Source organism: Phodopus roborovskii, unplaced genomic scaffold (assembly GCF_943737965.1).
Source record: "Phodopus roborovskii unplaced genomic scaffold, PHOROB, whole genome shotgun sequence".
In the NCBI taxonomy this organism is placed as follows: domain Eukaryota; kingdom Metazoa; phylum Chordata; class Mammalia; order Rodentia; family Cricetidae; genus Phodopus; species Phodopus roborovskii.
Window position 1 is genome coordinate 2,818,726 of NW_026126433.1, and position 144,179 is coordinate 2,962,904.

At 37.8% G+C, this 144,179-nt stretch overlaps 2 protein-coding genes and 1 non-coding gene across 8 annotated transcripts; 1 reads left to right on the plus strand and 2 right to left on the minus strand.

Moving 5' to 3' along the window:
* Positions 1–5,970: 5,970 nt before the first annotated feature.
* Positions 5,971–97,700, minus strand: Atp11b (ATPase phospholipid transporting 11B (putative)). Of its 6 annotated transcripts, none has more exons than XM_051185814.1 (31): positions 97,391–97,699; positions 86,462–86,578; positions 81,840–81,929; positions 79,356–79,436; positions 76,267–76,374; positions 75,850–75,978; positions 75,658–75,761; positions 71,924–71,971; positions 69,498–69,562; positions 67,699–67,780; positions 59,612–59,762; positions 58,463–58,660; positions 54,398–54,640; positions 53,718–53,893; positions 53,346–53,414; positions 51,811–51,884; positions 51,632–51,735; positions 49,732–49,913; positions 48,258–48,461; positions 39,552–39,705; positions 37,986–38,088; positions 29,528–29,673; positions 28,104–28,163; positions 26,119–26,246; positions 25,117–25,255; positions 23,453–23,518; positions 22,883–22,986; positions 21,343–21,508; positions 19,655–19,740; positions 10,814–10,944; positions 5,971–7,020 (listed from the first exon to the last, which is right to left on the minus strand). In XM_051185814.1, exons 1-30 carry the CDS (start codon positions 97,415–97,417, stop codon positions 10,842–10,844), a joined length of 3,507 nt encoding a protein of 1,168 aa, XP_051041771.1. In that variant the 5' UTR covers positions 97,418–97,699; the 3' UTR covers positions 5,971–7,020; positions 10,814–10,841. The 6 variants fall into 6 exon arrangements, 4 of the variants coding, with proteins under 4 accessions (XP_051041771.1, XP_051041770.1, XP_051041772.1 ...); XR_007834621.1 differs by lacking the exon at positions 5,971–7,020 and adding an exon at positions 16,992–17,172 and having other exon boundaries at positions 97,391–97,700; XM_051185815.1 differs by lacking the exon at positions 5,971–7,020 and adding an exon at positions 17,047–17,172 and having other exon boundaries at positions 97,391–97,700.
* On the plus strand, positions 97,416–97,952 carry LOC127223184 (basic proline-rich protein-like). The gene has a single exon (XM_051185699.1). It carries the CDS (start codon positions 97,416–97,418, stop codon positions 97,950–97,952), a length of 537 nt encoding a protein of 178 aa, XP_051041656.1.
* Positions 97,953–114,047: 16,095 nt separating this feature from the next.
* Positions 114,048–114,150, minus strand: LOC127223767 (U6 spliceosomal RNA). The gene has a single exon (XR_007834650.1). It is a non-coding gene; the product is annotated as a U6 spliceosomal RNA (small nuclear RNA).
* Between the last annotated feature and the right edge of the window lie 30,029 nt (positions 114,151–144,179).

The window sequence follows — 144,179 nt, forward strand, 5'->3', positions numbered from 1 at the left end:
TTGGAGTTGAGTTTTGTGGAGGTTGGTAAGGATGAATCTATATGGAGTTCTCTACATGCAGCTGTTTGTTGAAGATGCTGTTGTTTGTTTGTTTTTTTTCTTCCCAGTGTGTATTTCTGGCTTATCAAAAAATCAGGTGTCCATAGGGATTTATGTTTGGGTATTAAATTTGATTGATATGCCTATTTTTGTGTCAATACCATGCTGTTTTTATTACTATAGCTTCATAGAGTAACTTGCATAAGGGGTGGTTCAAGTTCCTCCAGCAGTTCTTTTATTATTCATAATTTCCCTCTCTCCCCCAGAACCACTCCTCCTCCATTTCCCTTCTGATAAGAGTAGGCTCCCCAAGGATATCAACTAAACACAGCATAACAGGTTACAATAAAACTAGGCACAAACTCTCACATCAGGGCCGGGTGAGACAATCCAGTAGGAGGAAAACAATCCCAAGAACAAGCAAAAGAGTTAGAGATACTTCCAATGTTAGGAATCCCACAAAACACGAAGCTAACAACTGTATTTGCAGAGGAGGTAGTGCAGAACCATGCAAGCTGTGATTACTGCTTCAGTCTCTGTGAGCCCTGCTCTGTTGATTCTATATGCTATTTTCCCCTTTTGTTCTCAACCTGTGTGGCTCCTAATCTATTTATCTTTGTCCTCTGGTTGGGGTGGGAGGGGGTATGACTGTGGTTCCCAAGCTTCTTTATCAAAAACCAGGTGTTCATAGGTTGTGTATTTACACAACCTATGATTCAATTTCATTGACTAAACAGGCTGGTCTTATGCCAATATCACAGTGTTTTTAAAAACATACTATATAGGTCTGTAGCACAGCTTAAAATCAGGATGGTGATACCTTCCAGTGTTTTTTATTGTATAGGATTCTTAACTATCCTGCTTTTTGTTTCCTTTTTTCCCCTATGTAAATTAGCATGTTTTTTCAAGGAAATTTTCAAGGAATTTTGATTGTATTGATTCTAGATTGCTTTTGGTAAGATGGCCATGTTTTACTATGTTAATCCTACTGATCTATAAGCATGGGGAAATCTTTCTGTCTTCTGATATCTTCAGTTTCCTTCTTCAAAGATTTAAATTTTTTCATACTGGTTCTATACTTGCTTGGTTAGAGTTACTCCAAGACATTTTATATTAGTTGTGGATATTGTGAAGGGTGTTGTTTCTTAGCCCATTTTTCATTTGTATATAAGAGGGCTACTGTTTTTTGTTGTTGCTATCTTATATCCAGCAACTTCAATGAAAGTGTTTTCCCTGGTAGAATTTTTTGGTCTACTTATTTTTACTATCATCTGCAAATAGTGATACTTTGACTTCTTCTGTCCAAATTTTGCATCACTTGATCTCCTTTAGCTGTTTTACTGCTTTAGTTAGTGTAAGGATGGAAAAATTTAGCCTAATTTTCCCTAGACTCTGCCCCCTAGCAGTGAGTAGGCAGGAGGTCATTCTTGACTGTTTATGACAGGGTGGGTTTACCGACAGCACCTGTGAGTGAATGAGAACAGGAAATGAGCCGTGACACACTACCCAGGAGCCCTATCGAAAGCAGACTTCCTGGGCAAAGTGCGGGCTTGGATAGTTCAAATTGATTGGTCCACACTGGATGGATTGGTTTATGATGCGCGGGCTTTGTTGTAACCTTATGGAAACTGGTCTGCAAATCTCTTCGCTGAATCTGTGTGTGGTTTGGGTGTCAGGATGACTGTGGTCTCTTAAATGATTTTGGCACTGTTCCTTCCATTTTCATTTTGTGAAACAATTTGAGTATTAGCATTAACTTTTTTGAAAATCTGGTAGAATTAAGTGCTAAAAACTTATTGCCTTTTTTTTAATTGGGAGACTTTTAATGGTTGCTTCTATTTCTTTAGTGGTTATCAGTCTAAGTTGTTTATCTGATCTTGATTTAACTTTGCTAAGTGGTGTGTATTGAGAAAATTATATTTGTGTGTGTGTTCCCATATGAAGGTGATAATTATCCTTTCAAGATCTATGAAGAATTGTATTGGAATTTTGATGGGGGTTGCACTGAATTGCTTTTGATACAGGGGCCATTTTTTACTATGTTAATCCTATTGAGCATGGGAGAGCTTTCCATCTTCTAATATCTTCAATTTCTTTCTTCAAAATCTTTAAGTATTTATCTTCACTTACTTTATTGGTTAGTCCAAGGTATTTTATATTACTTGACGCTATTGTGAAAGGTGTTGTTTCCTGGATTTCTTCCCTCAACCCATTTGTCACCTGTGGCATTTGCCATATATGGCTAACTTTGGTGAGTTAATTTTGTATCCAGCTACTTTGCTGAAAGTGTTTTATGGGTTGTTGTAGTTTCCTAGTGGAATTTTTAGGGTCACTTATGTATACTGTTATATCATCTGCAAATAAAGATACTTTGACTTCTTCCCTTCCCCTTTGTATCCTTTCATCTTTTGGAATTGTTTTATTGCTCTAGTTATGACTTTAGGTACCATATTCAATACATATATAGTGGGCAACCTTATCTTGTTCTTGATTTTTGTGGAATTCCTTTGCATTTCTATTTAAATTGATGCTGGTTATGTGTTTTTTTGTAAACCACCTTGCTTTCTATTTTGCTTAAGACAGGGATTCTGATATTTGCACTCACATATATGAAGCTGCCTGGCCTTCAAGCTTTTAGGGACTCTGCTGTCTTTGTCTCCCATCTCATCAACAGGAATACTTGGATTACAGTCACCAGGCCTGGCTTGAATGCAGATTCTGGTGATCTCACTGCAGATACTCAACTCACACTTGACAGTAAGTGCTTTTCTCAAAGAGCCATGTCCCCATCCCGTAGTTACTCTTTTTAAAAGCATTATTTTATGCCAGGCATTTTGATTCACATCCTTAGTCACGAGGCAGAAGCAGATGAGTTCCAGACTAGCCAGGGATACAGAGTAAGACCCTATGCAAAAAAGCTAGCTTCTGCCCCAAGCAGCGAAAGCCTTGATATTCCTATATGATGATGGAGAATTAACTTGGGAAACTCACCTGAAGCAAGCCTGACACTGCTGGCTGTGATGAGAAGACAAAGGATGAAACCAAATAATAGAGAAGCATTCAAACTTAGGGAAATTTTTATTTGATTTCAATTTCAGAAACTTTAAAAAAACTAGAGCTGTACAGTCAGTACAGTATGGTTACTGATAATGCAGAGAACTGACTGGATGACACTAGACAGGCACAGTGCCTGAGGCCAACACTAAACATTGCTGCGGCGTCTCTAGCTATTCACTTCACGTAAGAATCTAGCAGTCACCACCGCAAATATATCATCAGTGATGGTTTATTTTTGTAGAATATCATCCAAGTTATTTTGCATCAAGCAGCAGTTTAATAATGCATTAGTTTTATGAAAATAATTCACTTTAAGATAGAAATAAAAATGTCTATAAAGGGAAGTCAAAATTAATACAACATGTATCTCTTTGGTTGGTTAATTTATACCTGCTTATGTTAGATTCCAAACTTTTCTATAGGGTAAACATAAACACAGAAGGCTCCTTTTCCCTCAGGCCTCCAAACTTATTTTGAAGACTCTCTGATTTTAGTTGTAAAGTTTGTAGTAGCTTTAACAGATGTCCAACAAGAGTCTCAAGTAATAGCAGAAAAGGTCAGTTCCTGAATATTCTGTAATAGAAAAAAAACCTCAGTCCTAATACTAACAACAGGGCTAACCACAGCTTTTCAATAGGCTGATTTATCTGTTACATATCTCAGGAGATTGATGGGGTTTGGGTCAACCCTGGGAGCTTTCCCGTATTCTAGCGCTTCAGACCAAAAGAAAATGTAGAGGTCACAAAACCATAAATTCTGCACTTTTCTTCACCTCACAGCTAACACTGAAAGTAGCAGTTTTCATTGGCTAACAGTTGACTCTGTCTTGAGTGAGCCTGTACGGTTAAAGTTGAGTGGGTACTGATTCACAACTGTGCCAACTAACTTGGTGCTTGTCATTATCTTCAGGTCTACAGCCTTGAGATGAGGCAAACAGATTTGAGACACTGCCAAATTAACAGTAACAATTGGCATTGTACTCTCTTTTGACTGATTAAAGAAGTTGGTTATTAGTGTTGAACTGTCCAAGGTATTGGACAGAAATATGCAAGGGGGACCTCTTCTGGCTTATTGTAGTAAAAGTCTTATATGTATATTAGCACCAGAATACTACAAAAACAAAAGCAAAACACCTGCACTGCATGATTATTCTTACATAAATGCAAGAAAACCATGTTCTTCAAAGTAAAAAATACTTTAGTCTCTTAAAAAGTTGTTCTGAGCTACTTACTAAGGCAGAATGAGTTTATCAGTGGATATCTTACTCGTTTACTATGCTGCTGGGGATGGAATCCAGGGCTTTGAACATGTGAGGCAAACATTCTACACTGAGCCATGCCCCAGTCCTATTCATTGTTATGTGGAATATAAGGTAGAGATGTGGTGGGTTTATGAAAGATGCCTCAGTGGTTAAGAGTACTGATTTCTCCCCAGGTTCAAGTACCAGCACCCACATGGTAGCCCACAACTGTCTATAACTTCAGTTCCAGAAACTCCAATGCCCTCACAGACATACATGAGCAAAACACAGTGCACATAAAATTAAAAAAAAAAAATCGTTAAAAAAATAATACAAGAAGGGCCAGAGATAGCTTGGTGGTTAAGAACACTTGCCTAAGTTCAATTCCCAGCAATCGACATGGTGGCTCACAACCATCTGTAATGGGATCAGATTCCTTCTTCTGGTTTGCATGAAGCCCTCATATAAATAAATATTAAAAAAAATAACACAAGGAAGTCTTCTTAACAATAAAAATAGTGAATTGTCAAAATTACTACTGATCAATGCTAGGCCACGTGTAGGCCAACTGAACTCTGGTCCTCTCTTGGTGACTTTGTAGTCTTTTATCAATAATCAACACCATAAAACAGCTAAGTCATGCCTATTCAATGTTACTTTGTTGCATGGGTACTATCTAAGACATTCTAAGGGATAAAGCATTTATTATTTTTCTATCAACTATTCTACTGAATGTGTATGTATATAATATATCATTTCTAGGATATGAATAAGAGTACTATCCCTTTAAGGTATTTCTAGAATAATAGGTCATCCTAAATATAATTCTGTAATGTCTAAGTTAAAGATGGGCTTTTATAAAAACTGAATATTCATATAACATGAGTAATATCCCTGCACTAGTGAAACAGATACGCAGACAGTTAGTCTGCAAAGACACAGTCTTCATCTTTACTCTGTGATTCTTGCCTTACCAGCACAGGCCAGAAGTCTCACTCACATGAGGAGGAACAAGTGGAGAGTTGTAGTACAAATTTTCAAGCAATTGCAGTCTTCTCAAGAGAAACTGACCAAGTCTCACTGCACTGTTTTTATGACCTTACATGTGTACAGACTCACATGATTAATCTGGGTGAAAGTTCTCTCATCATTATTCACAAATCTTATACTTATGGTTGTGAGCCTGGCCTTTAAATGACTGAGCTAACCCTCCAAGCCCATCATTCACAAGTCTTAAGACACCACTTCTACATGAAACAACAGTCTCAGTGACAGATCATCTGCAAACTAAAATTTGAAATTCAAAGAATTAGAATAAATGTATCTGACTAATCACTCATAGCATATTAACTTATTGCTGACAAAAAATTAGCATTTTTGACTTTGTTTCATTTCATTCAACAACCATACCTGACAATATACCTTACAATGAAACTGTAATCATAATTCACTTTATTGGGGCAGTCTGCTTTAAATTAGGTAACATATAATAACCTAAAAATAACAAGATTCTTAAAAATCCTTTATTTTAAAGGCTGGTTTACAGAAAGTCAAGAGAAATCCTAATGGGCCATAGAAAGATTTTATGGCTTATATTTTAATTTATATAATTAAATATATTTGCAATATTTAAATACTGTTCAAACTTGTTTTTTTATTGATACAATTGAACTTTACAATATTGTCATAAAATTATGAACAGAGTCTTTGTCATAAAATTATGAACAGAGTCTTTGGAGAGGATGTGGGTAACAAGGGGGGAGGATGGTTTAAATATATTAGCCAAGTTGAGGCATGCAAAAGATAAGACAGGTTCAGTAAATTAATGTGATAATGATATCTAATTTATGCACTACAGATTTTACATACTTGGCCACAAAAATGTTAGCAAACACCAATTTGAAGTCTAGTGAATGGTCCTAACTCTGACTTGGACATGAGATGTAAAACTCTCTTTGAACTTGAAGAAATTAGCTTCAGTATCATTAAAGAACTCTGGTGTTGTACAAGCTTACTACCCACATTGAAGAAGAAAATGGTTAGAAGCGTGCTCTCCTAGTTTCCTGTTATTTAAAAAGCACTAATGAATTAACAACACAGGTCACTGAAGGACCAAAATTCTTTAATATTCACATTAACTTTCCCCACGAAAAGCTTCAAATATAATCTAATAAAAAAAATAGAGTTCTCAAGGCAAATATTAGCATAATTTACAGAAGCATATTTAAATAGAAGAGTCCCGAACCACATTAATCCTAAAAATACACATACCCAGAAATTACCCCTTTCTTCTACCTTATATTAAAGTACAGTGGCCCCAGCAAAGGCTGCACGATGCCACCAGGAGTCCCATGAGCAGAAGGGACAAACCAGACAAAGAGATTGGAAGTATCTCTTTATTCTGAAATTTTAGTATGCTCACATTCAAATTAAAAGAGAATGGAGAGGGTCCATGTCACTGCCTGTTTCCTGTAGAACTCCAAGACGGTCTTCAGCTTCTCCAGATTTCAGACAGCAACTTCAGAGCCAGTGTGGCCTTTTATAGGATGATGACCCCAAATCAGAGGATAGGTGAACTTGTCCCCAGAGTCCTATTGTTCCTTTAACAAGTAGATGAGTCCATTGGGGAGAGAGTCAAGATGCTCCTGTCATTGGTATAGAAAGGATCTGATGCACTCCACAACCTTAAAGTAACAATAAGAGAAAAGTTTGGCTCACCATAATCCATGGTTAGTTGAAAACCAACCAACCAACCAACCAACCAACCAACCAACCAACCAACCAACCAACCAACCAACCAAAAACCATAAACCAGAACCTAAAATGTACAACCAAAATACAATTTAAATTTTAAAACAAAAACTGATTAATTTCTAAATGCTAAAGACTTCTTCGAATTAGCACTGAACCCTACTCTAGATAATACAAACACTTGAGAAAAATTATGCTATGTAGTTAGATATCATACAGAAATTAGTTCAAATCTACACTCTCCTTTTCAGTATCAGTTTGTACAGGTAGTTACCACACTCAAGCACTGAGAACTCAATCTGGCAGGTATTAGGCAGCCAACAATTATAAAGTAAATGAATAAAAGTGACAATATTTCTTGCTGAGTATAAGGGAAACAGTATTCATTGTAACTACACACATTCCAATGGTCCAATTTTAATCTGCAAGAATCTCACATTAGTTTTTCCTCTTTCCAAATACTGCTTAAAGAGAAAAAAAAATTATCCAGGAATTTATCTTTTGTTTTTCATCTTTTCAAAGTACATGTGCATTCACTTTGACAGAAAATTAAACACCTGAAACACCTATGAACTAATAATTTCTTCTTTTCCCTCACTCGTCTTTCTTAGGCAAGTGTTTTGAAATTAATTATACCCCTATCCCTTTATTACTTTTGAATTTTGAGACAAGGTCTGTGTAAGTTATCTAGGCAGGCCTTGAATTTGCAATCCTTCTGTTCCAGCCTCCCAAGTGCTGAGATTACCAGTGTATACTATATACTACCATGATGATTAGTATTAACTGTCAACTTGATGATCTAGAATCATCAAGGAGTTGGCCTGTGGGCATGTCTGTAGGATTATCCTGATTACATTCATTGATGTAAGACCCAAATTATGTGTGGAAGCATAGCTTTCAACAGGGGATCCTGGATTGTATAAAATAGAAAACAAGCAAATGAGCTAAGCACTAGCATGCATTCCTCTCTCTGTCCAGACTAGGGATGCAGTGTGACTGGCTGCTTTAAGCTGTTTTTTCCTTGATGTCCCTGCCATGGCATGATGGACTACACCCTGAATGAGGCAGAATAAGCACTTTCTTCCTAAAGTTGCTTTTGTCACAGTCTATCACATCAATAAGACATGAAACCAAGACAGTCACAATGCTAGTCTTCTACCCCCTTCGTGTGTGTGTGTGTGTGTGTGTGTGTGTGTGAGAGAGAGAGAGAGAGAGCAAAGACAGAGAGAGTGAAGAGAGAGAGAGAGTGAAGAGAGAGAGGGAAGGAGAGGGAGAGAGAGCGCCTCATAAAGTGACTTAGGCCTCAAAATGAGATCCTTCTGTCTCAAACTTTCAAGTACCTGGGATGACAAGTACGTAAGTCATTTATACCTGCAAGTGAAGTACACAAGGAACGGCAGTCACTGCTGAAGTATAGCTCTTGGTATAGAACACAGCATGTCCTATACAGCACCATGATGCTCCCTTGGAAACTGAGCTCACCATAGGATATGCTTCCTTAACAATATCAGTTTAAAAAAGTACACAGTTTTTGTGTCTGGATATTCAAACTCAGCAGGCACACCCATGGGCCATATGGAAGTTGTTTTATCTCTAGAGATGTTCAATATTGTTAATTGTCAAACAGCCCTGAGCTGCCTCATCTTACAATGGAGGGTTCTTACATTGAAGCTTTGCTTCAAAACTGAACATGAAACACAAATAAAGAATGGAGGCTGTTCCATATATAAACAGAAATGCTGAAACTATTTCATACAAATATGCAGAAACTATGACTGTTAGGAATTTGACACAATGCTGATAGGCTACATCAACTGTCATACAGCCCTTTGAAAAACACCAACCAACTCTGTACTGTAAGACTATCTGCATAAACTTTTTGGATTGCTTAGTTACAAAGAGAAAATGACAACAGTAGCCAATGGTATAACCCAAGATGCTGATAGCACTGTTCCTGCCAAACAAAGAATTAAGTAATAAAGTGAGCATTTTATTAGAAAAAAAAAACAACTTAGAAAAAGAATGTGGTATAAACAGAATTACTCCACCTTAAAGGAGACATACTGAAATAAATCCAGTAACTCCCAGGCAGACAGATTTCCAGTGAGGACGGTTAGAAAAATAGTGGTACAAAGAATAGGGATATAGGATGTATACAGCTGAGAGTAAGAAAGCAAGACTATACAGATAATAGAGGGAAAGGCTCATTTAAAATTAATTCTAGGCTTTTTAATCACTAACAAAAATATGTATCATCATTAAAGACATTTTTTTATTAAAGTAAAAACTACATAGAAGTTCTATTATACTATTTTAATCTAAACCCCATTTGATTCCAAGCAAGAAAGAATGTCAACAGATAAAACAGCAGTATAAGTAAGACACTTCCGAAATATCTTTTGGTAAAACTATTACCTAGGACTATAAAACTACCAATATTCTGATATATTTACCTGCTCATAGCAGTCCATTTACATAGGATGAAATCACTACTACATTACAGAAAGATTTTGGATCCTATGTTCTAGTCAAGTCAAGTGAGGGAGAATCCATAGGCAGTGCATCACAGTCACAGCAAAGGCAAAGGTGAAGTGAGTTGAGAAGATGTTCACATGAGACTGTACTTCATGTTATAGGAATAATATCATCCCTGCTAGTTTTCAAAATATAAACCTAGTCAATTACTAAAAGTGATTTTACTAAAAGGCAAGAACAATGCTTCCTCAAACACTTCATTTATCCCTTAGGGTATGCCCAGGCTCTCCTAGGCCATTGATTTATGATTCCAACAACACACTAGGGAGAATGGGAATTAGCATCTGCCTGTGTCAATCACACCTTTACCAATACCCAGTGTGTTGCTACTTTGACTTGGGGAAGCAGTGTGAGACCAAGCACAGAGCAGATTCCACTCTCTAGTACCTAATGATCATCTCCATCTTGGATAAAGACACAAAGAAGCAAAGAAGAATTTAAAATGTCATTTATCTCAAAATAAAAATTTGGGCTATGATCCATTAAAAAAAAAAAAGAAAGAGAGAAAGAAAAAGAAAAAGCTGTGATAAATCTAATTAAGAAATAGACTTGAGAATAGACCAAACAAACAAACAAACAAAACCAAACCCCTCCAGATTCTTCTGATCCATAATTTATCAAAGATAATATTAGAAGCATTGTTAAAACATGTTCTAACACAAACTTAATTGGACAATAAATGACAAATAAAAGAAACTTTCAAATCCAAACTCATTTTAAAACTTCACTAGGAAGGAACATGGAACAGAACAGCCTTTCCTGGGTAGCCATGAGAACAAAGGTGAATAAGGAAAGCATGAAGTTTGACACTGAGTGTGGAAGTTTTTTGTAATGACAAAAAAGCAGTAGGAAAAACAACAAAAAATGAACATGCAGCAGAGAATAAAACAGGAACATCCATAAAATAACAGTGAATAAAGTAGAACACCAGGGGAAAGTATCACACACACACACTCCTATTCACTGCATCTTAGAAAGACTAAAACCAGCATTTTGTTCACTGGATGAAAAGTCTCAAAGATGCCGTCTCATCTTTTGAGTCAAAGGACCATACCACAAAGCTACAAAGAGCAAGCTCCCTACTTCACTGAGTAAAACCAGTGGACTCATTGGTATATGCAGTACAGGTTCTTTCTGTCCCTTTACAGGACACTCAACTGTAGCAAAGGCTACAATAGTGAAATGTCACACCTGCTGATATGGTTGGGACTACACCTTCCTATGACTCGCTCCAGCATTCTTCCAACAGATGTGCATGGGGTCTCTCCTGGGAAACAGCACATGGAGTCCAAGCACTTGACACTTGAATGTGCTTCAGCAAGCTGCAGAAGAATGGAAGTTAGTTACTCATAGATTTGGACTGCACAAAACCATTAAGAAATCAAAACAAGCATTTGATACAAACATATGTTTCACTACAATATGGAATGTACAGGGCTCTTTTGAATTCTATCATATATTTAAACATTTAAAGCCTTGTGTTCTAATTAGAAACTTAGATAAATAATGGTATAAAGATGAGTAGATAGGTATTTAAGTCTGCAAATGTTTATCATTTTGTCACTTAATAATTTGCTATGATAAGAGTTGGCTCAAGTCAACTACAACTCTAATTGATCTTGGAGTTTTGCTTAGGTGAAACATTCCTGCAATTATGATTAAAGAACAAATGTCCGGCAACTGAGAACAGTGGAGCATAAACTATCATGCAGACTGGGAAATAACAATCTGGCAGGATGTACATTGTCTGGTAAGAATAAGATCAACAACATAGTAAGAACTTTAGTAGTGCTTCTTACGTTCTGGGAACAAATACCCAACACACAGTTACTTTATACTCATTTACCTTTTAAGGGTTTAAGTTGTTTTGAACAACTCAAAGCTGCCACCTATGCCCATTACCAAGTTATTTTTTTAACAGTGAGCAGGTGGAACATGGATTTAAATTTGTCAAGTGAGTTAGTAGTACCATTAAGATTTAAAGTTGACTTTATCAAATTTCTAAGATTTATACTGATTCAGGAATAAATAGGTTCAGCAAGATAATTCAATCCCATACTACTAACAACTTTATTAAAATGAAGGTAAATGGTCTGACCATATGGCTGAATGAATTCCAACCCTGGTTGTGCTAGTCATGAGTATTCTTGTTTTTTTTCTTTTGGCTTTTTTTGAGACAGGCTCTTGTTAGGTAGTCCTGGTTGGTTTGGAATTCAGTGAGTAGACCAGGCTAGTTTTGAAATCACAAAATCCATCTATCTCTACTAGTTATAAGAAAAAAAAACTTGGTTGAATTTATTTTCCTTTATGTATATATTTCCTGTATGAGGAAGAATGAAATAAATTTGGTAAAGTTCACATCTACAAAGTTGGGAATCACCATGTGCCAGATGAGGCATGGTAACAGAAGACACAGTGGAAATTCACAATGGACAGAGACACACATGTGGAATGTAAATAACCTGATATTCTGAAAGCATACAATATCCATGTATGGAGCCCCTGATCATTCCAAGTGGTGGGCATAGAACAGGGTTTCTTGTTTGGCAAGTGTCTGGTCACACCCAGCCCTGGGCTCTGCTAAGCACTGAGAAAGCAAACCTCACATATTCTTTAATTAACACATTGTGGGTTAGGACTTAGTTCAGTGCACCATTGCTTAGTGATCTGTGAGATGTTTACATAAACATTCATTTTAAAAAGGAGAGGGGTTTCTATGGCCAAATAGGTAGCTTGGGGAATGCTAAGCCAACAAAACTTCAAACTGACTTTAGAGTATTAGGAATGTGCTTAAGCCTCAACTGGTGCAGCCTGAGCCCACCATTCTACAATCTACTTAATGTTTTTATACAATTTATTTTGATCATGTTCTTTCTCCTCCACCAACCCCTCATAGATCTTCCCCACCTCCCTACTCACCCAACTTCATGTTCTCTCTCATTCCCTCCCCCCTTCTCTCTTTCTCTGTCTCTCTCAAAAAACAAAGCAAAATAAAACAAATCCCACAAACAAAAATCCAGCAGGAGAAAAAAAATACCAAAAACAACACAAAAAATGTTCACACGCACACGCGCGCGCGCTCGCACACACACACACACACACACCCACCCACCCACCCACCATGGAATCCGTTTTGTGTTGGTCAACTCCTTAAGAAACTGCTCCCTTACCCCACCTTATATTCTAAGAACTAGGAACCATTTACTGCTACAGAAGTAATATAACTGTTCAACGAAATAATGCTGGCTTAGGCAACAGGTTCTCATCAGTTTCCAGTTTAGACTCTGCTGACTCCTGTGTTCTCACATGCTCAAGCTGCTTTCCTGATGGGAGGATGCTCCCTTATCTGATCTACACCAGCCAATGATGGGGTGTTGTTCACACATATGGGCCTGAGTAAATGCTACTATCTCAGTCCAGCTGGAAGGGATCTCTTTGGAGTCTGTCTATTGCTTTGGAGCATCCCTCCAATGGTAGAAGCCCAAAAGGTCATCTAAGAAGGCCGTTCTCAGATGAAAGAACCCTGGATTCACCTAGTGAGGTGAGGATAAGGAAAAGGTGAAAGGTCAGAGCAGCAGTGTGGGTCACAGGAGATTGGTGGCTCAATGATAACCTTCAAAAGACTGTCACTGGGCATGGAGAAAGTGTTTCTGGTCTGGTAGAGACAGAGTCAGAAAAATTTTGGTGTAATTTGATAAACTAACCCTATAACTGTTAATTCTAACAACTCTTTTAAGAATCAGGGACTATTTTCCATATATAGTTATATATTATACTTTTAATAATTCAATTTTGTCACAAACATAACAGTATTGGTACTTGAAGGACAGGATATTAAAAAAAGAATATAAAACCCAATTTTTTACATTTTTATTTAGGAATTACTAAGCCATTTCAAGAACTAGATAGAAGAAGGGTCTTGTTTGGAACTTCAAATTTAATGTTCTATATTTTGCTCGTAGCTGCTACTAAGCCAACTGACAAAGATTCCCAGAAAGTCACACCCACAGGTGTTAGTGTCCATCTACATGCAGAATAATGTTTGAGTTTATATCTGGTTTCAGGTAGCTGTCTTATATCACATAAACCTATGTCCAAATGTTAAATCCTAGACATACAAGAGAGCAAGCATGTCAAATATTACCTATAATGCCTTCTTTCAGATCATCTAATCAATGAAATAAAAGTACCTCCCCCAAGAAACAAAACAAATAGTAACAAGGAAAATTCAGGTGCACTTTAGTAAATAAATGCTAAATACTGCACAGCTATCTACAGAAACCCTTCTCCTGACTGCCAGCAAACCACCATGCACTACCACTTTCCTACAGAGACATTGCCTATACTAATATTCAGAAGTAAGAGCTTAGGCAGAGGACCTAAAGGCACAGCAGCCAGTGTAATGGGGGTAGGAATGCAGTTTCAGCACAGTATTAAGGGGGAGCTTATAATTTTTAGGATTTATGAAACTACAAAAATTAGTGGTGTGAGATCTCACCTGGTTCTACCAAAAATTAGATTTGAATATAGCAGACATTTTGATAATTAATTACTCTTAATGATCACTATTGCACCTGATCAAAGGTTCCTAGAAAACATCCCTTGAACTCCACCATGGATACACCATGGCTATGGCTGGTTAGTAAAAAATTATCCATTTTTACAGATTTTGACTTCTGATATAAATTCTGACTTACTGTGCTTGTTTCCACATCAATGGATGAATGCTGAATTGTTAGTTACCAAATAGCATCCTTAAATCTTATGTTAGAAAATTGTTTCTTAACAATTTAAATGTTTTCAATACAATGCTAGAGAATTGTCAAATTCTTAAGTATTAGGGCTCTTGCCCATAAATTGTCTGTCTAATCTATCTATCTATCTATCTATCTATCTATCTATCTATCTATCTATCTATCTATATCTCAAAGTGAGTACCTTGTCTATACCTAAGGTTTACTTTTAGAGAAATGTTTTCTTTTTGATGTGAAATCAAAGATCACAAATTATTGCTGAATTTCAAATTTTGTTAAGAATTACAAATTCTGTAGAACAAGCAAGAACTGTATCTCCTCATACAGCAGTTAGGGATGGTTCAGGATGGGCAGCCATCTTATTCCAAAACTCCTGTTTCTAGCTAACAGCTTTATCAATCACTCTTCTGTTCTTCCCTCTAAGTGAAACAATCAACTCCAAAATGTTAAAGTGAAATACATTTACAAACATAAATGAAATGTTGGTTTAGAGGCTTTCTAGAGAGGTACTTCTATATATGTTGCCTCATTTAAACACACAAATAAGCATACAATTAAAAACTATATTGACTGGGAGCTGGGGAGAGAGCACGGCAGGCAAAGAACTTGCTGTGTAGGCATGAAAACGGCACCGGAGTCCCGGAACCCATAGAAAAGCCCTGGGCGCTGCAGCCTATCTGTAACTCCAGCAGTGGGAAAGTGCAGAAGGACTCCTTTTCCTAGAGTAATGTATCTGGCTAAACCAGTTGGAACAGGGAGTGCCAGATTAAACTGAGAGAGAGAGAGAGAGAGAGAGAGAGAGAGAGAGGGGGGGGGGGGGGGGGAAGAGAGAAAGGGGGGAAGGAGGGAGGATGAGAGGGATGGAGGGAGAGAAGGAGGGAGGGGGAGAGACAGAGATACACAGAAAGAAAGAGAGAGAGACTGAGACCCCGTAGGATAAAGTGGAGACAGACTGAGGATGACCCCAGGATTGGCCTGGGGCCTCCACACACAAACATACCTAACCACTCCATACCCGTGTACACATACTCCACATATGTACACATATTCCACATATAAAAAAATAAAAAAAAAACAAAAGTTGTATTATATAAACATTTTAATAATGGACTTATTCCTAGTTTCAAAGGAGACTAGAGAGCCCTTTTATAGAAAAGATAAATTTATTCAACTGGTTTTTTTAACAATATATGCTGGGACTTTATAGTTTGGGTAAGGGCATCAGTATTTGTTGAACATTAAAATCCTCAATATAATGAAAGGGTGAGTTAACATTCTAGGTGAGGAGAAGGCACTTATAAATTCCAGGGTCTCATGAATCCCAGGCTAACCTTGAACTTGCAATGTAGCCAAGAATGACTTTGAAGTCATTCCTGATCCTTCTGACTTCATATCCTGAGTATTAAGATTGAAGATGCATGCCATGATGCCCAGTTTATGCAGTGGTGGGACTGAACTCAAGGCTTAGTGCAGGTTAGACAAGCACTCTACCAAACAGCTACATCTCCAGCCACCTAACTACAATCTTTTGAAACATATCAAATCAAAATGAAAATTCAGAATTTATTTAAATTTTTTTCTGAACTACTGCTGCAGCTACTGCTGCTGCTGCTGCTGCTGCTGCTACTAGAGAATCAATTAACTGCCCTTGTTGAGGGCAATCCACTAAAGGAATCTAACATATGTCTCACAGAATAATTCAGTTTTCAAATTATTGTAAATGTTTCATGAGCTAATTTATGGTAAAACTCAAAGAATTATACTCTAAGTGGCTTTGTCTTCAAGTTTCTTTATTTGCTTATTCTCTATTTTCTTAAACAGAAATCACAATAAAATGACAAGGAAAATTGAAGTACTGTTGGTAGAATTTATAATTCCTACAAACCAAAACGTTGTTCACATCTCAATTATATCTAGAAGTACCCTGGACTTATTCTTCTAAAGAGGAGTAAATTATTTCCTAACAATTAATATTTTTTAGAATTACTTATTTCATGTGAGTGTTTTGCCTGCATCTATGTATGTGTACCATGAACACATCTGAGGATGGATGTGGGCCACCAAACCCAGGTCTTCTGCAACAACAGCAAGTGTTCTTAACCACTGAGCCATTTGCAGCCCCAACAATTAATATTTATATAGAGACACAACTAGGAATATATATGAAAAGGACAAGTTTGCTAAATGCCAGTTAATGTAAAACTAGTCACTCAGTCTAAACATACTTGCTCATTTGAGTATTCAACTCCAAAGAAAGGAAAACTTTAGTAATTTAGTGTCTAAATTAAGATGTATAAAAATATTCACAATTACAACTTCAAAGGGGATAATGATTTCAAAATGGTAAGGCATGACATACTCTCAAAAGAAGTGGAAAGGGATAATTTCTTGAATGTAAGAAAACAGGCTGTGAAAACACCTTACTATGATAGCATCTGAAGTGAAGTGTGATTTACCACTGTCAGTCCAAAGAAATATGAAAAAGAAATTCAGGGATAAACATAAAAAAATTAAGGGACACAAACAAGGAAAGAACTAAGCCAAACAACATATGAGGAACAGTGAAGAATCAGTACAGTGAAATGGAAACATGAGGCTGATTCTCCATGGCATACCCCAGGCATGAGAATGCAGTGTAGGAGTCCCCAAGAAGGCCCAGCAAAGTACTACCTAGTGCACGCAACAACTGTCCTGCTGGCTGCAAGCCTCAGCTAGCAGGTGCCTACTGTCCTCCCCTCTGTGCTGGCTTTCAGCAAATTCATATGCTGAGCTGACTGAACCCTTATCTTCTTCCATCTAGAAGGACAGAAAAGCAGTAAGTCTTATATTCAGAACAATACTCTCACAGTACATAGTTTAAAATCAAAGCAGTAAGATGGGTTTACAATCTGTGAGGCACAGACCAAAATTCACATAACAGCACAGTTACTGTCACGGGACAGAAAGAGCCAAGGAGCTTCTTGAAGAATACAGCAAAGCATATCATATGAAGCCATGAGTGCAAAGCTTGGAAGCACACAGCCTAGTAAAACCAGGTTTCCTTTAGCAAACGCTACTTCTTCTGTAAGATTCAGTGCCACCAAGACCTGGCATTTGTCTTCTCACCACTCTCTCACCTCAGGACACTGTTTACTTGTCACTGGACTGGAGAGCAGAAGGGTCACATGGCCCATAAACAGAAGATGTGGAAAGAGGCATGATTTACTTGTTAATAAAATTAAGTTGAAATATTTCTTTAAGGAATGTCAACTTGATTTTTTTTTTAATGTGTGGGAGTGTTTTGTCTCCATGTATGATGAGCCTGATATCTGTGGAGGTCAGAAGAGGATGCTGGATCCCCTGGAACTGGAGTTATAAACAGTTGTGAGACACCATGTGGGTGCTGCGAACTGAAGCAAAGTCCTCTGCTCTTAACCACTGAGCCATTTCTACAGCCCAGGGAAGGTCAACTTATTTCTGTCTGGTTTTGGCTGAGAATACTATCTTTTTGTTTTTCTTTGTGGAAGTTAAGAGTGTAAAAAGAATCCATGTGCTATGTAACAAACTCAAGACTCCTAGGATGGTAAACATGTTGGGTTGTGTACGGTGCAACACACTTGAAGGAGCAACATGTGGTACCAGCACTCAGGCCAACAGTAAGGAGAACAGTGGTCCTTCCTCTATGACAATTAACCCAAAGATTCTGTTTTATGGTAATCTTTCAGAAGACTGTTAATGTTACTAACTTAATACACTATTCTAATACCTGGGATCTCTTTATAACTTTCTTTACTCATTCCTTTATGTCTAGTATTGCTTTTTAATTTACTTATTTATTTTATATAACCAAGTCCATTTAACTGAAAACAAACATTTATAGACAATATTTGGCTAATATTGCTTTTTATAAAAGGGTTTGTTTTAAGCCAAAATATATAAAACTATAAATTCATAACAGTATGATTAATCATAATGCGTTATCTCCCCTTAATAAGAGCTGTCAACTATTATTTTATATAATAAATTCTCCTATTGGCAGATCCTCAAACAGAAAATAGGTAGCCACTGATTACAGAAAAACAGCTACTGATAAAGTGGGATATACATATTTGCCTCAATCAAAAGTAAAAATTGGACCTTCACATTTTAGATCTTGTAAATATAAAAAATGGTTTACCAACTTATTTGTTATACATAATTATTGTAGCTATCATTCAAAGTAAAACATCTGAAAAAATTAAAGCCAATAATAAAAACACAAAAGGTTAGCAAAACTTTAAAACACCTTTTAAATTATAAACTCAGATTATATCACCTGAAGGTTAAATGGTGTTATGTGAAAGCTACTCATTTGATCAAGTGAATAAACACGAATTAGAAATTTTGAGACTAAAAACAATTTAAAATATACATAATTGCCAGGCTGGTGGCATATGCCTTTAATCCAGCACTCACAAAGCAGACACAGGTAGATCTCAGTGAGTTTGAGGCCAGCCTGGTCTACATAATGAGTTTCAGTGCAGCCAGAGACCCTTTTTAAAAACAAATAAAAAGCCCAAACAAACAAATATATATATATGTGTGTGTGTATATATGTATATACATATATATACACACACACACACACACACACACATATATATATATATATATATATATATATATATATTCAAAAGTTCTAAGATTTCAGCTTTCATTTCTTTCTATCAAAGATATCTTGAGACTAGTGGTTAGTTTTTGTAAACTCCCAAACTTGCATGGCTATGAAGATAAGAGTTAAATATAAGATAAATAAAATATATATTTCAATTTACAGATACACTAAAAAATAGCAAAACTATGGGATACTTGTGCAGCCACTACAGTATACAAAGACACACAGGCACATATATTTATATCACAGATTAAGGCAAGACAAAAAAAAAAAAAAATGGGCAACTCTCACTTCCAAGTAACTTAAGTTTAAGCTTTGTGATAACTTTTTAATACTCAACATGCAGGAGCATTCTTACATATAACTATGACAAGCAGAAGCATTAGAATTATGCTAGAAAAGATAGGTGTAAAGATATGTAACCAGGTACAGTTCTCTGTCCTCATATTCAATTTCCATCTGAATTTTCTTTTCAAAGAAGAATGGATATCATTTTTAAATTTTAATACATGTATTAAGGTCAAATTAGAGACAGAGCTGTGATAATAAAAATTCTCAACTCTTTATTGATGCATCTGCCCATCTTTTGAATATTAATTGACCTTTGGCATGCATAAGGGTTACAAGGTTCTACTCCTACTCTACCTAAGTTTGCTCAGCTGACTCCTTGCCCTCGACAAAGGCTGCAGTGCGATGAATTCGTCACTTAAAGCAACTGTGTTGGAGTACATCTATAAGTGGACAGAAAAGGGATGGGACACACACAAGTCAGTGAGCTGTATTCATCATCTGGGAGACAGACACAAGACAAGCTTTGTAAATACCAAACACCTGTTCCCACAAGAGCAGGAAATATGCATGGTACACACACAACTGGTAATTGTAGGATGCAGACTTTAAAAACCAATTTTATTCTGAAGAGAAACACTTAGAGTGAATGCTGAAAGCCCTCCCTTTGATGTGACTTTCCTTGTCATCTTTGATAAACAATGACATATCTGACAACTTAGTAGCCATTTCTTCATCATTTGAAACCAGAAGTGACAGCAGAAGCTGAAATGATTACTGTTTACAGCAAAGGAATAATATCACATGTGTGATATAAATGACACATACTATCTTAGTATAAAAAGAAAGGGAAGGAAAAACACAAAATGACAGCAACAGGCTACAAGACCCATGAATGGACGTAAAACTTTCCTTTTCCCAAATGAGAAGAGCTAGAATATCTCATTAATTACTGGATACTAATTTACATAGGAAAAAGGGTAAATAATAAAATGTAAACTCCCTTTTTAATAAATATGAACTTAATAAAGTAACATCATACCTTTTAGATCAATAAGCAATCCCTATGAAAAGACACTGGAAGCTTTAAAATCACAGAACAATTGGGGACACATGCAAATAAAGGTTAGTATGTTGTTACTTTTGGGGGGAATATAATATAGACCACAGGGTGAGACAAACTATCCTCCACAAAGTCTAGAAAAGTGGAGCTGGAGCCATAGTTAAGCATACATACTTGTGCCGAGAAGCGAGTTCAGTTCCCAGCACCTGTCACTCCATCGCCAGGAGATCCAATGCCCTCTTCTGGCCTCCCAACACACCTGAACTCAGGTGCAATACCCTACTCCCCCAGACATATACATAAAACTGAAAATTAAAAACAGATTTTTTTTGTTTGAAAAGCTTAAACAAAAATAATAAACATTTAAAAAGTAATACTTTGACTATATTTACATCTGAAGACTAAAAATAAGATAACGCTGTCCCTAGATTTATTGCCAAACTAAGTAGATGATAAATAAATGCTGATGTGACCAATGGAACCATTTCTTTAGCATCCATTATGCTTAAACATTCTTTCATTTAATCCTCACTGCAAAGGGAATGAAAGATATTTCTATCATAACTTCACCAATAAGGAAATCAAGGCTTGAAGCCTTAGTGCTACCATATGGCATGGCTGGTAGCTAAAATGGAATCAGTTCCCAAAAGTCATATCTCTAAGCATTAGCATACTGTTAATGTCTACTGTAGTTTAACAACATTGCTAGCTGATGCAATACTGTGTCATTTGAAGCAGATTTAGTATTATCATCTGAACATAACTTGATAGTTTGATATTTACATTTTAAATTATAATGACTAGTAGCCATAAAAGACTTAATAGAAAAAGGATGAAAAAAAATTAAAAGTACCACACTTAAAAATACTGGAAGATTATTTGATATAGGAATTGGTATTTTCCAACAAAAGAAATTTGTAATTGTAGTTACTCATCACTAACAGTTCTAACTAAAGAGTTACAAAGTATGAATAGTGCCTACCTGTGCCTTTTCTGTACTTGTTGGATAAAGCTGTCGATCAAACACTTTCTTCACAACATCAAAAAATAGACAAGTAACAACCATGAGGAATATGGCAAACCACACCGGCCCACTTGACAGGAGCTGAATAAATACAAAGTACATATTCTGGGAGCCCAAAAATGGCCTGCAAAGAAAGACAGTAGACTCATTAAAGTGAACACTGGCTGTGCTTATCACATGCAGTAGGCCTACACAGGGAGATGTTGCTTTAGAAAAAAACAAGTGAAATAAAAATTTAAAGAGTTAAATCAAGACATCACCAAAAGTCAAATAACCGAAAATAACAATTTTAAGAATGCCCAGAAAATTTTCTAAATTGAAACTGGAAGAACTTAAATAAACTCATCAAATAGACTGTGTTAAAATGTAATATCCAGTTTAATTATCTTTAACAATCACATCTTTCTACTAATAGGGGAATGGTAAGATATTAATTAGTTAACTGTAGTTTCCTAGCAAGTTATAAAAAGAATAATGAAGAATAGACTAATGTAGGTTACAAAAATAAGAGACCAAGAAAGTAAGAAAATACTTTCTATTGATTACAAAACAAAACAAAACAAAACAAACCTGTGCTGATGAGATGGCTTAGCCAGGTAAAGCAATTGCTGCCTAAGCTTGACAATTTGAGATCTCTCCCTGGGACCCAGTAAAGGTAATATGGGACAACTGGTGTTACAAAGTTGTCCTCTGACATCCACATAGGTGTCACAACAACAATGGCAACTACAACACCCACTTCTTGTTATCCAAATCTCAGACTGAAAGCTAGGTTTTTCTTTATAAACACACTCAGAGATGCTATGTCATGGTATTAAGAAGGTATTCTTTTTGGGTTTTTGTATAGATCAATTATCAAGAGACTATAGGGGAATATAGAAACAAATAGGGAAAGGGTCACAGACAAACATAAGTGTGTTCTTTTGTGATTCTTTTATGTAAGGTAATTATCAGTCAATTCAAGCTCTCTGTGCTTACCTTTACAAAGTTTTGCCTGGTAAGTGGACCTAAGGTACAATAGACACATGTAATATATATGCTTTCTAAAAGAATGGTATCAGTCAACCACTTAACAAAAAAATCGTAGGAAAGCATAATTATTGATCTTTCAAAAAGCCTACTAGTGATTTCCATTTAATGAAGATGAAGCATACTATTAACCTTTGAGAGAGATGTTGCCAATAAAAAGCTAATGTACTTCTATGACTTGTTACATACATGAGAAAATAATTTAACATAATACAGTTAGTGTAAGAACACATCTATAAAGTCAGAGAAATAGTTTACGGCCTAGTTTTCATCTCTGGAACCAAGGGGCTTAATTTTCATGTAGAAAAATGAGGACAGTAGGATTATTTTGAAGATCAATTCAGAGGAATGAACTTACCAGCACAGTGTCTAAACACTATTAGGATCAGAATTTGGTCATCAAGGAACCCATCACAATAAATGTTCACTATAGTTCAATCAACATAATTAAGATGATGCAATTACTCACCAGAGAATCCCACCATAAAACAAAGAAAATATAAAATAAAATATAATAGATCCCCAGGTAACAAGATGATTGATCCAAGTCCAGAAATGAGTTTCCAAAGCCATCTAAAAGAAAAAGAAAAATGAGTCTTAGCACTATAAAATAATTTACTTTAACTTCTGGATAAAACTTAAGAATTACACATATCAATCATAGATGTCTAGAAGTTCCTGTCCCCATGGCATTGTTCCTTAGAAGATACATTATTATTAAAATTCTTCATAGGAAATCGTACAATATTTTTCTTTTGCAGAAAAGCAGTATTCAAGTATCATGTGATGACATTACCTCAACTCGAAGGCACAAAATAAACTGTGCTAGTTTAGATGATATACAGTGAAGCAAAATTTGAGTGATTTGCAACCAAAACCATTTGAAGCTTTAGAATAGGAAGTAGAATTTATAGCGAAATTTAAATTAAAATTTAGTGAAATAATAAACTGTACTATTGAAAACAAAAAAGAAAACTATATATGCATAGCTAAAAGGTAAAGTAAATGAGATATACAAAGTGTGTATATGGCAGCATACCTTCACCGTGACTGTAATAACCATGACTGTGAAGACCAAAGTACCAAATGTCCAGTTTCCAAACATCTAAACACAAGGAACAGACTTAGGTGTAATATATATATATATATATATATATATATATATATATATATATATATGTAATATATGTTACATTAATTACACTGTAAGGTAAAAGTAATTTTACTCTTTACAAAAATCATCTGAATTATTTAAGTCAGATATACACATGAACATTGACAATATTAATAAAGTTACAAGTATGAGGACAAAAGTAATAAAGCCTTATTATGGTAACTATTCTAAATAATGAGCCTTTGAAAAACATCAAAAGTCCAAAGATGGTTCAGAATTCAGAACTGTGTATCACACAATGTTTTTAATAAGGGTGATACAGTTGTGATTGCTTTATTCCTGTCCCCCTGCAAAAATGATAATAAAACCTTGCTTGACCACAGTTATTTTCTGAAACATTTCCAACCAGAAGTTATAGTAGAACATTTGCTACCATGTATCTGGATAGGAAAATCTTAGTTAGCAAAAAGAAAGGGGGAAAAAAAAAAAAAAGGAAATTTAAAACCAGTACCTAAGAGGTGGTAGGGGGAAGTGACTAATGAACAATTCTTCCAATGATTCCACATAAAAAACATGGAATGTGACTGCAAGTAATGTCAGTCGGAATTATTTTTTGGCCTTTATAGTTCAAACTTATGAAGTCCATCCCCAAAGAATATCATCATCTTATTTCTGTATTCAGACCATAAGTATGCAGCTTATATGAATTTAGTTGTTAGTTTACAAGGCAGTCATGATCTTGACACTCATTTAGACTTATGTAAAAGGCTGATTTGTTTTCTAATGTACACATTTCTAGCAGTGATTACCTGACAAATTATTTAAGCTCCTTGACTTTCACAACATTTTTAAAACGAGGGAACATTTCACAGATGTTAGTAAAAGTAAAGTATGCAGAAAAGGTAATTGTTTAGTATATAAAAAGTGAATGTTAGCCAGGCTATGGTGGTGCACACCTTTAATCCAAGCACTTGGGAGGCAGAGGCAGGTGAATCTCTGTGAGTTCGAGGCCAGCATGGTCTACAGAATGAGTTCCAGGATGGCGCCAAAGCTACACAAGGAAACCTTGTCTCAAAAAATAAAAAATAAAAACAAACAAACAAAAAAGTGAATGGTAAATGTACCTTGTAGTCTACCAAGAAGATACAAACATAGAAATCATATTGAGTCAATGCTTATTTCTCAATCCTTTAAATATGCAGACTCAGAAATTCTAAGTCAGTGGGTATCAACTGAAATCCTGGAATGCCAGTCTCTTCAGTGATGTGGTGGCAAGTACTCTATATGGCAACTTCGACCTCTAGTAAAACTATATGCCCTAATCCTAAGGATCTGGTTTTACTTAAGATATGCTAAGTTATATTTCCATAGAAAGAAGGGAGGCAGCATTTTGCTTGTCTAAGTCAGATTTGGTGACTTCTTTTTGAGGGTGAGCAGTAAGTTCTTAAACCAGCTCTCTCCACGCTGACATCATCAGCTACAGGTGAGACAGAGGGCACTTTGGGAATTAGGCTAAGGAGAAATCATTTAAACTTATATTTTTTCAACATTGTAAACATTTTAGAAGCACTCTTCATTTATTTTTTTACCTGGCCATTTCCAAGCAGAGATGTATCATTCCCCAAAAGAAAATAGGATCCAAAAAAGAAAATGAAGGCGTGGCTGAATCCCAGGGTGGTCCAGTACAGAAATGCTTTAATGCTCAAGAGACGGTTTTTACTAATGTCCCTACAACCATGTTTATAAAGAAAAAGAAATAGATTAGGTTCATTTTTTTTAATCTTCTAGGCAATGCATTTAAACTGATACAATTTTATGATGGCTAAAAACATCAGCAGAAAGAATAAACCTAAATGTGAAAACAACTATTTCTAATAATGGCATGTATCTTTATAATAGCTCAGAGTTCATTTAATAGATCCCAACATCTTATCATTTGATAATAAAACACAATACAGGCATAGTATTTCAGTGTAATTGTGAAAATACTGATTATCTGAATTATATCACGTTCTTATTCGGTCACTCTGCTATGATGATCTCTTTAGTGAGTTCATAAGCTGGAGTCAGCACCAAGGCTCCTTATCATCTTCATTTTAGAAAGTAACCATCAATGAGAACAACAGTCTGTCCTAAGTATCCTACTAAACTAGAGCAAGCTACTCCACACCATAAATGGCTATATCCATAATTGGCACCTTGACAGCCTCTCCAACAATTTATGAAGATCACCAGCTGGGCCTGACAGGCTCAACATCCCTAGGTCTACTTGGATTTGGGGGAGTCCTGGGAAAAGCAGGAACTATTCTCCTTCCTAACTTTGATTAACACTAACAAAGTACCTAATAGTAGAACATAAACAATTTTTAGGAACTCTAGATACTATTAACAAGTAAGTAACTTCTCTTGCGTACATGAAATAGAATACTGTGTAAAGAGTAAAAGGATGAAAATGTTTACTCCTAAAAACACTAGAAATTTATGGAAAAATTTCTCTTTAATACTGAAAAACTTTAAGCCATACAACAATCATGCTTTAATATTTATACCAAGACACTACCTATATACATCCAATACTGGAAAATACATACCGATAGAGGGTAGGCTTGCTCTGTAATACATGAGGGTCTATATGTTGTTCCAAAAGACTATATATGAGGACAGGCAGAGAAGTAAAACAGATATTGTATAAAGTCAGGTACACGCTGTCATACAGTGTCTAAAAAGAGAAATAAAGTGGAGGAATTTTGAGATTCTAAAGTAAATATTTTTACTGCACATATAATGGAAAAATATTAAAAATAAGTACCTTAATTTTTTGATTTATACTAAAATCCATTTTAAAGTGTGTTTTAATTAATAAATATGATTTGTTTTTAGTATAGAACTTATATTGTTTCTAGATCTATATTGTCTGTGGGACTAAAATACTTTTCTGTTAGGTTTTTTTTTTTGTTTTCTCATCATGTAGTAAACTGGTCCTCCATGTCATGACTCTCCAGTTTGGTCAGTGTGATACAGTTTTACAGTCCTCCTATATACATTCTAGGATCCTGATGAGCTATACATCATTTTCTTGTCCTTTCACTTTTCCACCTATCTTCATCTGTACTGCCGGTGATACTGAAACCTCTTTTTAATCCGATAACGCGGTTAAATAAGGATCAGGATAAACAAATAGGCAGAATAGATGTTTATTCAGGGAGAAATAACTTACAACCTAGACAGATGAACACCAGGAAATTCAATGGAAGCTATTTTTTTTTTTTTTTTTAAAGTGGATTAAATCCTTGATCATCTTCCTTTCAAATGTTCTAGTTGCTACTGTTGGCACCAATGCTTTAGCTCTTTGCCTGTTCTATTGTCATTGTGCTGACTGGTTTTGTCAACCTTATACAAACCAGACATCTGGGAAAAGAGAATCTTAATTGAAAAATTGCCTCTATAATATTGACCTGCAGGCAGTACTGCCTTGGTTAAAGATTGATGTGGGAGGGTTCAGGCTATTGTGGGCAGGGCCCTCCCTCGGCAGGTGGTCCTGGGTTGTATAAGACAGCAGGCTGAGCAAGCATGAGTCAACAAGTCAGTAAGCAGCACTCCTCCATGGCCCCTGCTTCACTTCCTGCCATGACTTGCCTCACTGATGGAGTGTGGTTTGTGAGCTATAAAATGAAATAAGCACTTTCCTTCCCAAGTTGCTTTTGGTTATGATGTTTTATCACAGTAATGTACACCTTAATGAAGACACTTATTAAATACTATGTCTTCGAAAACCAAGTCAACATATATCAGTTTCCTATTGTCATATGATCTTAACATATTTAATTCAGGTCTATGAAATCTATGAAGCCATTTAAAAGTTAAATACCTGTATTGTAAATAGGGGAAGAAAATAATTCTGAAAAGGAATTTACAAAATTCCTTTTGTAGCAATCATGTGAAAGGATAATTATGTAAAGCCAGTTTTTGAGGTGAGATTAATTAGTCCCTGAACCAAATCATTAAGGCTCTCATCAAGTTTTTAAATCTTCAGGAGCAGGAATAAAAATAGCAAGGTGATCCTTTATTAATTACTTGGTCTGAGTTGCTGTTGATTCTACAGAAATGCCACAAAAAGGTAAAAGTAGTTATCAAGGTCGGGAAGCCTCGATGGAGGCTAGCACTTAGCAACATATAAACTAGATGCAGTGGTGGGTGGTGGTGATAACTGTCACCTGTAATCCTACCATTTGGGAAGTAGAAGCAAGAGAACCACCAGCTCAAAATCATCCTTGACTACATAGTAAGAAGCCAGCTGAAGTTATATAAAACCTTGCATAAATAAACAAATACACAAATAAATGAGGAGAGTTAATGTCAGTTTGAAAAATAAGAGTTCACAATTGATAGACATTTTGGTAGTTAACAATAATCTCAAATTAAAATCTAGAATGAATATTAAGAATGTTAGGTGGATTAAATAAATATACTTAGTTACTTACACAACAACAACAAAATGAAATCTGTTTAAATGCTTGTCAAGATTTGAACACATTACTTTTCTAAAAGGACAAACACAAACTTCTATTTTACTTACTTGTTGAGAAAACAAACAGTAGAACTGATATAAAAACTGGGGTGTGATAAAGCACACATTCTGAAAAACAAGACAAAATGGGAAGTCATTCAGATATTTACAACTAAAGCGAAAGAAGTCTTAAAATGGTTACTAAAGTATCTAGAAATAGAACCTCAGTTGATAATGTAAGATGCATTTTCTCTAAAGACACACTCATGGAAAATGAGAACATACAACTCTCATTTTACTAAATCATATCTTGAAGCTGCTTAAGGAGTTATATGGATATTATAATGAATATTCTTAGTTTCCATCAGTTCCACGTTATATTTTTAACTCTTAATTCATATCATAGGTATATAATATGTAATAGTTGCTTATATTTCAGGGCTATAAACATTTGATATTGCCAAAATGTTTATAGCACGTAAGTGGAACTATCATAACATCTTTCTATCTCAATATTTTTCATATAACAAGGGAAGATAGAACAAGGAAGAATAGCTCTACCTCCAATCACTCATAAGTGAAAGTTAGAACAGTAGGCTAGAAGAAACTGTCACATCATCTCATGGTAATACACCTATTGTGTTCTATCACTTGCAACTATTAACTACAGAATACAACATAAGATATGCTGGTGTGGTAAATGTTTATTAGCAAGGACTCAACATGGCTTCCACCAAGTCTCACCTTCCTTGAAAGGGTCCAATCAGACACATTATTTCAACATTATAATCTGTTCTATTATACAAACAAACCCTTTGTAACTGACAGGCTTATGCATTTACTAGTTTACCACATGCCTACCCTTGAAATTAAAAAAGATCAAGAAATTCATGAAATTAGAGGTTCAATGAAATTTATTAGGCCAACATAAAATAGCTTTAAGCAAATTACATTTTTGTAGCTGAATTTGCATAGAATAATACACTTAAGTGTAAATTTTGATGTTTGAGAAATCTACATACCATAAGATTAGAGAACTTTCTCAAAAACTGTGCTTGTGTGCTCTCTCATTTTTGGTATTTATTGTGTTGTGAGAGAGAGATAGAGATGGGGGGGGGGGAAGATGGGGACACAGAAAGAAAGAGCAAGTCCACACCATGGCACATAGGTGAAAGTCAGAGGACAAGTTACAGGAGTTCTCTCCTGGGTTTGAACTCAGGATGTCAGGCTTTCTCACAAGTACCTTCACCTCCTGAGCCCTCTCACTGGCCTCAAAATGCTTCAGTAGCCTTTCAAGCAATCTTACCCATGTCCTAGTGGCACAGACAACCACTGATCTGCAGTTGGCAAGCAAGTAATTTATTACAAAATAGTTATTTTTGCTTAAAGAAACTATTTTAAGAATAATTTGAATGCCTGTAACACTCTTAAGTTGGAATTTCAAGTTAAAATATCTCAATAATAACTGATTCTTATAATCCAATAAAACTCACCTTATAAAAAAAATACTGTACAAGGGTAGCTATTCTAATGTAATAAAAATGACCATGAACAAAAAGTAATTTGGAGAGGAATTTAAATCTAGCTACTGCATAGTCACTGTTTCTTGCAGCTTGTCTTCCTTCTTTACCCATGATTCCTGCAATAAAGGAGACAAAAAGGTATGCTCACTGATAATCAATATGTAATTTTCACAATATATATCACTCTGAACTACTAATAGTTGCTGTAACACTAAATCCTAATATACAGTGGCTAGTAACTATCCAAAAGGCTGTTCTACTTAAATATACTTACATTAAGCTACATATATAAAAGCTATCTATATGCCAGACATGTAACACCAATTTTCAAAGTATCAGAAGGAAATAAATATGAAAATAATATTGAGCTGGACAGTGGTGACGCATGCCTTTAATCCCAGCACCTGAGAGGCAGAGGCAGTTGGAACTCTGTGAGTTCAAGACCAGCCTGGTCTACAAGAGCTAGTCCCAGGACAGCCTCCAAAGCTCAGAGAAACCGTGTCTCAATATATGTTCAGATCTAGTAGGGGCATCAATCACACACTAATGAGCACAAAGTGCTAGACTTCTGATGGACAGGTGCTCTAGGACATCTTTAAATCCACCAGCTCCAAAGATTATAAAACAATTAAGCTTCAGGATCAGGAATTTGAACCCTATAAACAATAAGCCTATTTACATGATTTTTAAGCTGTGGTATATAAGTGAATGTGTTTTACTTAAGTAAAAAGTAGATTTTTTCTAAAACTTTTCAATAAATAAAGTAGGTTAAAAAAAATTTATACCCTGAAAGCAATGCATAATTTTACCTGGAAAATAAAAGTCTTCTTTTAAAAAATATTCAATTTTCACAACATTTTATTTATATATTAAAATAATGAGGGATCAACCATAATAAACATTCAAGTGTGTGTGTGTGTGTGTGTGTGTATGTATGTATGTATGTATGTATGTATGTATGTATGTATGTGTGTGTATGTGTGTGTCATGCACAGTGCTTGGCTTACTTGTTTAAAAAAAAAAATCCCAATAGGTCTTACATACAAAACTATAAAAAAAGATTTTTTTTTTTTTTTTGCTCTCAAGAGTAAAAAATCTTTTTTAAAAATTTACGATGGGGACTGTGGTGGTACACTCTGTAATCCCAACACTCAGGAAGCAGAGGCAAGTTGATCTCTGTGAGTCTGAGGACAGCCTGGTCCACATAGAGAGTTCAAGGTTAGACAGGGCTACATAATGAGATCCCATTTAAAAGAAAAATAAAGTGCAAGCATGAATGATGGAGATGTCTCTTCCAGGAGCACTCAAGTGAATGATCTGCTCAGGACAGTATAGGACCACAGAGGCCAAGAGTCAACACAACAATACCACACACACAGACACTAAGGAAAGTGGGAATTTAAAATCTATATTTATGTTTAGAAGTGAATTGTGATTGAGAGGTACACAAGAAACTCACTTCCATATCAGAACAGCAAAAAAACTTCAGCCACAAAGTAACCTCCATGTCACAGCAACCCAGGACACCCAAGCTGCAGAACTCTGGGGTAACAGGCAAATAATCACAATACAGGTATGACCCTCAGGGCCCACATGGATTCTCATAATAGCCACCAGCACCTTGACTCCAAGGCAGCATCACTTGGCTTAATCCCTAGGATCTGGATCTGCAGGCTATAGTTAGATGTGAGCAGCAGCCAGGTTCTTCCTCATCATGGGGAAAGGCAGGCCCCAGAAAGCCAAGCCATTGGCTGTGTTGCTGTCAGTCACACTAAACTTGGCTCCAGGTTGTTCAGAATAAGTATGGGGCTCACCCCCAGTGTTTCCAGGGCTGGGTTTTGCGGTCATGGGTAGCTAAGTTGACTGTGGATCAAGCTGCCTCATGGTCACAATATTCACTGTACATCAAGAGTAGGACTGATGGCAGTGCTGGAGGTAGGGCCAAGACATGAAAGGTTACTATGAATGAGAAAAGGAGAAAGGGCCTGCAGAGACTTGGTGGTGCAAAATTGAGATTGTTTTTAACTTGGGAGAGATGTGTCACTTTGCTGAGTGTGCAGAGAGCAATGACAGCAAACATTTTTGCATCAAAAGACATTCACATCTGTTGGAAGATGTGTTTTGAGCTTTGTATTTAAAAAAAAAAAACCCTCGTTAGGTGACTGTGTTTAGTAAAATACTTGTACTTCCCTCCCCATGTCACTTGCTGAGAATGTTGGATAGTGTGTGTTTCCTGTTACTCATCTGGAGGTGTGGGAATGAAGGTGACCTGGAGATGAGGGACTGAGAACATGCACTGAGCCTGTGGTGTGCTTTGCAAAAGAACTTGGAGGCAGAGTTCCCCAGGGAGCTCAAGTGTCTCAGAGAAGGTGGAAGCTCTCATGTCTGTTAGCTGCTCCTAAGACACTGTCTTAGGAGGTGCAGGTCTATGTCCTATGCTTGGATGCCTTTTTATAAGAGTTGTCACTGTTGGGAATTCTTAAAACTGATTTAAAAACAATAGGACAGTCAAAACAAACATGTGACATTGCATTTGAGAGCCATCACTAAAAACAAGTTTTTTGTTGTTTGTTTTTGTTTTGTGAAGAGATTTACTTAGATGCGAGAATCCTCCAGCAATTAGACAAGACCCATCTGAGTCACAGAGTCAGAAGCCAGAGTTCCATATCAAATAAGAAAGGCCTTTGGCCGCAGACAGGCTGTGGACAGGTACCAGAGCCTTCCTGAATACCACATCCCAGCAGCACTCACACAGAGTTTAGCCACATCAGTACTTCCAAGGTAGACAGCTGCTGCCATGCCCTGGCCTGAAAGATTAAGGCCAAACAGTGACCACAAGTGCTAACCTCAGTCTCTTGACTTTCAGGAGGAAGCTTAGAGGCTTGCTTTTGCCCATCTACCATCCATGTGCAGACACTTTGCAGTTAGGAACACCCTGCAAAACTGAACATTTTCCAAAATATTTTTATATCACTCCCAATGACTTAAATAAGTTACAAAAACTGTATTTACCAGGACATATCTCCTAAAAACATCATTTGAGGTTGGTGAACATATACGTACAGGGCTATGTGGAAGGGACCTGGTTTTTCTCTTTAACCACCAGGACTCTTCACGCACCACAACAAAAACAAGAAAGATTGTTTGATTTTAAAATTAAAAGTTTAGCTTTTCTACAAGTGTGCTATAGTCATCATAGTCAAATATTTTGCTAAGAAGTATTTCGTTGTGAGAGAATAAAATTTGTATCTTGGAGATAATGGAGGTAAGATTGGTTCAGTTTTCTACTCCATTCTACATCCTACTGAAATCTAACGATTTTCAATATTTCTATGAACTTTGTGGGTATTTGCCTTCTTTGATCACCCTGGCTCTAACTTCTGCCTCTTCTACACGTTTTGTGGTAGTTTCTCGTTGCTGACAAGGCATAAATGAAACTGAGCCCCTTTCCTTGCCATCCAAATCAACTCCCAAGTGTTTGCTGATTTGTTTGGCTTTTTTGTTGTTGCTGTTGTGTTAACTTTATGATAACCCTTTAAGTTGCTAAAGAGGAAAAAAAAAAACTTGCCAAGGCAGGCACATCTCTGTAAATTTAAGGCCAGCCTGATCTACATAGTGAGTTCCAAGCCAGTCAGAATTATTTAGTGAGAACTTGTCTTAAAATGAGTAAATAATAAAAATCCAAATTCTTTTGTGCCTCAAAGAAAGTTTTAAAAATTATTTTTTAAATTAAATTTTTGTTATGAGGTGACAAAAATGTTCTAACTGGGTAGGCAAAGAAAATATTTACAACACCTAGAGAAAAACCAGTTTTTACATCTTTTTTCACTGGAATCCTTTCAGCATGGTATATATTATATTTAACAAATAGAACTAATGTGTAATTATCTACAAATGTGATTATTTACTTTTCAACTTGCATTTATTAATTATGTGTATGTATGCATGTGTATTTATTTATTTTTGAGATGAGCTACTGCTCTGTAGTCAGGCTGGTCTGGGACTGAAGAGCCTGTCTCAGTGCTAAGAGTACGGATGTGAACCACCACACCCTGCTACCTTTACCAATATGTTCAACCATTTTCTTAAACAAAACCTAAAACCAAAAATCCAAAGACATGGAACTTCCTGGGTGATGGTGGGACGAATTCAATGGAAAATGGGACAGAAAGAGGAATGGGAAGTGCGTATGACTGAAGACACATTGTATATGTATATTCACATATATGAAACTGTCAAAGAATACAAATTGATTTTAAATGTTTATTTTCTTGCAATAAAATCCCACATACATAACTGGGAGGTTAATAGGCATACAGTTGAAAGTTCTGGTTTGCACAATTGTGTACCAATTTATATTCTCAAAATGTTGCCAAATTTATCAATTTTTATCATTATTGCAACCAGACTATTCTAATTTAAATTTTGTTTTAATTCCTTAAATTCTTACTCCATCTGGAATTGGTTTTAGTAAAAGTACTAAAAAAGAGATACAACTTCTTTCTTTTTTTGCTAAACAAAGCAACAGCAAATTAACTATTTCCTTCACTATATACTAAGCAATATTTCATTGTATATGTGTGCACATGTATACCTGGGCACACACACCTGCCTATGTACAGCATGTGTATGCCAATAGTGGACAACATGGATACAAAGCACCCTTCTCTAGCATGCTATCATGTGTTTTGGCAAATGGCTCATTGAACCTGGAGCTTGTTATTGCAGTTAAACTAAGCTGTCTAGAAAACCCATCATGTCAGTCTGTGTCTACACAGATATGCCCTATGGCTGGCTTTTACGTGGGTACTAAAGATCTGAACTCAGGGACTGACTGCCTAGGAAGAAGCACATTACCCACTAGGTCATCTCCATAGCTCCTAAATCAGTTTTATATGCTTAATATAGAATATAAAATTAGTTAAAGATTACAGTTGAGAAAAAGTTTAGAAACCACAAAGAAAGTTGAAATTTCAAAATGCATATTTATTATCCCAAACAGGGAGGATTGATTTTAAGACATAAATAAAAATTATCAGTCCTCATCTCTATCCATCACAAATATATCATGAAGACATTTCCTGGACAAGGCTGACTGTCTGTGCTGGGATTTTAAAAGCTCTGGAGCCACACACACACTACTCACACTTCCCTTTCCTGTTCTTCATTTATAAAATAGCACTAACAGATCTTGACAGATCATTCATTGGTGAACCATTGACAATACAAAAATAGTACACTGAATGCAATAAAATGATTCTATAATAAAAATGGGAGCAAGGAAAATAGTTTTGAGGGGTAACTACAGTATGGTCTTAAGAATATAGAAAATGATATACTATTAAAATCAGAAACGAATTAGAATTTTTTGTTTTTAATCAATGTTTGGTATAATTCTTTTCTCTAACCTGTTTTCAACATGTACAGAATAATTTTTAGTTTCACAAATAAAAGTAATAATAATTGTAAAATAAGAATTTAAAACCTTGATAGGAATTATGTAAGTTAGAATTTTAGAGTTTAAAGTGAAAGTTCTTTGTCAGGAACAAAATGAGCTCCCCCTTGTTTAGGTCAGCTGTCTCTGTGGGTTTATGCAGCCTGGTTTGACCCCTCTGCTCATTACTTCTCCCTCTATGCAACTGGATTCCAGCAGTTTGGCTCAGTGTTTGGCTGTGGGTTTCTGCTTCTGTTTCCATCAGCTATTAGATGAAGTCTTGAATGGCATATAAGGTTGTCATCAATCTCATTAACAGGGAAGGGCATTTAAGGTAGCCTCTCCCCTATTGCTTAGATTGTTAGTCGAAGATCTCTACCAGGGAACTCCCACAGCTGATAAACACTTTCAGCGAAGTGGGTATGATACAAGATTAACTAAAAAAAAAAAAAAAAAAAAATCAGTAGCCCTACTATATACAGATGATAAAGGGGCTGAGAAAGAAATCAAAGATGAAAGACCTATATAATAAGAACTTTGAGTCTTTCAAGAAAGAAAGATACCAGAAAATTGAAAGATCTCCCATGGTCTTGGATAGGTAGGATCAACATAGTAAAAATGGCAATCTTGCCAAAAGCAATCTACAGATTCAATGCAATCCCCATCAAAATCTTAGCACAATTCTTCACAGACTTTGAACTCAACTTTATATAGAAAAACAAAAGATTCAGGATAGCCAAAAGAACCCTGTACAATAAAGGGACTTCAGGAGGCATCACCATCCTTGATTTCAAGCTCTATTATAGAGTTATAGTCCTGAAAACAGCTTGGTATTGGCACAAAAATAAACAGGTACACCAATGGAAAATCCTGGTATTAACCCACCTAATTTTTGACAAAACAGCTAAAATTATACAATGGAAAGAGAAAAGTATCTTAGACAAATGGTACTGGCATAACTAGATGCTGGTGTGTAGAGGACTGCAGATACATCCATGTCTATCACCATGCACAAAACTTAAGTCCAAATGGATCAAAGACCTCAACATAAACCCAGCCACACTGAACCTCTTAGAAGAGAGAATGGGAGGTACCCTTGAATGAATTGGTACAGGAGACAGCTTCCTGAATATAATACCAGTCGCACAGACACTGAGATCAACAAAATGGGACCTCCTGAAACTGAGAAGCTTCTATAAGGCAAAGGACACAGTCAACAAGACAAAACAGCAGCCCACAGACTGGGAAAAGATCTTCACTAACCCTACATCTGACAGAGGTCTGATCTCCAAAATATACAAAGACCTCAAGAAGCTAGTCACCAAAACACCAAATAATCCAATTAAAAAGTGGGGTACAGAACCAAAAAGAAAATTCTCAATAGTGGAATCCAAAATGGTTGAAAGATACTTAAGTAGATGTTCAACATCCTTAGACATCAGGGAAATGCAAATCAAGGCAACTCTGAGATACTATCTTACTCCTGTCAGAATGGCTAAAATTGGAAACACCAATGACAGTTTATGCTGGAGAGGATGTGGAGAGAGGAGAACGTTCCTCCACTGCTGGTGGAAGTGCAAACTCATACAATCATTTTGGAAATCAGCATGGCAGTTCCTCAGGAAAATGTAATCAATCTACCACAGGATCCAGCAATTCAACTCTTAGGCATAGTCCCAAAAGATGCACATCCATGCAACAAAGGCATCTGTTCAACTATGTTCATAGCAGTATTATTTATAATAGCTAGAACCTGGAAGCAACCTGGACCCCCCCACCACCACCACTTTCCGAAGAACCAATAAAATGTGGTACATTTACACAATAGAGTACCACTCAGTGGAAAAAAATAATGGAATCTTGAAATTCGTAGGCAATGGAACTAGAAGAAACCATTCTGGGTAAGGTAACCCAGTCACAAAATGGTGAATATAGTATGTACTCACTCATATATGGACTTTAGACATAGAGCAAAGAATCAGCAGCCTACAATTCACACTGCCAAGGAAGCTAAGAAACAGGGAGGACCCTAAGAGAGACATACATGGTCCCCCTCAGAAAGGGAAAGGGACAAGATCTCCTGAGCAAATGGGAACGGGGTGGGGTGGGGCAATGAGTGGAGAGGGAGTTAGTAGAAAGAGAAGGGGAGAAGAGAAGGGGAGAGGAGAAGATAAGAGAGCAGAAAGATTGAGTTGAGGGAGGAATAGAGGAGAGCAAAAAAAAAAAAAAAAAAAAAAAAGATACCATAATTGAGGGAGTCATTATAGGTTTGAAGAGAAAACTGGCACCAGGGAAATGTCCGGAGATCTACAAGGATGAAACCAACTAACAATATGAGCAATAGTGGAGAGGCTACTTCAAATGTCCTTCCCTGTTAATAAGATTGATGACTACCTTATATGTCATTCTAGAGCCTTCATCTAGTAGCTGATGGAAACAGAAGCAGAAACCCATAGCTAAGCACTCAGCTGGACTCCATTTGCATAGAGGGAGAAGTGATGAGCAAAGGGGTCAAGACCAGACTGCAGAATCTGACAGAGACAGTTGACCTGAACTAGGGGGAGCTCATGTACCCCGGACTGATGGCTCAGAGACCAACATAGGGCTGACCCAGAACCCTGAACGTGGGTCTCAGTTGGAAGGCCTGGGCAGTCTAAGGGACCACTGATAGTGGGATCAGGGTGAATCCCTGGTCCATGAAAGGACTTTGGGAGCACATTTCCCATGGAGGGGTACTCCCTTAGCTTAGAGATATGAGGGAGGGCCTAGGCCCTACCCCAAATGACTTGACAGATTTTGTTGATCCCTCCTGGAAGGCCTCACCCTTTCAGTAGAGTGGATGGGGAATGGGATGGGGCATCAGGGGAGGGGACATGGTGAAGGAGAGGGAACTGGGATTGATATGTAAAATAATAAAAATATAGCTTAAAAAAAGCAAAATTCAATACTACCAAGTAATTATACCACTTAAAAATTCAAGGAAAAGTCAATTACCTATGCCAACATGTGCTTCTTGTATCATGCTTACATCATTAGCACCATCACCAACAGCCAACGTTATTGGTTTCTCAGGTGAGATTTTTATCAGTCTTATTACCTAGAAAACATACAATGAGTTCATTCTTTGTGGTCAAGTTTCAAATCTTTTGGATTTGTGTAATTTCTTTCATATGAAGTTTTCTGTAGTAGTATAGTGGTGAAGACAGCATTTGAGTTCACACTGGATAGTAACACAGTAAACTTCACTCTTCTAGGGGTATGGGGACTAAGGTTTTAAAAATGTCTTTCACAAGTGTTGTAACAAAATAGTCAAAATAGTTGGGTTTTCTTTTTTTTTATTTTAGGAATATATTCTAAAATTTTATAAGGCTAATAACTATACTTCATTGAGTTCTCAAAATAAAATTCTCAAGAAACAAAATACTTGATAGAAAGAAAAGGCACGTATTCATTTAGTCTGATTAGCTAAGTCTTAAGATTTAAGAAAATATTATATATTAAGTGAAATTAAAACAGGTTTATCTGGAATTCTGTAAAAGTATTCTTAACCCTGTGTGCATATGTGTGGTGGTCTTGGTACACATGAGATGGCCAGTATTCAGAGGACAGAGAACAACTTTGCAGGGTTGGTTCTCTCCTTATACTTTTATGTGAGTTCCAGGTATTGAATCAAGGCCATTAAACTTACATGACAGTATCTTTACCCTCTGCCCTTGTTCTGAGATTCTTGGATTTTATTACAAAAGCATAAACATGTCTGCTCTAGTTTTAATCTCCACAGACTGTGACACACAAGAACTGTAACAAAATTCCATGGATCTAAATAAACCTGGATGCCTGTGTACAAAACATTCAGTACTTATATTTGTATTGCTAAGTACAGTATAAGATATTCCTTTACAAATTTCATGAGATTATATTTATTTTTGTGTGTATGCACATGTGTCCCCATGTATGGGTGCCCAAACAGAAGCCAAAGGACAACTTGTGGAAGTCTGTTCTTCCCTTCTTCCACGAGGGGCCTGGGGCTGGAACTCAGGCAGTTAAGCTTAGCAGCAGGTGCCCTGACCTGAGGAGTGAGCTATCAGGTAAAATTAAGACCTCAAAATATTCCAAATTATAGATTTATTAAAATTGTTTGAATGGGTTTTCAGTTGAACCCTAGGCACCTGAAATTTAAACATTTCTTGTATACAGCTTTACATATGAGGATGATAAACAGTAGATTAGATTTGAGCTTTCCTAATTTATAACTTGATAGCCACATCCTTCCTTCCTTCCTTCCTTCCTTCCTTCCTTCCTTCCTTCCTTCCTTCCTTCCTCCCTCCCTCCCTCCCTCACTCCCTCCCTCGCGCCTTCCCTCCCTGACACTTGGTTAGTAGAGGCTGGCCTCAAACTTGCAATCCTCTTGCCTCAGACTCTTGGATGCTAGGATATACAGGTGTATGCCACTATGCTAAAGCTGATAACTTTTAACAAAGAATTGTCGTGTTTGTTCTTCCTTCTTTTCTTCCCCCTTCGAAGATTATTTTTACAAAACTTTTTATGACATATACTTACTTTTGCTTTCTGTAAAGGTGCCATACGACAACATAATACAGCTGAACAATTTCTGCAGACTTCCATAAATAGCTTTTCATGCTCCCTGAGTGCAAGAGATAAGCTGGTCCCATCTACTACCAGCCCATGTTGAATCACATGGTCTTCTGTAATTCTGGAAAATAATACAATTATATCCTCTACATCACACTCTGAATCCAGTTCATTTACTTTAATATAATAAGACTCCTATTGAAAGACAGACAGTTCAACCAGATTACTGTTGAATGACTTATGTGTAAGTGAACAAACTCAGTTGTATTACCTAAAGGGTAAGATAAAACATAGCTTTTTGTGCAAATAGAGAAATGAATACTACTAATGGTTAAAATATGCATACCAAAAGAACATACACAGAAGACTTAAAGAAAATATAATAAGCTTTACATACATGTATAGTGTTATCAACACTGTATCTCCTTTACAATTTTTAGTATTTTAGTATTTTAAGTAGTATTTTAATTTTTTGTTTGTTTTTTCATTTTTGAGACAGGTTTTCCTGTATAGCTTTGGAGCCTGTCCTGGAACTCACTCTGTAGACAAGGTGGCCTCAAACTCACAGACATCTATTTGCCTCTGCCTCCCATGTGCAGGGATTAGAGGTATGTACCACCACCGCCTGGCTAGACATTAATTTTTAAAATATTTATTTATTTACTTATTTTACATGTCGATCCCAGTTCCCCCTCCCTCCCTCCCTCTTACCCTCTCTGCCCCCTCTATGTTTTAATTTAGTTATTGTTTATATATTTGTGTATGTACTCGTGCCAAAGTCAGAGGACAATTTGAAAGAGATGGTGCTCTCTTGGAGTTTCAGGGACTGAACTCACATAGTCAGGCATGGTAACAGGCACATTTACCTATTGATCCATCTCACTGGCACAACATAACTTTTAAAAACCAAGAAATAATTTTAGAAGGTATATATAAAGTAAATTATTTTGAGCAGTTAATTTCTCCCTGGTATTATTCTTTTTAACTACTAACTCATCACAATGGTGTTCACATGATCTCAAAATAACACAATATCCAAGATGAAGTACCGTCTATATCCAAGCAAAGACTTGTCTAGAAGTCATACTATCTTTAAGTATCTCTGACTCCCAGTTTCATGGTGGCAGTAAATGTTGTGGGCTCTCAATTTCCTGGTGCCATGCTCTCTTGCAAATATGGACTCTAACCCTTTGGAACCATAAAACTAAATAATGTGGTTCTTCTATAAGGTACCTTGGTCATGGTGTTCCATCACAGCAATAGCAAAGGAATGAATACAAAAGTTGGTACAGGAGTGTGGGCTGTTGCTATGAAGAACATGGCCATGTTTTTTTTTTTTTTTTTTTTTTTTTTTAAGGGATGTGAAAGACTTTGGAACTCTGGAGTAGAAAAGCCGTCAATGCTGTAATCAGAGCTCAGAAGGCCATCTAATCTGAAAGCAAAGCAGACTAGAGGCCTGAATCAAGAGGGTTCAGAGGGAAGCAAGGACTTCAACAGCAACTGGGCTAGAGGATATACCTGTGTTATTTTTGCAAAGAACCTGACTGCCTTCTGTTTGTGTCCTAAGAAATTTTCTGGGGCTAAATTAAAAAGTCACAGACTACTTTCTTTGGTAGGGGAAATGTCAGGACTACATAGCATTGAATATGCAGTATGGTTATTAATAATAATGCACATATAAGTCTACAATGAAAAAGAGCCAAGTAGGACAGAAAGAAATTTTTAAAAATGTAGATTTTGGAGAAAAACACTAGGAAGCTCAATGTTACAGCCAAGGCAGTAGAAGAGAGGCTACAGTTGTTAAGGAGATTAGTGCCATTAAGGAGAGGCCAGCTCTGCACTGAAATAGAGAAGGCTGCCCTCAGGAGGCGGGCAGATAAAGTACCAACCTATAAAAGATAGCCTGGGGTACTTTCTGGTTTCTGACTATGGGACTTGGCAGTATAGTCCATGTAGTACTAGCTTCAGAGGCACAATGCATACAAGCATATTCTTTCTCCATGGTTTCAGAGAGTCCCTAAGGCCAGACAAAATGTGGCCTTACCTGCAAGAAGACCCTGAGAGGGTAAGAGAATATAAGAGGTCACTGCTGTGGAAGTAAAACCAGAGGTTGCATTGGAGACCCCAAGATTTTGGAGGTACCAGGGACATGGGATATCTACAAAGGGGAGCTGTATAAGGGGAGGAAAACCAGTCCCAGAGACAGATTTATGTTGCATGGAGCAAAGCTGGAGGGGTAGAGCCATCCTAAGCCCTTTGACATCAAACAGAACTATAGGATTTGGAATTTGTTCTCCTGGGTTTCAGTCTTGCTTTGATCCAGTTTCTCCTCACTGTGCTCCATTTCTCCCTTTTAGAATAGAAATGTATATTGTGTCACATGTTAGAATATGTAACTTGCTTTTTGATTTTTACAGGGACTTACAATTAAAAGATGTTCCTTGAGTCTCAGGAGAGGGCCAAGACTATAAAAGACTGTAGGTACTTTTGAAGTGGGACTAAATGCATTTTGCATTGTGAATAGGAGGGATAGAGAGTAAAATGTGGTAATTTGAATGAGAAATGTCCTCCATAGAATAGACTTGGGTATTTGTAAACTTTGCCCCCAGATGGTGGCCCTATACAAAGAAAACTTTAAAAACTCAAGAAAGAAGTGAAAGAAGACAGCAAATGATGAACAGACCCCTGTAATATGGGTTGACATGATTAATTCTGTGAAAATGGCAATCCTACTAAAAGCAATCTACAGATTTAATACAATTTCTATAAGTTCAAATGTAATTCTTCACAGAAATTGAACGACAATCTTAAAATTCGTAAGGAAGCATAAAGGACCCCAGACAGAAAAATCCTGCACAATGAAAATATTGCTGCGAGTATCATCATTACTGATTTCAAGTTAAATTACAGAGCCATAGTGGTAACAGCACCATGGCACTGGCACAAAAACACAGTGATCAAAGGAATGGAACTGAGGACCCAAAGTCCATGCATGTATATACACTTTGTTTTTGACAAAGATACCAAAACATACACTGGAAAAAAGACAGCATCTTTAACCAATAGTGTTGGAAAACTGGCTCTCTCTATGTAGGAGAATGAAATGTGATCCTTCTCTTTTACTAAATGGATCAAAGTTCTCATCATCAGACCTGAAACTTCCAGAAGAAAGTGTAGGGAGTACACTTCAGGATATAAGATTTGGTAATGACCATCTGAATGGGATTCTAGCTGTCCAGGAAATAAGATCAACAATCAATTCATGGAATTTCATGAAATGATAAAGCTCTGTATTACAAAGCAAACTGAGGAGGCAGCCTACAGAATGGGAAAAGATCTTTGCTAGCTATAAATCTGATGGATGATTAATATCTATACATTGTAAGAATTCAAGAAACTAAAATATCTTTTCTCAAAAAGACACATAGCTAGGTAATATTTTTGAAGTACTTAGCATAATTAGACATTAGGAAAATATAAATTAAAACAACTCTGACTTCATGTTACCCCAGTCAGAATGACTAAGATTTAAGAATATAAAGACAATAAATACTAGTGAGGATGTAGGAATTGGGGAAGCCTCATGACTGTAAGCAGGATGCAAATGATGCAGTCACTATGGAAATCAGCATGGCTATTCCCCAAACAACTAAAAATATATCTAGCATTTGACCCATCTATACACCACTGCAAAGAGCAAGGCTGATCCAAGGGTCTTTCAGGTCCCTGTTGAAAGGACAAAGGGAACCTAGTTTTATGTCCTTGCTCAGGGGCAAACTTGGCAAGGGCCAGGCTGAGGTCAGGGACTTATATGAGTTAAGGTTTTGTTTCTTGGGAACTTGGCTCCCTCCCTCTAAGCTACAAGAGACTGGAGAGTTACCAATTCCAAGGTCAGTGTATGCTCAATCTGTGAGCACTTGGGAGATTCTGTGATCATCCCATTATATGCAAGTTTTCTGCTGACACTGTCCCAACCCCCTTTTCCTTACCTCCACACTCACAAACTGTACAGATGAAGCTGTACTTCTTACTAAACTTGCTTATTAAGTTCATCAGCTTTCCTGTCTTCTCATTTCCTGTCATCCCATTAGGAACCACAGCTGAAGAACAACTTGCAGGTCCAAGTCATGTGACTCTTACCTTGACAGAGGCCTCTATTTCCCATTCAAGGACACTACATGCTCATTCATGTTCAATACTATTCTAGACACAATAGTTAGGGCATAGAAACAGTTTATATGCCCATCAACTAATGAAAGAATAATGAAAATAAGGTAATGGAATCTTATTCATCTTTAAGAAAAATCAAGTTTTCCTCTATTGAGAATTCTGTTTAGATCTGTACCCCATCTTAAAATTGGAGTATTTGTTTTTTGATATCTAATTTCTTGAGTTATTTATATATTTTGGGTATTAGTTTCTATTGGGTGTGAAGTTAGTAAAACAATCTTTTCTTATTCTATAGGCTGCCACTTTATCCAATTAATGGTGTTCTTTGACTTCAGAAGCTTTTCAGTTTCATGAGGTCCCATTTATTAATTGTTGCTCTTGGTGCCTGTGCTATCATGGTTCTGTTCAGAAAGTTGTCTCTTGTGGCAATGTGCTTGAGACTATTCCCCATTTTCTCTTCTATCAGGTTCAGTATATCTAACTTTTTATGTTAAAGTTTTTGATCTACATGGACTTGAGTTTTATGCTGGGTGATAAATGAGGATCTGTTTGAATTCTTCTACATGTAGATAGCCAGTCTGACTAGCACCATTTATTGAAAAGGCTGTCTTCTCCCCAACCCCCCTTCTTCTTCAGTATGTATTTCTGGCTTCTTTATCAAAAATCAAAAATCAGGTGCCCCAGCCAGGCACTAGTGGAACCTATAATCCCAGCACTTGAGAGGCAGAGGCAGAGGTAGTGGATCTCTGTAAGTTCGAGGCCAACCTGGTATTCAGAGTGAGTTTTAGGACAGCCAGGATCACAAAGTGAAACCCTAACCAAATTATAAAGAATCAGTCATCTATATGTGTTTGGATTATTTATGTCTGGGTTTTCCATTCAATTACATTGATGAACCTGTCTGTTTTTATGCCAAAACCATTTAGTTTTTATTACTATAGCTATATAGTACAACTTGAAACCAGAGATGGTGATACCTCCACAAGTTCTTTTATTGTTCAACATAGTTCTAGCTATCCTGGGTTTTTGTTTTTCCATATGAAGTTGAGAATTGTCCCTTTAAAGTTTGTAAGAATTATGTCAGGATTTTGATGGGAAGTCCACTGAATCTGTGGATTGCTTGGTAGAATGGTCAATTTCACTAAGTTAATCCTATCAATCCATAAGTATGGCAGATCTTTTTATCTTCTGGGAGATTCTTCCATTTCTTTTTTCAAAGACTTGAAGTTTTTATCATACAAGTCTTTCATTTGCTTGATTAGAGCTACCCCAAGATATTTTATAAAAATTTGTGAAAATGCAAAATTGTGAAAGGTGTTGTTTCCCTCACTTCTTTCTCAGTCCATTTGTCTTGTGTATAGGCGAGCTACTAATTTCTGTGAGTTAATTGTGTATCTAGCCACTTAACTGGAAGTGTTTATCAGCTGTAGGAGTTTCCCAGTGGAATTTTTAGGGTCACTTGTGTATACTGTCAGTCATGTCATCTGCATATAAAAATATGTTTATTTCCCCTTCCCAGTTTGTAACCTCATGATCACCTTCAGATGTTTTATTACTTTAGCTAAAACTTCAAGTACTATATTAAGTATGTATGGAGAGAGTAGATAACCTTGTCTTTTTCCTGATTTTAGTGGACCTTCTTTGTGTTTCTCTCCATTTAAGTTAATATTGGCTATAGGCTTGTTATGTTGAGGTATGTCCCTTACATCCATAATCTCTATAGGATTTTTATCATGAAAGGGTGTTGGATTTCGTCAAAGGCCATCTCTACATCTAAGGTGACCAAGAACCAGAGACAAGTCAGCCCAGAAACATACAGAAAAACCAAATATTACCAGTCTAAAGCCAAAACAAAACAAAATAAAATGACTTCTTGTAACATGAAAAATAAAAGACCCAGAGACAGATATTGAGGTTCAAGCTTCAAGCTGAAGGTCAGAGAAACAAAGTGGCCAGGCCAGTAGATCTTAACCTCTACACAGCTGAAATGGCAATCCTGTCTCCACAAATCCTCAGAATCAAAAGTCTCTCAGATCCTGTTTCCTCATTATATTCCTTTCTCTGCCCAGTCATATCCTCCTGTGTCCACCTCCCAATGCTGGGATTAAAGGTGTGTGATCCCACATGCTGATATCACCTTTGTGTAAGCTGTTTCTTTTAAGATTGAATCAATTTCATGTAGTCAGTGTGTACCACCACTGCCTACCTTCTGTAGCTAAGTAGTGTGGCTGCTTTGCTATTTTGATCTCCAGTGGCTTTAATAAATCATAAACAATGTATCACAATTCCTAATGATATTCTGCTACTCTCATAGATCAGAGCCTTATGCAGTCATCATCAGAGATGCTTCCTTCTGCAACAGATGCAGAGACCCACAGCCAGACATTATGTGAAGAGAAAGTGTTTGGAATACATAGCTCTAAATGGGATCTCTCTATCAAATCTTCCTAATTCCTTCATTCATTTATTTATTTTCATTTTTTGAGACAATGTTTCTCTGTGTGTCTTTGGCTGCCCTGGAATTCACTCCGTAGACCAGGCTGGCTTTGAATTCACAGAGATCTGCCTGCCCTGCCTCCCGACAAATCCCTCCTCTCAAAGCTCAAGGAACCTACAGAAGAGGGAACAGAAAAAGTGTAAGAACTAGAGAGGATGGAGGAAACCAGGAGAACAAAGCCCTTTCAATCAAAATAAACACATGGATCATGGATCTTAACATAAAACTTGATACCCTGAATCTCATAAAACAGAACGTAGGGAACAGGCTTGAACTCATTGGCACAGGAAAGGAATTTCTCAACAGGACCTCAATAACACATGCACTAAGATGAACAATTAATAAATGGAACACCATGAAACTGAAATATTTCTGTGCAGCAAAGAACATCACTTGAGTGAAGTAGCATCCTACAGAATAGGAGTTTTTTTTAACTAACTATATATTGGGCAGAGTGTTAGTATCTAGAATATAAAAAGGCTAAAAAATTTAACAGTAAAAAAACCAAAATACCCAATTAAAAAATAAAAAAACAGAGTTCTCAAAAGATGAACTACAAATGGAGGACAAATGTTTAAAACAGTTCAATATCCTAAGTTATTAGGGAAATGCAAATTAAAAGTGCTTTGTACATTTATGCTAATTGCAGTAATATTCACAATAGCCAGGAAATAGAGACAGCCTAGATGTTCATCAACTGATGAATGCATAACGAAAATGGTATATTTATATAATTTCAGCTAATAAGAAAAATGAGATTTACCAGTAAATGGACAAAGCTGGAAACAAATCATCCTGAGTGAGGTAACCCAGGCCCAGAAAGACAATGCTGCTTGTGTTCTTTCAGTGTGGCTGTCAGTTTTGGATCTTTAGGTATATGTGTTTCATTTGGAATACCCAAAGAGGTCAGGAAATTACTAAGGGTCAATGGGGAGAGGCTTTTGTGGGAGGAGAAACAGAATGTACTAGTAAGAAGAATAAAGGGGAAAAACTGGGGTAAGGGAGGGCAGAGTAAAAGAAGGGATAATAACACCAAGGACTTTTCAGGAAAGTACTATAGAAACCTACTACTATAGAAACTTCTTAAGAGAGATCTGTACATGTATGTGTATACATATGGTGTTAACCTTTGACAGGGCAGCAACAGCCCTACTGGACACCAGAGGCTAATAAATAAGTTCAGTCCCAGAAAAGGATTACTTCCTCCGAAGTTGTTGGCCAGTAGGTTCCAGCTTGATTTCTCCATGTATGTATACTCATGTATCTTTAATAATGGAGTCATTGCCTTTCCATCAAGTTCTAGAAGATAACCAAGTGCATTAGCAATAGCTGTATTGGGGGATATTTGTAACCTCACTGTCCAACAATTGCAGAAGTAATCCATTTTCTATTTTGGTCACTGAACTTCAGACCAACAACAGAAAATATTAAATGTCACAGTATGGTGTCATGTGTTGTACTAAAAACCTTTCAAGTTGTAATCATATCACTCTTACAATGTACCAAGCAGCAGTGTAAAGAGATGAGAGAGGGCCTTGTATGGCTCAGTTGCAAATAGCTAACTCAGATCTTACAATGGTAACATATATAGATACCATAGAAAACAAGTGTATAAGGCTATTAAATTCTAAGACACTAAATTCCCAGTTTCAAGTCATTTTTGTAGCATTTAATAAGTCTTTGGGTTGCTCCTCATCTATCAAAAATATTTAAAAAATCATGTATGTAGAGATGGATCAGCTATTAAAAGCACTGGCTGCTCTTCCAGAAGATCTGGGTAAAATTCCCTGCACCCATCTGGCAGCACGCAACTGCCTAGAACTCAAGTCCCATGGGATCCAATGTTCTCGTCTACCCTCAGTGGGTACCAAGTATACAGATGGTAACACACACATACATGCATGCAAAATAGCCATACACACAAAATCAAAATTTAAAAGTGCTTTCAAATTACAAAAAAAAAAAAAAAAAAAAAAAAAAGGCAAGCTGGCCCCCTGCTATCTTACCTCCTAGCAAGTTGCCTCAATTGTTCTGCACATCCACTGTCTGATTTCTGGTTGATAAGTTCCAGGATATTCATAGTTCTATGAAAATGTCCACATGATAAACTCACACTAACAGCTGTTTCATGTTTATCTCCTGTAAGTACCCATACTTTGATACCAGCCATTCTCAATGCTTCAATAGTTTCTCGAACTTTATCTTGTAATCTAAAATTAAAAGAAGAAATTGGTAGAGAAAAATACTCCTATAGTATATGTTAATTATAATATATAAAACATAATCTTTATAGGAATGTTACAGTGTATCAACATAACTGAAATTGTCTTTCATTATGCAGGAAACAAGAATAAACTACTAGAGGCCATCTAGTTCAAAGAAAACTAATGAATACCTTATGTTTTAAGGGTATTATCATAAAAATAGCCTTCATAAACCTATCTTACTGGGAAGTGGTATAGAGGGAAGGGGTGAATTGAGACTTGGTGTGTGGTAGGCAAGAAATGTGCCACTAGCAAGTCTAAAATTTCAAGCAAAGATCTCTCCTCGCCCCGCTCCAATAACAGAAGTAGGTAAAGGGGAGAGAGGTAAGGATGCAGCCCATATAGAAGTCTAGGCATGAAAGATCCTGAATTCAGGTTTTTTGCTTTGGATGAGTCTCCTATAATTTTCCTTTTAAATTAAACATCAGACTGTAGGAAATACAAGTCTACATAAGTTTAAGAAATCAAATGAAAACCCACATTTAAAATATGCATGCCTTTGTAGATCTAGGGAACAGAAGGAAACAACAGGTTTAATTTATGAAAATCAATTTGACTCACAAAATTCAATTTAAAATCCTAAAATTGACATATATGCTGGGTTTAAAAAAGTGAACAAGTTGCAAGGAATTTATATGCTAACAGAGGAGAAATATCTTTAATCAAATAACTTCATATAGCATAAAAACAGCAATAAACAGAATGTTCATAAAGAAGGACATTTTCAATTATGTTAGTTGTCAGAAAAGGATGAGGGTTAGTTATGAGTACATTTTATTCACAAATACCCTAATAGGGAAGAGAAGAATCATCCATGCAGAAGGTAAAGCCTTGCCAAGGAACAAAGACTTGAACACAATAATTTCAGCTACTGCCGGTACACAGGAGTACAACAGCCAGTGTGGCATTGTTGAAGCATGAAGCAGATTGGGCAGTAGTAGAAGGTGAGGATGGAAAGATATATGAATGTTTGATGATGGTAAGACAACTGACTAAGGAAAAGCAAAATGGAAGAATAATGCAAGTAAGTATTTCCTTTATCTAACTCAAATATCTAATGCTGGAATAAAACAGCATTATTGAGTAGAAAAATTAAAGCTTTAGTTTTCTATTTTATTACAAAATGTTAATTAACGGTATTTATTTTAGTATATAGAAACTGTTGGCGAAAATGTTCTTTTTTAAAAAAAAGACACTGCCTCCTTCTGATACTTGCCTGTCTTCCACTGCTGTAGCTCCTAGTAATATCAGGTCTTTCTCAATGTACTGGAAGACATCAGCCAATTTCTCTTCCCGTCGCTGCAAGGCAGTCCTGGCCTCAAATAGGCGTCTATCTATATCTTCATATTCTTTAGTTGTAAACTGTCTATAAGCTATACACAGTGTCCGAAGTCCTTTCTAAAAGAAAAAATAAATAAATAAATAAAGATAGGCACATACCTCTAGGAACCACATTCACAACCCAACTTTAAATATTGCCATTTTATCTTCACCTGGGAAACGAAACTACACAAATTTAGGAATCTGTATTTGAATGGGCCTCAAATTTTCTTAATCTGAAAATAAGCATCTGAATCTAAATACTTCTTACTATATATTTTCCTTAGAAAAACCAAAAATAAATGTTCTAGCAATAGAATTTGAAAAGGGCAGATTTTAAAATACCAAATGACCACATTTAGCAAATTTCTAAATAGTGCCATTTCCTGATTTGTAAATAACACCCATAACTAACATTTAAGGCACCATCAGATATTAATATATGTACTAATTAATTCACTCTACACTAACTGTATCTGGATACTGTTTTAGATAATAAAGCTTTGCTTTTAGACATTACAGGAGGTAGATTATAAGCAACCAAAAACCAGTAACAGAAGTAGGTAAGGAGAAGTTAAGAATGCAGCACACATAAAAGTCTAGGCATTAAACATCCAGAATTCAAGTTCTCTGCTTTTGGATGAGTATCCTATAGCTTTCTTCTTAAATTAGAGTCACATTACATAAAATTAACTCTCTTAAAAAGTGCTATGCAATGTTTTTTAGTATACTCACAAAATTGATCACCACTACTACCAGAGTATTTCACACACACACCCCCACTCAGAGATTTCCTATCCATTAGTATAACCTCCCTTCTCTTCCCTTTGTCCAGTAGACTACTTCACCTGTTTTCTAGGAATCTACCTATCCATGACATCTTATATAAATATAATGTGTAGTCTCTCGTAGCTAGCTTCTTTTAGCAATCTTTTCCATGTTTATCCATGTTGTAGCATACTTCATTTCTCTTATGATACAAGGCTGTATCATATTTTATCCACTCATCAGTTGGGCATGTAGGCTTATTAGATTCATTTATTAGATATCTTTTCCTTTCTCTTTGGTGTACACCCAGGTATATAGCTAGGTCATATTAACTTAATTTTTACCTTCTGAAAAATTTCTACACTATTCAAAGGTTACATGATTTATACAATGTATAAAGTCTCTTTTTCTCCACATCCCTGGCATAACTCCATTTTCTTTTTCTAAGCCCCTTTCTATCATGCTAGTTAGTATGGCCTCACCACTGAGCCACACCCTCACTATTTTTTTTTTTTTTTTTTTTTTTTTTCCTTTAACAGTCAGGGTCCAATGAAGTTGTCCCAGTTTCTCTTGAATTTCTGGGCTCAAGCTTTTGTCTGGTTCTACCTTCACATCACTGGCCCAGGATAAACTGATGACAAGGGGGAAAGACAGAAGAGGGAAGGCAGGGTGGGGAGATGAAAAGAAAAAGAATAGAGACAAAGCCATTCAGAGATAAAACCCAAGGATTTGTGCCACACTCTAAGCCCCCAAATACTTATGTTCATTGAGGCCACAGTTTGTGTGGTACACATAACCAGAAGTTCCTATTACAACAGGTTAGAAGAATTACATGTTACCAGAATAAAAATCAGCTTTTACAACAAGAATAAAGAGCCAACATTTAATGCAAAAGAAGTAAGAATTACACAATTCCAAAAACTTGGATAATCTATTAAAAGACAGAACCTCAACTATTTCACAAATATATTTTGAAAGTTTGTTTTTATTCTTTTTTTTTTTTTTAAACAATAGCTATTTATACTTACCAAAGCAAATTCATCTACATGAATTCTTGTTTTTGCTATTTCTCCACCTATACATTTAGGAAGAATTGAAGATTCTGCTCCTTTAGCAAATAAAAGCTTCTCACCTAAAAGGAAAAAATAACTAGTTATCAAGCTCAATATTATATAAATAAATATTCATAAAAGCTTAGATTGGTTACCTGAAGGTGCCTGAACAATTACACTCATCCTCCTACGATCTGAATCAAATTCCAGAATATGAAGCAATTTGTACCTAAAAATTAAGAAAGATAATCCTTAATTTTTAGAATAATAATGTGAGTATCTGGAAAGAATAAAAGATAAAACACAAGTATATAGAAACTAGAACTGCATTAACATGAGTATAGGCTCTAAATTATCAGTAACAGTACTAGACACAAGGGAGATGGCATTAAGTCCTCAACAACTAACATATACTTTACAGACCTTGGGTCTGTAATTTCCACAGACACTGAGATAAAAACTACTAGAGAGATTAATATTCAACGAGGTGTGCAGTAGAGAAGGACCAGAGTCCAGCATTGCCCAGTTGGCCGATTCACTATCATTTCCTGTCCTAGCACATCTTACCAATTCAACCTTTATGCAGTCTTAGAGGTTTGGCAGCAATGATTCTGAACCTGGGGCAGGTATATGGGTGGAGGAATAGGGAGTAAATGCCTCTTTAGAGACATGAGAGAAAACTTATGAGGATAACTGATGAGGGACTTGAAAAAATTTCAGGAGAGAATGCTATGAGGATATGTAAGTAATGAATGTTCTAAGTTGACACCAGGTTCCCTCATGAAAGTATCTTCAAACTGAGTGTTATTTCTTTAGTATGAAAAGACATGGCAAGGATTGATGTACACAAGCAACAGGCATGAACTAACTTAAATTACAGTAGGAAGAGGATGAGTAGACTGGTGTTCCTGAATACTTAAGCATCAATTCATAGACAACACAAGGGAACCTATGCTGAGATACAGCTTTATGGCACAGCATTTGCCTAACTTAACTAAGACACTGATTTTGACTCCCAGTACTACAAAAACAAAAGATTTCAAAAGAGAAGTTTTCTTCATCCAATGGCCTATGGAATCTCAACCCAAGAGTGTTTAATATAAGAGAAGCTTTCTCCATCCAATGACCTATGGAATCTCAACCCAAGAATGTTTAATACAAATATATATGCATATTCAGTAAACAGTACACTAAAATATAGCATACTGTTATAATTATGAGATACAACATAATATTGACATTATTCTAGAGAAGAGATTAGCAAGTGTTTTACATAGAGAATCAGATAGTATTTTAGACATTACAGGCAATACATCTGCTGTATATTAGAACTTATTCTTGCATGTAAAGCAACTGTTTTACTATTAAGTACATCCCCAGTCTTTCTTTTTGTTTTTAATTTTGAGATAGGGTCTTATTAAGTTTCCTAGGCTAGCCTCACTCTAGGGCCTAGGCAGGCCTTTAACTTGTGATAAGGCCGATATTCTACCAGAGCTACTTTAATCTTTCTCTTTCTCTCCCTTACTCTTCTTCTTTCTTAAACAACTAAATGCAATTCGACATAGCTCACAAGCTATATACATACACAGAAACAGACTGGTGGATAGAACTGGACTATATGCCATAATTTGCTGATTTTTATTCTATACTTATACTTAGTATGAACTAAAACATATTTGGAAGAACTTACCTTTCCAGTTTTCCAAGTACTTTAACCTCCATAGTTTCTTCAGAAATACCTACAAATATAATACCAGCTCTAGGAATAAGAGGAACAGAGAATTAATAATATTTGAAGGAAGATATTTCGTATTTCATACTATACCTTTATAAATTGGTTTGAACAAAAGGTACATTAATTGAAAGTTTAAGATGTATTTACTGCCTTTGAATAATATGATACTATTCTTAAGAACTTGACAGTTCAGAATACATCACGAGTTTTATCACACAAAATTCATACTTAAATTTACATTTGAGAACTTTATATGACAGTTCCCTAACATGCTAACATTTATTTTAAGAAGATTCTCCGAGGATCAGAAAAATCAGGCTCAATCACCTTGCTGCAGCTTCCACGAGAGCCTTTTCATCTGGTGAAGATGCATAGTACTCTAGCTGTGCAGGTGCTAGGTTGGACTGCCAGGGACCATCACCGATGCCATCAGTTTGAACATTGCTGATCTGTACAGTATGGCAAAGACTGACTGCTTTAAAGAAGAGGTCATGTTCTTTGATCTGTAGAAACGTAACATTGATCACCAAAACACATTCCCAGCACCATATAGAAACCAGACATAAGACTGAGGGCTAAAACAAGAGTGCTAATATCCTGGAATGCCTGAGTAAGAGCTGTAAATTTTGGATTTCAATTTCATATTATTTTAGGAGCCATTGTTATGTCTGCATCTGTTTAGAAAGTCTAAACAAACCGCAAGCTAGGGAGACTATGTTCTTGCCAAGAAGTAAGGTCTTAGAACAAAATATGTATTTTTTCCTCTTTTCCACTTCAAGGCAGTAACAGCATTTACTAACTAGTGAGCCAAAGCACTTAAGATGCTTAGTAATGATAAGCTAAACTGGGCTGGAACTAGAGTCTCAGAATAGTATTTTGTGATGCTAAATCAAGACATTAATTTCAAGTACGTACTTCTTGCTTCACTGATAGGAATTTCCTGAGTCATCTATTGAAGAGAATTAATTCATAGGAAAGCCATAATTACTAATTTGAAAATTGCTTACTAGTTCAGTTTCACTTTCAGGGCTGGTTCTAAAAGAAGAACTGGCTGTGACATGTGCTGAGTTGTTGAGATGGGATAAACTACCAAGGTAAGGTAAGCTTCCTTCTGTAGAGTCTGGGGTTGGTCCTTCAGGTACAAGTCTACCATTGATTTCTTGGTATTTCATGCCATTAATTGAACATTCTCGAAATTGCATCTCATTTTCTGTCAGTGTTCCAGTTTTATCTGTGAACACATATTCCACCTAGAGAAACAGAAAACAAACAAAAAACCTTTGTGATCATGCATGGTTCAGTGTTTAACAAGAAAAACTTCCTCCAGTTTTCTAAAGTCTAGTCTATTTGCTACACTGCAAGATACCACAGTAATTATGCAGCCATCGCATCATGAGATAACTCAGATAAATTAAGGATTCTTCTGATTGATTAAACAAAGGCTGTTATTTGGTGTTAATAATCTTATGAATGGATTGGCTGTTTCTTCCTGTAGCTTATTCCTTTCTGCAACAAACTTGGGCTTTACTTACCACAGTTTAGCATTATCTAATCATTTACTAGGAACAAATTTCTCCCGTGTATTTGGAGTTTTACTAATTATACTCCCCAGCTATGTGTAAAACCTGTTCTCCATTAGCAGGCCCTAGTTTACTGATTACATTGCTTAGCTATGTAAGACATTCTCAGATATCCAAGGACATACAGGCCCAAAGCTGTTGATTCATAGCTGCTTAAATGAATAGAAAAAAAAAAAAAAAAAAAAAAAAAAAAAAAAAACCAGTGGTTTTATCTCACTGGTAGATAGAGAAGCAAAAACCTAAACTAACCGTGCATTAAAAGATTCTCATATTTCTTGTTGTACTAACTCAAGATTTTAGCTCAGAGATTTACTGTTTTCTCCTGTTTCCCCCAAGAAGATACTTTTTGCTCATCCTCAAGGATGAAAAGTAAACTTTTCTGAAAGCCTGTGCCACCAATGAAGGCCGGAGCACTGGAAGGTGCCAGGGTTTGTTGCTTGTGCAAAATAAACTTAGACCCCCTCTTTGACCTACAGCCTTAAGCAACTGATGCTAAAAGTTTCTCCTAGCAGGTTTAGTTTATGGCTCTATGTGTAAATCTTATCTGCATTGCTGACCCTGAGAAACTCAAGCCTCACATTGTATGGTAAAAAGAATTACTGTTACAAGTGTATATATACCTTTACTCCCAAGAAATTGGGAGAGATAGATAGAAAACAGAAACAGAGAAAGAGAAGAATAATAAGAGACATGGATAGAAAGATTTTAGTTCTTTTGATTACTTGTAGTTCCTTTTTTATCTTTTTGAACCCTGTGAGAAAACTCTAGAAGCTATACTTCTACAGTTTTTTTATATCCATTAACATCAATATAACAAGGCCGTGTCTTATAATCTAGTAAGTTATTACTGATGTAATGAAAACAATAAAAATTTTCAAAATTTGCATACATCTTTTGGTACATGTTGTAGAGGTGACTGGGAACAAGGTAAAAGAACTTCATGTCTACCTCTTGGTCAAACTAGATTTAAAATAGTATGATTTGACACTCATCATTGAAGTAAGGGCAGAAGGGATGCTTACTTACCTAGAAAGTGAATAAGGGCCATGAGAGATGGTATAAAAACAGGGAAAGGAACAAAATAACAACAGCAACAAAAGACGTTAGAGATGAGTAGTGGTCAATAGAGGACAGAGGAAGTTAAAACTGAGGACGGAAAACGAATACAGTGAAAAAGTAAACGTCTTAAATAATATGTTTTAAAAATATGTAAGAAAATTTTTTTCATTACTCTTGGGGACTGATAAAAGAAAATTAACTCTGAAAGAGAAGGATCCAACAGTGAAGTCTGGATAGCAAATGATGGTGAGGATAGGATTACTAATAATGTGAGTGAGAGAAGTCTTTAAAGAGGATGGAGGCAGTGGGGAGGAAAGAAGAGCAACTGCTGCCCCAACAAGAAGTGCAGTGCCCACGCACCACCCACACACTGAGAGAGTCAGGGAAGACCAATGGGGCTTGCTGACTGCCAACCAGCTAAAAGATTCAAGCCCCAGGTTCATGGAAAAGCCTCGCCTCAAAAGCAACAAAGTAGAGATTGACAGGGAAGGCCTCGCCGGCCTCCATACATATGCACACAGAAATGTACTCCCCAACATATCTCTCTCACAGACACATATATACACAATAAATATACACACATACACATGTACACAAAACAAAAATACAACTAAAAATGTAGAAAAGAAGGCAGCCATTACAAGAAAAGTAAAACAAACTACAGACCAGTATTTCTAATAAATATGTATGCACACATATGCAAACTAAGTCCCAAAATATACAAAAAGAATTATTTATCAAAAATGAGATATCTCAGGAATCCAGTCATTAATTTGACGTGTTACCAGATTGGTAACATGTCCTTTAATCTATTAATAAAATCACCATCTCAACAGATACAGAAAAATCACTTGATAAAAATTCAATTATTTTTATGATAAAAACACTTAAAATGCTATGATAAAAGTTTCTTCAAAACTTGGTAATCACACTGAGTGATTTCCTCTGATAAGCAAAGATATAAGACAAGGTTGTCTGCTCTCATATTTCATTCAACATTGTACTGAAATTTCTAGTCAGGAAAAGGAAGCAAGTTACTCTGACTGGGGAAGAAGGGGACAAAGTTATCTCCATTTGCTCATCAAATGACCTTGCATACATTCATCCAAGGGAATTCATTAAAAAAAAATTTATTAGCACTAATAAGTTCAGTGAGATTCCAGAGTAAAGGATCAATGTACAAAGTCAAAGAATTAAAGTGGGAAAATTGTTCTAACCAAGAAATAAAGAGGGATAAGAAATTGTATTTTAAGGTCTATACTCTTGGGGACAATAAAGGTAACTGCAATACTTTAGACATAGAAAGTCTATGTAAAATAATAACTTATTGCACAGGGCCCAATATCAGTCTACTTAGCTATTGGGAAGACTGAGACAGGAAAAAAAATTACTTGAGCTCAGGGGTGTTTTGTTTTGTTTCTTGAGACAGGGTCTCACTATGTAGCTATGGCTGTCCTGGAACTCACTATGGAGAACAGACTAGCCTTGACCTCATAGAGATCCACCTACCTCTGTCTCCCCAGTGCTGGGATTAAAGGTGTGAGCCACTACACCTGCATCGGCTCAGCAGTTTAAGCATAGCTTGGGCAGTAAGAAGTGGGGGCCCACCTCAAAAAGAAATAAAAAAAAGTCCAGCAAATTATACACATGGGGTGAGGTAGGCAGATCCTAGATTAACTGTCATGTTTGAATACACAGAGAGAGGGTGAATATATTGATGAATCCTTGTTTGGGGTATATAAAACTAAGCAAATAACTAAACAGAATTAACCCCAGGGGAAATAAAATGCATAAAGAAAATATAATGATAGCATTATGAAGAACAAATGAGGAAGTAAAAGTTTGGAAACAATATTATGAGTCACTATATAAATATTTATTAGATGTCAAATTGTAACACCACAGAGTAGGCACACTGGGTAAGTTTGGGGGTATGTGCACCAAAATGGCAAAGAAATAGTTGCCCCCCCACTTTTAAGATTTACTGTATTTTTAAAATGATGTGCTTGCCTGCATGTCTCTGTGTAAGTACACATGAGTAAAGGTGCTTGCAGAGGCCAATGGCATTAGATCTCCTGGAGCTGGAGGTATAAGTTGTTTTGAATTTGAACTTACACCCAATGTGAATGCTAGGAACTGAACTAAAGTCCCCTAAAAGAATGTGCTCTTGATCTCTGAGTCATCATCCCTCTAGCCCCAGTTATAGCTTTACATTCCATAACTGATAGTTTAGAAATTTTAAATCATGATAAAATATCATACAGAAATATACTGGTAAATAACAGAAAACAACGTTAAGAAATAACGTGGAAATAAGAATTAGCTAAAAGAAAGTGAAAGGTGTATGGGTATAAGCTTTATAATATATACTATTACATCAGTCTCTTTACATGTAATTCTCTGATAAAAAGAAAATATCAGGGTCATCTTCACCTGTCCAAGCTCTTCATTCAGGTCAGAAGTATTGACTTGAGCTTTCTGATCTGATTCTTCATGATACAGATCAAGATCCCAGCCAATAAAAAACGATCCAAGAAATTTCTGCATTTCAACAGTCACATACAGAGAAATTGGAATGATGAAATTGTAGAGTACCAAAAAAGCAAGGAAATCAGAAATAAATCTCAGAATCTAGAAAAAAGAGAGAGAAATGATTATTTGATGATGAAATACATGAGCATTATCAGAAAGTTTTTGCCTAAACTATCAACTATACTCTCAGGTAAACTAATATCATGAATTGAAATTCCTTGATTAAACTGTTTTAATACTGCATTTTCCCTGTTTACGTAGATTACTGCTTAAGGCAAAGGTTAAATTTTCACAGCTCAATTTGTTACTTTTCGGGAGTTACCTGGCATGATGAAAACACCAAATTATAGCCAGCCTCTGTGCAGTAGCCATCCTACTACTCTTCAAAGGTCATGGGTGATTAAGCATGAGTGCAAGCTGAAAATACTGGAACACAATTTCTAGGGAGAACTGTTCAGAAACAGAAACTGAAGGACATAGGCTACATGGAGAGATTACAGCATCAGCACAGTAGAGCTGCCTTCCAATATGCACTCATACACTCTGTGTAATAAATGATATTGTACCAGGGTCCTACACTGATCTGCTTTGATGTCTCCTGAGATTAAATGTTTTCTACTATGTACATTTTAATTTAAATGGGAATTTAGAGAATGATTATTTACCAAAATTGCAGGTTAAATACATCAAAACTGTTAAGACTTCTTGAATTATTCAGACACAAGAAAAAATACAGGTATTCTTTAATTCATTTATAAGGTACAATAAATTATTTTTAAAGCCCTGAATTTCTAATACTGAAATGGAATGCACATGTACTGACATACAAATTTTTGTGACCTAATTCTTCAAGCCATGCTACCAGGAACACACAAAAATGTTCAGTCCCTAAACTAGAGAAAGTACACCACTGCTAACACATTGATTGCTCTTCTGCAAAGACATCTTGTCACTATCAATGTTGTGATAAGATCACAGTGGTTCTTCTCATCAAATCATCAATTATCTCTAAAGTTACCATAAAGCTGAATTACAAATAACATATAATACCTTACTACTATTTCTTTGATGTTCTGTCTTTTGGTTATACCAAGGTTCATCCCATTTTTCTTCAGCTTGCCAGGTATATTTCAAGATAGTACTGATGATGGCCTCAGAAATAAGGATTATTAGATAAATTATTAAAAATGTGTTCATTGATCTAAAGCAAGAAAAAGGATATAAACATATCAGTATATTCTATGTTCATTTGCTTAGAAAATAATACATATACTAAATATATCAAAATATATAAGATTTTATTATAGCTGTTTTAAAGGACAGTCTTTATTTTTTATTTTTTGTAATGACCATTAAATAAAACATAATTACAACCAGCAACCCAGTTGTAAAACCTATGTATCATACAGACAGCAAGATATATCCCAAAGTACAATGGTGGCACTTTTATCTTGGGGGTTACCAGCAACCATTTAATTGGACTCACAGCGTGCTCAACAGGGGGAATTCCTATCTGGTACTGTAGATATTGCCATCTGTAGTTAATGAGGTCATGAATATTAGAGAAGAACTAACTACTACAATTTTCCTAAACAAGTATAATTTCCAATTTCATTCTAAATACCTAGCCTTATATGCACAGGTAAGTATAGCTCTCGCCTCTCATCAGAGAAGCTTCTTTTGCAGCAGAGAGAGTAACAGAAATCCACAACTGGTCAAAATGCAAGACCAACTGACCATGAGATGGCCAGCTCCAACTGGTACATCTACAACGTAAGTCCTATGTCTAAAGTTCAGTGAAACAGTGCAGAAGGTGGAAGAAAATATAAGAGCCAGAGGACCAGGACATCTGCTTGAAGTAAGTTTACTTCAAGACTGAGGCATTCCAAATGGCAAGGAAGTTCCTTAAGCAGAAAAAGTAAACAACTTAAGACATAGCATGTCTTTGATTTCATCTTCACGAGACATTCTCCTTCTTGAATACATTATATCATATTCAATGATTCATCAATACTACTACTACTACTACTACTACTACTACTACTACTACTACTACTGTGCAAATATGGTGTGTCTGAAATCAAAACAAGACACAGCACTTTCTAGGTGAGCGCTCCAACACTGAACTAAATTCCCAACCCTTTGTCTATTTTCAAATGTTTAATTGAAAAGCCTCTCCTTCTTGTCTTAATTGACTTACTTTATATTCAACATTTTTAGTTAGATTTGAAATTAGTATCACAGTCCCCACTACCAGCAGTGAGACAACAACTGCAAATTGTCACCCTTAACATTCTGAGGAGTTTCCTCTATCTTTTAGGGACATTAACTAAGGCCATCTGGGATTTTTGGCTTTAACACTAAAAATAATTCAAGACTAGCCAATATAAAAGAAAATCTGGAGATTTTATTAGATATTTATTAAAGACGTTCTAAAGACAGACTTTAAACACAAACGTGAAAACAAGAGTGTGCAGAAAGAAATTCTTAATATTATCGAATTTTTCACTATTGAACTGTAAAGTCTAAAGGGGGAAGCATCATGTCTCAGAAAACCTAACATAACAGATAAACAGTACATATTTATAGGCTGAGTTTTCTCAAGCAGAAATCAGTTAATAGTTTAAAAATGTCTTACAGTTCATGAGTAAGAGCTATAGTAATGAAAACTGCTTGATACTGGCACAAAAACAGACATGTAGACCAATGGAATTAAATTGAAAACCTGATATTAAAAAGCTAAACTTACACAATGGAAAATGGTGCTGGCATAACTGGATGCTGGCATGTAGAAGACTGCAGATAGATCCTTACCAATTGCTATGCACAAAGCTTGAGTCCAAAGACCTTAACAAAAATCCAGCCACACGGGCTAGAAGGATGGCTCAGTGGTTAAAAGACTGCCTGGTCTTCCAAAGACCTATGTTTAATTCCCAGCACCCTCATGGCAGCTCACGACTGTCTGTAACTCCAGTTCCAAGGGATTTGATGTCCTCATACAGACATACACACAGGCAAAATAAATATTAAAAACCAAAATCCAGCCACACTTAACCTCCTAGAAGAGAAAGTGGGAGGTAGCCTTGAATGAATTGGTACAGGAGACCACTTTCTGAACATAACACCAGTAGCACAGACATGAGATTGACAATTAATAAATGGGACCTCCTCAAACCGAGAAACTTCTGTAAAGCAAAGGGCACAGTCAACAAGACAAAATGGCAGCCCACAGAGTGGGAAAAGATCTTCACCGACCCCACATCTGACAAAGGGGCTGATTTCCAGAATATATACAAAGAACTCAAGAAGCTTGTCACTGAAACACCAAATAATCCAATTAAAAAGTGGGGTACAGAACTAAATAGAGAATTCTCAATAGAGGAATCTAAAATGTCTGAAAGACACTTAAGAAAGTGCACAATATCCTTGGCCACCAGGGAAATGTAAATCAAAGAAGTCTGATGCAAGAAGGTATGATCTTACACCCATCAAAATAGCTAAAATTAAAAACACCAATGGCAGTTTATGCTGGAGAGAATGTGGAGAAAGGGCAGCCTTCCTCCATTACTGGTGGGAGTGCAAACTCATACAGCCACTTTAAAAATTAGTATGGTGGTTCCTCAGGGAAATGGGAATCAGTCTACCACAAGATCCAGCAATTTCACTTTTAGGCATATACCCAAAGGATACACATTCATACAACAAGGACATCTGTTCAGCTATGTTCATAGCAGCATTATTTGTAATAGCAAGAACCTGGTAGCAACCTACATGCCCCTCAACTGAAGAATGGATAGAGAAAATGTATTTTTACACAATGGACTATTACTCAGTAGAAAAAAAGAGTGGAATCTTGAAATTTGCAGGCAAATGGATGGAGCTAGAAGAAACCATCCTGAGTGATGTAACCCAGTCACAAAAAGACAAACACGGTATGTACTCCCTCATATATGGATTTTAGGCATAGAGCAAAGGATTACCAGTGATGGGAGATGTCATTCTATAAATATGTTTTTCTTATTGGTTAATGAATAAAGCACTGTTGCCCAATTGGAAAGCAAGATAGGCAAGACTAGGAGACAAGGAGGAAAGAGGAAGTAGGAGGGAGGAGATCCAACATGGAGAGATTGGAGAGAGCAGAACGCCGGCCCTCTCTCTGGTAAGATGAGACCACGTGGAAATACTTAGATTATTAGAAACGGGTTAATATTTAAGACAGAGCTAGCCAATAAGAAACTAGTAACTGGCCAACAGAATTATATCTAATACAGGGTTTCTGTGTGTTATTTGGGGCTGTCATGGCGGTGGGACCTAAACGGCAAGGAAAAACCTATTCGTAACATACCAGTCTACAGTTCACACCTCCAGAAAAGCTAGGAAATGAGGACCCTAAGACAGACATACATGGTCCCCTGGAGAAAGGGAAAGGATCTTCAAAAATATTGGGAGTGGGGAGGGGGGTAGTGATTTGAGAGAGAGTTAGGAGAAAGTGAAGGGGAGAAGTGGAGGGGAGAGGAGAACATGAGGGAGCGGGAAGACTGAGTTGGAGGAGGAATAGAGGAAAGCAAGAAAAGGGATACCATTATAGAGAGAGCCATTATGCCATTACAGGTTTAAAGAGAAATCTGCCACTAGGGAAATTCCAGAGATAATGCAAGGAGGACCCCAACTAAGAATCTAAGCAATAGTGGAGAGGCTACCTTAAATGATCTTTCCCTATAATGAGATTGAAGACTACCATAAATGCCATTCTAGAGCCTTCTGTAGCTGATGTAAGCAGAAGCAGACACCCACAGCTAATCACTGAGCTGAACTCCTGGATTCCAGTTGTAGAGAGGGAGAAGGGATGAGCAAAGGGGTAAAGACCAGGCTTGAGAAACCCAAAGAAATAGCTGACCTGAGCAACTGAGAGCACATGGACCCCACTCATAAAGCTGGGGAACTAGCACTGGACCAAACCAAGCCTTCTGAATGTGGTGCCAGTTAAGAGGCCAGGGCAGTCTATGGGACCTCTGATATTGGAACCAGTATTTATCCCTAGTGCACAAATGGACATTGGGAGCCCACTCCACATAGAAGGATATCTCCTAGCCTAGATACATGGAGGAAGGTCTAGGACCTCACCTAAATGATGTGACAAACTTTGATGATTCCCCAAGGAAGGCCTCACCCTCCCTGGGGAGTGGATGGGGCATGGGATGGGGGGGGGGGTTGGTGGGGAGCATGGGAAGATGGGAGAGGGAACTGGGACTGGTATGTAAAATAAGATTATTTCTAAATTAAATTTAAAAAAGGCTTTATAATAATATCCTGGTGAACTTTTATAAATAGTAATACCCTGGTAAATTCTGATTATAATGGTATTAACTCACAGATACTCCGTCCTCCATGTCTATTATTATAACAGCTTTCTATTTCATGTTTCATATGTCAAAAGTGGGGACTCCTTCAGGTTATGGTGCTAGTCTCCCCTGTGTACCACTACAAGGCTGAATAGGTACTAAAGCAAACAGATTCAACTTTAAATTTAAAATCTTGAATTTGGTAACATAAATTTTATATGAAGAAATATTTTATCACCAAAAACTTCAGACTACTATAGAGATTCATAATTATATCAATTGATATATCTTCAAGCTGATCTCTACACATAATGCTCAGGGAACATTGAAGGGGTGTGTGGAAAAGTTTGAAGAACAAGGCACCAGAATGTTTGCTGCTAGATAGTGGCCCCAAGACATGACATAGAAAATGCACCCATGAACTCTCAACAATATGGTTGCCTGAAGAAGACTGCATAATAGCATTAGTTGACATTCAACATGGATGAGGAAAGTTCCACATGGTTCTGCACCTAGGTGAAGAGTTATAGCTGGTCAATGGCTATTGAGATGGAGTATCAGTTTCTTGCAGAGCTAGGAAGTCTCAAATGGTCATCCCTGAACACATGTACATACAGGCAACACTTAATGGATTCAATAGGTAAATACATATATGTATAATGAAAAAAGAGGCATTCTCAATAAACAAACTTCAAACATGTACTACAGTGAACACAATAATGAATCTTCATGTGCACTACATAGCTTCACCAACTGTCAACAGGTTACCATTCTTATTCTACTCATACTCTCTTCCACTCCAATTACCCATTTAATTTTTTCTGTGGTTCTTTTATCTTGCCATTTTATGAATAGCTTTTTAAAGAACTTCTTGACTTGTAATATTTTAAATTGCAGACTCACAGAAAGCTGTAAAATCAGTTCAAAGAGTTCCATAAACTCTTAGTCAAGATTTTCCCCTCCCCTCCTTTTCATAGAGCAATGACAGGGATTGCTCCCAGAGGCTTCTGCTATGCTGTGTACTCTACCACTGGACTATATCCTCTATTCAATGGTGGCATCTTATGCAGCTGTGGCACAGTATAAGAACCAGAAAAATAACACTGGGATGTTCTAAGTAAGATTAAAATTTACAAAACCTCATATTACTGGTATGAAATAATTCTACATACAGATTAATTGCCATTATAAAGAACTGTCCCATCATCACTTTTAATAATGTATTTATCTAAGGACCAGCATGAAAACACATGCCTTTAACCCCAGCACTTGGAAGGCAGAGGTATAGATTTCTGAGAGTTCAAGGTCAGCCTGGTCTGCACAGTGAGTTCCAGGTTATCCAAGGTTACATAGACTCTGCCTCAAAAAACAAACAAACAAACCAAAAACAAAAAACAAACCAAAAACAATAACAACAACAATAACAAAAAAGACCCAAACTTTTATGTGTACATATTTTATGTATGTATACCACATGTGTGCCTGATGTCTGTGGAGGTCAGAAGATCCCCTAGAACTAGAATAACAGATGGTTGGGAGCCACCATGTGGGTGCCAGGAACCAACCCCAAGTCCTCTGCAATATCAACAAGTATCCTTAACTACTGAGCAACTCTCTAGCTCCTATCACTCTTCATATTTTCACTCACCCCACACTGAATCTGTTCCCTGGCAGCAATAATCAATCCCCAACCTATACAGTTTCACAATTTTGAAAATGTTCTACAACTGGAAATATACAGTTACATAATCTTTGAACTTGGCTTTTCCACCAAGTAAAACAATTTTGTAGCTTGTTCTGGATGATGCATGTATTATAACTCCTTTTTCTTGCTGAAAATGAGCTATGTCATAGCTGTACCAGATTTTCTTTTCAACTATTACCCATGTATGGACATGGGCTATTTTCCAGACTTTAGCTATAATAAATAAGGCTGCTATGGAAAGAAACTGCCAAATTACCTTCCAAATGGGAACATCATCATTTGACATTCTTACCAATAATGTATGGGGTCTAGTTCCTCCATCTCCTCCTAGTAATTATTTCTACTCTTTTAGTCTTGTTCCTTAAATGGTGAGTTAACCTCACTGTGGTTGTGATGATATTCTCTAACAGACAATGATGTTGACTGAACATCTCTATCTGCTCACCTGACACCTATAGCTCCTTTGATGAAATGTGATTCATGTTTTTGGTCAATCTAACTGAATGTTTGTGTTAATGTTTGGTTTAAGTTTGTGGTTTACAAACATTTTTCCCCAGTCTCCATACTTTCAAGAGTGTTTGAGAACATTTTTAATTTAGATGAAGTTTAATGTATTTATTTCTTTGTTCAGGAGTTATGCTTTTTGTCTAACAATTATTTGCTTAAGTCCAGATCCTAGAGATTTCTATGACTAAAGTCTTTACAATTCTGTTTCATATTTAATTCAATCATCATTTTTGGATGCTGGAGACTGAGCCTATAGCTTGGTGCAGGTCCTCTTATTAGCAAAATCTCTCTGCTCCCTCACCTTTATTCAAAAGCCCCCCCCCCCCCCGGGTATTATAAATAGTGGGTTTCAGTGTCCTTAGCTTTCCACGTTCCTCCGAAGAGTGTTAAGTTTTGCTTTAGCAGGCAGTTAACTTTAAGTATCTAATGTCACTGCAATTGGTCAAAGTAAAATTCCATTTCCAGAATTCTCTGAATTTTATTGTTTGTTTCTTATCAACTTAAACCTACAGTTTTATCAGTCATACAAGAAAATTTGGGTAGCTTTTATGTACACATTTTCAAGGCAAGTCAATTATTTCCTATGGTGTCTTACACATTTTTTCCCCCTAACTTTCTAGTTTCTAGGTTCTCTTCTAGCTTCAAACCTTGTCCTCTGACATTTCAACAATGACAAAAGAAAATATTTCCCCATCTTATTTCTTCTATCCCCTCCATTTGTCTTCAGGATTGGTCTCATTGCCAGGTTTGACCCGCTTTTGGTCACTTTCTATTAGCAGTGGCCCAGGGTAGCCTCAAACTCATGATTTTCCTGTCTTTGCCTGTCCAAGTATTAGGATTACTGGGGTGACCTCACCATGCATGGTCCAACGTTACTTGTGTGCATGGGTGAGTATACCTGTATGTGGGTTTGCATGCCTACTTAAACAGATATGTATTATATAGAAGTTTAAGGTTGGTATGTTCCTCTCTTGATCTGTACCTTATATTTTGAGACATGGTTTCACACTAAACCCAGAGTTCACTATTTCTGCTAGAGTGGCTGACTGGGATCTCCCGGTCTCTACCCAGCAGGTTACAGGTCCACGCTACCACAACCAGCTTTCTAAGAGGGTGTTAAGGATTGGAACTTGTATAGCAAGTATTTTATTCAGGGCTACTTACTGCCTCATACCCTACACTATTTTTAGTTGTATTTTAGCACTTACTAATAGCCAATGCTAAGTATATACAAAACATAAACATACTATCCTTATCCAATAAGAATATTATTTTGTGTATGTAATATGAAATACCTTTTAAAAGAATCCGTTTATTTTTAATTTTAATTTTATGTATATGAGTGTTTTACCTGCATATGTGTGTACGTAATACTCATGTAGATCCCTTGAAACTGGAGTTACAGATGGTTGTGAGCCACCATGTGGGTGCTGGGAACCAAACCTGGGTCCTTTGGAAGAGCAACTTTGGAAATGCTCTTAACCACTGAGTCATCTCTCTAGCTCCTGACATATTTATTTTTATAGGTATCACACATATATGAGTAAGACACACATATAATTATGTGAAAAGAGTTTTCTTACTTTTCTACTGCAGATCGTTTCTGTGACTTGCTCTTGTAATTTAATGCCATTTTAGTTTCCATTCCAGTATATACAGCCACACCTAGAAAATAAAACTGCGATTTTAAATGCACACACTAGCACTGTCTTAGTTTATATAATTTGGCTTTTTCTTGAGTCTTTTCACAGCTTTTACAGACCTGATAAGCCTAAAATTTTGGTTATCTAGGCATTCAACCTGCATCGATCTTATTTCTCAGTTACAACAAATATTTGGGTGAAAGATAGTAAGAGCTGATACTAATGAATAAAGGGGTAGGAATAATAGGTGACCACTGCATATGGTGCTAATGGTGTTAATAACAGTAAAAACAGTTGGGTTAAACTGGAAACTGTGGATCAGGCTACAGACCCAGAATGCCAGAATCTGGAGTCTACATGTCATTCCTTAGGAACTGAAGAACAACATAAATATCAATGCCATTCAGAGTAAACGAAGTAAGCACAAGAAACAAAGTGTTTCTTCTAATTTCTAAATAATAACAATAAAGAAATAATAGGACCAACCACCTGTGCCTTTTTAGTAAGCATTTGACCTGGAATTTTTAAAATAAAAATTAGTCTTTAAATTCAGGGGGTCATAATTAAAATAAAAAATGGCACTAAAAACCATGCTATTGAAAAAAAAAAAAAAACAAAATCACTCAGAATGAAACCTCAGAGAAGAGGGTGGTAATGCAAACAGTAGACATGGCTAAAAGTATTCAAAGACACAATTGCTTCTAAAACTGCATAACTTGGACCCCTACTTTAAAGTAACAAGAACAAAAAGCATGTTCATGCAAAGTCATATAAGAGTAAGAGTCAGTGTCCCATGAGGAAATTTAAAAACCATGGAGGTTTGCTCTGGTTCCTGACATCAGAACATTGTTATAATTTTTTAAAAAATGGTGGCAAAATACATGTAACATACAATTTACCACCTAACCATTTAACATGTATAGTTCAGTGGTGATAACACATTCACGATTTTGTGAAGTCATCTCTTCTATCTAATGAGAGAATATTTTATTCACTTTTTTGAAAAATGCTGGGTCCATTAAATATTCTGCTCTCTTTCTATTCTCTAACCCATGAAAGTCACTTGGTGCATTGCCACTATGGATATACCCATGCGAGGCATTTCAAATGAAAGGAAAAATATAATCTGTGGTCCTTTCTGTCTGGTTTCTACAAGGCAAGGATACTATTAGAGCTCTTCCATAAAATATATGTCCTCAATAGTACCGGTTCCACATTCAGAGCTCGGTAAGAATTTGTTGGAACATAAATGTGTGAATGAATGAGTCTGTAGTTATTAATTCAATTGAAGAATAACTGTAACAGAATTGAAGAAGTGTGGACTACCACCATGATACTGAAAAGCACTGACTTGTATCCAAGCTACATGAAGTACACTAGAATCATTTTCTTAGTACTCAGCTTCACAAGTATCCATAAACACAGTAAGGGAGACTTCAGCACTACTCAAAACGAAAGATTAACAACAACAAAAGAATATTAAAACAAACTTTAAAAGAAAACTGTCATATATCACATCAAATAGAGTAATATTATGCAGTCAAACGACCATGAAACACTATGCTTTTGAAGCTGCTTTACAGACGCTGGGGGTGTGTGTTTACTGCTGCACTAAGTGTGTGCCTCCTATGTTACCCTGAATTCAGAACCCGGTACCTCAGAAGTAAGAACAAAGCTTCATATAAACCACCAATACAAACCATACAAACAATTAAAAAAAAACTTAAGTATGTACAAACCAAAAATTTCTTTTGTATTTTTTAATCTGGCTCCACGAAGCAAGAGACTCTCTGGTCCCAGAGGTCTAAAGAAAAAAGAAACCCAAAAGGCACTAAATATATTAATTTTCAATAAAATTAAAAGGCATCTTCAGTCAGAGGTACTTAACCTATATTTACAACAGTTTTCATATAAAATCAAAATCCCAGCTACTATAATATTTCCTGGGCTAATAACGTTAGTTACTATAACAACCAACATTTCAGTCATTTTAAGATTAATGGTGGGGCTAAAGAGATCGCTCAGCAGTTAAGAAAGCTGGCTGTTTTTGCAAAGGACCCCAGTTTAATTCCCAGCACTGACATGGCAGCTCACAACCATCTGTAACTCCAGTTCCAAGGGATCTGACTTCCACTTCCAACCTCCATTGACACTTAAGTGGTGCACAGATATATGCTGCCAAAACAGCCATATACATAAAAGTAAAAGTTTTAAATTAAGGCTTGTGACTTACAAATTATACATTTAAACAAACTCACAAAGCCATCAATGTAAAAAATTTAAACACAAAATAAAATTAAAAATTAAGCAGTGATTTAAGAAAACTTAGCAGAAGACAAAATTTAAACTTTGTTAGCAAAATTAACCATCAGTGCAAACATAAAATTATCATGAGAGCTGCACAATATAAAGGCATGAGTTCTCCATAATTAAAATTGCATTATATTACAAAATATAATGTACAAAATGTGTTAGTGTTTTATTGGCAAGATCGCAAAACACCAGCTGATTACTTGTACTACACACTTCTTAGGTACAGGCCTTCTTGCTGTTTGAATTTCTCTCCACAGAGGAGATATAAAATGACAAGGAGTAACTACAAAGGAAATTGTATTTTTTTTTTAAATGATAGTAAGATGATTAAGAGTTTGTTATGGATAAGTTAAAAGATCTTTATTTTGCTGAGAGTCCTTAAGCTTTTCTGAAACAAAACCTATTTATTCAATTCAAACAAAACCCAAATCATTTGTAAAAATATATGTGGGGAGAAAAATGCACTGAACCAGGAAGGCCAGGCATTTGGGACATGTTTCCCAGGTACGTTTTACTAAAGAGTCCTGCTTGGGGAATACTCATCTCTGCTATCCCAGAACTATTATGGCAGCTAACTACTCAGAAGCTATAAAATACCTGTCTCACTGAAAATCCTTTCATCATTAAAAGAAACCACATGTCCATTCAACACTCATTCCCCTTTTTCTTCCCAGAATGGTATTGGTTCTAATAATAAAAAGAAACGAATATGAAACTGGGATACCATGACAGCCTCCAAACAAAAGACAACTCAGTAGTTAACTGCAGTTGTTTCAGTAAAGAACTGCAGTTCATTCTTTCAGCCACACAGGGGTGGGTGTTCCATACTGCTATATTCCTCTACCAGACACAATATGTTAGAATACAATTCAAACAATGTAGTCACAAAATTTTCACCATTTCAACATAGAAATAAAAATAAAACTTAATCACAGTTATTCATCAGGGGTCATGTGTGTGTGTGTTATTAAAGTTTATTGAAGGTGTGTCTATGATGTTAAAACATGAGTCATGCTGATACATGACATTTTTTGATGGCATATCTTGAAGATCTAATTTAAAAATGCTTAACTCTTTCTGCTACTGACTTATTTCATGTAGTCAATACACAATGAATGTGTCCCAAGAAAAAAGTTGGCAAAGTCAGATTAAAATAAAAGTTTAACAGCTGATTCTAAGATTAAATTTAAAGTAAGCCTTCAGGTCATAAGTAAAAATGTAATCTCATCTTATTAACAAATCTTTAAACTGACTCAAAGCCTCTTATTTAGATGTCAAATTATATTGGGGAAAACAGACTTAAAAAACCCCAACTAACCAAAAAACCAAACAGAAGAATGAGTATAATAGTTCAGAAGTGGTCACTAAGTACTTTAGCTTGTATTCAGTAACTTTGAAAGAAAGACAACCACAGGACTTATACTCGCTAAACATATGTAAAACATGCATCTTCTTAAAAAAAAAAAAAAAAAAAACAAAACTGTTCTGTAGTAGGAGGACTGAACCCTGGACTTGACACATGGTACACTTGCTGTACCTCAGAACTAAACCCCAACTCACTTGACTTTGAGTGTTACAGCTTAAATATTTAAGCATCTGAATTAAATTACTGAAGTTTCATTTAAAGGTTGCTACCAAGGACTATCAAAAAATGCAAATATAAACCTACATAATTATTATTATGTCATTACAAGGAGTGTTTCATCTTCACTTGTTGCTGCTAAAACCTACTAGCCGGTGGCATGTTTTATGCTGCCCTATGATATGCTGTTTATTTGCCTAATCCTCTGTAACTTTTGGTCTCTCTACCAGTTTCCAATTACAATAATTAGATAATGTGATTTATTCTTACCTTACAATTTCTTCCATTTGTTGAGTTATTATCATCCGACCCATAAATCTGTAAGAGAACATGTCATATCACAAAGACGGTTAACTTATGAAATAAATGGGTAGAATACATTTAGCACTGTTAGCCAAATGAAATAAACTCGCTATGTGTACATGCTAGTGCAGACCTGCGTGCAGGAGTTCAGCAGATGTCTTCTGGCACTCTAGCACTGTCTTACTCCTCTAAGGCAAGGTTCTTCTCCAAACCTGAAGCCTTCAGGTTTTTAAGTAGGCTACCACTAACCTTCTATCCTCCTGTCTCTGTCCCCCATAGTACTGGGGTTACAGCACTAGAGGCTACACCAGGCTTGTTGCTTATTCTAGGACACAAATTGCAGTCCTCATCATTGCAATGCAAGTACCACCAAGCCATTTCTCCAGCCCCTAATCAAACTTTTATGGAAGTTTTTATTGTTGTTGTTATTTTTGCATTGGGAACAAAAGTTAGGTCTTACAGATGCTAGGTAAGCACAAATTAACTGAGCCACAGCTCCAGTACAACTTTATATATACAAATCATCCAGTATTAGTGCTACAAAGTATTCTTTTTCTTTTTCAAAACTTCTTAATTTATTCATTGAGATTCTCATATGTATTTTTTCACATCCACCCCTCACTTCCTACTCTAATTCTTTCCACCATAGTCCATATTCTTCTCCCAACTTCATGTCCTCATAGCACAATTAGTGTTGCTCATACACTCATGGGTGTCACCCACTGGAGCATGGTTGACATGCCAGAAACCGTTCTCCAGAAAACTGACTCTCTCCTCCAGCAGCTTTCAACTAACAATAACTTCTCAGTAGGTGGGGCTTTGTTAGCTTCTCCCCTGACCATACTGCCATGATCTTGTGCAGGTCTTATTCAGGTAACTATAGTTACTGTGAATTCATGAGCCAAGCACCCCGTCATGTCCACAAAACACCACTGAGCATTTCTCCTCAACCTCTGGCTCTCAGTCTTTCTGCTCCCTTTCCTGTATCTTCACTTAGATCTGAGGGGGACAGGGTGTGATAGATTTCTCATTTGTAGCCAAGCATACCACAGCTACTTATGATCTGCACTGCCATAAAGTATTTTTAAAGCTAGATTGCAAATTGAAAAATTGATTTTTATCGTCATCTCTATTCTAGCTATGAAGTAACAAAATCTTTTCTAATTGTCAATGTAAATGTCACATGACAATATTATTAATCTACTTATCATCACTTATAAAATATTACATAAAAATGCATACATGACTTAGGCAACAATGAATGTTTATATATTTCTCTACAGTATAGTAAAGTTTCCTGGGATCTATAGATCCCTGGAACCAGATAAAATATTTATTTCATCCATTCAAAAAACATTCAATGAGGAATTATTACATATTAGATAAGTAGCAGAGGTAACGTAGAAAGTTCAAGCCTGTAGTAAAGTCCTGAGCTGCTTTAGTTTTATAACGTTTTGTGACTAAAAGCTAGGGTGAATGGCTTATTTCCATAACACACTTCCATAGTCTAGCTTTTCAGCTCCAATTTCCACAACTGAAAAGAGCGCAAAGTATACAGTTGGCTCAAGAGCACAACTACTTTACAGCCAAAAGCAAATTCTGGACAAAGCTTCAAATTAATCTTTAGTTAAAGAGATTTCTAAAAAATTTTAATTTATTATTTTTTGTATTGTGTACATAGGTGTTTTGCCTGCACATTTGTCTACATACCACAAGCATGCATGCCTGATACCCAAAGAGTAGATGCATTTTAGCATTCCCTTTCAAATGTTCCCTACTGCCCTTCCCATTCCAGGTCCAAACCTTTTATCTGCTAAAGAATTTGAGTTCATATTTCTTTCTGATTTCACATTTTTTTACTTTCATCAGGTTGTGTTGTTTTTATTCTCCTTGTTCTAGAGAAATTTATGTGTCCTGACTACAGTCTAGACTTTAAACTTAGATCCAATTCAGCTGGTGTTTCCCTAAACACCTTTAAGAAATGATATCTGATACAGTTTTTGTTTGTTTGTATGTATGTATGTTTTTGTTACCAAGCTAAATCCAGAAAGGACTTTGCTTTCTTTTTCCATATGCTGTTAACCTTGGTTCTGGTTTTCAGGTACATGTTCAGGATAGTTATATGTTGTACCACCCTTCTTGCAGTCCCTTATCCTTTTCTTCAAATTCATTTTTTCCAAAGTACAAACAACTGTGTCATTCTTATTTTCTGATCAGAAAAATGAGCTATGCACTGGCACACACATACATATTTTACAAACTGATTCACAAAAGATAAGATGGCAAAAAAGAAATCATGGCTTTGTTGGCTAGGTTTTTATCATACAGACACAAGCTAGAGTCATCTGAGAGGGAAGAAAAGCTCAGCTGAGGAAACACCTTCATCTGACTGGCCTAAGGCAAATCTGTGGGGCCTTTTCTAGATTGTGGACTGATGTGGGAGGGTGCAGGCTACTATGGACAGGTGGTACTTGGCTGTAGAAAAAAGAAAACCAGAAAAGCCATGGGGAGGATTCCAGTAAACACTGTTCCACATGGCCTCTGATCCAATTCCTGCCACCAGGTTCCTGCTCTGACTACCCTTCATGATGGACTGTAAACTGTAAGATGAAGTAAACCCTTTCCTCTCCAAGTTGCTTTTGGTCATGGTGTTTATCAGAGCAACAGAGAAGCAGACCAAGGAAACAACCATTAAGAATCTCACTATTTAACACTGCTAATGTTTGGGAGTATATATGCATTCTAGGCTTCATATATATACGTTTGAGCTCTTAAACCCAAAACAGGGTCATGACATAAGTGTTGCTGGTAACATTTTCCTCTCAACTTAGTATATGCTATCAAAAGTATTTACTGGGCTGAGGAGTTGGTTTAGTAGAGTTTGCTATCAAGCATAAAAATCAACTTCACACTTAGGACATAATAAAAGCTAGGTGCAGCAGTGCATATGTGTAAGCTCAATGCTGAAGAGACAGGACAGGAAGAAGCCTCGAGCTCACTGGCCAGCCAGTCTTGCCCAATCTATGAACACCAGTTTCAGTAACAGATTATGTCTCAAGAAATAATGTGGAAAATGACTGAGAAAGGCATTGCACACTGACCTTTGATCTCTATAGGCATGCATACGGGTACACACACCAACATAAACGCATACATAAGTGCTCGCTCTCTCATGAACACACAATCTAATGTAACATTTTTAATTGGTACCTTTTGCTTAGAATGCTATCAAATTTTGCCTTCTGTTTCTCACTTTTAACTGAAGGACTCACAAATATTATCAAATCAGACAACAGTTTCATTTTAAGGGCCAACAAGATGTCTTATGAGAAAAGGCACTTGCTGCCAAGTTTGATAACTTGAGTTTCTTTACACTCACATGTTAAAAGAAGAAAACAGAGTCCTGAAGGCAGTCCTCTGACCTTCATACACTTGCCCAAACACATATGCACATGCACACAAAATATATAAAAAGTAATAAAATTTTAAAGAATTATTTTTATGTTTATTGGTTACAAAACCAAGGTCTTGTTAATAGAAGCTAGGCTTCTATTAGGATTTTTATATAAAATTAATAAATTTTATAAAGTAATTTTAGAAAAATAAATTTTATTATTACAAATCTAATAAGACTCTATTAGAATTTCACTTCTAATAGAAGCTGTTAAGTGAAGATGAACTCACCAAATAACACTCCGTACCTGTATAAGTCTGCTTCTGGCTGCTGGCATTCTATCACAGCTATGAGACTGTCCAAGTTGGCAACTGTTTGTAATACTGCTGTTTCTGGAACTGACACATGTGTCTGAAAAAAAAAAAAAAAGTGAAAAGGGATTACCATTTTCCTAGATAAGACCTCAAATATCAACTGTTTAAAATATAAATAAACAAACCTTCAGGTTTGTCTCTCCATCCAAACTAGCAGTTGTAACATGACATGAACCATCAAGTCGATCTGAGGACAGAAGCACCAAATCTGCAGGAAAAATTTCATCTTTGGCTATACGAACAATATCACCCACCTTTAAGAAAAAAGGAGAAAAGTGATTATACACACTTTAAAAGACAAGGATTTGTTTTCATCCTATTCTAAATAGGTGGCTTATCACAATATGTTTTACTTTGTATGCTTTTTTTTTTTTTTTTTTTTTGCAATGTAGATGAACTCAGGGGCCTGAGCGTGTGAAACACACACAATACATGACCACACACACAGAGGATTTTATAAAATATATACTAATACATAGAGAAAATCAAGACTAAAACTATTAATCCCCAATACAATTTTATATAAATTTTCATATACATACCCGAATGTTTTTTGATCTAGTCTTTACAAGTCCACCACTTCTAACAACATAAACAGGAGCTCCGTTTACTTCATTATCTGAGTTATGGCGTAGCCAGTCTTCATATCCCTATAAATAAGGAAGAAAAATTATCCTATCAGAATATTTTTAAAGATACTTATCAAATAAGAAAACTAACACACATGCATGTGCGCACGCGCGCGCGCGCGCGCGCGCACACACACACACACACCACACACACACACAATTTCCCTGGAACATTCACCAAAATTCTATTAGGCTACTTAGATGCCTATAAAAATATGACATTTCTGACATTCATTCTTATCAGAAACATTATCTCTGTTTCCACTGCATACATGTCCTGGTGTTCTGAGACCCTGACCTTCCTTGTTTTCATGTGAAGGTTTCTTCTGTCACCTTTTTGAGTCCTTCAACTTTCTGAGTTACTTCACTCTTAGTAGTAAAATTATTCTACTCATTTCTATGTATTCAAATTAACATAAAATATGCTGGTAATTCTAAAATATCTTTTCTCCAACTCTTATCTTTTTTGAATTCCAAAAGGGAATGTTTACTGCACTATCAATATTTCCACATGAAGTCTCATAAATATCTTTTTTGATACTCATACAAATATATGCTTGTGTATACATACACGCATACTTACATACATATAATACAGTTTCCTAGTCATTTTCATCCTCACCCCCAGAAATCTTCCTCTCAACAAGCCCCCTCTTCTTGTGCTATCTTCTGTGTGTGTTACCCACAGAGTTTAATTCTGGTTCCTGGCATGGGCATGAGTGTGTCTTTGTATGTTTGTGTGTGTGTTGGGGGGGGGGTATAAACATTTGTCCTTATATTCACAGATAAATGTCTCCTCAACCCTCTTCAAGGGAACCTCTCTTTACAACAGAGCACTACAGAAAACCAAAACCAATCAAAATGCAGAGTTGTGGAGCCCAGTTCCAATAGAGCTACAGAACAGCCACCTACATAACACCCAGGGAATATTTCAGAAGAGGAAGCAGAGTGAAAAAGCCAGGGGTTCAGGGAATTTGCTTGTCATTATTATATTTTACTTTGCTTTAATAAATATTCAATGGGCTCACTCATTCCTTTATTCAGCACGTGTTTATCAAATCCCCCACACATGAATGGTTTTGGCCTATCACTCACTAAAAACACAAGGCAGTCTCTGCTCTGGTTGTACTACACATTTGAATAAAAGATGATAGGACAAACAAAGCATATTTAAAAGGGAAATGGAAAATGGTAAATAGCTAGGAAAAGCCAAAGCTTAAGTATTTGAAAAAAAAAATCAGGGGATGAGTTATGCAGTACTTGGAAAAACATTTCAAGAAAAGAAGACAGGAAGTCATAAGGTTTTGCAATAGGAACATGCTTACTGAGTTTGATGATGAGGTGAGGTGAGGAATGTGGTCAGAAGATACTAAGAACATGTAAAACATATATGAAGTTGGTTAGGAAGCAGGGCTACACTGGGTATGTCTCCTTAGACAACTAAAGACACTGACATTTGATGAGAATTCCCTGAACAGCTTTAAATAGAAGGTAGCATGTCCAATGTTAGGAGATCAATTCAACAGAGAGGCTAAGAGTAGAAGTAAGGGGCTATCAAGAGAATAAATAACACAATGGTCTAGGCAAGGGATGCCAGCTACTTAAACTAATTAGGTACATCTTAAAGACAGAGATAGAAGCAGTCCAAGAACTACAGGACTATTAATAAGCTGGGGAACAGCAGCAGAGCATGACTTCACAGGGAAAACACTATGAATTTTATGTAAGATTTTTTGTGAGGTATTTAAAGGGAAGGTACAAATGAGTGTGTGCACGTGTTTATATGGAATTTTAGGATGTAAACTTGAGAACACAGAGACTGACCAGAAATCACCTAATGAAAATATAAAAGACAGGCCTAAAGGACAGACATATGTTACTCTGATGACATAAAGACACTTGTAAAACTAAGAAAATATGGAGTGATTAAGATGCTTACTGAATTATACAAACAGATCCTAGTCTCCAACAGAAGAGAGAAGGGAAATTAAATTTGGTGAGAGCTAAGGCTACTATTTTGACACACTAGTTATCTAAGATTAATTGATAATCTATAGACCTTCTCAGCCTTTATTCTTTAACAAAAATAAAGTAGGGTTGGTGGAGTGCCTCAACAGGTAAAGGCACCTGCTAAGCCTGATGACTTAAGTTCAATACCTGGGATCTACACGGTAGAAGGACTTTTACGGGCAAATTATGGTGTGCTATCATGTGCGTAGGCACACGCGCACACACGCGCGCGCGCACACACACACACACACACACACACACACACACACACGGTAAAGAGAAAAGTAAAAGTAATTAAAGTAATACACTTCATCTCAGAACTGCAAATTATTTATTAATTTCATTTCTTCATCAACCAACAAGTCATCCTTAAACATTATAAAGCAGAGGGTTTTAATATTATTTAGGTAAGACAATGCAATGACCTCTCTGTCTAGTAGAAGGAATCATCTCTCTATCACTGAGACCCTGAATAGATGTTTTGAGAAGTGGTAGCTATGTCAATTTGACATTTTAAGAAATTTATTTATTAATTAGCATGCTGATCCAATATTCTATTTTTCTTATACTAAATCTTACTGTCAATTTATAATCTGGCTGAAATTATTTCCATTAGGATACTAGCACACCCACATACACAAAAGAAAAACTGTAAAAACAAATATTTACTCATAAACTTACTTCCTTTGAACTATACTTCTCTTTAAACATCAATAAAACCACAAAAAAATGGTTATACTAATTTAATTTACTTCATAAATTAGCCTATACATATATTTGTTTTTAGGTTGATTCCCATTGAAAACAATCATATATTTTAAATACTGCATTCATTCATGAGTCACAAGGTACCTGAAATACAACTTGCTGTGTACCAAATAAATCTGACACTCTCTTATATAAATTTTTTCACAACAATTTTAATTTGGAGTGGAAATATGAAGATTTCTGAGTGAATTTTAGAAGAACTAAAGCAAGAAGTATTAACATACCTGTTTTATGGCAGTTACTGTTATCACAAAGAATAAAGGAAGTCCACTGGTAATTGGACTGGTAGGTGTATCAATCATAAGCTAAATTTAAAAAAAAGAATGAAGACTATTACATATTTATATTACATATGTTACATTAATGCCTAAAATATTATACTATTGTACAATGTATAGTTTAGTTTACAATTTCACTTTCTTGACTACTTTGAAGGCATGGTAGTCTTTCAATTGTACACTCTCATATACTGCTACACTAACTCAGCTACTCTGTTTTATTGTTGCTTTGTTTCCTGAGACAGGATTTTGCTATATATACCCTGCAAAACTGAACTTTCTTGATCCCCTGTCTTTGCTGGGATTATAAGAATATACCACCATGTGTAGGTGATGGAGGATGTCCTTCTGTATATGTTTCTCTTATTGGTTGGTGAATAAAACACTGTTTGGCCAATGAGGCAGGAAGATAGGTGGGACTAGGAGAAGAGGAGAATTCTGGGAAAGGTAGGCAGAGGAGTCAGTCACTATGTAGATAAACAAAGGAGTGGTCCAGACCCTTCTCTGGTAAGACAAGACCATATGGAGATACACAGATTTATAGAAATGGGTAAATAATTAAGATAGAGCTAGCCAATAAGAAGCCCTAGTCATTGGCCAACAATTTTATAACTGATATAAATCTTTGTGTATTTATTTGGGGCCAAACAGCTGTGGGAACCTGCAGTTACTTGCAGGCACATTGCTTGAGCAGTTCTTAAGTTCTTCAATATTGCCTATGAGTAGAGACACAATGGATCTTATCTCATATCACATTTCTTTGCACATCCTACTATATACTGAAAAGTCTCAATTTTAATCCAGGATTTAGGATAAACTGAACCACAGAGAAAGAGAACTAGGAATGGAACATGGAAAATGATTTTTCCTACAAGTGATTTTGTTATATCCAAAAGAATCAGAGGAAGACAGCTAGGAAAACGGTGCTACAATTATGTTATAAATCATAAAGTTTCTGTAGGTTGCTGAAGAAGAACTTGCAGTAATTACATAGGTTAGTAAGAACACAAATCTTATGATTAATGAATTTTCCTTGACCCTGGATCAGCCAATTAAATTTGCTCTATTCTATATACATGCTGATTTTAGCAATCTGACAACTGCATACATGGCATGTGAATATAATTAGCATAGTTTCATTTTCCAAGAAAACCTCTAGATGTTCTCGTGATATAAAATTAGAAGTTCCTTCTCCATTCATGAAGGAAAGCATTTTAAACTAAATGTTTCCTAAAGCTTTAAAGTCATTACTTGAGTAACTTTAACTTTTCTTTTGAAATCCTAGGTTCTATTGACAGACCAGTTTAGAGTAAAAACAAATTTTTAATACTAAAGAAAATTCTAAGGTTTTATCCCATGTGTTCCTTGCTGCAGCTTCAGGCGATGAAAACACGATCCACCAAACTCAACAAACCCACATGGAGTTTACTGGAAAAGGGAGCCACTGGAGGAGTAGGTGTTAACTGATTGGCAACACAGAAAGAGAAAGAACATGCAGGAGGGAGAAACTAGCTTATAAAGGGAAAGGGAGTGGTTTAGAACGAGGTTCAGCAGTTGGGGACCTTGAAACTAGAGTCATGGAGCTACCCTTGGCCCAGCTCTGCGAAGTCCCAGTTCCACACGGTTTTTGCATGTAGAGTCCTTATGCAGGCACCTAACACATGCACAATGCAGCCATGCTGGTTTCTGCATGCAGAGTCCTTATGCAGTCACCTAACACATGCACAATGCAGCCATGCAACTTTTGACAGCCTTTGAGCTGTCAGTGAGGACAGATCACCTGTCAAAGATAGGTGCTGGGGTAAGGGAAGGAAGCCCTGAGCAATCCCGGTTGGGAACCTAAGGGTTAGAGTTCCCTAAGGAGAAAGCACAGGCCCAGGAGCAGGCTGGCAGGGAGTGAGTGACAGGCGGTGCTAAGGAGAAACCACTGGGGCTGGAGGAGAGGATTTGGGAGCAGGAACAGGACTAGGTTGCCCAGGACCCAGGGAGAGGAAGAAGCCAGGATATCAAAACTAAGGATACCTTTCTATCAGAACTGTAACACACACACACACACACACACACACACACACACACACACACACACCATCTTGTAGGAAGAAGATTCCACAGGCATATCAATAGACAAAACATTTATACTCTGAGGAAGGTATCTGAAGATCATGAGTAATAGTCCTGGCTAAGATTACAGTTATCAGTACTATGGCACACTAGTAAAGAAATAAAATGGAACTGATCTTAAAATTTATAGCCTATGTTTTAGACATCTAGATTTGATTTAGACAATTTATTAATAAACACAATGGGTAAGCTGCAGGAGAAAAAAATACCATTGTCAAACAACTAAGAATACACTGAAATTTTTCCCTATTATAAAATATATGCTTAGGCAGCAAATCTATAAATAATCCATTCAGTAATAAAACTTACCTGAACCAAAAATATAATAAGAAAATAAAAGTTTGCCACTCTTCTGAATTGTTCAAATAAATTTTTGGGGACAAAATTCCACACAGTATACTAGGGAAAAAAGAAAAGAGAAATCAATAAAAGAATATTAAAAAAATATGCTAAATAGATGCAAATATAAGAAAAGTTAAGTTGGATTTACTAATCTTTGTGAAATTAATATAACTTGATGCTACAGAAACACTCTGGTTTTGAGAATTTAAGACTTTTATACTACTTTCTTTTCCCTCTTTTATTTATTAGTAATTTTATTATACTTTTTAAAATGAGACCATCTAGTTGTTATGTTTTAGAAGGTAGAGAAAACATCTAAACACTTAAATAATATATTTTGGATTTGTAACATAAAACAAAAGTAATAAAGAGAAGAAAGCATTAATAGAGTTAATAGAAATGCTGAAAAGATTAAAAACATTTTATTTTATTTAACTCAGTGTCAGAACCAAATGTAATAACCTAGTCAATTATTCTCTTTTCACATGAAATATAGAAAAATGATCTAGAATTAGACAAGCAATCAATGGTAATACCACCAAAACAATTTTTGGAGGATGCAAAATTGCCACAGTGTCCTAAAGGCAAGACAGCTGAGTATAATGGACAAAAGCATATAAGGATGGGAACTAAAATTCTGTGGCTCAAAGCTGTAACATTCATTGAATAACCTTAGACTTAATCTCTGTTCTACAGATCCTCCTGTGTCTGTCTCCCCAGCACTGGGATTACAAGTGCAACTGAGCTCTACTTTATGTGGTTGCTACAGATCCAAACTCAGGGTCCTCATGCTTTTGGTAAGTCCTTTATTGACTGAGCCATCTCCCCAGCCTCGTTTGGTTGACCCTAATGGAGTAAAAGGCAACTGTTCGATGGGGGTCAGGATATCTCCATGGAATTTTTTTGGTCACCTTATTAAATATACAAAACTTTCTGAGAATTAAGTTGGCAATGCCATAGGCTTATAAACATCTATGCAGAGTATGATATCAACAATATTTTTCCTTCTATAATTTTAAAGCAAACAATTAAATAAGTTGGCGGTAAGGTAATGGTTTCAAGATAGTTGTTTTAAAGGGAATGAAAAGATGGTTCCATAGTTAAGATGTGCATACTGCTCTTACAGAGGACTTACTTCTCATCACCTGAGTCAGGTGGCTCACAACTGCCTTAGGTGAGCTAGCTCTAAGAAGATCTGAAGCCTCTGGCCTCCACAAGCACCTTCACACATACGTTTATACTCATACAGACACACACACAAATAATAATAATTAATACTTAAATAAATAAAAATACTTAAAATGCATATATGAGTCTTTTATATATGTGTGGACCACCATATGTGTCTGGTACCTGTAGAGTGCTGAAGGCATGAAATCCCCTAGAACTGGATTATAGACAGTTGTGAGCTGTCATGTGTATGCTGGATACTGAATCCAGGTCCTTTGCAAGAGTAGAAAAGGCTCTTAACCATCTCTCCAGTCCCAGAAAATCAATTTTAAAAGAAAAGATTTCCTTTGGCTAGCTCATAAAAACAAGGGAAAAAATGAGGACAGAATTGTCATATACAAAGCAGGTTACAAAAGACAAAATATTATTCTCATGTTTTCTAAAATACATATTAACAGAATGAATGAATAGAAATTCTGCATTTATCCTACCAGAGAGATGGAAGTGACATACTATTAAATATGAAAATACTTTAAAAATAATTTATTAGACCTTAAAGTTATCTTCATGGTTATGTAATAGTGGTTAAGATCAGAGAATTAATTTCTCTATGGTCATTTATGACTTTATAACTGACCTTTTCCCTCTAAGTTCTCACTAACACTGATAATAAAATTAAATATTTTTCAAGCAAGTTTAAATTTAAGGTATCTACTATGGTCACTGAATTAAGATATATCATTATCTAAGCTTGGCATAGTGGCACATACCTTTAGGCAAGCAGTTTTCAACCTGTGGGTTATGACTTCTTTGGGATTAAATGACACTTTCACAGGGGGTCACATATCCAGGTATCCTTCATATCAGATATTTACATTGATTCATTACAGTAGCAAAATTACAGTTATGAATCAGCAAGAAAATAATTTTATGGTGGGAGGTTTTCACAACATGAGTAACTAGGAAGGCTGAGAACCATGGCTTTAGGCTCAGCACTCAGAGGCAGGAAGGTTTCTGTGAGTTCGAGACCAACTTGATCTACACAGTAAGATACAGGACAGCCAGGGTTACATAGAGACACCCTGTCAAAAAAGAAAAACAAAACAAAACAAAACAAAAAAAAACAACAACAACAAAAATAGAACAAAACTAAAAAAGCAAACAGAGATTTATCATTACACATTTACACATTTCCAACATGTTAGAATGCTTAAAAGTAAAGCAAAGAGATTAAGAGCTAAATATCAACAGTTGTAATCAAAGATGAAATACTTACATGAATACATAAAGCAAAAGAAAAAGCAGCAAAGGTCCTTGTGGTTTTATAAAAAATGTCTCAGAGAACAATACAGGCCTCAAAAAGAGAATACCATCATGCCAACCTCACTGAAGCTGGAGAGAATAGTGTCAGAAAATGTCTATACTCTTAATTGACATGAACTCAACATCTTTAAAGGAGCAAATCTATACCCTCCTCAGATCTTTTTATGTTAAAAGTCATGAGGGAAGCAAGCAATCAGCCAAAGATCCATGGGAAAAGAGTTCACTATGAGCTAGGAGACAGCCAACAATACAGTTATGAGGTTCCGGAAACAATGGAGACACAACCATAGGAAAGCAATATAAGGAAACTTTTATTTACGCTAAAAGGTTTTAAACAGAGTACTTATTTAAACATCTACACTTCTGAAACCGCTGTATAAGAAAACAGCCATAAAAAAGCACTTATTTAATCACAACATATTTTAGGTCTCAGTTTCCAACACCAGCTAAAATGTTTTATGTGAACCTGTGAACCTCAATAGTATGGACGCCTAAACAATATCAGAACAAGGGAAAAAAAAAAAACAAAAAAAACAACAAATATGCTAACACACAAGAAGGAAATCTCAAGGCCTTACACCCAGCAAAGGCAGGTAACTAAGGAAAGCTAAGAGCAGTAGAATTAGTCTTCCCCAAGGGTCAGCCCTGAAGTCATAAATATACAAACAATATTAAATGGATTCAACAGGATGTGCTTATTCATGTAAAAGTAATAAAGAAAAATAGGTTGTAAATGTGAGAGGGAGTGAAGGTTGGGAGTGAAACATGAGTTCAGGAGAGGAATGGTAAGGGGAAAATGACTAAAATTCTACTTTAAACACAAAAATTAAACTTTAAAAGCTATAAAACATCCAAAGTATAAGTGAGAATTGGGGCATTGCATAACTGATCTACTGTGTTAGCATTGTAGATGGAAGTTTCTGCTCCACCTGGTCCCACAGCCACTTAGCCCCAATTAAACACATGGAGACTTATATGAATTAAGACAGGCATTCATAAGTAAGAATAATGTGTGTATTTATTTGGGAGCTGGGTGGTGGACCTCCCAAAGAATAAAGAGTCCAAAGAGTATAAAACAACCAACAACACATTAGCATTCCTGGAAGTCAGGAACATACAAATGTGTTTCTTGTGGAACCCTATGGCAAAAAGCCAGGGTCTAAGTAAGAGCTTTACCTGGTTTCTCTAATTAATATTCTCAATAAGTGCATGGTTTAATAGGGAATCACTAGTCATATATGGTTCTGACATTTCAATTAAAATACATTTTAAATGGCCAAGTCTTCAGTTATACCTGCCCTATTTCCAACCTTCCTATGTGCTATCTTAGTGAACTGCAACACATTTCTATCACAAAAGAAAAATGAATTTGGCAGCAATCCTCTATAATCTTCTGCTTTACCAAGCAAGACCTCTTCAAAGGAAAAACAAGTGAGAATGAAGTATTACCTACATTAAAATATTCATAGTACACACTAAAAAATAAAACTAGGAAGTTTTAAGGTCACATGGAACAATTTGGGGAAAATGATTCAATTCTCAAGCACTGGAACCAAAGACCTGTGATAATATAAATATGGCACTTTGTAAATAAGATTTAATAGTTATTTCACATAGGCTGTTGCAAAGAGTAAATGGCGTAATATGAGGACAAACAGGTTCAGCAGATGGCCATCTAGTACAGTTGCAGCTGAGACAATGGTTAACTGGTACCAACTAGCAGCCTCTTTTCTTTCACACATCATGTTGAGTGAAATAAACCTATCAACCTTCACTTTTCTTGGCTTTTGAGAAGTATAAATGTATACTTGTACACATTCAATAAATCATTTTTAAAATGTTACATATCTACTATTTTGTTTTAGTTATTTGAGACAGAGTATCCCAAGCTGGCTTCAATCTTGCTATGTAGCTAAAGATGACCTTGAATTTAAAAGTGCTGGAATTACAGACATACATCATAATGTTCAGTTTATGTGGTACTGGGGATTGAACTCAGGGCTTTGTACATGACAGGTAAACAGTCTACCAAATGAGCTACAAATATATCCCCCACTCTACATCTACAGTGTAATAATAAAATTGTTTATCCTTACCTTAGATGAAATGATCCGATTATCTATATATTTCTGAGGTGTGTAAAGGCCATTCTGAGGAAATCTGTTGGCTATGTAAATAGTTCTTGTGTCACTTTGATGAGGTGGGTCAAAACCCTAAGACCAAACAACAGAAAAGGAATACTAGTAAACAGTCTAGCTGGTATAATATTTTACCATTGATTTTAAATAACTGACCAGATTATACATATTATTGGCCTTAAAGTGCACATAGACTGAATCCATTTAATCAGTACAGTTAAGCCACCAAAGCTTTTCTTCAGTGGTGAATAGGTATATTACCTTCAGAAATAAATTAAGTCATACTTTCAATAATGAAAAATAGTTCAAACTCTCAAACATGGTAGAAGGAAAAAAAATTGTATGAGAGCTACAGATGTTTCTTTACTGCATTCCTTGTTTTTCATTCCTGTGAATACCTTATTTTCTCCCGTGATAGATTCTTATTGAAAGAAATAGACATATGTCTAACTAATATGTGACTACCATGCTTGATAGAAGCTTTACACTTATTTTTAACCTCTTCTATAGCCAGATCAACTTAGTTTCAAAAAGTTTTACTCTCAAAAGACTAAGATTCATGTAATGGATTTATGCCACCCAATCACTTCTCTGTACTAGTTAATAGGTAAAACTTCCTGAAACATAGATGAAAATATGTTTATAATATTCCTGGAGGGACATATACTGTGCTTCAGAAAACCATCTGTGTTGGTTAGTATTTTGTTGACTTGACACAAGCTAGAGATAACTGGGAGGAGGGAAACTCAACAAAGGAAATGCTTCCTTCATGGGTCATTTTCTTGATAAATGACTGATAAGGTGAGAGAGACATGGAGAGCAAGCCACAGCAAATAAGCCAGTAAGCATTGTTCCTCCATGGCCTCTGACTCAGTTCCTCCAGCTTCCTGCCATGACTTCCCTTCATGAATGATGGACTATACACTGTAAGATGAAATAAACCCTTTCCAAGTTGCTTTTGGCAATGGTGTTTATCACAGCAGTAGATATCAAATGAGGACACCATCTCTCCAGACACAGTAGTAAAAATAATCTTAGTTACTTTTCTATAGTTGTGATAAGACAGTGTGACCAAAGAAGGCAACTTATAAAAGAAAGTATTTAATTTGGAGTTTGCAGGTTTAGAGGGTTAGACCCATGATGATAGAGCAAAAGCATGGTGGCAGGAAAAGCTTGTTCTCTAAATTGGAGGGGGGGGGGGGGCTAGAGAGAGCTAACTGTGAATGAAGTGGGCCTTTTAAACTTCAAAGTTGTGTCCTCATTGACACACATCCTCATCCTAGGCCACATCTCCAACAAACAGTTCCACCAAATGGGGAACAAGACTTTAATTAACACTGGCAAGTAAATAATGCATCAAATCCCTTTAATTCTGCATTAAAGAACTTAAGTTTGGGTGGATAGGGAGGGAAAGCAGTTCTAGAACAGTGGTTTTCAACCTGTGGACCACAACCCCTTTGGGGTTTAACAACCATTTCACAGGAGTCACCTAAGACCATTCACTGGAAAACACTATTCATAACAGTAGCAAAATTACATTTATGAAGTAGCAGTGAAAATAATTCTATGGTTCAAGTCACCACAACATGAGGAACTATACTAAAGGATTGCAGCATTAGGAAGTAGTTCCAGGACATCCAGGGCTACATGGAGAAACCCTGTCTTGAAAACAAACAAACAAGCAAAACAAAAAACAAACAAACAAACAAACAAACAAAACCACAAGCATACTCAAATAACTATAGACATAGATAGAAAAACAAAACCATAAAGTTTATAGCTATACATTTTTAAAAGTTTCTTTAAAATTTATTTTTTTTTTTTTTACTTTGTGTTTTCCCCTGGGGGAGGGTGTCAGCATGCCACAGTATGCACTAGCTCTCACCTTCTACCATGAAGGTTAGATACCAGGGATAAAACTCAGGCTGTCAGGATTGGTGGCAGATGTCTACCTGCTGAGCCATCTTGCAGGCTCAGTTATTAAGTGTTTGAAGGAAAGAATATACGACACTCAGGGCTGGGGAGATAACTTGGTGGGTAAAAGTGCTAACCATCCAAGCCTAACCACTCAAGTTTCATCCTAGGAACCCACACAAAGAAGCCAAATGCTGTGGTGCACACCTTTAAGACTACTTAAAGCTAGTCTGAAGTGCAGCCACAGAAGCAACAAGGTGGGAGGTAAGAACCAACTCCTGAAAACTGCCCTCTTGTCTCTACACAATGTCCTCACACTCACATACAAAACTAAAGTAATAAGAAAATAAAATTTAATGCAAAGTCAATCAAAATTCTTGACCGCCCCCCCAAAAAAATAAAAAGGAAAAAAACTGCTTATATGTCATAAAGGGTCCAATGCAATTCTGAAAAAAAAAAAAAAAAAAAAAAAAAAAGAAATCAAAATGTGTGGAAGGATGATGGATTACTGGTATACCAATAGATGAGTGAAGCAGGAAAAAAAAAAAAAGAACATATAATGCCATTCATAACAAAAAAGGCAAACACATATGTTAGACATCAAAGATAGCTAATCCGATAAACTGAGAGAAAAAAAACAAATAACTTTCCAATGGGAAAGCACAAATTGCCTTATTCTATATACAAAAATCAATCTCAGGTATATTGAATTTGAATATTGAAAAGCTACAGTTTAAGACAACTTGAAGAAAACAATAAACTCTGATTTTAATAGTGGAAAGAAATTGTTAGGTAACAATGTGGAAATCAAATTTTCTACAAAGAAACTTAAAATTTCTATATCAGAAAAACAAACAATAAATAGAGGGCAAAGAATGGAAGATGATATTTACAGTACATATAATAAAGTGGCATCCACTATTCAAAGGGAACAAAAAAAAAAAAAGAGGAAGTACTTACGGTGTTAATGAAAGCTGGAGTTACAAGTGGTTGTGAGCCACCCAATGTGGGTGCTGGTGACCACCATGGTCTTCCACATGATCAGTAAGCTGTTTTAATGGCTATTTCTCTGGGTCCCTGATGTTAACCTTTATTGTCAGTTTGATAGGATTTAGAATTACGATGAAAATAATCTGTGGACATGCCTACAAAGGAGCTTCTAGATTGGGTTAATTGATGTAGACAGCACCCTTAATGTAGACAGCACCATTCCTAGACTGGGGTCCTGGACTGAGTAAAAGGAGAAAGGGAGCAGCCTTCTGTTTCCTAAATGCAGATGGCACCAGCTGCCTCAAACTCCTATCACCATGATTGCGCTGCCATGGCGGGTGCAAAGTACCCTTAAATAGTATGCCAAACAAACCATTCCTTCCCTAAGTTGCTTTGCTCAAGTAGTTTATGACACTAACAAGTAACTAATACACTATTCTGCAGAGAAAAATGGGAAATTTCTCCATATGAAAGAAATAGAGGTATTAACATTGCTCACTAAGAATGAGGAGAATGCAAATGAGTTTTTTTTTTTTCATACTGATCAGTCTGGCAAAGTTCTTTTTTAAACATGGAGTGTGTATGTGCACGTCTTTAATGCCAGTATTTAGGAGGCAGAAGCTGAGGGGGGGGGGGTGAATTTCTGGAATTCCAGGTTAGTTTGGTTTATGTAGCAAGCTCTAGCCAGAACCACCTGTCTATAAGGGGTGGGGGTAAGGGAGAAAGACAGCAAATTGCTAGCAAGGATGTCAGCAAAGTGAAACATTTTTTTTTTTTTTTTTTTTTTTCACTCCTGGTGGGAATTCAAACTGGTACAGCCACTATGGAAATCAGAATGGAAGTTCCTCAAAATGTTGAAAATAGATCAACCATAATATCCAATTACACCATTCTTAGGCTTATACCCAAAAGACTGTATCTTACTACAGAAATATTTGTTTAACCATGGCTGCTCTATTCACAATAGTCAGGAAATGGAAACAGCATAGATGTCCATCAAGTGACAAATGAATAATGAAAATGTGGCATATTTATACAATAGAGCTTATCCATCTGTTAAGACAACAAGACTATGAAAACAGCAGGTAAATGCAGGGGACTGAAAACAAACATCCTGCATGGGGTAACAGAAACTGAGAAATATAAACACTGCATTTTTTTCCTCACATGCTGATGCTAGCTTTTAAGCTTTACATATGTGCATTTCATTTGGAATACCCAGACAGGTTAGGATATGGATATGGAAGAGGAGGGGGACCCTTTCAAGGAAGAAAGAAAGAAAAGAAAAGAAAAAAAACAAAAACAAAAACAAAAAACTAGAATATAATGCTACAAGGGGAGAAGGGAGAAAGGGAACAGGAAAGATGAAATGGTTTGAGGGATGGAAGGACAGGGTGCAAGAGGGGATATGGGGAGATGTAACTGACACTGAAGACCTTTTGAAAAAGTCACATAGAGTCATACTACTGTGGAAGCTTCCAGTTCAAACTGAACTACTCTATAGTGAGAGGACAATATCCCAACCAGACAACATCCATTATTAAATAAAGCTCCCTGTACCAGAAACCTGTTACCTCTTTTTGAGTTGTTTGCCAATAGGGCCACTGACCCCTTCCCACAACTACAGGCTATTGCCAATGCTATCAATTACTCTCAAGAACTGCTGAAAACACCGAACTTGAGTTTTAGGACATACAGACATCAACTGGAAACATACTTCTAACTAGCTGAATGGACAAGCCAATAAACGACTCTTAATGACTTGTTGCTTTATCCATAGATCACTGTCCTCCCCACCCTTCATCAGAGAAGCTTCTTCTTGCAATATACAGCAATTAGCAGAGACCCAAAACTGGTCAACATGTGGAGGTAAAAGACTTCAGAGTGCTCAGTCCTGATTGGATGTCTAACATAAAACCTTTCCCCTCAAGACTCAGGGGTCTAAGTAGAAAAGTTGGACAGATTTTAAGAAGGAGGGGTGGCAGATTACTTCAAATAAACTTTTTCAGACACAAGGTGGATACAAATATAAATCATAGCGGGATTGTGAAAATATATACAAGACCAGCAGGAAATGAAGCTAGAGAAAACACAATCTCAGTATGGAGGAGGCATGAAATCATGCCCTTAGCTAAAGAGCCATCAGCATTTGATTGTTGCCAGGGGAGGGAAAATAGGTTTGCTTCAATGGTGTAACACCTGGTATACTGACCTCACTCTGGGGAAGGCCTTACACCAAGGAATAGTCAGCCAACACAAATTGGCCTCCGAGTGTGTGTGTGTGTGTGTGTGTGTGTGTGTGTGTGTGTGTGTGTGTGTGTGTGTGTTTAAGAGTGAGAAAGAGGAAGGGAAGGAGGAAGGGACAGAGGGCAGGGGGGAAAGAGGGAGAAAAAGAGAGTAGAGAGTAAGAAAGAGAAGGAGAGTAAGAGAAGGGAGAAAACATAATGAATGAATTGAAAGTTGGTGAGTGGAGAATCTGGGAGGAGTTGAGGGAAAGAATTTAAGCAAAATATATGAAATTTTCAAAAGAATTAATAAAAACCATCATTAGAAAAAGAAAGAGAAGATGAGAAGAAAGAAGTGACCTGGAGAACAAGACAGAACAGACCAACAAGACAGCAAGCAGAATGCAGGGACAGGAGGGAAACAAGGCAAACCAGGAAACACTGAAGCAGTTCAGGAAAGAGGCAAGACTGCTTTAGCTAAGGAGGAAGAGGAGGGAGAGCGGGTTTGGGTCATCATTTGGAGCAAGGAAGACAGAAGCAATGATTTGCTCCCTTAAGATTAAAAGTGCATATATTTTTTTCATCTTTCATGTCATAAGCAAATCATTTTATTTAAGTGACAAAAACTACATATATTTAGGATATACAGTATGACATTCTGAAGCAAAATATTCTTAAGATTCATTTGATCTATGATTTTTCTCCTTAGACACTAACACAAGAAAAAGGCAGAATACTTTAAGGAACTGCTTTCTAAAATTTGAGACTAGGAGGAAAGAAAGGAAAATGGAAATACATGGACTATTACAGTAGTCACACTTATATACTTAAAAGGATTTCTTATCTTTGAAGACAGAGACACAATTATGGGAAAAATTATATAATGTCTAAGATTTGCCTTACAATTAGTCAGGAGGTAGAGATACTATGAGAGGGGATCCAGTAACACCGGCTTGAATTAATTACCAACTTGGCTAAAGAATAAATGGGGGCTCATTATATTTCTATACTTTTATTTATGCTTGAAATTTCCCCTAAGATGGAGCATAAGAAACATATCATGAATATTGGCATCATTAACTGCATATGCACTGCATACATATGTATAACATCTGTTTTTGTTCCTAATTTTTGTAAAATATAGAATGACTCAATGGTACTACGTACATTATCCTATGTATTCCTTTCTTGATGATATTCTACTTCTAAATGAAATATGGAAGTATAATAGCCTTAGTGAATTTGGCATGTGATCCTAAAGTTTTCAGGTGTAAAGACAAATCACAGCTTAGAATTTTCTGCAGAGACTTACTGTTAACTCAGACAGAATGTGGTACTATTGTGGTCCATATGTAGTTCAATCAACTGAAAAAGGAAACTGGGCATGGTGATACACGAATGTAATCCCAGGATTTGCGAAGTTGAAGTAGGAAGGTAGTGAGTTTCAGACCAGCCTGGGCAACACAAGCAAGATGCTGCCTCAAAAACAAAAACAAACAAAACCAAAAATACCCACTAAAACAAATAAAAAAAAAAAAAAAAAAAAAAAAAGGGGGGGGGGTGTCTCTGCTGCATACAGTCTCTCGGTTTCCTTTTTATATTTCCAATACAAGGCCTTATTATATAATTCTGGATTTTTTTATATAAGCCTGGAACTCTCACTCCTCCTGCCTCCGTTTCCCAAATTCTGAAATGATAGATGTGCCACACCTACAGCAGACTTTATTCTTGTTGGTGTGTTGTTCCCTAAATAATTCAGTGTAACAACCATTTATACTACATTTGCATAGAAACTATTAAGATGATTTTAAGTGAGCTAGTCAGCATTAAAAACAAAAACCAAACCAAAACAAAAAAAAAAAAAAAAAAAAAAAAAAACAGTATCCTAACTGTCTCTTAAGACAGTTTCCCTCAGCTGTTTCAACTGACAGGAAGCAAAAGAAATTTGTTGCATGACTTATTTATAACACTGGGGAAAGCTTACTTGACCCATTATAACCAAATATATAAAAGAATTAAATGTAGACATGTATTTACAATCCCCCAAAGTAAAGTAAAAATAACTCTTAATATTTCCCATACAGATATAATAAATATGCATTTCTTCTACTGAATTTGATAAAAAAAATTCCAAGAGAAAAAAGCAAAACAAAGAATGTACATGAACTCAAATTTTCAAACTTTAGCATTTTAAAAAATAAGGCATTCCTTTTCATTATAGTTATTTATTGTTGGGGAGTGGGCACATGCCCCCACACAAATGTAAAAGTCAGAGGACAACTTTCTGAAGATAATTCTTCTACCAAGTGGATCCCAGAGATCACACTGAGCTCATCGGGCTTGGTGATAAGTACCCTTTCCTAGTAAGTCATCTTACTATCACAGAAATAGACATAATTGAGATAAGTCACATTTTTTCTTCTGTTTTTAAAATCCATTATGTTTTAGAGTTAAGAAAATTTCAACCTGACCAGCCACATTTCAAGTATATTAGATAGAACTGTTATGCAGGATAAATCCTTTTTAAAATTGTATTCAATTAAGGAACATTTGGCAGTTAGGTACAGTGAAGGAAAAATTAAGATAACAGAGGGAAGCTTAATTGTGTTTACAGACTAAGGGTAAAGAGAAAGGACACATACTCTTATGATAATTGACAGGGAGTATAGAGAATATAACAAAAGAACAGTATCAAAACAACAAGTAAACTAATTAACTTGGAAACTAATTCACTTTCTGTGATAGCAGGCAAAAAAAAAAAAAAGGCAAAAATTAAGCACAGATACAGGCAAGTGTGGAGAAGCATTAGATAATAAAATTGATGGACTTTTGGCTAAGAGCTTGCCAAATTTCTCAGTGAAGCAGAAGACAGTCTCCCTTCCCAATCACCAGCATAAATCTGAAGGGACATTTATGAACAATTTAAGAACTGCATCCTACCTCCAGCTCACAATACTCCTTCCTCCACCTCCCAGAAGCTGGGATTATAGGCCTGTGTCACCTTATTTCCTTATCTATTCATAAAACATAATCAAGGCTAACTCTATGCTTAATGTAGGGTGCTCATCAGTAACAGCCTCATCACTTTCACATGAATCACCAGGATTTAGCATATAGTAAGTTCTATGAAAATATGGTGTTATGTTGTCCTGTAAAGAAATCTTGTACATCACCTAAATATATTTGTTGGCAAGGACTTTTGTTTAAAAGTAGAAACTGGCACTGTACAAATAAATATGGTATTGAAGGGCCAGGCGGAGGTGGTGCATGCCTTTAATCCCAGCACTCCGGAGGCAGAAGCAGGCGTATCTCTGTGAGTTTGAGACCAGCCTAGTCTACAAGAGCTAGTTCCGGGACAGCACCAAAGCCACAGAGAAACCCTGTGTGGAAAAACAAAACAAAACAAAAAACTATACTATTCTCTAAACATGAACTTTTAATGGCTGCATGTGGTGAGCATATACCACTAACATGTGTAAAACTGTGGGTTTGACTGCTAGCACTGGCAAGATAATAATTAATAATAATAATAATGGTGCTATGCTATTATAATTGAAACGCTGTTAAAGATATAAAAACGAGTTCATACAGCATGCTACTGAAAAGGGGTACACTATGAATACAAAGAACACCAGAAGGACATAATAACTTTTAATGTAAAATAATCTGAACATTTTGTGCGAAATAAAAGCATAAAAAAGGATATCCACATATTTTCATTATTTTCATAAAGGGAAAATATCAGCTTTTGTTATGATTTTCCATCATGCTAGACAGCATGACAGCATGCTAGACAGCTAGACAGAGACTTTTCAATTGCAAATAAATAAGTAGAACATAGAACTGTCTCTGTAATAAAAAGACAGTAAGATAAGTCAGATGTCTCAGGAAGCAAATGAGAGTGTCACCAAGCCTGAGGACCTGAGTTGGATTCCTGGGACCCACCGGGCAGGAAAGAAGAAATGACTCCGACAAGTTGTCCTGATTTACTTACTTACACACTTTTACACGCACACACACACACATAAAATAAGCAGGAATAAAATTTTAAAAACAAAAAGTATCTTCTTTGGTGAAAGTATTAGTTGAAAGTCAGGATTCATATAGTGTTCTGAAACTGCAAACCAACCTGTCCTTGTGACTTAGCAATTTACTTAAATTTTTCCATTTATCAGTTTTACAATCAACCCAATGTTTGTGACTCAACCCAGTGAGCATTTATTAGAATAATCTAAACTAGACTTTTTGAACTGAATTATTAGTGTAACAACTAGAATGCCCATTTATTACTGAGTCAGTATAATATACTTTCATTACTCTGCACACACAGTCCTTCATTTGTAATTTAAGTGATTACACAAACTTAGTCATCGATACAAAGTCCTGCTTTGGCACAGGTCTTAAAGACCTGATAATCTTAAAAGTGAAACCAGTGACAGGCAGCTAAATATCAGTGACAGTATTTTTTATGTGAAGCAACTTGTTCAACTTGTTTGGTTAAACAGTCCAGTAAGACAGCTGATTTATAAATGACCACATGGTGTCTGGTTCTTCCTTCAGCTGTGAACATTTAAAGCCATCTTCCCCAACATTACCACATTTCTGTCTGGAAGATGGGATTGTACCTCAGACTGAGACACAATGTCTTAACATACTGGAAAAAGCTTGAAGAGACCCAGTTAACAATGATCTTCCTGCCTCACAAATCATCATCAGATAACAGTGTTAAAACAAGCCTTCTTCACACGAAGTGTGGGAAACCAAAAGCACAACAGATTTGTAATAATTAACTTCCATACTGGGCTGCCGGCTTACAGAAAGCAAGCCAAGGCAGTCTAATAGTGTGGATCAAATGACATCATTAGCTTGGATTCCCAATAAAGCTGGAATACTTCAATTTGCAACAGTTGCTAAAAATAAAGACCCACCATTTGTATGAGGGAGTGGCAGGCAGTTCTAGTTTTATTTATAAGATTGCTTTATTTAAGAATGATGCCTACTGTAAAATAAACAAGAGGCTAACTGAAATACATACTTGTTAGTTTCTACATGAAAAGCTGTTCTACCGCAGGGGAAAAGAAAGAAAAATACTATTTTAGTGTCAAAACAGTAAGTTCTGCTTGGCTAAGATTTAGTACTGCCTTGAAGTCCAGTAAACAAAAATACTGCAATTGATACAGTTTCGAAATTAAAACAGTATACTGGTTAGCGTTCCTCTGAGTGAAGTGATGTCTGTCACTGCTGCCTCTGCGTTGTATTTCCTAGGCTGCAGGTGCCAAAAGGCATGAGAGGCTTTCATCTGTGAATAATTTCTGGGAAAGGTGTGAGCTTTTTAGACACTTAAGTCACCCTGAGGTTTCTCTTTCTTTCTCCAGGTAACCCAGTAATGTTCAAAAGTTAACCACTGTTTCCAAGCCTGTACATTGTAACCGCCTTGAGGAGGGGTGACAGATTCACAGAGAAGTTGCAGGGGTGTGCGGTGAGTACCTTCCGGCACTCCTTCCTCCTAGGCCCAGGCTTCCGCCAGGAGGCCCAGGTGAACCCAGACCTCCTCGGAACCTGCACGAGCCTAGTTCAGAGTCCCGGACAGCCGCCTATCCTGCACCCCGCACCGCTGCCTCAGTTACCCCGGGACCCGCGATCCGTAGCGGCCGCAGGCAGCAGCGCATCCCCGCGCGGTGGGGAGCCCGGGCCCAGGGAGAGCCGCGCTCCCCCGCCGCGGCCTAGCCCGCGCCGCCCAGCCCCAGCCCTCACTTACCAGCTGCTGCCGGACCCAGCGCCACATGCCCCCGCCGTCGCCGACGCCGTCGTGGCCCGCCAGACGCGGGGCCCAGCGGCAGCAGGTGGAGGAGGACCCCGAGTCTGACCGGAGCAGGCGAGCCCCTCTGGCTGAAGTTCCGCTCGCCGCAGTCTCACTACCCGAGTCGGGTCCCCATCCCGCCACCCCGGCCCCGAGGTCCTACAGGCGCGGCCTGGCTGCCAACCGCTCCCGGCGCAGCCGAGCTCCCCGCTGCGCCGCAGCCACCTTCATCTCTGACCGTTGTCACCCGAAGCACCGCCAACCCCACAGCGCCGCCCCGCCCTCGCCGCCATGGCCCCGCCCCGAGCCCCATGTCCCGCCCTCGCCGCCATGGCCCCGCCCCCCGAGCACAGCGCGTTTTCCCCCTCACCTGCTGAGGACCCGCCCCCTACTCTGCCTCTCGGAGGCCGGACTTGCTATTTCCGGAAAGGTTTGTCTTCCCCCTTTTGGGAGCCTGGTATGTGACAAAAGCCTGATTGCGAGCGCAGCCAGACCCGCCCGCGCTGGGGGACTTTTCTGAGTCCTTGTCAGCTGCTGGCAGCCGAGGCTGCAGCAACTCCTCGCCCGCCCAGGAGTTGAGCAGGCAGTCCTCTGGCTCTACCTTGTTGCAGATCTGTGTCCCCCAGCATGCATCCGCAAGATCGTCCCCAGAAGCCATTAAATTGTCAAAGGCTTTCATTTATGGCATAAATACGATCAAAATAAATTGTATAAATTTTCAAAGAGTTGGTGAAAATATTTTTTTGTTAATTTTCAAAGGTTTGTAATTGCTACACACATAACTCAGCGAGTGACCACAGCTGGCTAATGATGGGGACAGGTTGAGATTTCTCTGTGCGAGTTCAGCCTGCACCTCCATTTCTGGGGGTATTGCTGAGATCCTGTCCTGCTGAGCTTAACTGAAAAGGTTAAGAGAGAAGTTTTCTGTAGAAAGCTAATTTCCCCTAAACGTCAAACATGCAATGAAAACTACCTTAGAAGTACCCTGACCTAGCTAACAAGGGTGTGGATAACTGGTAAGAAGGAACATAAAAGCAACTAGAACAAGTTTATACTGTTCAAAAGCAGCTCACGCCTTCTGTCGCTGTGTCTACATGATGTGCTCTATTTTTTTCCTGAATCAAAACACTTCACCATCAGACATTTGTAATTGGAAAAGTAGCATTGAACAAAACCCTTATTTTAAGCTACCATGATTAGATAATTAGTCTTTTCGTTTTAATAGGCATTCATTATATAATCCCACATTGCTACTAGAACCTTTCTTCCTGATCTCTATGGCCTATAAAATCAGCAGTGGAATTTTTACATTATAAATTGTCCAACTTCAGAATATAGATACTTAAAGGGAAAAAGGAACTTGTTCTTATGACTGAATCTTACTTTGTAACAGCAGCATGAAGTTACAGGTGTGCTTATTACAGAGAACAAAGTAATACTTTGTATGCCAGAGCCTACTGCATCAAACTCTACCTGAATACTGATAGATCTACCAATTCTTGAAGTAAGCATTATCACAATTGTGTGGATGGGGAAATGGACCTCAGGTTAAATAATTTGGCAAAAATGTGATTCAGATAATGAATGATCAAGCAATAGAATAAGTGTTCTTAATCTACATCCCCAAAGAAGCTGATTTCCCATATGTCATTTCCAAAAGAACTGGCTACAAATTAGGCCTGGAAATTTTTATTTATATGCTACCAACATTTGTAAAGATAACCTGTGAAACAGAGACCTAGAGGATGCTTTATGTATCATTATTGAACTGAATTGCAGATTTCTAAAGGTGGAAGTGGCCAGGAGGTAGGGAATAAGGAAGGAGTTGATGCTAGGTGTTATGAGGCAGAATGGAGAAAGCAACTCAAGTATGTGAAGGCCATAATGAAAGTTCAAATTGTCAGGAACATAAAACAGCAAGTTGGCAGTGTTTTGTTCTGAACATTTTCTACCAGGACCATAAACTAGGAGACTACTTTTATACTATAGTTCAAATTCTTTAGTGGAGGTAAAAATCCTCCACATATATAATTTGTCAGTGATTTTCTTCATTAAATGTATTTATTAGAGGTAGGAATGTATGCCATGGTGGGTGTGTAGAGGGTAGAGGGAAAGTTTTAGGAATCAGTTCTGTCCTCCCACCACGTGGGGCCCAGGGATTGAGCTCAGGTCTTCAGGTTTGGCTGCAGGTGCCATTACCTGCTAAGCCACCTTGCTAACCCTATGGGTATTTTCATTGTTTGTATTAACAGATTAGAAAACATTAGGATATACTAGACAGTACAAGTGATATCTGCTGTGTGAAATCTTGGTTTCTGTTGTACATGTGTACATATACACATATGCCTTCACACAATGGAAAAAGAATTTCATCCTGTTGCTAGTTATTGGGAAGATCTGGGTGGGGGGTGGGGCACTTGAGTTAAGAACTCAGGCACCAGGTAGAAAAAAGAAAATGTTTGGAGTTAGCAGTGTTCACTTATTCCGTGTCTACTTCTTCAGTGTTTCAACATCAAATTGTTGTGTGAAAGCTGCCTAAAACTATGAAAGGACACAAAGCTTACTTTAGAGTGGCCTCCTCTGCTCTGGGTGCAGTATATAATCTAGTTGGAAAGAGAAGCCACAGAGGAGAGTCGGTCAAGGGATATTTAATCCTTGAAGTATTACACTGATGATAGCCAATAATTTTGGAAAATTGGTGTGAGCAATAGCAATTGGGGAAGGTGTTAGGAGAAACTTACAACAAATCATTTATTTATTTATTTAATCTCTTATTCTAGGCAAACACTTTACCACTGGACCACATCTGAATTTAAAGTTAATTTTAAATAGGGGGATAAAGAAGGGAAGGGATAGACTTTGCAAACACTTGAGTGAAGAAAACTCTGAATGTATAAGACAGTGTAGCTAATTCAGGGTAAAAAGTGGGGCTAAATGAGTAAAGCAAAGCCCAGTATCCAGAGTTTTTGACTAATTACAAATGTTTGTTTGTTTGTTCTTTTACAACAAGGACATCTGTTCAACTATGTTCATAGCAGCATTATTTGTAATAGTCAGAACCTGGAAGCAACCTACATGCCCCTCTGTAAGGAGTAGGTTTTTCTTCCCACCGCCTGTCTTGTCCCGCCGCCACGCCAGCCCCAATTAACACACTGAGACTCTGTATTAGATATAATGCTGTTGACCAGGTACTAGTTTCTTATCGGCTAGCTCTGTCTTAAGTATTAACCCATTTCTGTTAATCTAATATTTCCACATGGTCTCCTTACCAGCATCTCGTCCCCCCAGCCTCTTCATGTTGACTCCTCCCTACTACTTCATCTTTCCTCCTTGTCTCCTAGTCCCTCCTATTTAACTTTCCTATTGGCCAACAGTGCTTTATTCATTAACCAGTATGAGAAACATATATACATAATGGCATCTCCCATCATCTCCTCTTTTCTGTCTAAATAAAAAGAAGGGTTTTAACCTTAACCTACTCCTTACACCCCTCAACTGAAGAATGGATGGAGAAAATGTGGTACATTTACACAATGGAGTTCTACTCAGCAGAAAAACACAATGGAATCATGAAATTCACAGGGAAATGGAAGGAACTAAAAGAAACCATCCTGAGTGAGGTAACCCAGTCTCAAAAAGACAAATACTGTATGTACTCACTAATATATGGATTTTAAACATTGAGCAAAGGATTACCAGCCTACAATACACACCTCCAGAAAAGATAGGAAACAAGGAGGACCCTAAGAGAGGTATACATGGTCCCCTGGAGAAGAGGAAAGAGACAAGATCTCTTAAGCAAATTGGGAGCATGGAGGGAGGGGAGAGGGAGTTAGGGGGAAAAGGAGGGGAGAGGTAGGCATGAGGGAGCAGGAAGATTGAGTCTGGAAAAGAATAGAGGAGATCAAGGAAAGAGATACCATAATAGTGGGAGCCATTATTAATTTAAGGAGAAACCTGGCACTGGGGAAATGCCCAGAGATCTACAAGGATGACCCCAACTAACAATCTAAGCAATAGTGGAGAGACTACCTTAAATGCCCTTCCAGAATAATGAGATTGACGACTACATTATATGCTATCCTGGAGCCTTCATCCAGTAGGTGATGGAAGCAGAAGCAGACACCCACAGTTAAACACTAGCTGAACTCCTGAAATCCAGTTTCAGAGAGGGAGACTTGATGAGCAAACAGATCAAGACCAGGCTGGAGAAACCCACAGAATCAGCTGCCCTGAACAAGGGGGGAGCTCATGCACTCCAGTCTGATAGCTGGGAAACCAGTATAGGACTGACCCAGACCCCCTGAATGTGGGTGTTAGTTAGGAGGACTGGGCAGTAATGGATCATTACTTATCCTTTATCGTGAAAAAATAAGGATCTGGGGGAAACAGGCCAAATAGATGTGTATTTAGGGAGAAATAATTTACAACAGAGACAGATGAATGCAAGCAGGTTCCTGGTCCCAAGGATGCCTCCAGATGCTCTCTGTCTCCATCCAGCAAGCAAGAGAGTGTTCTGGGGTCTCCTACCACAGAGCTAGTTTCCCCAGGTCACATCAGCACCTGTCCCCACCCCCAATGGGTGTGGTCAGTGCAATAGGTATGGACATAGTGAATATCTCACTACAATTTCCTTTTTAGTCTAAAGAAAAGATTTAGACTTGATACAAAACTACAAAAACAGTGAATAACAAGTATGCTCTAAGAAAAGGAAAATCAAAAACTTAAGACCTACATACCTAGTCCTAGGCCGAAGGCATAACAGAGTTTACAATAGAGTTGTCCTAAGCTGGAAAGCTTAAATCTAGTACCTAATATTTCTAACGAGGAAGAGAGAATAATAATTGTGACAGTCTAATCTTTAACCTCATTAAAGACCAGAGAAGGAAGATAACAACACAAGGGTAGGAGGAAGTGCAGATTGGCAGCTTCCAAACGGTGCAGTGAGGACAGAACAGCAGGCTACCTGGACAGTCATCCAAAGTCTCACAGCAATGTTAGTGCAACCAGTTTGGGCTAAGGTCTAGAGTATCTGACAGACCACTACAGAAGCAGGGAGGTAGAAAGGCTGTCTTACCCTGACTTGTCAAGGTTCAGCAATCTTCTATGTTTGTCTCTCACAAGCACAGTAGGACAGCATGTCCAAATCAATGGTTGAGGTGGGGACAATTCTTTACCCAAGAGGCCATTAGCCAAGGCAAGGATTGACTCCAGAAGGAGCAACGACAGTGCCCAACATATTTTTGGGAAATGCATGGTGCTGTCAGGAGCAATAGTGTCTCATGTCAACGGAGTACTATTAAAACATTTAAATGCCATGTTCTGTATGCCTATGAAGTGTTTGAAGATTAAGCATATTGTCTGACTAATCTCATATGTATAAGAAACATGGGTGAAGATAATCTGTAATACTCAGGAACCTAGCTATAAAAATGGTTGAAACTTCTTTGAGTAAAGCAGGGACAGTTACTTTAGCAATACACACACACACACACACACACACACACACACACACACACATATATATATATATATATATATATATATATATATATATGTAAATCTCTAAAACAGAGGTAGAGTAGAAATGTCTTGACCAGGGGTAGAACTGTATAGTGCAGCATAATAAAAATACCCAAAATTGTATCAATAAACAAAATGTCTTGAACATAAGTAAAAGTATACATACATAAAATATGGTAAGGATAATGTACATAAAACATCATAAATGGAAAAATTTTACAAAATATATTATATAAATCATCTGAGAAGGGAATATAAACTTAATTTTACATAGGTTACCACATATAAGAATTTATAACAATGTAAGCTTATATAACTAATAATTACTAAGATAATTTCTCAATACAATCCCTAGTATATGAATGGACTTTGGGAGCCCATCCCACATAGAGGGGTACTTTCTCAGCTTGGACACATGGGGAAGAGCCTAGGCCCTGCCACAAATGATGTGACATACTTTGAAGACTCCTTTTGGAAGGACTCACCCTCCCTGGGTGATGGGCTGGGGTTTGGTGGGGGTGTTAGGGGAAGATGGGAGGGTAAGGGAACTGGGATTGACATGTAAAACAACCTTGTTTCAAATTTAAATTAAAAAAGGAAAAATCAAACAAGTGTTTGTTTCTAAAAAGTGAATGTTGCTAAAATTTCTTCCCAGAAGATGTAAGGAATGTCTAACCTTCTGCTAAGAGACTAGTAACCATGGCATGGCGATAGGGGTTACCCTTCCGTATATGTATATGTGTTTCTCTTATTGGTTGATGAATAAAACACTGATTGACTGATTGGCCAGGCAGGAAGTATAGGCAGGGCTGGGAGAGGAGGAGAATTCTGGGAAAGGTAGGCAGACAGAGTTATCATGTAGAGTCCGGGACGAGAGGATGCATCAGGCATTCTGTAGTAAACCAAGGCCATGTAGAAATACATATATTAATAGAAATGGGTTAATAATTAAGACATGGTTAGCCAATAAGAAGCGCAAGCCACTAGCTAACAGTTTAATAATTAATATAGAGTCTATGTCTTTATTTGGTGCTGAAGTGGTTATGGGACTAGGCTGGTAGGGCAGAAATTTTCATCAACAGCATGTTTACCTCTAAGTTCACTCTAGGGACCAGTGCAATAATTGTGCTTCCTTACAGAGGGCAAATAAGGGATTACTTACAGGAGTGTAGGTACTCCTCCCACAGCAAGACACACCTGAAAAGACTTTCCCTAGTAGGAATAAGAGTTTCCCAGGTAGCCATATCAAGGAAGGCCCCTCTCTAGTCTTCCCTTGTCTCTATATCATCTAGCTATCCCAGAGTTTGTATGTAATTGAGACAGTGTTGTAGACAACAAGAAGGGAGCAACTGGGTGCTCAGGACAAGGTCCTTCAGTACTCTTCAACCCTTCATATGCGGTGGAAACAGTCGACAAACCCAGCTGAGGTGATCTTTTGCAAGTAGCAAAGTTGAGCATCCCAAGATGAGAGTTGCTTGGCTCAGAAAAGAAGTCACTAAGAACATTGAAGAATTTCTGGAGTTTCCTAAATAAGAAAACAGTAGGATTTTTCTCCAGAGTGTTGATCCACAAACATTTTATGTGGTAGGCTGGATGGGGGGAAGGGAGGCCAGACAGGAAAGTACATAGTAGTAAAAGAAAGCACAGAGTAGGTAGTGCTGCATTGGCAAAGGGTCAGAAGTCACAGGCTGCTGTACGGGTGTACTCTGGAAGATTGAAATTTTGAGCCATTCCAATGAGGTGGCAGGCACTCATTTAACAGTTGCTACACTAATGATGAATATGGTTCCTTCATATTTGTGTTAACATAATTATGTGCTAGTTATGCTTGTGTGATGTGTTCATTCTTAGAAAGAAAAAAAAAAGCCATTATCTGTCTCCAAACTTGGTATAACAGGCATTCTCAGGTATAACAGACAAAGGCATTAGTTGAAAGTCACAGCTCCTTTTGGTACTTATGGTGTCTAAAGAGTATTCAGCAATGACTGAGTAGTCGAAAGAAGTATCTAGATTCATAATATCAAAACAATGCAAAGTAAAGTATAGTGAATGACTTAAGTAGATCTCCAGCTATGGGAGACCAATGATCTCCATCCTTTTAGGTTAAGGACAATTTCTATAGTGTGCCTCCCTGACACTTTCAGGGTCAAGTTCCATGAAGGACACTGAGTTTATTTAGTGTGTTGCCTCAATTATTTCAATAGCAACAGACTCTTTAATATGCTAGGAAAATCTTTTTAAATCTTATTTTTGAAAACAGCAACTTACAGTTTTCCTCAAACTCACAAATCCAAGTTTGACAGGATAGTTCTAAGAGTAAAGGTACTCGTGGCCAAACCTGATGATCAGACTTCAATCCTGGGAAAACCCACATAAAAGAAAAGGAGAACTGACTGCTGCAAAGTGTCCTCTGACATCTATATATGCACTGTAGCATGTGTGCTTACACCACACACATGCACACACAAACACACACACACACACACACACACACAAACACACACACACACACACACACACATTAAAGTCTAAATCACAAATAAGACATGACAAAGTAGTCCACTTAGGAAACATTCCTTCTGACTAATTATTATTCCAAGAGTTCTAGACTAGATTTTATACAGAGGAAAAAAAGAAATGTGGCAAGCTGTTCCAGACCTACACAGGATGTGAAGACCTGCTCAGGACAGCTGTGTATAACATAGTTGTATCCTTCCTTGTGTTGTGTATCAATTTCCTCTAAGACTGAAACATTACATTCTGTAAGGAAACTCTAGGACAGAAAGTAAACAACTCAAAATAGTTTCAGGAAGTCCCTGAAACTAACCAGATTCACTAGGCAGATCCCTCGGAAGAATAAGGGAGAAGGATTGCTGAGGTCACTCTCATGTGAGCTGAATGCCAATTCAGACTGAGATTGGAAAAGGTACCTGGAAGAGGAAAGGACATTTTCCAACCTGTTGAGCGCTGCCTGTAGGCTGTGCAGTGTACCCGAGGTTCCTAGCTTTGTGAGCTGTCTCCCATGCTGGGGTGGGCTTTGGTGGGGCAGCTGTCTTTGAGTTAACTTGGCTTCTATAAGTAACCACTCACCTATACTCCTGAAAGTAACCCCAATAAAAGTCATTGATTCACTAGATTGGACTTGTGTAGTACTTTGATCTGTAATGCCCTCCCTATCTTGGGTGAGTAAATGTGTGTGTTGTATCTTCCCAGGAAAAGTCTAGCCATATGATACCCTGAACAGTCCTCAGATAGATATCTGCAGGGAGCTATGCGATACAAACTCAGTTTCAACTTTTTGGTCTATTTGTACGAACACCTAACTGAATTTAAAAGCCACTGAGAGATTTAGAATTCATAAAAATAATCTCTCGAAAGACAGGAAAACAGAAAAACATAAATATATTTGTATCTCATTTCTTCCTGACATTAAGTTGTCCTTTAATAACATGATGCTACTTTTGGACTCTCTGCCCATGGCATTCATGGTTTACTAAAACAAACATAAAACCAAAAACCAAAATGAAGATAGGTATATTTGCTTAGAGAAGGAACTATGATGGATTTCCAGCAACAGTTTCAGTGGTGTTAAATCAAGTTGCAATAATACTGGAATCTGTAAAACTATTATTGTTAAGATTGCCTCCAATACTTACCAACTTCCAGCACTGCACAGTTGAGCCAACCAAACACTCCTCCAAAGATATCACTTTTTGCAACATCTTGTTTTTCAGCTGCTACAAGGCACTTTCCTTGTTTCAACTTACATAGTTTGAGATTTTTAGTTTTTGTGTGTTTTCTTCTGCTAAACATGACTGCATTAGGTAGGAGTTTCCTAGTAATTGCTACATAAATTTTTCTGAGCTAAAATTGTTTTCTAAGGAAAAATATCTTGGATAAGTCCACAAATATTTTCAGTTTTCTTAAATTTTACAAAACATCATTGTATCTGTATTTTGTCTACTGGAGCAAATGAATGTGCTATAAATCAACAGCACAAGTCTGCTTTGCCAAACTTAAAGAGATGTTGATGAGGGATTGCTGAACATGAGCACCCCCCACCCCTTTTAAGGTCTAGGTTTTACCTTTAGGTTTTAGACTCTCTGTTAAAATGCACTCTTTGCTACTCTTGTGGCTTTTCCTGTTATTGCCACAGACCTGCAGTGCAGAGTCACACAAATAGTCTTAAGTACAGGGACTATAAAGAGAAATGGCCTAAGAGTCCCATAACCTTGTGCCCACTGGGGGACTGCTGAAAATACTTTTTCATCAACTGTGTTCTCATACCAGATACCCGAAGAAATTCATTGATGGCACAAATAACTGTACCAGTGTTTAAGCAACTCACTTGTTTTGCAATCCTGTGGGTATTTTGAATTTTGTAAGCCAGTGTGCTTCCTGTCATTGTTGCTTTGGTGGCTTGTCAGATCCTACGGTATACATTTGCAATTTTTTTTTACTCAATTTATTATTTTGTCTGCTCTTGGTTTGACTGATGATTGCCTTTGTTTGTGGTCTGTTGTACTATTCACACTATTCACATTTTACAAGTAACCTTCAATCTTCCTGAATAGAAAGAACAGCATTTATGACTACAGATCATAAAGATTGGTCTTGAGATTAGAGAGAGCCCTGGATCAAGAAGTCTGAAGGTCATATGACTTCATTTACTTCTGTCACAATTACAAGCTTTTCTTTCATCATAGCAATTCTAAATGTTAATTTGTATGAATAATGTTATGAGAAGACAGTTGACCAAAAGAAAACAAAATAGTGAGTTAAAACTGTAGCTAGGCCACCAAATCCCCCAGAGACCAGGGGGCAGCCCCAAACTATCCAGGGCCACATTGCAGCCTGCCCCCACCAGGAGAGGTGAGTGTCTGGCCTTAGCCTGCCTTCTTTCTCCCTGCTGACTGGTTCATACTGAAGACTTATACTTGTCAGTCTCAACAATCACATAAGCCAGCTCCTTATAATAAATTGATTTGGCTAAATGATAAATAGACAGATAGCAGCTGATTGGTAGATATACAGATTGTAGATAATGGTTGATGGACAGATAATAAATGGTAGGTGATAGAGAGATGATAAATGCATTTCATTCATTGTTTTCTGGAGAACCCAAAATAATATGAATTGATTTCAAGATACAGTTTTCAAGTAGAAAGAAGGAGTGTTCAAAATACCACAGAACTTTATAGCACTGACAGACATTTTACACGAATGTGGTCTTTTTTCCCCCATGAATCATGTTCCTAAAATAACATGCTTCTAAAAAGCATGGACAGATGATTCGACCTGCTTTATTTTTGTCTTGAAGAAAAGATCAAAAGAAACAGGTTTTACATTGCCATAACCAACTTCTTTCTGTATGGAAATGTATACTACTCTTGTACTCACTTAAGTGATAAAATGAATTACTTTGTTTATTAAAGCAAATTGGCAGGCCCTATTCTAGACACTGCACCTAGGCCCTGACTGTAAGGAACCAGACAAGTTGAAACCATTGCCTGATGTATTTGAGGTACACCCCATGTTTAAAAGGCATAAAGCATTGATGTCTAGACATACAGAAGAACAAGGAAGAGGAGGATTTCCCCATGAGGCAGGGGTGCATATTGGATCAGCACAAAAGGAATCTATCCTCCTCTTTCTCTCTGCTGCTGCTTCTTCTCTATCTGATTTCAGAATCAATAATGATTTTACCTTAATCCCCACAAGAAACTCATGTGTTCCTAGGCAATTCATGTTTCCCTTCCAGCTTCTTTGCAGGATCCCAGAAGGATTGTCAAGTGACAGCATGAATGGCCCAAATGTAGTTTTACCCTTTGCTCCTAGGGACTCCAGATTACTAATGTTTCTTTAATCCCAGTAGCAAACTTGCAGACGAAGAATAATTTACATCTCCATTGGATTTCCACACTCAATTGTGGAGCATGAAATTGTAGCAAACTCTCCTATTTTCCTCTTCACTGGATTAGTATTTCTTGTGAGACATCCCTGGGAAGCTACATTTAAAACTTGTTCTTCAGTGTGGTCCTGCCCTGGCACTCTGGACCATCCAGAGCCTGCCTTCCCCTCATCCTTGGCCATGCTGGGCCCACTGCTTGTGGTAAGTGTTTGGCCAGAACTTGGGTTCAACACCCCCACCCTCTCCTTGGAACTTCCTGGGTCACTTTTGCGCATACTGGACCCACCCCTTCACAAGGGACAATGAGGAGCCTCCCCTCACCTGACCCTTGGGCTTCTTCCACTGTGTTCTGCATGAGCTGAGTCTGGAACCAGTCCAGGTTGAATCCCCCCACATCCTTTCCTTGGAACTTCCTGGGTCAGCTCTGCATTTTGACCTCCCCCCCCCCTACACCATTGGCCTGAGTGGTCCTGCTCTGGCATGCCTGACCATCCAGGGCCTGCCTTCCCCTCATCTTTGGCCCTGCTGGGCTCACTGCTTGAGGTGAGTGTTGGGTCAGAGCTCTGGTCCAACACACCTACCCTTTCCTTGGAACTTCCTGGGTCTCCTCTGCCCATACTGGACCCGCCCCTCCATGCAGGACCATCTGGAGCCTGCCCTCACCTGACCATGTGGCCCCTTCACCTGCCTTCTGCATGAGACCATCTGGAGCCTGCCTTCCCCACATCCTTGGTCCTGCTGCAGCCTCTCCTTGAGAGACCTCCAAGAGAGCTTGGATTACCCAGAGTTACTGACATTGAAGTCCTGACCCACCTACACCCACCAGGAGAGCAGGAGAGAGAGAGAGAGAGAGAGAGAGAGAGAGAGAGAGAGAGAGAGAGAGAGAGAGAGAGAGAGACTCCACCTGCACCCAGAGAAAGAAGCAATGGGAAGATGGCAGTACAAGAAAACACTCAACAATAGAAAGACCAGTATGACACCACCAGAATCTAGGGACTCTACACCAACTAGACCTGAACACACCAAAGCAGATAGCACAGAAAAGAATGAGCTAAAAAGTAACTTCATGAAAATGATAGAGGCCCTCAAGGATGATTTATGAGAAATTTCCTTAAAGAAATGGAAGAAAAAACAAACAAAACATTGGAAGAAATAGAAGAAAAGACCAAGAAAAAAAATGCAAGATATGAACAAATATCTTAAAGAAACAAGGAAAGCCAAGAAAGAACACTCAAACAGATGAAGGAAAAAATTCAAACAGTTCAAGACCTGAAAACTGAAATATAGAAAACACAAACTAAGGGAATGCTGGAAATAGAAAAACTGGGTAAATGATCAGGAACTGCAGATGCAAACATAATCAACAGAATACAGAGATGGAAGAAAGAACCTCAGGTGCTGGAGATAAACTAGAGGAAATAGACTCATCAACCAAAGAAAATCTCAAATCCAACAAATCCCTAACACAAAACATCCAGGAAATGTGGGACACTGTGAAAAGACCAAACTTAAGAATAATAGGCATAGAAGAAGGAGAAGCCCAGCTCATAGGTGCAGAAAAGATATTCAACAAAATAATTGAAGAAAACTTTCCCAACATAAAGAAGGACATGCCTATGAAAGTACAAGAAGCATACCAAACACCAAATTGACTCAACCAAAAATAAATAAATAAATAAATAAATAAATAAATAAATAAAGGTTCCCTTGCTACATAATAATCAAAACATCTAACATACAGAATAAAGAAAGAATATTAAGAGTAGTGAAGGAAAAGGCCAGGTAACATATAAGGAAGATCTATCAAAATTACACCTGACAACTCTGAAAGCCAGAAGGTCCTGGATAGATGTTCTACAAACATTAAGAGTCCATGGATGCCAGCCTACACTACTATACCCATCAAAACTCTCAATCACTATAGATGGAGAAAACAAGATATTCTATGACAAAGCCAGATTTTCACAATACATATCCACTAATCCAGCCCTACAGAAAGTTCTGGAAGGAAAACTCCAACCTTCAGAAGTTAACTACACTCAAAAAATCATAAGCAATAGATAATCCCACTTAACCAAAACCCAAAAGAAAAAGTGGGGCAAATATACTCACAATACCACAAGGAAGATACCCTTGAAAGAATTGGTACAGGAGCCCACTTCCTGAACATAACACCAGTAGCACAGACACTGAGATTGACAATAAATGGGACCTCCTGAAACTGAAAAGCTTCTGTAAGGCAAAGGACACAGTCAACAAAACCAAATGGCAGCCCACAGAGTGGGAAAAGATCTTTACCACCACCACCCCCATCTGACAGAGGGCTGATTTCCAAAATATACAAAGGACTCAAGAAGCTAGTAAGCAAACACCAAATAATTCAATTAAAAAGTGGGGTACAGAACTCAATAGAGAATTCTCAGTGGAGGAATCTGAAATGGCTGAAAGACACTTAAGAAAGTGCTCAACATCCTTAGCCATCAGGGTAATGCAAATCAAGGCAACTCTGAGATACCAACTTAAACTCCTGTCAGGATGGCTAAATTCAGAAACACCAATGTCAGTTTATGCTGGGGAGGAGAAAGGGGAACACTCCTCCACTGCTAGTGGGAGTGCAAATTTGTACAGCCGTTTTGGAGATCAGTATGGTGGTTCCTCAGGAATTAGTTTACCACAAGACCCGACAATTCCACTCTTAGGCATATACCCAACTGATCCATATTCATGCAACAAAGACATCTGCTCAACTATGTTTATAGTAGCACTTTTGTAATAGTCAGAACCTGGAAACAAACTAGATATCCCACAACTGAGAATGGATAAAGAAAATGTGGTACATTTATATAATGGAGTGGAGAAAGACAATGGAATCTTGAAATTGGTAGGCAAATGGATGGAACTAGAAGAAACCATCCTGAGTCAAGTAACCCAGTCACAAAAAGAGACACATGGTATGTACTCATTCATATACAGAGTTAATACATATAGCAATGGGTCACCAGCCTATAAATCACATGGCCAGAGAAGCTAAGATACAAGGAGGACCCTAAGAGAGACATACAAGGGCCTCCACAGAAGGACCAAGGAACAAGATCTCCTGTGCATATTGGGAGTGGTGGGGCAGTGAGTGAAGAGGGAGTTAAGAGAAAGTGAAGGTGAAGAGGGGAGAGAAGAACATGAGGGACCAGGAAGACTGAGTTAGGGGAAGAAAAGAAAAGAACAAGAAAAGAGATACCATAACAGAGAAAGCCATTATAGATTTGAAGAGAAAACTGGCACTAGGGAAACATCCAGGGACCTACTAACTAACAATCTAAGCAATAGTGGAGAGGCTACCTTAAATGCCCTTCCCTGATAATGAGATCGATGACTACTTTATATGCCATCCTAGAGCCCTTATCCAGTAGCTGATGGAAGCAGAAGCAGATACCCACAGCTAAACACTGAGCCAAACTCCTGGAATCTTATTGTAGAGAGGGAGAAGTTATGAGCAAAGAGGTCAAGACCAGGCTGGAGAAACCCACAGAGACAGCTGACTTGAACAAGGGGAAGCTCATGGACCCCTGACTGATGGCTTGGAAACCAGTATAGGACCAACCCAGACCCTCTGAAAGTGGGTCTCATTTAGAAGGCCTGGGCAGTCTAAGGGACCCCTGAGAGTGGAACCAGGATGTATTCCTGGTTCATGAAAGGACTTAAGGAGTACAATGCCCATGGAGGAATACTCCTATAGCCTAGAGACATGAGGGAGGACCTAAGCCCTACCCCAAATGACTTGACAGAATTTGATGATCCCTCCTGGAAGGCATCACCCTCTCTGTGGAGTGGGTGGGGAATGGGACAGGATGGTAGGTTGGGGGGCATAGGAGGGTGGGAGGGAGAGGTTACTGGGATCAATATGTAAAATAAGAAAAAATAATAATAAAGCAAAAAGAAAAGAAAAGCAAAAAACCTTGTTCTCAGTTGACATTGTACAGCCCCTTTGTGTTTATTTGATCACACAAAACCAAATGTAATTACTTCCGTGCATACAAGAACTTAGTGCTTTAACTGGACTCCAAGGGCAAATTGTAATTTTCATAAAAGGCCTCTTGTACTTAGTTCTTCTACTTTCCATCACAGAGTCCATATGAAAATACTAGGAAAGCAGATATTTTGAGCCAAGATAGATCTGTAACTAACTGGCCAGAGCTATACTGACAACAGTATAACCTAGTTATAATGTAACATAATGTATAACAACTGTATAGTGAAGTGTTTTACTGTTGGGAAGGTTTAACAGCTTGAATGTTGGAGAGGTGGCATGTGACCAAGTTCAGTTTGTTTTATATGGGGGTCAGTAGCCAAGGGGGATCAGATCTGAAGGGATAGAGTGTTCAGTTCTTAGTTGGGGGTATTTTAGGGACTACATTTTTAAACAGGTGTGTTTTGAAGAAAGGCATACCGTATCAAGATCCTGGAAAGAAGGTCAGCCAGGAGACAGTGATGCTCCACATGCTTGTAAGTTCTGAGCTGGAGTCCAGTCTCATAGAGGTTCTCACAGAGGTGTGAGCAGGCAGCCAGGGCAGGCTGCAAACCTGGTCAGCTTCAGTGATGCTTGATAGAACAATGGCTCCTTGGTGTTTACCTGGGCATCTGGGCTCGCTGTTCATCGGAAAGTGTTAGAGGAGCAAATGCTCCTCATTCCCAGAAGGAAGAGAAGCAGGATGCTCTAGCTGTTGAAGGGCAAAGCTTCCAGCCAGTTGTGATACAATCAATAGCTAGAGGTCATGGCTGATAATCAAGAACCAGAGACTGAGAGGGAAGGCACAATGAATGAATGAATGACCAGCTATGGGAGACGGTGTTAGTATATGCTGTACTCCCATGCAGTGGTTCTACTGATTTCTTATTCAGAATTCAGTCACATTGTCACAAGCACCTTCAAGAAAGGCTGAGGGTTATTATCCAGATAAAAATAAGAGTTCTAGGGTTGGAGAGATAGCTCACAGATGAAAGGCAAAATTTCAAAGTCGTTTTGATTTGTGTTTCCCTGATGGCTAAGAATGTTGAACTTTTGTTTAAGTGCTTCTCAGACAATCGTGTTTCCTCTTTTGAAAACACTGTTTACATCTGCACCAGATTTTTAATTTGGGTTATTTGTTTTCTTGATTACCAGTTTTTTAAATATATATTTAAGAAAAAAGTATGAAATGGTTCATGAATTTGCATGTCATTTTTACATTGGGTCCATGCTAATCATCTTCGTGTCATTCCAGTTTTAGTATGTGTGCTGCAAAAGCAAGTGTTGATTTCTTTCTAGTTTGAATACAACTTATTCTAAGAAAGAGGAGATCCCAATCAGGATCAGCTAACCCTTTCTATCAGAATCCCTGTATTCCCTGTAAAAACACTGTCTTAAAAAACCCTGCTAGACATGGCAGTGTTTGTTTCTAATGACAGCACGTGGGGAGACCAAAGGTCATACTCTGCAAGAATAAAGATCTTCATGTCATAATCAGAGCACAAGGGACACATAATAGTGAAAATGAGGCAGTTGTTTTAGAGCTGTGCAAAGAACAAGCTTTGCAGTTCTGAACACATGCCCTTTCTCCACTTCCTCATTGGCTGAGAAATCAGGAGGGTCCAGCTTCACATGCCATCCCTGCCTTATCTCTCTTAGATTTATCTTTTTCTCAAAACCAAACAAAAACCTGTGAGTGGGTTCATCTCTATACTTCTACGTTGTTTTAAACCTTACCAGACACTTGACCTCATGGTTAGAGCCAGCTGTTGTCACCAAGTCTGTGGGTCTGACTGTGTTCCCCATCCACAGTATCTACACTATCAGCTTTGGAATTTCCTATAAGAGCTAGAGCAGCTGCTTCTTGGTTTCACCTTGCATTTCATGAAAATAAACCTGATTTCTCTGAGTTATTTTCTGAACAAATAAAGTTATAAAAGGAGGATGCATTTGTGTCTGCATCTCTAGGCACACAGTAAACATTCTTTAAAATGTTGCATAATTTCTCTCTTTATTAATCACCCTCTATCCATTTCATTATTTTTGTATTCTGTTTTGTTTGGTCCTTCTAGACATAGCTTCACCTGTGTAGCCAAGACTGGGTTCAATCTTAAAATTCTGCTTTATCCTCCTGGTTTCTGGTTTTAGCAATGATATGAACTCATCGCCATAGCCAGATTTCCAGGTTCTTTTTTTTTTATGTTTTATTTGGATTGTTTATTATGTGTATTTGTGTGTGTGTGTGTGTGTGTGTGTGTGTGTGTGTGTGTGTGTGTGTGTGTGTGCGTGCGCACATGAATACAGGTATCCATGGAGAGCAGCTCAGCTGAATTTACAGGTTGTTGTGAGTCACCTGGCATGAGGGCTGGGAAGTGAACTCAGCTCCCCTGAGTAAGTACTCACTCCTATCCACTTCAGCCCCTCCATATTCTTTGTACCTTTAAAACTATACTTGTTAACATGTGGTGTCATACTAGCTATACCAAAAAAGGCCAGATGTTAAGCCACTGTAATTCTCTCCTCATTCTAATCCAAAATTCATTTGTTAGTTTTTAAAATGAAATATAAGTTAGCAACTAAATGGCAGTTTTAAAAATCATTCTAAGAGGATATAATGCAGAGGTAGACCAATTTGATACTTGTGCTGGAGGATGAAATTAGGAAATATGGAAGTCTTTTTTCTGTGGTTAAGCCATTATTTTTCTACAGGTGCCAAAATCTTTGCATGGACAGTAAGAGACAGTCTACGTCACAGCATTCAATAGTTTTAAATTGAGCTGAGGCATCTCAGGCAGGACACATTGGCATAGCTTAGCATGATGCTTCCAACAGGGGAGGGGACACATATTCAGGATCAAGTCCACAGTGAAACTGAGATGCAACAGTGGCAAGCGCTGCTAGAAATGCCTTGGATTCATAGCATTTGACGTAAGTTTTTATCATTGATCAGTCAGAAGCCTTTTCCTGTTGCTAAGCTTTTCATGACCACGAAGCTCCACAGTTTGGTCAGGGTGGATGAGCTGACTCAGTGGGTGAGGATACTCATGGGCGTATCTGAAGCCCCATGGTGGAAATAGAGAGCTGACTCCTGTGGTGGCTATTCTTGGTTGTCAACTTGACTATATCTGAACTGAACTAAAACACAAATGGCTGGTGTGAGGAATTTTTTTCTTAAGTAAAGCTTTTGAAGTGGGAAGACCCACTTCTAATCCAAATCTTTGAGATGGGAAGATACACCTTTATTCTAGACCACATCTTCTGCTGGCAGCCTATACAAAGGATGTGGAAGAAAGAAGCTTGTTGTCTCTTTGCCTGCTCTCAATCTAGCTAGCAAATCCTTTCCTTCACTAGCGTTAGAGGTCACTTCTTCAAGATTCCAGCATATACTGAAGACCAGCTGAGCCATCCAGCCTCATGGACTGCACAGCTACTGGATTTTTGAACCATCTATTTGTGTTGGATTAGCTGGACCACAGTTTTTATGCCATCTCTGTGTATCCCTAGCTATCCTGGAACTCACTCTGTAGACCAGGCTGTCCTTGAACTCATAGAGATCCTCCTGCCTCTGCCTCCTGAGTGCTGGAATTAAAGGTGTGAGCCACCACTGCCTGGTACCATACTCTTTCTATATATAGAGAGATCCACTCTATAAGTTTTGTTCTTCTAGAGAACCCAAACTAATGTAACTCCCATGAAAATTTTCCTCTGACCTCCACACACATAACATGGCAATGCATGCATATACACATATAATGAACAAACAAATAAATAAAAGCTACAATGCAATTTATTTTTTAAAATGTGGGTCTAGAAAGAAGAATTGTGGAATATTAGTTTAAGATGTGTTACATTCATTTATGATATGGAATATTTGTTTAATGATGCAAAGATGTATTACATTGTTTTATGCTGCATTTGTTTAACTCTGTAAAGCTGTGTTATTTTGCATGGTTTAATAAATTGTTGAATGGCCAATAGCAAGCCAGGAGAGTAATAGGCATGATTGCCAGGCAGAGAGAATAAACATGAGGAGAAATCTAGAGAGAGAAGAGGGAGGAGTAAGAAGGGAGAAGCGGAGGATGCCCGGGGCCAGTCACCCAGTCACACAGTGAGCCATGGAGTAAGAAAGGTAAAAGGCCCAGAGGCAAAGCATAGTTAAAGAGAAACGGGATAATTTAAGTTAGAAAAGCTGGCTAGAAACAAGTCAAGCTAAGACCAGGCATTCACAGGTAAGAATAAGTCTCCATGTATTTATTTGGGTTCTGGGTGTTGGGCCCCCAAAGAGGGAAAAAAAAAAAAAAAAACAACTACAAAGAATGTCTCACTTTACATCTTTTCCCAGGAGGGACAGGCTAATGGAAGCTGCAGCTGGAGTGTCTGCTCTTCTAGCTGCTGGTTTTCTGACTGCCTATTTGTCTCTGTGTTCTGAGATGAGCATGGCTTGAAGAATGGGGACCAAGACAAGTTTACCCACCAGCCTCTGACTGAGTAGGAAGAATGGTAAATATGAGCCTTGAATTCAAGTCCTTTGGCTTGAACACTATCCCAAAACTGCTAGGTTTTATTTGTTGGGAAGAAACTAGGAGAAAGATAAAGCCAGTTAAAATCAACTAGCCCCCCAAATCTGGAGTTTATACACAAGGATAGTAGCCTGGGGCTGCAGCAAAATCGATGAAGACCCACACCATGGATGACTGACTCTAGCTGCTTCAGCCTTGTTCCAGGTTCCTTGTCTTTTAGGTGATATTGATATGCACTTTGACAGCTAATAAATGATAATAAAATATTCCATATGTGCACAGTAATTGCTCCATTTTCTGCCTGTTTGCTGGTGTGGTATATCAGCGATGGTGGGGGGGCTGCTCTGTTTGGTTCATGAGTTTTGTCAGATATATTTTTTTCCTCTCAGTTAAATTGTAATATTATTGCAAGGTCCTCCTTTCTCTCTTTCTCCCTCTCTTCTTCTTTCTTCCTTTTTTCCCCTTCATTTCTTTCTCCTTTTCTTTCTACATAATTTTGTAAGGGCAAGGAGGAAAACCCCATTGATGTTTGAGTTTCTGGACTGACTGGTAAATAAAATTTAATTTCAGATTATATAATAATTTTAGCTTATTTGCAATCTGTAGTTATGTGTTATTAATGACTTTTTCCAATTTGGGCAAGAATCTATATGGATGAGTTTCATTTTTGATTAAGAGATAGTGGCCTACATTTTTTTCTTTTGCACTAATCTCAACATCTTCAATTTGTTGTACGAAGAGTGAACTCTGGGGTTGTGGTGCTGTGCCCAGCAGTCCTCAGCCTTCTGACTGTGGCATGTAGTAGCAGTGTAGAAACCCAGAACTGGCAAACTGCTGAGAGGTGGTAGAGTGCTTGGCCTCTACAATCTGTGTCAACCACATTGAGCCCCAGGAAACATCTCAGGGGCCAGAGGATGGGGCTGTGCAGCTAAGTGATGTGTTCTGACATAACAGAGCATTTGTGCTTGAGAACTCAAGGCAGCTGTAGTTACCAGAACAAGACCCACACAGGAGACACCCCGGGGCTCCATCCCGACCTGAAAGATGATTGGCAGTTAATGGTTTCTGGGAGATGGGGGCTTCATTTTCTTCAGTAATTTAGTCGCTGACAAATTGCCCATACTTTAATTAATAACTCCCATCCATGCTCATATACAAAAAGGAAATGGGAGAGGAATTTTGAGGCAAAAGAAGGAAGAGGATTGGGAGTCCAGGAACCTTGGGTCTGTTAGGAGTACAGCAGGCCTCCCTTGAGTCCTCACCTCTTCCTTTGGGCATGGTTGTCAGTCAGTGCAGGTCCCTGACATTCCCCTGAATCCACTGATGTCGGAATCTACTCTATGTCCCAGACCTTGACTTCCTCTCTATTCTGCTTTAAAATGCTCTATTCTAGGTGGGGGTTGTCTGCTCCCAAACACCCAGGGCTGTGTCTTCTAAGACTTTGAGTTTACACAGAACCTGGAAAGCTTTGATGATACTGTGTACTACCAGGGGCAACAATTACAAAGGATATCCTCAGTTTGCTAAGACTGAAAGAAATAAAACAGGGGGCAGGGATTTGGTGAATTTCAATAGAAAAAAAATCATCCTGTCCTTTAAAAAATACCAATTTGTTTATTTTTTTTATGTGTCTGGCTGTCTTGCTGCGTGTATGTTTGTATGAACCCAGGTCCTCTGCAGAAGCAGTTGGTGCTCAGAACCACTCAGCCATCTCTCCAGCCCCCGCAATGTGTTTTGAGACCCAAGTCTCTTCTTGGCCTGGGGTTTACTCATTTTCCTAGACTTCTGGGCCAGTGAACCTGAGGGATCTGCCTGCCTCTACTTTCTTTCCCAAAGCAGATATTACCTATTGATTTTTATCTCTTCTTTGGGGCCACTAAAAGTGAATTCATTTTTCCCCTACAAGTCAATAGAGACTATTATCAGTATCTACATTTTCCATCGAAGATAAAAGAATTTTACCAAATATTAAAGACTATAGGTTCCTTCAAATATCCCCATACTTCTTGTAATTCTCTCTTTCCTCTTCTCTGTGTTGTGCATGTATGTGTTTTGTGTGTGTACCTGCATGTGTGGAGGTCAGAAGACAACTTGGGGGACTTTGTTCTTTCCTTCTACCATGTGTGTTCTGAGGATAGCACAAATACTACCAGTAAGATTATCAGGTTTGGCAGAAAGCACATTTAAGTCTTGCTGCCCCCCTCCCTCTGCATCAGAGCTTAGACCTGGAGTTACATGTGTAAAAGGTAAGCCCATGTGTTTTCCTACAAAACTGCATCTCTAGTCCAAAGCATTCATTATAAGCCAATAGGGAACAAGATGCACTGAGTGCCAATAACAGCAAAGTGTGTATGCCATTTCTGATCTATAATTTTAACTAATCCACCAAGTGTTTTTTAATGATGATTAACCCATATGCATCCTTTACAGTCACTGCAACTAAGATTTGGCACTCAGCAGTAGAGAGATAATGATTTATGCATAGTAATAGTCAATAAATATTATTTTCCTATCTTATAGTCAGTAGAATTTTGGAGACTTTGACTCTACTCTAGTGTTCTACTTTTGTCTTCCCTATCCCCTCAGCTTCATATAATCAACTGAAAGAAATAATTTGGCTCCTGGTGAAACTATTTTTCCAGCTTTGAGTGAGTCATACATTTTGGTCATTAAAGCCATTTAAAAGAATCCTAAAGAATTAAGATAGAGGACTTCATTTTTTTCAAAGTGTCAGGCTATCCTGAACCATGACTTTAAAATGTTGGTGTCACCACCACCACCACCACCATTATCATCATTACTATTACAGTTTTGAGGTCTGCTTCTCCCAGGCAGGAAGCACCATTTCACAGAATAATGGAACCTGAAAGCTGAGTTTTATCTCTAGCTGAAGGCCAACAAAAGTGCAGCTCTATCTGAAGTTTCACAGATCACAGTTTCTCTTGCAGTCATTGCAACTCAGCTAAAGGGAAGGGGAGACGAAGTATCTGGCTGAGTAGTGGTAGGGCTGCTGATGGCAGCTGCCCTTCTCTCCTGAGATCTAGTACACGAAAGCATCTATTTTGAAATTTAGTAAACGGATATGTGAGGTTTGCCCTTTAGGATGAGCCACTGTACCTCAGACCATTCAAGCATTAGCTTTGCCGTCCTTACCAGTCTCCTGGGCTTGCACTTCTCTGTAACAGGATGCACAAACACAACCGATCTCGGTGGTTCTAGAACTTTGAAGCAGATGCAGGCTTCCTTCAGTGCTCTGGACTCTAGCTAAGGGGATGACTGAGCTATAAAGAGCTTTAGTGGGATTTACCCAGAACAGTTTACATAGTTTACTGCTTGCTAGCCATTCTGGTGCAGGAAAGGAAATGGCTCCTAACAATGTCCCTTCCTACCTCTGTGCTGATTCACATACCATTCTTTAACTAAAAGAGAACAAAATTCTGACTATGACTGTGTGTCCCACAGCACCAAGTACTAAAGCAACAGGCTGAGAAGAAGTGTGAGGGCTAAAGTTATGTTTTAAGTTTAAATTACTGTGCTTAGGAGATCTATAAAATAAAAATGCCTCTAATCTGTAGGCCCCACTTGCCCAAGGACAGATAACTTCCTAGAATCCTGGCTGCTGTTGTTCACGTAAGATAATAAGCCATGGTTTTGGCTTCTGCAAATAAACTTGGTTGCCCAAACTGCTCAAGATGTACTTGATCATACCTGTAGGTAGGATAAATGTAGTGAGGAAGTAATTCAGGATGTATGTTTGCCCCTGTTGGATGAAGGTGGGAAGTATGTAGCCTTGTGGTTTTTGCCTTTATAAGCCCCAGACTAATTAATTTGGGGCCATAGTCCATAGTCTGGGAGTCCCAAGTATGGAAATGGCCAGTGTCTATCATTCTGGTCAATGTTTAATAAAGCTTGCTTCAAATTTGCTTCAAATTTGCCTAAAAATTGTGGTAGTGGTATTCGTACTAGGTGGAGTTAACAGAAGCAACACACTCTACAATATGAAGAGACAGAGAATAGTTTATTTAAAAAGCAAAACAAAAAAGCAATAACTTCATTTAGATACTTATATAAATATGAATTGCAAAGATAAAATAAATTTTGGAGTGAACCACTAATAAAAACCAGAAACCAAACATTGAAAAGTTTCTCAATTGATAGAAACATTAAAGAATGTCTTTCAAATGAGTGGATTAAAGTAGGTAGGAGGCAAACTTATATTTTATTAAAAACTGGGGTATAGAACTGATTAGAAAATTCTCAATAGAGGAATCCAAAATGGCTGAAAGACACTTAGGAAAGTGTTCAACATCCTCAGCCACCATGGAAATGCAAATCAAAACAACTCTGAGATACCATCTTACTCCTGTCAGAATGGCTAAAATTAGAAACACCAATGACAGCTTATGCTGGAGAGGATATGGAGAAGGGGAAAAACTCCTCCATTGCTGGTAGGAGTACAGCCATTTTGGAGATCAGTATGGTGGTTCCTCAGGAAAATGGGAATCTGTCTACCACAGTATCCAGCAATTCCACTCTTAGGCATATACCCAAATGATCCACATCCATGCAACAAAAACATCTGTTAAACTATGTTCATAGCAGCATTATTTGTAATAGCAACCTAGATGCCCCTTGACTAAATAATGGATAAAGACAATGTGGTATATTTACGCAATGGAGTATGACTCAGTGGGGAAAAAAAGACAAGGGAATCTTGAAATTCTCAGGCAAATGGATGATACTTGAAGAAACTATTCTGAGTGAGGCAACCCAGTCACAAAAAGAGGAACATGGAACATGGTATGTACTCACTGTCTACTACATCTGTCTGATTTATGTAATGAAGCATGGATTCATTACAGTCCTGGCTGGTGAGGTGGACTAATACTGAGTTTGAAGGATGGGTGAAACTGAGGAGTGATGTTAGGCAGTGACATTAGTAAAGATACAGAGGGTGGAAAGACCCAGGGGAAATGAAAGGGTAGAAAATAATTAAGAGTGAATCAGACAATAGGTTTATGTTGAGTAAAAGGAATTTTAGGCTACCTGAGGTAGAAGGCTGGAGTGTCAGACTGAGGGAATTTAACTTCATCATAGTCACAGGAGGGTGCTTTGGATATCTGTTGCTTTGCCTGATCAAAATAGATGCTCTATTCTGGAACAGCACCCTTATGTTCTCTGGCAACTGTGCTTTCCTATTCTTACTCTGTGTAATTTGGGAGCACCCTCCTGACTCCTTGGTCACTCCCATGATTTAGGTCTTGGAAATTCTGCAGAACAACTGACAGAGTGCTCCCTTGAACAATGTCTCATTTCTGCTGTGCCATTGTACATGTGGTGGCTTAGGAGAAACTATCTGAAGATGGAAGGAGGATGATATTTGCTAGCATTGCTTACCTAGTTATCATTACTTCTGCAGGTAGGTACCCTTTCCATTTGGGTGTGCAGCAATACGTTTCCCTTTTTCTTTTTTAATTGACTTTTTCAGCACTTGAATTTGAACCCAGAGCCTTGCCCATGTTAGGCAAGCACTCTATCACTGATCTACACTCCCAGTCATCGAACTGTGTGATTAAAAGTTTGATCAGTATAGGTAATACATGTTTGTAAACGGGGTTTTATGAAGATTAACACAACGGCAGATGGAGCATAGAAAACAAGGTGGTACCCATAGAAAGGAAAGAAAAGAGAAGAATGCTGAAAGAATGAAAAGAAATTGGTAGTGGGGAGAAGTGGCATGTGACATAACCCCAAATGCTAGGGAGGCTCAAGCAGGAGAATTCCCTTAGGTCAAAAGAGTTTGGGGTCAGTATGGGAAACAAAGAAAAACACTGTCTCAAAATTTAAACAAGAGATAGTAGATAGAACAGAAAGAAGAAACAACATTCGCTGAGTGATTGATAGTACCACTAATAATAATATGTGGGTGAGAAAGGATGCAGGTAATTAACAGTGCATTTGAAGGAGGAGCTTAGAGGCCACACCTTTGTTGGGTAGGATGCAATGTATCTTTTAGTGGTGTACCCACTGGTGGCCATACAAATAACCCATAACCTGTGTTTATACAAGGAAGTCTCATCATAAGTACATGCACGTGCATACACATACACACACAAGTTAGGAAGAGGAAGAATATCAGAAGATGTATTGGAGGGGTTACAAAAGGAGGTAATGGGGGCAAATATTATCAAAATACATAATACATATGCATATAATATGAGATTCATTATTATGAATAATTAATATATGCTACTAAAACTTAATTAAAGAAGGTGTTGAGTATTCTTACAGGGGTGAGACTTTGAGATGATAACAGGAAAATCAAATGGAAATATTTCAGAGATAGACAAACATAGAATAAAGCCCAGAAGGAAATTCAGGATCCAAGTTCTAACATATAATTGCATGGCCAAAATGGATCAGAGTGTCAATCTGAGTGTGTCTGTTTAAGTGAATAACAGAGTGAAATGACAAGCAGGATCATTAAGAATGATGGGGTGAAGAATAAACCAGGTCTCTTCAAGACATCTGGTCTACCTTCGTGATTCAGGACACCAAGTCATCAGATTGAAATAGGCCAGTGAGTTAGTACAGCTATCAAATGCCATGTAGCTGGGGGTAAGCAGCTGGAAGACTCAGATGTAGGCGAGATTTATCTTCAAGTGGATATGGAGATGAAAAAGGTGTGGAGCAAAGGAAACAGGTGGAAAATCAATGAGAAACATCCCTTGGAATTCAAATATAGAGAACATTTCAAATAGAAGGGTCCCTAAGGGTAAAGGTAGCCATGAGGCAATGTGTGTACTGCAGGCCTTCCAGAACTCTGCAAATGGAAACAGGTTCTGTTTGCAGTGAAGGTGACATAGAACAGGAAGCTGTGGGTGGAGAACAACTTAGCCTGAGCTTTTGTTTTATTTCTGGGTTATAGGAGGTAGGAGAGAGAGAGAGAGAGAGAGAGAGAGAGAGAGAGAGAGAGAGAGGTGATTCAATGGAATAAGGAAGGAGGCAAAACCAACAGGATGGAAACTGCAGATGGCAAAGGTAACAGCACTTTCCATCTGAGCCTGGCTAAGAATGGGAAAGAAAAGGTGCAGAGAGATGTGGGTAGCCTGGAAAAGGGCCAATGGGCTGGTAATGTTTTCAGCACAGATAGATAGTACTGGGAGGTGTTTGCTCCATTTACCTGACTCTGGGTATCGTATTATTGGAACATCCAAGTTACTTTTCTCCCCATGAGGCCTCACAGGAGATTGCATTACTGTAAATTGATGTTTCCACTAAAAAGAAAGAAAGAAAAACGAAAGAAAAGAAAAAGAAAAAAAAAAAGAAAAAGAAAAAGAAAAAAGGAAAGTAGGAAAGACACAACATGAAAATGACACAGTCTACTGCATGCTTTAGCCATGTAACATGTAACTCTTGATGAAAATATGGTGACTCTTGATGTTGGTGTGACAAGAAAAAGAGAATATAGCCTCATCACAGCATAATGTGTACAGTACAACCAGTATCACTTATGTAGAGTAAAAGTAAAAACTTGACCAAGGTGAGTAAGTTTCATAATGTGCTGTGAAATAGGTACTCTGTCTTCTGGGAGGTTCCCCCAGGAAGCCAATTGTCAAGTTTGATGGGTGTGGTTTTCTTCTGTGAGTGATAAAGTCACTTGACAAGAAGAGTCATGTTATGAGTCAGAGGCATGACAGTTCACTATCAGATTCAACTTCTCAGAAGCAGAACTGGAGAGACTTGTTTTTGAAGGAACACTAGCCTTGTCAGACAGATGGTGTCACTCCCCTACCCCCTACTCCATTATCCTTAAAAGCAGTGACTTTTGTCCTGGGAGAAAAATAGTCAAAGCAGTAGAAAGCAGCAGTGGAGGGGATGATGGCCCCACCTGTATTCTGGTCACCCAAGTCCTCCAACTTGTTCTTTCCTGGCAATTCGTGTTCCTGGACATTGCCCTTTTTGGATCTATAGAAGGAAATGAAAAGGTGGTATCAGGGCTGAGTGGGCTGGTGATAGATGTAGGATAGAACTGCCTTACCTGGAACTGCATTTTAAAAGACAGTCACTTCAAAGAAGTGTGAGGTCAAGGGAACTGCAGAAAGCCAAGCTTATACTTGTAAGGGCAAAAAGAGGATCGGGGGCACATAACTACTTGTTACAAAACAGAATTTCTGGAACCATCTCAAATGTCATGAACTCATAATGACATAATTGAATGAGAGTCTATGAGTATAACATGAAATTATCCACAGACACAGAGTCCTAACAAACCAGTTGATTGCTTTTTGGAAAGGGCCAGTATTCCTTCTAGAGTGTTTGAAACCTCAGACTCTTTATTTGCTGAAATTGCTGGAGTGTTACAGGCATTTAGAAAGTGTAGGGCATTTGAACAGCAATGGTAAACTTCTTGCCTACAGAGAAAGAGCAACAGAGGGGCTATTTTGAGTACTAACACCACTCTGCTGTCATAGATCTGGCACAACAGAATATTCCCTTTTAGCATTAAATCTCATGGTTTTAAACTTGATGAATCATTTTTTAAAATACAGTCCAATCAGACTGGATTTTATATGGGTGAGAGGGACAGGTCTCAATATAACTCAAGCTGGCCTCAAACTGACTGCGTAGCTTAGGGTGACCTTGAATTTATTATCCTCCTGCTGGGATTATAGGCATATACCACCATGCTCAGTTATATATGGTATTAAAGAATAAACTCAGGGCTTCCTGCATGCTAGACAAGCACTCTGAATGACTGAGCTACATCCCTAGACCTGCGTTGTTTATTTTACCATGTTGGGCGCCATATGTAAGGAATAAGGTTTTTTTCCGCCCACCGCTGGTCTTGTCCCTCTGCCTTGCCAGCCCCAATTAACACACCGAGACTCTGTATTTGACATAATGCTGTTGGCCAGTTACTAGTGTCTTATCAGCTAGCTCTGTCTTAATTATTAACCCATTTCTATGTATTTCCACGTGGTTTTATTTTACTGGAGAGAGAGCCCACCGGCATTCTGCTCTCTCCGTCTTCCATCTTGACTCCTCCTTACTACTTCCTCTTTCCTCCTTGTCTCCTAGTCCCTCCTATCTTCCTTTCCTATTGGCCAACAGTGCTTTATTCATTAACCAGTATGAGAAACATATTTACAGAATGACATCTCCCATCATCATTTTCAAATATGAAGGACAAAATAAATATCAAGGAATGGAACCAGCAGTCTTCCTCTCTCTCTGTTCCCCTAGACCCAATCCTTCAGGTTTCCAGTTGCAGCCTTCCTTCCCACTTTGCCCCTGCCCACATCTCCTGTGAATCCCATGGACCGTCTCTTAACCTTTCATCTCAGCCTGCAACATCAGCAGGCATTCCCTGTGAATACAGCAGCTAAACAGGCCAGGAAAAAGGCAACACACAGCCATCCTACTCTCTGAAAATACAGAGATGGAACAAAAACAAAACAAATAAACAAACAAACACACACACACAAAAAAAAAAAAAAGAAAAAGAAAAAGAAAACACCCATCCAACAAAGACAAACCCAGAAATCAGCACTTAGACCTATAAGCACCCCAAACCCAGATTCCTAGACAGGAGCACAAGAACACAACCAATAATAGCCAGGACACTATGTCTCTACCTGAGCCCAACTACCCTACAATAGCAAGACCTGAATATTTCAACATAGCTGTAACACACACACACACACACAATCTTAAAACCAACTGTATGAAGATAGTAGAGATCCTTAAAGTGAAAATGAGTAAATCCCTTAAAGAAATCTAGGAAAACACAAATAATTAGAGAGCCAATAAAATACAGTTGAAGGAAACAAGTAACACTGTCCAACACTTGAAAATGGAAATAAAAGCAATAAAGAAAGCACAAACTGAGGGAATTCTGGAAATAAAATTTTAGGAATTTGAGTAGGAAATACAGAGGTGAGCTTCACCAACAGAATACAAGAAATGGAAGAAAGAATCTATGGTGTTGAAGATATGATAGAAGACATGGATATACAAGTCAAAGGAAATGTTAAATCTAAAAAAATTACTGACATAAAATTTCCAGAAATCTGGGACCCCATGAAAAGACCAAACCTAAGAAAAATAGGAATAGAGGAAAGAGAAGAAACCCAGATATAAGTTACAGAAAATATTTTCAACAAATAATAGAAGAAAATTTTATTTTATCTAAGTTTTAGTATTTTTTATTTTACATATTGATCCCAGTTCCCTCTCCCTCCCATTCTCCCATTCCCCCCCCCCAAGACCTTGCCATCACATCACCCATCTACTCCCCAGGGAGGGTGAGTAGATCCTTCTATGAGGGATAATTAAAGTCTGTCAAGTCATTTGGGGTAGGGCCTAGTACCTTCCCATGTGTCTCTAGGCTAAGAGAGTATCCCTCCAAGGGGAATAGGCTCCCTAAGTCTGTTCCTGCATTCAGGATACATCCTGGTTCCACTGTCACAGGTCCCTTAGACTGTCCAGGCCTTCTAACTGAGACCCATGTTCAGGGGGTCTGGGTGGGTCTTATGCTGGTTTCCCAGCTATCAGTCCAGGGTTCATGAGCTCCCCCTTGTTCAGGTCAGATGTTCCTGTGGGGTTCTCTAGCCTGGTAATGATCCCTTTTGCTCATCACTTCTTCTCTACAACTGGATTCCAGGAGTTCAGCTCAGTGTTTAACTAGGGGTGTCTGCTTTTGCTCCCATCACTTACTGGATGAGGGTCCTAGGATGGCATATAAGGTAGTCATCAATCTCATTATCAGGGAAGGGTATTTAAGGTAGCCTCTCCATTATTGCTTGGATTGTTAGTTGAGGATCATCCTTGTATGTCTCAGGACATTTCCCTAGTGTCAGATTTCTCTTTAAACCTATTATGGTGTCTCTTTTCTTGTTTTCTTCTTTTCTTCCCCCAACTCCGTCTTCCTGTTCCCTTATGTTCTCCTCTCCCCTCTTCTTCTCCCCTCCTCTTTCTCCTAATTCCTTCTTCCCCACCCCAATCCCAATTTGCTCAGAAGATCTTGTCCCTTTTCCCTTCTGTGAAGGACCACTTATGTCTCTCTTAGGGTCTTCCTTGTTTTCTAGCTTCTCTGGCAGTGTGTATGTAGGCTGGTGATCCTTTACTCTATGTCTAAAATCTATATATGAGTGAGTACATACCATATTCACCTTACCTCACTGACTCTAGTTCCATCCATTTGCCTGCCAATTTCAAGATTCCATTGTTTTGTTTTCTGCTGAGTAGTTTTCCATTGTGTAAATGCACCACATCTTCTTTATCTATTCTTCAGATGAGGGGCATCTGGATTGCTTCCAGGTTCTGGCTATTACAAATAATGCTGCTATGAACATAAATTAACAGATGTCTTTGTTGTATGAATGTGTATTTTTGGGTCTATGCCTAAGAGTGGAATTGCTGGATTCTGTGGTAGATTTATTCTCATTTTCTTGAGGAACTGTCAGATTGATTTTCAAAGTGCCTGTACAAGTTTGCACTTCCACTAGCAGTGGAGGAGTGTTCCCCTTTCTCCATATCCTCTCCAGCATAAATTGTCATTGGTGTTTCTAATTTTAGCCATTCTGACAGGAGTAAGGTGGTATCTCAGACATGTTTTGATTTGCATTTCCCTGATGGCTAAGGATGTTGAGTACTTCCTCATGTGTCTTTCAGACATTTTAGATTCCTCTATTGAGAATTCTCTATTTAGTTCTGTACCCCACTTTTCAATTGGATTATTTGGTGTTTTGTGACTAGTTTCTTGAGTTCTTATATATTTTGAAGATCAGGCCTCTGTCAGATATGGGGTTAATGAAGATCTTCCATTCTGTGGGTTGTCATTTTGTCTTGTTGACTGTGTCCTTTGCCTTACAGAAGCATCTCAGATTCAGGAAGTCCCATTTATTAATTGTCGATCTCAGTGTCTGTGCTACTGGAGTTATGTTCTGGAAGTGGTCTCCTGTACCAATTTGTACTTCCCACTTTCTCTTCTCAGAAGTTCAGTGTGGCTGGTTTTATGTTGAGGTCTTTGGTCCATTCGGACTTAAAGTTTGTGTATGGTGATAGACACGGGCCTATCTGTAGTCTTATACAGACCAGCATCCAGTTGTGCCAGGTCCATTTGTTGAAGATGCTTTCTTTCTCCCATTGTATAATTTTACCTGTTTTGTTAAAAATCAGGTGTTCATAGGTGTGTGGGTTAATATCAGGGTTTTCAATTTGATTCCATTAGTGTATCTGTTTATTTTGTGCCAATATCAAGCTGTTTTCAGGATAATAGCTCTATATTAGAGCTTGGAGTAAGGGATGCTGATGCCTCCTGAAGTTCCTTTATTATTTTGGCTATTTTTTTTTTGTTTTTCCATATAAAGTTGATTATTGTCGTTTCAAGGTCAGTGCAGAATTTTGTTTGTATTTTGATGGGGATTGCATTGAATCTGTAGATTGCTTTTGGCAATATTGCCATTTTTACTATGTTGATCCTACTTATTCAAGAGCATGGAAGATCTTTCCATTTTCTGTTATCTTCTTTAATTTCTTTTTTCTTTTCTTTTTTAAAAAGACTCAAAGTTCTTTCTATACAAGTCTTTCACTCGTTTGGTTAGAAGTACCCCAAGATATTTTATGTTGTTTGTGGCTATTGTAAAGGCTAATGTTTCTCTGATTTTTGTCTCCTCGCTTTCATAGTCTGTATGTAGTAAAGCTACTGTTTTTTTTTTGGGGGGGGTAATCTTATATCCTGCTACTTTGTTGAAGGTGTTTATAAGATGTAGGAGTTCCTTGGTAGAGTTTTTCAAGTCACATATGTAAACTATCATATAGTCTGCAAATAGTGAAAGTTTGACTTCTTCCTTTCCAATTTTCCTGAGGAACCGCTGTACTGATTTTCAAAGTGGCTGTACAAGTTTGCCCTCTCATCAGCAATGGAGGAGTGTTCCCCTTTTTCACATCCTCTCCAGCATAAATTGTCATTGGTATTTTTGACTTTAGCCATTCTGACAGGAATAAGATGGAATCTCAGAGTTGTTTTGGTTTGCATTTTCCTGATGGCTAAGAATGTTGAGCAATTTAAGTGCCCTTCATTCATTTCAGATTCCTCTGTTGAGAATTCTCTGTTTAGTTCTGCATCCTACTTTTTAATTGGCTTATTTGGTGTTTTGATGGTTGGCTTCCTGAGTTATTTGTATATTTTGGAAACCAGCTCTCTGTCAGATGTGGAGTTGATGAAGATCTTTTCCTATTCGGTGGGCTGCCGATGGCAATAGTGGAGAGGCTACTTTAAATACCCTACCTCTATAATGAGATTGATGATTACCTTAAATGCCATCCTAGAGCCTTCACCCAGTATCTGATGGAAGCAGAAGCAGAGATTCACAGCTAAACATTGAACCAAACTTCTGGACTTCAGTTGTAGTGAGGGAGGAGTGATGAGCAAAGGGGTCAAGACCATATGGGGAAATCCACAGAAACAGCTGATCTGAGCAAGTGGGAGATCAAGAACCCCAGTCTGAACCAGCATAGTAGTGAACAAGATCCCCTGAATGCTGGTGTCAGTTGGGCGGCCAAGGTACCTCTGGCAGTGGAACCAGTATTATCCCTAGTGCATGGACTTTGGACTATGGAGGGACAGTGACTCAGCCTAGATGGAGGAGTGCCTTGGCTCTGTCCCAAATGATGTGACAGACTTTGGTGACCCCTCTCCCATAGGAGGCCTCACTCTCCTGGGTAGGAGATAGGGGTGGAATGGGGGTAGTGGTGGGGGAGGGATAGGAAGACAGGAGGAAGAGGAAACTGGGATTGGTATGTAAAATAAGATTGTTTTTTATTTAAATTTTTAAAAAGGGGGAAAACAGAACAAAAAAAGAGTCAATGAGACAAATAATTAGTTCTTTGAAAAAATCAACAAGGTAGACAAACTCTTACCCAAATCAACGAAATCAGAAATTAAACAGGGGAATGCAACAATAGACACTAGAAAAATCTGGGGAATTACAAGGTCATACTTTAAAAACTTGCATTCCAATAAATTGAAAAATCTAGAAGAAATAGATAATTTTCTCAAAACACACCACTTTCCAAAGTTAAATCAAGTTCAGAAAAACAATTTAAACAGACCTATAACCCCTGGTAAAACAGAAACAGTCATTAAAAGTCTCCCATTCCTTCCCCCTCCAAAAGCCTACACATGGTTTTCAGCATAGACATTTACCAGACTTTCAAAGAAAAGTTAATGTCAATATGCCTCAAATTACCCCACAAAATTGAAATTGAAGGAACATTACTCAATTCATTCCATGAGACTAGAATGACCCTGATACCAAATCACATAAAGACCCCATAATGACAGAGAATCATAGATCAATTTCCCTTATGAACAAAGATATAAAAACCATCAATAAAATACTTGCAAATCAAATCTAAGAACACATCAAAAAGATTATCTGCCATGGTCAAGTAGGCTTCATCCTAGCACTACAGGGATGATTCAATATGTGAAAATCAATAAATGTGATCCACCATATAAATAAACTGAAAGGAAAAAAAAACATGTGGTCATCTCTTTCGATGGACAAAGGGCCATTGACCAAACTGAATACCCCTTCCTAATAAAAGTCCTAGAGAAATTAGGGCAGAAAGGGACATACCTCAACATAATAAACAAAGTTTACAGCAATTCTGTAGCCAACATCAAATTAAAAGGACAGCCACTCAAAACAATTCCACTAAAATCAGGAACAAGAGAAGGTGTTCACTTTCTTCATATCTATTCAATATTGTGGTTGAAATTTTAACCAGAGGAATAAGACAACTGAAGAAGATCAAGGGAATACAAATTGGAAAGGAAGAAGTGGAAAAATTATTTGCAGATAGGATACTATACAAGAGTGAACCTAAAAATTCCAGCAGGGAACTCCTATAACTGATATACACTTTCAGCAAAGTAATTGGATACAAAATTAACTCATAAAAATCAGTTGTTCTCCTTTATACAAAGGACAAATGGACTGAGAAAAGAAATTAAGGATACAACACCCTTCACAATAGCCTCTAATAATATAAAATATCTTGGGGTTAACTCTAACCAAGCAAATGAAAGACTTGTATAAAAACTTCAAGGATTTGAAGAAAGAAATTGAAGAAGATATCAGAAGATGGAATGGTTTCCCATGCTCATGGATTGGTAAGATTATATTAGTGGCCATCTTGCCAAAAGCAATCTGCATGTTTATAATGCAATTCCCATAAAAATTCCAACACAACTCTTTACAGACCCTGAAAGGAAACTTCTCAACTTCATGTGGGAAAACAAAAACCCAGGATATCTAAGACAATCCTGAACAATAAAAGAACTTCTGCAAGGTATCACCACCCCTTATTTAAAGTTGTACTATGGAGCTATAGTAATGGAAGCCACATGGTATTGGCATAAAAAAAGACAAGTTGGTCAATGGAATGGGATCAAAGACCCATATATAAATCTAAACATATGGACAAGTGATTTTTTGATAAAGAAGCCACACTGAAAACAAAGACAGCATCTTTAACAAATGGTGCTGGTCAAACTGGATGTCTGCATGTAGAAGATTGCAAATATATCCATACTTATCACTCTGCATAAAACTCATCTCCAAGTGCATCAAAAACTTCAACATAAAGCTAGATACATTCAACCTGACAGAACAGAAAATGGAGAATAGTCTTGAACTCATTGGCACAGGAGAAAAGTTCCTGAACAAACACTCAAAGTGCAGAGACACTAAGGCCAACAATGAAACTGAAAAGCTTCTGCAAGGCAAAGGACACTCATTCAGACAAAGCAGTAGCCTACAATATAGGAAAAGATGTTTACCAACTCCACATCCCATACAGGACTAATATACAAAATATATAAAGAACTCAAGAGACTAAATACAAAAAAATCAAATAACCTAATTTTAAAATGGGATATAGATATAAACAGAATTCTCAATAGAAGAATCTTAATTGCTGGGAGTGCCAAATTGTACAGCCACTATGTAAATCAGCATTGCAGTTCCTTGTTCAGAAAATTGAGAATCAATATACTTCAAGATCCAATTATACCACTGTTGGGCATATACCCAAAGGATATTCCATCCTACCACAAGGACACTTGTTCAACCATGTTTATAGCAGCTTTATTTGTAATAGTCAGAACCTGAAAATGGCATAGATATCACTCAACAGAAAAATGGATAAACAAAATCTGGTTGTTAAAAACAAGAACATCATGAAATTTGCAAGGGAATGGAACTAGAAAAAAAAAGCATCCAAAATTAGGTAACCCAGACACAGACAGACAAATACGGTATTTATTAATTTATTAGTGTATATTAGCCATTAAGTAAATGATAACAAAACTACAATTTATAGACCCAGAGAGGTTGAATAAATTGGAGGTCTACATCAAATCCCTCCCCTCAGAGTTCTCAGAGAGTCCTGTAGAAGAGAAGGCATAAGGGGGGGGGGGAATGGAAGATATTAGGAGTCCATAGCTCTCTGAATCAACTAAGCAGGGCTCATATGGGCTCACAGAGACTGAAGCAGCAAGCACAGGACCTCCATGGGTCTGTGCCAGTTCTCCTGTGTATATATTATAGTATTAACTTAGTGTTTTTATGGGACTCCTGACCATGTGAATCAGTAAGACTCTGACTCATGTGCCTGCTCTTGGGACTCTTTTCCTCCTGTTGGGTTGCTGTATCCAACTTCTATATGGGAGTTTTTGCTTTACTTATTTATATTTTATTCTGTAATGTCTGGTGGCTATCTCTTTGAAGCCTGTTCTTTTCTAATGAGAGAAAGACAGGGAGTGGATGCAGAGAAGTGGGGAGGGGAGGAGGAACTGGGAGGAGTTGAGTGTAGGAAAACTATATTTAGGATATATTGTATGAGAAAGGAATCTATTTCCAATAAAATAAATAAAACAATAAAATGAGAAAAAAGAAATAAACTCAAGTCCATAAAGAATGAATAAAAACGTTTGACTGGGAACTGAAGTTTTCTGAAAAGCTACATCTATGCTGAAGATCATCCATACTGATTGACTTGAACTTTGTGGTTGTAGAGAGATGGAACATTGCCGAACAAAAGCCAAAATTACCATAAGCCATCGTTAGTCAATTTAATACATTCCTTACCAACTCTTCTGACATAGCATCTTTGTGGACCAAAAGGCAAACCTGATGGAATGTACCATTAGCCGACCACTATCCTCCATCTATGATAATGCTAAGAATGTCATTAGAGAGCACTGAAAGCTAAAGCAGTGAATTCCCTGTTCTGCTATAACCCACACCAGTGTTTCTGGTAAATGTATTAATTCATAGCTTTCTTTTGTTCTGTGACTTGAAAAGTTCATGCAGCCTCTTCCAAAGAGGGGCAGGCCATTCAGAACCATTTCAGTCTCGGTTCCTTGGCTACATTTGCATACGTTTAGCTCAGAAGAAACTCCCTTTTATTCCATTTGGAATGAGAGCTATATTCTGTGGCAACAGGCTCTACCTTCCAAAAGAGACATAGGTGGCCTAGCCATTGGCTAGGCCCCTCATTCCAAACTTTTGAAACAGAAGTTCCACATACCAAGGTTGATGTAGACATGCCAGAGTAGAGGAGTTTATATTTAGAGTCCCTGAGTGGCATGGCTTTGCACTTGGACTTTTCCTCTCTCTGCAGGAGTCCTCTTGCCATCCTCTCAGGAAGCTGCATTGATAATGGCTCCCTAGCTTGTCACTGCATACTGTGTCACTGCTATTTTCGGTTTTCTTTACCCTTCACACACCGCCTCTCCTCTGCAACTCACAGACACCTTGTTCGCTTATCTCCACTTTCCTCTATTCCATTCTATTCAGGTCTATGGAAGGTTTCTTCCAAACTCTAAAAATGCTGTTTGTACAAATCCCTCTGTGTCCTTTGCCTTTCCCTCCCACGCCCAATCTCTTCTTTCAAAACAGCTCTGAGAATGGCTAAAATTAGAAACACCAATGACAGCTTATGTTGGACAGGATTTGGAGAAAGGGGAAAACTCCTCCACTGCTGGTGGGAGTGCAAACTTGTACAGCCATTTTGGAGATCAGTATGGCTGTTCCTCAGGAAAAATGGAAATCAGTCTACCACAGGACCTGACATTTCTGCTCTTAGGCATTTAACCCAAATGATCCACATCCATGCAACAAAGACATCTGTTAAACTATGTTCATAGCAGCATTATTTGTAATAGCAACCTAGATGCCCCTCAACTGAAGAATGGATAAAGAAGATGTGGCACATCTACACAATGAAGTACTACTCAGCGGGAAAAACAAAAAACAAAACAAAACAAAAACAAAAACAAAACAAACAAATAAACAAACAAACAAACAAAAAAAACAATGGAGTCTTGAAATTGGCAGGCAAATGGGTGGAACTTGAAGAAACCATCCCGAGTGAGGTAACCCAGTCACAAAAAGAGAAACATGGTATGTACTCACTCATATATGGATTTTAGACATAGAGCAAAGGATCACCAGCCTATAATTCACATTGCCAGAGAAACTAGGATACAAGGAGGAACCTAAGAGATTCATATAAGATCCCTCACAGAAGGGGAAAGGAACAAGATCTCTTGAGCAAAACAGCCCTAAATATTTCCTTTAACAGTTATTTCCAACATCTCACTCCTCCTCTTCAAATCCTTCAAGGCATCCCTTTGCCTTACATGCCTCTCTTTCTTGCTTTTTACCTCTTGTCCTTTGGTCACTGAGCTCCCCACAGGGACCTTCTTTCTCTTCCTTAAACATAACCAGCTTCTCCCTAGGCCTGGAGTGCTCTGCACATATGTGGTCCTCATGCTTTAGACTTCTGCTCCTATGCCCCACTTGGCAGATATTTTCCTGGTTCTCCTCACTGTGATTCTTATCTAAAATAGACTTGGGTGTCCTCTTTAGTGGGCTCTCAGCACTAACTCTGAAATTATCCTGTTGATTTGTTTACATTCTGAAGTTTGTTTTTCTGTTACTAGAGAGTGAACTCCATGGGAACAGGGTCTTAGCTATTTTGTTTACATTTGATTATCAGAAAGCAGAACTGTGTGTTTCACATACCAGGCACTAACACATAATTACTCAATGGATAAATTAAGCCAACTTTACTTCTTAACAGTATTGTAATCTAGTGCATTTCACAGAGGATCATCTCTTGGGCCATCTCTGAACCTATAATAAGACTAGGAGCATGCAAGAGTAAGACTGCCTACCTCATGGAATCCAGGAACTAAGGGTTTATGTCCAGATATCACCCTCATGAATACACATCCAATAATACAACTTGCATTACCTCTGCCACAAATGGCCCACTACCTTCATATACAGCTGCAAGCCACTGGCCAAACATTAATACATGGCCTTCAGAGGACCATTTAAGATACTAGCCACTAACTGAGCCCAGTGGTACTAGCTACTTGAGATTTTAAATCAGGATGATCAAAAGATCAAGGACTCCCTAGGTGAGTGGTCCCCTCTTTCCTATTGCCATGACCCTCTAATACAGTTTCTCATGTTGTGTTGACACCCTGCCATAAAAATATTGTGTCACTACTTCAAAACGGTAATTTTTCTACTATTGTGGATCATGATGTTAACATCTGATATTCAGGATATCTGGTATGTGACCCCAAAGGGACCAGAACCCACAGGTTGAGAACCACTTCCCTAGATGAAAGAAAGTTCAAGGTTATCCTTTGCAACTCAGCAATATACTATCTCAAAATAAAGCTTCCCCAAAAAGGAACGGCTGGAGAGATGACTCAATAGTTAAAAGTACTGGCTCTTCTTCCAAAGGACCTAGGTTTGATTTCCAGCACCATCATGTTAACCCACACTCACATAAATTCCTGCTTCAGGGGATGCAATGACCTCTTCTGGCCTCTGTGAACATAAGACACGTGTGTTACACAGATGTGCATGTAGACAACACACACACACACACACACACACACACACACATATATATATATTTTTAAGGCAGGAGATACAGAGTGATAAAGTGTGTTCTAGAGTGAACAAGGCCTTGGGTCTAATACCCAGGGCCTTGCCCTTGAACCAAACTGTCTGTATCCCTACCATCTGTGGCTCTTTCTGTTCGATGCTGACCTTAAAAGGCATGCAAGTAGCTGTTCCCACCTTGATTTCCTTCTTTGTTGGTGTTCAAAGTAGAAGCTAGCAGGAGTCCTCCTGGAGCAGACAGGATTTCTTCATAGACAGAGGCAAAGCTTGTGTGGTCCTGGCATTCTCTCCTAGGCCACCGGATTCCTCTCACTAAGTACCATTTGTGCCACATGTAAAATAAGGACAATAATAGCACTCTTTCCTTAGAGAAATCATAAAGTTTAAATAAAATAAGCCATAGTAAATTTGATTACAGCAAAAACACTTAATAGGAATCTGTTTCTAAACTTGCATTAAATCTGATTGTGAAGTGACTTTTGTAAGGAAAGACAGTCTTGTTTACTTATTACTGTGTGGCATTTATAACATCTCATGCCATTTGAAAAGTGCGGCACACCTGACTCTTCGAAAATACATTGGCTACTACTATATATTACAACCCAGAAGAGAAATAAAAGACCACAGATTGATTGGTAAATTAAGTTTCCCATCACCCATGTTACTTTGTAAAAGAAAATAAATGTATCTATAGTTTATCAAATGCAACAAATTATATACCTACTATATATATATATATATATATATATATATATATATATATAATATAAAATGAGCTACTCTTTCTGGGAGTTTAGTTTAGTGGTAGAATATATGTTTAATCATGAGTTCATCTTCAGTACTCTCCCCCAAAGACATAAAATACATTGAAACAAATTCTGCATAGTCAATATGGACAGAGTAAATGTATAAACAAAAATAGCCATAATGAGGCTAGAAAGATGGCTTAGCAGTTAAGAGCAATGTCTGTTCTTCCAGGGGACTTGGGTTCAATTCTCAGCACCCTCTGGGTAACTCACAACCATCTGTAGCTCCAGGTTGAGGGGATCTGATGCGCCCCCCCCCCGCCGCTCTGCCTTCTACAGGCACTGCAGATATGTGGTGCACAGATATACTTGTGGGCAAAACCCATACACGTAAAAACAAATGAATTTGCCACAAAGCAGCAACACAAAATAAATTTGGGTGGGTTTCTTTGTAGGTAGTAACATCACAAAAAGCCACAGAAACAGTTCAGTAAAAACCAGTGCAGCACAGGACTAGCAGCAGGCCAGCCACTCCTACTTTGAATCAGAGTTCACAGAACATTAGACACAGAAAGCAATGAGGCAGCAGATGGAATCCCAAAAGATGTGAACTTGACAGTTAATTCTTGTCCCCACAACTGCGCAAAAGTAAGACATGGAGCACTACAGAGATTTATCTCTTCACTCTGAGAATTTAGGACACTGGATTTGAACACCCGATGAGCCCCACCATTGCTGAATATTAATTAATAGATGTCTCTGTCACTGGGTGTCCCTGCACTTGAAGGAATGCCATCTCTCCTCCAGAGCAACCCATCTGCAGTGTGATTGGTTCGGCACTATCATCATCAGGCCACATCTCATCTCATCTCATCCTTTACTTGGGGTGTTATGCTTTTTTGTTTGTTTGTTTGTTTTGTTTTGTTTTGTTTTTTTGGTTGCTATAAAATCTGAATAACCTTGGCAGCTTTATGAAGGTTTTTCCCCCTCAATTGTAAAACACTAAACTGACTAATGATAACATATTATCATGTGACTGAGAAACAAAGAGAATCAATATAGAGACTTGTGCATACTAAGCACATGCTCCACCACTGGATTACATTCTTAGCCTTGTATTGCTTATATTGCCTTTCAATCACAAATTACACCCAAAAGAAAAAGAAAAAAGAAAAAAAAAACCCACAAACAAAAAATCCACATGCCCCCCCAACAAAACAAATAGGAATTATTGCAGTGCTAATTTATAAACTCTGCCCTAGAAGTTTGTGACCTGTGATATCATTATTATACAATGACCCTAAAGGCTGTTGTATGTTGCTGAACCCTGCAATTAAGAAGCCATCCTATCATTTGCTACACTCCTTGCCTTCTAGGGCTGGGCTTTTATTGATAGTACTTAATTTGTTGTGGCATAATTGTTAGACTCCTTGCAATGGGAACTAATACAGAGTACACATTAACCAATACGAGAGATTAACTCACGTAGGAGACACAAACACACACTATTTAAACTGGGGAGTGCTTTGTCAATGGTAAACATAGTAAGTTCAGCATGACTATAATGTTTCAATTCCTTTGAAAAATGTGACCATGGAATGTCTTCATCAGAGTCCCCTGGGGTGCTTGTTAAAGATCCGAGACCATAGTCTTTGTCCGTCCCCTGCTTTGCTCTGAAGTCAATGGAATTAGAATCTTATTTTTAACAAGGTCCCAAGTTGAGTTTGACACTCAGGGTAGCTCACTGCAGAGCCTCCTTTCTGTCTTGTATTGTGAGCATGTAAAAGCCAGCATGAGGCACAGTGCCCCTCTAAGCCGCTCCCAGGTGATTCACCTATAGCTTTGCTGGAATTTCCAGGTCTGGATTTGAACTTTGATTTGTAGGATTTTCTGCAGAGTCTCGTCCTTGAACTGCAGTCATCACTCCCGCGTTCCCTGAAGCTTATACTCTTCTAGGCTACCATGTCCAGCTCACCCCACTAATTGTACTTGTATCTTTTTGGGTCAGGAGAGATATCCCTACCAGTGGGTGCTCGCTAGGTTTAGACAGCCTCTTCCTTCTGCTTAGACAGGACACAGAAAAAAGTACAGCTTGGAAAAATGCTGAGGGTTGCTTTACTGTGCAGAGCATGATTTACTTCAAGCATCCTACTACACAAAAGTGTAGTGTTGACAAAAAAAAAAAAAAAAAAAAACATAAATGAGTTGTCAAGAGGTAGAGAAGCAGTGTTGTTTGTGGATAAATAATTTTCATCCTGTTTTTTGTTTTGGTTTTGGTTTTATTATTTTATTTATTTTTATTTTACATATAGATCCCAGTTCCCTCTCCCTCCCTCTTTCCAACCCTCTTCCTAGTTCCACATGCTTTCCTCTCCTCCCCTTCTCTTTTTCCTAGTTCCCTCTCCACTTACTGCCCCCCTTAACCATATGCTCTGGAGATCTTGTCCCTTTCCCCTTCTGTGAGGGATCTTATATGAATGTCTTAGAATCCTCCTAGTTTCTCTGGTGGTGTGAATTATAGGCTGGTGATCCTTTGCTCTAGGTCTAAAATCCATATATGAGCGAGTACATACCATGTTCCTTTTTTTGTGACTGGGTTACCTCATTCAGGATGGTTTCTTCAAGTTCCATCCATTTGCCTTTGAATTTCAAGATTCCATTGTTTTTTTCCGCTGAGTAGTATTACATTGCATAAATGTGCCACATCTTCTTTATCCATTCTTCAGGTGAGGGGCATCTAGGTTGCTTCCAGGTTCTTGCTATTACAAATAATGCTGCTATGAACATAGTTGAGCACATGTCTTTTGCATGGATGTGGATCATTTGGGTATATGCCTAAGAGGGGGATTGCCAGGTCCTATGGTAGACGGATTCCCATTTTCCTGAGAAACTGCCATACTGTTCTCCAAAATGGCTGTACATGTTTGCACTCCCACCAGCAGTGGAGGAGTGTTCCCCTTTCTCCACATCCTCTCCAGCATAAATTGTCATTGGTGTTTCTAATTTTACCCATTCTGGCAGGAGTAAGATGGTATCTCACTATTTGCAGATGATATGATCGTTTACATAAGCGACCCAAAACACTCTACCAGGGAACCCCTACAGCTGATAAACACCTTCAACAAACTAGCAGTATACAAACAAAACAAAACAAAACAAAAAAACAAAAACAAACAAACAAAAAGCCAGTAGCCCTACTTTATTTAGATGACAAAGTGGCTGAGAAAGAAATCAAAGAAACATCACCCATTACAATAGCCACAAACAACATAAAGTATCTTGGGGTAACGCTTACCAAACAGGTAAAAGACCTATATAACAAGAACTTTGTGGCTCTAAAGAAAGAAATTAAAGAAGATACCAGAAAATGGAAAGATCTCCCATGCTCTTGCTCTTTGATAGGTAGGATAAGGATAGTAAAAATGGCAATCTTGCCAAAAGCAATCTACAGATTCAATGCAATCCCTTTTGAAATCCCACCACAATTCTTCACCGACCTTGAAAAGATAATAATCAACTTTATATGGAAAAACGAAAGACCCAGGATAGCCAAAACATTCCTGTACAATAAAGGAAGTTCAGGAGGCTTCACCATCCCCGACTTTAAGCTCTACTATAGAACTATAGACCTGAAGGCAGCTTGGTATTGACACAATAATAGACAAGTAGACCAATGGAATCTAACTAAAAATCCTGATATTAACCCACACACCTATGAACACCTGATTTTTGACAAAACAGCTAAAATTATACAATGGGGGGAGGAAAGCATCTTCAACAAATGGTGCCAGCACAACTGGATGATGGTGTGTAGAAGACTGCAGATAGACCCATGTCTATCGCCATGCACAAAACTCAAGTCCAAATGGATCAAAGACCTGAACATAAATCCAGCCACACTGAACCTCTTAGAAGAGAAAGTAGGAGGTACCCTTGAACAAATTGGTATAGGAGACCGCTTCCTGAACATAACTCCAGGGGCACAGACACTGAGAGAAACAATTAATAAATGGGACCTCTTCAAAGTTAGAAGCTTCTGTAAGTCAAAGGACACAGTTGACAAGACCAAACGGCAGCCCACAGACTGGGAAAAGATTTTCACCAATCCTACATCTGACAAAGGGCTGATCTCCAAAATATACAAAGAACTCAAGAAACTAGTCAACAAAATACCAAATAACCATATTAAAAATGGGGTACAGAACAGAAGAGAGAATTCTCAATAGAGGAAATCAAAAGACTGAAAGACACTTACGAAAGTGTCAACATCCTTAGCTATCAGGGAAATGCTGTTCATCCTGCTTTTGCCCCCAGTTTAGGACAAGATCTTTATGGCCACATTAACCAGAAGCCTGGGTTTCTGTAGTGTGCCCTTCAGTTCAGGCACACTTGAATGCTTAGTGGCAGTCAGACAAGAGGTATTGGGAACCACACTGGGCATGTAAAGATCTGGGAGGGCTCTGATCCAAAGTGTGGAGTGTGCTCTAGAATCACTGAATTCCTTGGATAGAAGGAGTAGTCTTTATCACCGTGGACATTTGTAACCATTGCTAATGTTTTTTAGATTTTGACAAAAGATCTTTGTTTATAATGAGGATCTTCCTGGTGGTCTGTTCATACAAAGCAGAGGGCCAGCCAGTCTGGTCCATTCAAATATGGAAAGAAGATACTGCCCTCATTCATTTGTGTGTATGCATACATGTGTGCATGTGTGCATGTGTGCATACATGTGTATATATGTGTGCACAGGTACATATTTATGTGAATCCATGTATGAATATGTGTGCATGTATGTGTACGTGCATGGATGTGTACATGTGTGTGATATCTGTGTATATGCATATGTGGGTACATAGGTGTCTGTATGCATGTACACAGAGGCCAGAGAAGGGCATCTGATGTCCTATCACTCTGTTGTATTCTTTTTGATACAGGTTCTTTTATTGAACACATAGTTCCTGTTTGTTTTATTTTGTTTTTCTTTGGTTGGGCTGGCAGATTAGATATGTTTGTTTTAAGACAAAATGAAGTAACATAGCTTCAGCACCCATGGTAGTACCTGCTACATAGCCCTCCACTTGACAGGTGAGGCTTCCTTTGCTGGCCTGATGATCTGTCTTGCTTTCAGACCCACTCATATCTATTGAGAACACAGACAAGTCTAAAGATGTGACCAATAGAAATACATGACAGTTACATGGTATCTTAGCTACTGTTCTGTTACTGTAAAGAGACATTATGACCAAGGCAGCCTATAGAAGAAGGCATTTAATTGGGGGCTTGCTTACGGTTCAGCGAGTGAGTCTATGGTCATGGTGGGGAAAGTAGTGTCAGCAGGCAAGGAGATAAGGAGGTGGATCCACAGCTGAGAGCATTACATACTAATCCGCAGGCAGACAGCATGAGACTGGACCGGGCCTGGGCTTTGAAGTTTCAAAGACCACCCTCAGTGACACACCTCCTCCAGCAAGGCCACATCCAATCCCTCCCAAACAGTTTCACTACTGGGAATGAAACATTCAAACATATGAGCCTAGGAGGGCCATTCTTATTCAAACCACTACATGCAGCCTGGGGTCTTAGTTGCTGTCTTCGTTATTTTTCTGTTGCTGTGAAGACACACTGTGACCAAGGCAACTACAGAAAGAGCTCATTGGGGCTTACGGAGTAAGGAGGTGAGTCTGTGAGCATCATGTTGGGGATCATGACAGAATTCAGGCAGGCCTGGCACTGGAGCAATAGCTGAGCGTACGCACCCTCGTCAGTAAAGAGGGAGAGAGAGCTGACTTGGGATGGCATGGGCTTTCGAAACCTCAAAGCCCACCCCTAGTGACACATCCTCCAGCAAGGCCACTTGTCCTATTCATTTCCAAATAGTTCTACCAATTGAGAGCCAAGTATTCCGATATATGAGTCTATGGAGGCCATTCTCACTCAAGCCACTATACTTGCCAAGTTAAAAAACAAAACAGTATCATTAATAATGAAAGGGAAACATGACAGATGGTACCGCCACAAGGGAGCTCTTGGCATCTGCCAAA

Bases quoted from the DNA above. Each gene is read 5' to 3' on its own strand.
- LOC127223184 (XM_051185699.1), top strand. From the start codon at position 97,416: ATGCCCCCGCCGTCGCCGACGCCGTCGTGGCCCGCCAGACGCGGGGCC.
- Atp11b (XM_051185813.1), bottom strand. From the start codon at position 97,417: ATGTGGCGCTGGGTCCGGCAGCAGCTG. The intron at 75,979-76,266 runs GTATGTATATGA...TTTTTCTTAAAG, and splicing joins CTAGATCAAAAAACATTCGG to GTGGGTGATATTGTTCGTAT. The intron at 39,706-48,257 runs GTAAGATAGCAG...ATTATTTTCCAG, and splicing joins TTGAGGCAACTTGCTAGGAG to AATTACAGAAGACCATGTGA.